This window comes from Numenius arquata, chromosome 2 (genome assembly GCF_964106895.1).
Source record: "Numenius arquata chromosome 2, bNumArq3.hap1.1, whole genome shotgun sequence".
In the NCBI taxonomy this organism is placed as follows: Eukaryota; Metazoa; Chordata; class Aves; order Charadriiformes; family Scolopacidae; genus Numenius; species Numenius arquata.
This window is the reverse complement of record NC_133577.1, coordinates 107,091,233-107,235,411: the sequence shown is the minus strand read 5'-3', so window position 1 is coordinate 107,235,411 and position 144,179 is coordinate 107,091,233. Positions and strand designations below refer to the sequence as shown.

The 144,179-nt window shown below is 41.2% G+C and overlaps 2 protein-coding genes across 2 annotated transcripts; one reads left to right on the top strand and one right to left on the bottom strand.

Moving 5' to 3' along the window:
- Window positions 1-75,384: 75,384 nt before the first annotated feature.
- On the top strand, window positions 75,385-105,456 carry FAM3C (FAM3 metabolism regulating signaling molecule C). The gene is made up of 10 exons (XM_074166699.1): window positions 75,385-75,510; window positions 89,486-89,545; window positions 92,215-92,319; window positions 92,739-92,768; window positions 93,188-93,311; window positions 98,240-98,298; window positions 99,482-99,532; window positions 99,995-100,079; window positions 102,529-102,655; window positions 103,716-105,456. Exons 2-10 carry the CDS (start codon window positions 89,533-89,535, stop codon window positions 103,803-103,805), a joined length of 684 nt encoding a protein of 227 aa, XP_074022800.1. The 5' UTR covers window positions 75,385-75,510; window positions 89,486-89,532; the 3' UTR covers window positions 103,806-105,456.
- A 9,678-nt stretch (window positions 105,457-115,134) lies between these two features.
- On the bottom strand, window positions 115,135-126,228 carry WNT16 (Wnt family member 16). Its single transcript, XM_074168494.1, has 4 exons — window positions 126,140-126,228; window positions 125,784-126,043; window positions 123,573-123,859; window positions 115,135-115,599 (listed from the first exon to the last, which is right to left on the bottom strand). Exons 1-4 carry the CDS (start codon window positions 126,226-126,228, stop codon window positions 115,135-115,137), a joined length of 1,101 nt encoding a protein of 366 aa, XP_074024595.1.
- Window positions 126,229-144,179: the final 17,951 nt, after the last annotated feature.

The following is a 144,179-nucleotide window of genomic DNA, read 5'->3' as shown; positions in this document are numbered from 1 at the left end:
ATAAGGTCTACTTAGACCATGCATTCAAGGAGAAGGGCAATGAGTGCTGTGTTTCCATCCCTTCTTCCTGCAAGCAAGCTTAGGGCCTTGTGACCTGTATACTGGAGTCTGAAGCCAAGGCAAAGAAGAGCGCGTAGCAAATTATTTGCTTGAGTTACAGAGATCTCTGACAAAAATTAGGACTCTTTTAGGTATTACGGGTGCACTCAGGGCTGAGAGCAAAGACATTTTCAGCATGATTTGTAAGGCGAAGTAACCATCAGTAAATGAAAACATAAACAACAACAAAAAAAAGGAATTAAAGGTTCCATAGGTAAAAACACCCATTATTGTAATACAATAACTTTGGCCACATGAACACCCCAGCCTTGGCTCTACATGTATGGGGAGCTAGAGATGAAGAGAAATAAGGAGCTGAAGGGAGTATATGGGAATGTCACAGGCAGTGAGGACAGAACACTGAGGTGACACTTTCACAGCAGTCAAAGGCCATCAGAAGGAGAAGGAATGAAATAAACCACCTCAGTTACCTTTTGATTGGCAGATGGGTGCAATGATAATCTGGTAACTGCTTTGCAAGTCTTGTTCAGGCTCTTTGAGGCTCCTTCAGGCTGTTGGGGCCTTGTAAATCTACACAGCCTGATCCTGCTCATCCTGTACATGCAGGAGTGATATGTTGCTCCCAACTATTGGTTAATATCATAGGTTTCCTGAAAGCTCAGTGCTTTATTCACTTGTTTTTACTGTTAACATAAAACGTTAAACACTACAGGCTCACATGCCAGTCACAGGAGTGTCCACCAATGAAGTTACCACTGTTACTATTAAAATGTCTACATTCTTGACAATTTGAACAGAAAAATAAGGAGCAATTGTCTTGCTTAATACAAAAAGTCTTAAAATCTATGAATTTTTGGGGCTACAGGTAAACTTTCTTTACAGAAGCCCAAAGAGGTCATGGAGACACATAGGGAAGGTTGCTATTTTCCTATACTCTACTACTTAGGAACACAGTCCAAGGTACCATCTAGTCCTGCATATTAAGTCCATCTAATTCTTTTTTTATCCTAAACGCCAATTAACATTTTAAAGTGTAAAGTGCACCTCTTGCCTTAAGCGTGACATTAAGTCCATGTGTAATCATAGATGACTCATTTAATTATCATGGTGATTGCTATAATTTCTATAATACACCATGTTTAAAGTTCTAATTGGCTAAGAACTATAGTTTAATTAACGGTCCAATTTCACTATAGGCAGCACTCTTAATGATGCCTGTAATTCACACTACTGCTTTTGATTATATGATCCTTTCTTCAGTTGCCAAATCTGAAGTCTTTAAGCATATGTCCAGTCCTGATGGCTACCTAAAGCAATTATTTTTAATTTCAGTTTGAAGGGTCCAGTCATTTCCAAAAGTGAGTTCAGAAAATTGTAATATGTCATTTTTATCTGAAAATCTCCTGCATCTCAATGCTGTGGGACAAACAATTAAAACTGGAGGTTCACTCATTCTTGGGAATGTGCCCATGAAGTCCCAGTGAAAATCTGCCTACAGGTACATGCAACCTTGAGAGCTGGCAAGCAGTCTTGAGTTCCCAGCGTATACATAATCAGTGTGGGCTAATTTTTCATACTAGGAAACGTTCACAGCCAAGTTTATTGTCTACGCAATGTGATAACAGTATAGGTAGGGGTACAGCTGAAGTGTTAACTGAGAGGTAAGAAATACCAAACAAACATCCACCTTCTCAACCTGTAATACTAAGCAGTGCTAAGGCACTGTAGCACCCTTTCTTTCTTGGCTATATTCATTCTTACCAGGAATACCTGAGGGAGTAAGGGTCTCTGCTAACAGGTTTAGGTAACATAGCCTAGCCGTAACTGATTATGGGAGTCCTTCAGCAGTAGGACAAATTATATTAATCTCCAATCTCATGACCCAAGTGACATGATTTATTTTATTTGTATTGATCTGGATTTGCAACAGTAAGAAGACTCTGGTCGTTACTAAGTTGAATATTATTCTATACCTCCTTCTGTCTATGAAGCCTAAACTGATCTGCATTATTTAGAACAATACTAACAAGACAGTTGATTAAGTACAGGTTATTATCTCCTGTGTGGGTGCACTTCTACTGTAAGACAGTGTAGGTGGGAGCCAAGGGAAGGCAAAGCTCAACAGTGTGTTCAGGACTTCTCTTCCCCTGACCCCCAGATCCCAGAAGCATACAAGTGAGCAGGACGCTCCACAGTCACCACTGAAATGATCCCTTATGCACACCAGTGCATGGTCTTCAAAAATCTTTCTGTCTTCCCAAAACAACCCTCTTCCCTGATTTTCTCTGTTTGCAGCGCAGAAAGAAAATAAGTAGAGACAGTTGCTTGGAAGATTATAAATGTTAGGAGCATATTATGCGACCGCCTAATTAGTTTCATTTCCCCAGTATGCACGCAATAGTCCATTTAACATGGATTTATTAGAGGCCTTTTCTATCCACCCTGCTTCTGCTGTAGCCTTTTTCAGACAAGTGACTTCACAGTCACACAAGCTTTCTGACACTGCCCTATTCCTACTTGCAATATTTCAGCTCTTCAAACAAGTGGGACATGTTTTTCCCTCTCAGTGTATGCAGTGTTAGGATATGGGTTGCTTGAACACTTTGTAATAAAACATTTTAAGGACGAACTCCTTTCAATTGCTAAGACCAATAGATCTACTGTGTGTGGAGAAAATTAATCCCTTTTAGATTATATTTGCTGTGAAAGATTTTAATTATGTTAGAACTGGTGCTTTCATGGATGGATGAGCCTAGTGATCTGGGGGCTAAAGTTTGTTTCCTCACCTTAGAAACTGCAAATACAACAGAAGTAATTGCTTAGTGGTACCTCATATCAAAAGCAGATTGTGAGTGAAGGCCTAACCTTTGTCTCTCTGAACTCTAACCCAACCCTAAACCTAGCATAAGCCCTAGTCTTGGTCTGAGCCTTAGCCCCAAACAGGTATCTATGGCCTAGACCTTATTTTAATCACCACAGTTTGTCACCTTTCCGAAATTTGTATCTCTCCTAACCCTAACCAGGGGAGTGGGCTGAGCCTTAGCCCAAGACCCACAGCAGAGTCCAGTTAAAAAAGTGTGAATATGGGGGGATGGAGGGCTATGTGAGTATACTTCCGTGCATTTTATATTATTAAGTCTGATGTTTGTACTTTTTTTGTCTGGTGGTTAAGGTTATCTATTTATGTGTCTACACAGTTCTGATTTCTATCTGTATTGTTCTTATCTTCCAAGTTTATGTCATTAGCAAATTGCTAAAAAAAACCCTGTTATTTTTTGTGCCCAGATTACTAATGAAAATGTTGAAAACTGATGCTAATGACAAACTTTAAAAGCCTCTGTTACTAACCTCTCTAAAACTCAACAACTTCTTCCTCAGCACAACTCAGAGGGTTCTACCCATTAGATCAGTTCCTACCCACCTTAATTAAATAATCATCTTAAGTTTGTTAACCCCTTTGAGTTTTGTTTCCTTCTTGATTGTGATTGTTTCCATGTTCATATCCTCATCTCCAGTGACTAAATTGTCTTTGACCCTAGGAAGAAAGGAAAAAAAATTGGAACATGGTAAATTGTGATTCATTGCAACAATTATTTTTTAAGCATGGTCCAAAGCTGTTTGCCAGAGATGCTGTGGAATCTCCATCCTTGGAGATGCTCAAGAATCAATGGGACATGGGTCTGAGCAATCTGCTCTGATTAGATCTGCTTTGAGTTGGGGAGCAGGAAGTGGACAGTGGATGAGATGACCTCCTGAAGTCCATTTCAAATGTATTTATTCCATGGTTCTATTTTTAACGTCATGATCCTTACTGAAATCAAAGGCCAATGCATCTCTAGATGATCTTTTACTTCTATCCTGTTCTCCCATCACAGTTGTACTTCTTTTCTTGTTCTCCTTTATTTATATGATGGAAGTGTTTATGCTATATTTTAAGCATATTTTTGCTTATTTTTTTTAGATGATGTGGAAACACAAATATAACTACAGTTGTGTTGGCATTGTGTATGTATAAAACAGTAGTGTCTTACTAAAGAAGTAACAGCAAAAGGCTGATCCATGGGGCCAGAACTCGAACCATCAAAATGAGATAGACAGAAGCAATTGAAATAATTTACAGAAAGATAAGGTTTAAAGTAAAAAAATATAGAAATGAATAATCCTTTTTCCATGCCATAGAAATCAAACTTCTTTGGAAAACTGTATCCATATGTGAGGCTTATTTTTTGCACAAAGGTATGAGAAATTCATACAAGATGCTAAAATGCTTCTGTACAAAACAGCAATATTTAATTAGACCCACTGCAGATGGAGCAGAAATGAAGTTAGTGAATACATGTCTAAGCAAATCTCCTTGTAATTTTCCTTGTTATCAGAAGTACTGAATTAACTTAGGAGTTACTGAGATAGTCTGATACCATAAATGACATTTCTATTAACATTCTGGCAAAAAGTCCCAGCATACTGCTGAGCTTTCAGGATCAGTGCTGAATTCCCCCTGTCTTGTGAATCACTTACTGTATCTCCAATCAAATTCCTCCTCTGACTGTTCCTCTTTGTAATAAAATTATGCATTGGAAGATTTGTATCTGAATCCCACTGTACTTTAAGATCTACAAATACTGTGCCATTGACAAGCAGACTTGCTTACACAGAGATGGTTATACTCTGCTGCTATTTAGTTAACTGATGGTGTGGCATTGTTGCAACCAGCAGCAATCATCCAAGACAACGAATGGAGGCTGAGAATGCAACAGAGACATTCAACTGATTTTAAATTACCTACTAGCTTTAAAAGGATTGGGCCAAAATAGATTTTTTACACAAAATATCCTTCTAACTAATTATGTTAATTTAAAAAACGGGCATATGTTTACAGAGCATTGATCACAGCCAAGAATCAAGTCTTGGAGAAATTGAATTTTTCTTGTCACCTCTTACTTAGATTGCACTTTAACTATGAGTGATTTCACAGCTCCAGGGAGAATTCTCCTCAAGCTGCGTGACAAATTACAAATACTTACTAGCAGTTTCATCTTGCTATAGCATTCTACTCATATGAATTCTCCTCCAACTTTGCTTTTCAGCTTGACTTACGTCCTAGAATGTTCTTTCACAACTGTCTTACAGTCAAAATCTTGCCATCCTTTCAAATTCCTCTAAAAAACTATGAGATTTCACAGAAATATATTAGGTGATCTCAGGAAGGACCTCAAAGTATCATAGGCAGAAACAGACACACCTTTAAGGTCCTTAAAGAACTATAAAAAGTCATCTTTCTTATCATCTAATTGGTTTGTTCCTGAATATATTTTTGCTCTGTTAAGCTGAGTTGTTGGTTAATGATCAGACACTTTCAAGATTAGTTATGGCAGAGGGACAAATGGTGAGAGCTAGATTTCTTTTGCTGCCATTCTGCTTGTTTACAAGGGATGTACACAGAGGTGTTTTCTTGCATATAAGAAACAAGTGATTTCTTTGCTTTCAAGTGCCATATCTGAATCTTCTGTCAGTTCTGGGCCCAGAAGCTCTAATTTTTTGCTGCTTCTTGAAACCCTTTTATTTTCCGTTGGATTGTACCATTGCCTTTTGCTTCAAATGAAGATGGATACCCAGCAATGTTGTGTTCTAGCTTCTGATCAGGTCTTTTCACGACTCCATTGCATTGAGCGGTGTTTTGAATTACTCTCTGTGGACAGACCTCATTGCTCATTCCATTGACCTAACATAACCACCATCTGTAAATCACCCTACTATTCTGTATTAAGCAAAAGACCCATTTCATGGAAGTTGTTAGTACCTTTCAGCAAAATTTCAGACAGCACATTTCTGCTGTTAAAATTAACTTACTCAAACTATCTCTACACCTGACCTCAGTCACGTGGCAATTTTTCCACCCTCACTAGATTATTGAAACCTCTGTAAACAGAAAGATAGATAGAATGAGTCATTCCAGTTTAATCCCTCCTGTGAAATTTTGTATTTCTATGCTAATTGCTATGAATAATTTATTTCAGTTCTCTTTGTGCCAACATCCAGTTACCGATATTTCAACAGATACTGAATTTTGCTGCAAACTAAAATGAATCTGTGTTGTAAAAAATCTTTATGTATCTCTGGTAAACTCATCTAGATTCTGGTTCAGAAAAAGCTAAAAAAGAATAAATTCTTGCCCATGATGACCAAGCCTCTTATGCTTGTAGACTGACCAAAATTAACCCAAATATATTTTACTAGTTACTCACCTCTTTCCTTCACTTGCACTAGGGTATGTTTTCTTAGTTGTTCCAGACAGTGTAATACTTTTATTTGCCAGTGTTTATTTAAACAGCATACTAAAGAAGGTTCATCTAGCTTGACATCATTATTGAGGGCTTTATCCTGACCACATCCTGTTGTGTGGTGGCCAGCTGTTACTCAACACTTCCCAGGATTTATTCATAACATAATAAGGCTGACATTTTTATTTCAGACGTGTCTTTCAGAATAATGGATAATTTTCTCATGCTTCATCTAATTATCCTGCAAAGACCATTACACATCTTCATTTGTTTTGTAAAGACTGGGGACCTCCTTCAGCCATTCTATTTAATTCCATTACAAAAGTTCTAGAGTCCGTGAGGATTTTTAGGAGCAAGTGTACATAGGTAGGTGTAAACAGTGTCTGTCTTACATTCAGTGGATGAGAAAAGTTTCATTTTTCATTATATATTTTAGCTAAAAATGTTGAAATTGATTTTTGTCTCCCTTCCATCATCTGATAATAACAAACAACTATTTTTAAAATATTTTTTCTGGAAATAGAATACTTTTCCTCTCAAAATAAAAACGCATTTTTTCCTCATAATGGCCTCAAATCAGAAGTCGGAGCATGTTACAATGACATAGATAGATTGTGGTAGGCACTAAACTGCAATGCTGGATGCGACCTCCGAAGTGCAACTGCTCAGGAAAGTAACGGTGTGTAGAGGTTGCAGACAAGCCCAAAGGGGTGCCAGGTCTCACCAAGGGCAGCACAAGATCCTGGGGGATAGGCTGAGGGCACATGTTCTGGCATACAGTATGGGAATAACTAATCCCACTCCACATTTTTTTTATACGGTAATTTGTGTGGTCCTGGGATGTGCCGGAAAGTCCTTCTTATGGTTACAATAAGAATATTGCTTTGAGGAACACTGAATGTCAATGTACACCTTGGTTGTTTATGGGCACAGTAAGGCCCCTAATTACCATGGAAATCAACAAATTATTACCAGCATAGATTTACTAGCACTAAACCACTGCACATCAGGTCTGTAGGAGATTGTCATGACCAGGAGGACATGCCCGCCCACTTCTAGACCCAGAAGTAGTTCTGTTCTGTAGTAGGTATCAGCTGTGGGATGGAAGAGTGGGGTGGGCTAAGAGAGGGGCTGGCAGCATGCTCATTTGCTGATGGATATAGAATGCCCTTGGCAGCTTGTTGACTCCTCTGAGATGGACTGCCTCTGGATGCAGGCATGTTGCTCCTTTGGATAATGATGTTGTTAATAGCCTTAGCAGGACTGACAGTACGAACCAGTGTTTTGGAGACTCTTGGAAAAGGGAGGCTCATAGTGATGCAAATATGACAAATCATCAGTCCTTGCGTGCATCCTTGGAGATCAGAAGCTGGTGGGCAACTGAATTCTCCCTTTCCAGCTAAGTCAATCTTTCTCAGAGCTGTGGTCATGCACATCGAGGCTCCTCAGCCATGGGCCTTCCCCGGATGTGGAAGTGCTTCTCCTGACTTTTAGTAACTCCTATTCTTGTCATAGATACCCAGCACAAGTGGTTGGGTAGAGCCCCAGAAGCAAGAGGCAGAAACAGAGCACCCTTCTGGGTCTGAAAAGGCCACCAGCCTCTCTAGGACTTACTTTAAACCAAGAGAAGAATGACTTAAAAACCTCTGCAACATCTCATGCATGAGAACAGGAATGTATTTACACTGTAAACTACTTCTTTTACATTAATTTCTCCTTAAGACCCTGATAAATATTATGTTGTTAGTACATGGAACAAAGGTATTAGAGGTCAGGTGCTGTGTGGGAAGTGAAATTATTAATCTCCGAACTGTTTTAGCACAATACTGTTGCTGACATTCAAATATTAGCAGAAACTGAGATGCATGTGCTTTATCATAATTGTACAGTGAAGAGATTCTAACCTTTACCCTCAATTAATGTAACACTCTTGTCTGTCCCAATTTTCTGAGATGCAAGATTACTTCAATGTTTTTACTCAAGAATGACATTTTTACTGGTATTTCAGTGATACAAAATCACAGCCCTGGAGCTGTAAAGTCCCACTTAACTCCTATATACTTTTCTGCTCTGAAGGCTGAGTAAAATCTGACTACAGATAAGTTATTCAAAAAAGAGATATATAATCACTTGCAGACCATGAAATTTTAAGGATTCTGTGGTGAGCTTTACTGCAGCTGGTGTGAATGGAAACCTTTCTGCTGTTGATGGTGTGATCCAGGCAGGACGCCAACCCTGATCTTTCTCCCGGTGAGAGTTTTACCAACATGGTATCAAAACTGGTCTCTATATAAGCCAAAGCTGCAGCAACAATTCCATCTGTGACTCAAGATGTGACTATTAATTTTGCCCACAAAGCTCAGCTGCAAAATGAGATGGAATAAAAAAGATAAAAAAACTCTTTATCCTATTGACCGCACCCACACCAGAGATTAAAAGGCAGCCAGGCAGCCAGTTGGTTTGACATTCAGCTGCACGTCTCGGGGACCTGACAGTCACTGATAGGATTTCCCCTCCCTTGTTCTGCACTGCTTCATTTCGAGAAATCTCTACCCTCTCGGCTGTGCCAAATCAAATGGCCCTGTTCTAGCTGGTGGGACAGAAGCAAGCAGCAGGGGGCAAAGGAGGAGGAAAACTGCTTAAAAAGCAGTAAAAAAAGTTTACCACCATAAAAACACTGATCAGAAACTGGTTACTACTTAATAGTCCTAAATAAGACAAAAATAACTATTCATGAAAAAGAGAAAGAAATCTTATCTGATATCTCCCTGAATACTTGCCCTCAGTATAAAATATTAGCAGTTACTTTTAATATTTATATTAATTTTAATACTTTTGCTATTAATATTAAAATTTGGTCAAGACTCAGACCCACTTGGCTCAAGGAATGGATTTCTGAAGGAAACGGAGGAGTCCATACATACTAAACCAAACAGGTCTGTTCATGGTGATCCACGTGGTTTAATTATTCTATGTTCCTGGGAACAACTATGATCCATTTCAGGTGTTGTGCACAGTACTAACACGGGCCAGGGGCTTTTCTGACAAGGAAATGTGGATGAGACCACCTTTTCTATGGAAGGAAAGCAGACAACAGTTTAGTTGCGTGCATCCAAGCAGCACAACACCACTTGTTCTTGGGGCCAAAGAATGTTCCTGGGATTGTAATTTGCATATCATGGACCTAACGCACTTCTGTGTTCTATTTTCTATAGCAAACAATTCTCACTTAAACACCATTTTAAATAGATTTTTTTGCTGAATAAAAAAATATATTATTTTCAGTGTTCTTTATTGCCATGTGGGTGGTGATCAAAGTGCATTTTAGACAAGCAGACTGCGTTGATATAAATTCACCAAATCAGTTCTCACAGAGGATTCTTGCAATGTTGTTGAACACTTCTGTCAAATTCAAGCTTACCATTTTTTCTAAAGTCTCAACAACATTATGAATGTTACTGTGCACCTTATTTGTAGTGCTTTCAAGACACAAAGTTTTGCTTATTTTCCATCAGCTAGGAACTTTTCAGTCCAAATTGACCTTTCTAAACACACAAAATGAAAGAAGTCCCATGTCATCCAATTTATAATATTATTTTCAGCTACAATAATTTTGAGCACAAAGTCCCCAAATGGTCTGCATCCTCCCTGAGGGCCTTCTTACTTGCCATAACCTATTCCAGTCATTAAGACTAGGGCTGCATCTACACAGGAGACTTTTAGCAGTAGGATTCTGAATCAACCCAGATAAGTTTAGACATTTTCCTGAGATGTCTGGGTTGGGAACATCCTCATTGTACACACCCTCAACAGCCAATGGGGAAAAATAGGCACCTCCAAAAGGTGGTCCAGAAGACTTCTGGGATGAACCACTGTCTGGACCTTTCTCTCCATTGGCTATTGCACCCCAACACCCTGAATTATAATTAAAGTCATAAAAGTATCTAACATGGAACTGGACTTTGGTACCTAATGAAGCCCACAATGGAATTATACCTAAAGGGGCTGCCTTACATACGGACAAGTAGAGTGAGATAAAACCTTACTACACAGAACCTGTCATGCTGAACCGAAAGACTCTAAGCCAGCAGCTAAACACATCAATAGCAGTGGAGGGAGTATGTGTGTAGCCTTTGTCTAAATTACACGGGCCAAATAGAGCCAGGGGTAAGCAGATTTAAACCCACTGAGGCCACTAAAATTGTATTTGATGAAATTTGGGGGAGTAATGTAAACTTATGCAGGCATTTTCTAGTCTCTCAGTATTTTACAGAATTGACTTCTGACTTTTTAAAATTAAATGATAAAAATCCTCTACTGATTATGATTTTCCACTGTATTATGGTCAGAGGCTCTTTCTCACTCATATTCATGCTCTGTTCTCCATCACCTCTTTACAGATCCCTGAATTTCAGCTGGCTCTCCCACTTTTAACACTTAATATATTTTCTTATAATAATCTATCTGTGGAATGGAGTCCTTGTTAGAGGCTCTCTTGACGCCTTAACCTTCTGCAAGTCAGTATGATTATCTCATCTTCCGTAGCTACCCTATTTGTCTTCCTCAAAAAAATACCAGCAATGAAAACATTTATGTTATAACAGTCTCAAAACCATGTTGTCTTTTATTCTTAGGTTCTGAACACTCTGGCAGTAGATTTTCCAAAACCTAAATGAGGTCCTAGGAGCAGACTTCTGGCTTGTTTGAATATAGTTTCATTTTGATGGTTTGCTGTGATGTTAAGACATGACTACCTTAAAAGGGTGAAAACTCATGGTTAAGTGGGGTACAGCTGGGCACAACTTGAGATCAGTTACAAGTGAGTATTTTGGGGCTTATACTGTTTTTTGTCCATAGACTGAAGTCTGAATAAAAGAATCAGAGGTGTTAACAGGATAAGGTTCAATTTACCTCTTCCCCTGTAACTCTTTTTCCCCTTTCTATCTCCCTTGGCTCTCTGTTACCTCTGCTTGTGCCAAATCAGCCATTCACAGAGACATGCTAAAAATCAGGTTATTAAAGTAATTTGGGTTAACTCCTCCAGCCTCCTCCAAATGTTTTTTAGAATTTATACGGCATCGCTCATGCTGTTTCCAGTGGGATCTTGTTTACTGCTCATATAAAGAAGCATAAAAAAGTATTTCTCAATCATCACACCTTCCAGTACCTTCCAGAAGCTCTGTCATCCTGTGAGTCCAGGATTAATCCACTGAGGGGGTAATTCCTTGCCTAAGTCTGAATAAATCTTGAAATCTGTACATAAGTACTGCAGTAGTCACTTGGGGCACGACTTGTGGTGGTCACCTGAAATTTGTATTTCAGTTTTAATACCTGCAACACAAAATACCTGAGATGAAATTAACTCTTCAGTGATAGCCCTTGGAAGAAAGACAGAGTTAACAGCAAAATAATACATTGTTTCAATAGGACGTCGGGATAAGGAGCTTGTTGGAAACCTCATTTTAGTCAGATAATTGAATAGTAAAAATTGAGAAGCACTGAGCTGAAACTCTTTAAATCCGAATGTACATAGATAGTGCATTGTATTTTCTTGTGCCTTTTATGCTTTCATCAGGTTGTTTTTTGGTTTTAAGCTGTTTAAATGTACAGCCTGTCTGATAGCATATCTCAGTGCTTCATGGCGATAATTTGGAAAAAAAATAATTTTGTGGTCCCCTATTCTGCAAAATTTTTATTCTTGGCTAGAAATGTTTTCTGTCAATTACTTTCAACATGTAACTGCGAGGAATATTCTTTTACAGAGGGAGAAACCATAGGTTGAAGAGCCAGAGGGCAATAGGCAGGAGGTTGAAGAGCCGGAGGCCGATAGGCAGGAGGAATCATTGTAGTAAGGGGATTAAAAAAGAAATAAAAATATTTTTAATGATGAGAATGGGGAAAAGGAGAATGAGGAAAAAAAAGAGATGGAGATGTGAAAGAGAATGAAAAAAGAGACAATGTATTGTCAGAGGTAAGTGTGGAGAGGAATCTATAAATATTTAAGAGAGGCAAAGGCCTGGGGTCTTCTCTGCTTTTATTACATTGCCTTTTCTTTGTCTTTTGTTGCCTATATCCTACTGTGATCTGTTGCAAATTTCTCTTTACAACTCCTTAAACCCTGCTCTAAAGATAGAACAAAGAAAACTCTGATACACATTTTGGTATGAAAAAGATTGGAGTAATTTTCTCCCTTAACAAGAAAGCACCAGCCAATTGGTAGATTTAAAAGATCACTATGTCTCTGGCCCTCTTTGGTCTTTGGGGCTACATCTGTACTAGTAAGGCAAAAAGGTTAAGGGTAAGGCCACCAGCAGCGACGTATGAGTGCCCATGCCATGCAGTCACTAACGTGCTCCCAGGAATGCTTTTGGGCTGTGTTAGTTACTTTCCCCAAAGGAAAAGTAGGCCATTAAGGTGTTGCTGGTAAGCAGGATAGGTAAGGATGCCCTGTTTTCAAGGAAAAAGTCTAGTCCTGGGAAGCGCTCTGTGCCACACTGCTTGTCCTCACTGGGGAGAGGCAGCAGCCCCTGCCCTTTTTATTTACTAGTTTGGACATAGGCGGAAGAAACTCCATAAGTTCTACTTTTAGACTATGGGCACCATCTGCCTAGTGCTACGTTGACCAGATGTTGACACTTGCATTTCCTCCTTCCCTTAGAAAGCTTCTCTGCCTTCTCCGATTACTCAAGTAAAACACTAGATTAAAAAAATGAATGTTTAGAGAAGTCGCTGTCTTGACTATCTCATATCCTCTGCTCTTGTATTTCTTTCATTAGAGGCTTAGTTAAGAAGGATTTTCCTCTGAACTCACAGGAAAGAAGAGAAAACAGGTTGGAAAGGATGGCAGGGGGGTTGGAACTAGATAATCCTTAAGGTCCCTTCCAATCCAAATCATTCTATGATTCCATGACATACCTGCTGCTGGAAAACATATCTCACCAGGTATCTGAGGTGACATGTCTTTGTCTAAATTCATTATGTCTAAAATGAACACATATTCCTTTAGGAAATGGCGTTATTACCACTTGCTCCCTCAAAAAACACACCTGCTTGTTTCCATACCCCTTTTCCCTGTGGAGGTCGCTTTTCTTCCCACAAGCTACCCAGTAGAGGCAGACAAACGTTGGTGCTTCATCCACATCAGTGTAAAAACAGTGATCTCAGTTTAGACCTTCATTGAGCCTACAGGCCCTACCTGAGTGGGTGCAAGGTACCTTGAGATTCATGGATTTTACTCACATTTAAAACAGCATGTTCAAAAGTAAAAATGCAGGTCTATTTGGAGGTAGGAAACTATGATACCAAGTTAAAAATGCTGTTTGTCTGCATTTACTCTACTACTCCAGTGAGCACTGCATTTCAGTTAACAGATCATAGTCAGTAGCTGCTGGAGAGATGTCTTCAAGTGTTTCCACCAGCAAAACCTTTACAATTATGTCAGATCATGGCCTTTGAAGATTTGCTGTTGTAGATCTCTAGGAAACCCCTTTGAGGATAGGTTCAACTGATACTGTCAATTACTTGCAACATTTCAGGCAACAAACAATGTGACGTGTGGGTAAAAAAAATAACTAGCGAGACCCCTCCAAGAATAAATGAATAATGTGCCTCCCCATTTCTATTACTTTTATTGACAGCTACCAAAGCTCTGGCTAATTTTCTCCTAGAAAGAGAATTGCTCCTAAATTTTCTTTAACATTTTTCCCAAAAATGGTATTGAAAAATGTCTTCTTTTCAGCAGCTCATAATCCCTATGAGAGAGCTGTGTGGACAGTGATAAAGACCCGTATGTGGCTAACAAACTGGTCATCGATATTCTTTCCTCTCTCTTTCTCTCTCTGTTTCTAATCCTCATAAATCTCAACTCAGTATAAAATACTGCATTCTGGATATTTCCCTTTGCCATTCATAGTAAGATTTCAATTAGAGATAGAGAGAATCATTAGGAAAGAAGCAGAACCTATTCTGGTATTGCATGCATTGAAGTTACTAACATCAAACTGATGAAAAAAGTAAGGCTGTCACTGAATTGGTTAGCCTCTTTGAAACAGAACTTATCTGCAGTGTGTTCTTCATTGACATTTGATAGGAAACCTATTTAATCAAAATATGTATTGAAGAAAAATGAAGAGACATAAAAAGAGTCTTTAAAACAGTTATTGTATGTGCCCCAAACTGTTTTGGCAACCCAGATTTCAACCTGTCCAATGATTTGGTTTTCAATTGCACTTTAACTCCTATAAAGTTTTTTTTCTGGGAAGGTTTTCTTTTTAGTACCTGATCTGGAAATATTAGCTCCAAATGGAAAGATGAGTGCGTCACACTGTGCCCTCGGAAGGTTTTTGTAATGGCCATCATTCACCCAGCATTAAGTAACCACTTACACTGCTCACACGCAGTAAAAGCCTTGTATTTTCTCTCTGCAAGGGAGCTAAACGAGAGCTTTAATCCTCTTCTGCTTTAGTGCCATGGTGGTAGTTATTTATAGAACTGCTCTGGTGATGGGTGGGCATTGCAGATGGCTCTGTCTCACCACAGAGCTAAATTAAGTAATTTGTTTCTGAAGGGGAGGTTTATTTATTGACCTCAATAAAGTTAATCTTACTTTTGCCTAGAGCTCTACACACGAGTATAATCCAGCGGGTTCATTTCACTTACTCAATGATTTTTCTGTCTTTAAATGTCTGGGTTTGTTTCTCTTTACCTTTCAAAGCCCACTTCTTTCGGCATGTCTTCTGGTGTCATTTCCTGGGAGCGCTTCCATTTAGCCGGCGGTTTGGGAGCCCGTGCTCAGCCACAAATACGGTGTGAAGTCAAAAACCTGCCAGTCATGGAAACAGCATCGTGGCTGAACTTCTCTCATGAGAGAGCCTGTTGCGTTAAAATGCAGGGTGGAGGGAGCCAGAGCCTGAGCTGATCCTTTGTCCCCTGACCTGAGGACATGCTACAGTGTGCCAGAAGAGATGCAGTACGTGAGACCTCTCTGCATTTTCGCTTTTCTGCTGTTAAAATAGGCGGTGTGTAGTCAGGTGTTGCTGCCGAAACAAACCGTGGTCACTTTTGCAATTGCAAGGGGACGTTGTGGCAGCCAGGCTTCCTCCTACCCTGCCCAGGCAGACAAATCCAACCTTCCCCACACCTTCAGGATGCTGACTGACGACGTGGTGTTCATGGTGCTCCCCTGCCTACTCCTAGGGTTTCTCTTACTCAGCCTGTTATCTCTAGGAATAGGAAAAAATACAAATGATTCCTGAGGCCCTACCCAGAACAGTACAATTTCTTATCATACAAAATCATGAGATAAAATCCATACACAAAGGCAATTAGAGAAGGAAAAAAAAAACCCACTGTATTGAAATCCCTCACAGTATGCATCCCTTAACACCAAGCTACAGGTAAATCACTGGGTGGATTGACAGTAATTTTCTTGTATCAAGTCTCAGGAAAGTCTGTACGATGGTATTTCAGGCGAAGTGAACGTGCCCTGATGAAACAGCAGAGCCTCGCTGATGGCAGGTGTTTGTACAGTCTTGATGTGACCATGACAGGTTCATAAACCAAGATAATGTGGTTTGCAATCACTTGCTTCTACAATAAGTGTAAAAGTGAGTTTCATAACTCACCAGAGCTACCAGAAGTGCTGCCTCCTTCAAGAAAATAGATTTCACTAAAAACTTTATTGCAGACTAATCTGAAGCTGTGAGACGTACCTATACCATGCAGACACTTTAGCCCCTCATCTAGTCTACTAATGAAATACTGCAGTTATTTAGTGCCTGAAGTGATTAACTTCTATAGGCAATCTTCCACTCCACATCTACATATATGTATTTAATATATTTCTGCTTTTTTTCCTCTTTTTCCTTTTGGGGGAGTATTTGTACCAAAGATGTTAAATTCTGTAATTTTGCCTTATATATTGAACTCTTACTCCTGTAGTAGCTGTTTGTCTGTTTTTTTGTTCACTGTAATAATTAATTGATGGCCCAATTTAACGTTTAAAGGTGTAGTAAGGAAAATGGACAGTTTCTTTTAGTGATACTGTGATTGCTAGATCTAGTTCTTATCTCCTGTGGAAAATGAATCAAGTGTTCTTGTGGTACCTGTGGCGGTGTGCCTGCGACAGTACCCAACAGCATTTGCAGGAAATTTCCTTTTGGCTTATTTTTATATTTAATTTGTAAAATAGCAGCATTACTTTTTTCATTTGGTGGTAATTCTGTATTAGGATTGGAGAAATTTCAGCCCAGGAATTCTCTATATTGTCAGTAAGCTCCTTATGTTGCCCAGAACATGTATGATCCCCAATCCATTAAATTTTTCAAAAAAACAGGAAGTTTCTAGCAGGCAGAAGAAGGTTGATGTGCCCATTGCAGGAAGACGAAAGTCACTTTATGATGTTGCCTGTTTTTCTTCATTGGCTCTGAAGGGAACATTTAGCACCTTGCTCAGTCTTAAACAGCTAACTTCTAGAAGACAAAACTAAAGCAGAAAAATCTGTTTCTAAGAGCACAACAGCTCAGCTCTTCCATGAGCCAAGAAGGATTTCATGTTTGTGCTTAAACAGGAACACATGCCTTTTGTATTTTTCTGCATTTCACAGAATCACAGAATCACAGAATCACCTAGGTTGGAAGGGACCCAACACTAATCCACATCCCCGAGCACCATGTCAACTCCTCTCTTGAATACCTCCAGGGATGGTGCCTCAATCTCCCTGGGCAGCCCATTCCAATGCCTGATAACCCTTTCAGTAAAGAAATATTTCCTAATATCTAACCTGAACTTCCCCTGGCGTAACTTGAGGCCATTACCCCTTGTCCTATCATCTGTAACTTGGGAGAAGAGACCGACCCCCGCCTCTCTACAGCCTCCTTTCAGGTAGTTGTAGAGAGCGATAAGGTCTCCCCTCAGTCTCCTCTTCCCCAGACTGAACAACCCCAGTCTGTATTTTACCTGCCACCTTATGCACTTCACAAAACAAACTGCAAAATATTTTTGAGTTGTTGGAAATAAACATTCTCAGTCTTTGGACTGTAAATGGTAATTGTAGTACTGTATATAATGTGGTATATAAGAAATATAACTGTTTTCTCAAATTTTAAATTAAGTGATCACTTCATTGCTATGCAAGACACCTGTGTGATCAGATGTGCTTTGGGTGACATAGGGCAAACAATCTCCATTGCATTTGTTGTCTAAGGTTAATTCAGACAGTCTTCATACCTTCATTTAGTTTCCAAAGAAAGCATGTTATATATCATCCAGTTATAAAATTATAGCTGTAAATTTCAGATGTTATAATCCTGCGATTGTTTTGCGGTATTAGTGGCTTAATACCACCATGCTAGAATGAGGTACTACTGGAATTTATGCTACATTAATAAATTATAATTTCAGATCAGTTTCTACTTAAAAGTTATTTCTATTAGTTCTGTATCAAGGGCCGTAATTTTTCCAGGTACACAGGAACAGTTAGTTCCTATTGAGTAAGCAGGAGGTCCTTTACATGCCAGAAATGCAATGTGGCCAATGAGAACAGGGTCTACATATTTTATTCTATTAAACAGGACTTTTTCATTTCTGAAGATCACATTTGCTCAAGATGCTGATCACCCTGACCTCTTATGCAACAGCATAAAGACATTGTTTGCCAGAGGAAAAATGAATCAATGCTCTGTTTCACATATTAATTTTAGTCATGCTCGTGCTGCCATATAAAGCACTGTGACAATCAACGTCATGTATGTTGTGATTGTTTAAGTGGAATCCACTTAACATTGCCAGCAATTTTTAGTCACAGTCTAGCTACTGTAGTAAAAATTCCCTGAAAAATGAAATGTTGCCTCGATCACGTGTAATCACCATGATTTTTTCTCATAAATTTTTGGATACCCACAGAAGGTAACTTGAGCAGAATATGTACATACTTGAAGATTTTTTAGGTTTTGTAGATTAATTAGGTGCAGAAATATGCTGGAAGATGACAAGTAAAGTATTTCAGAGGAAAACTTAAAACTAGCATTGGCAATCAGCTACATATGCAATTCAGCTGCTTTTTCTAATGATATTCGCTACTCAAAACTAACATTAAATACATCCATAGTCTGAAAAATTAGGTAATCCTAACCCCTTTCTTCTACAAGTCAATGTGAGGTTTGCTGTTGGTTTCAGTGACAATAAGCAAGAACCTGGGGAGAGCAGCATTTTCTTGGAGCTTTGGCCACAGAAGTGAGGTCTGACACTTGAAGACTTGTCCTCAACTTTTGTCAGCAAATGAAATCCCTGGATGGGGTATAATGATATGGTGCACGTCTTGCAGGAATTACCCAACCCTTCATCCAGTCTGGTCTCTAAGGATTTTGATGGTCCTGCACAATTTCACAAAAGCCGTTTTTTGCTTGCATGTTGTGCTTAAGCAGTAGAAGTACCACAGCTCAGACATGGACAGCCTTGAGTGGGACCTTGCACGGGGCATTATGATTCTCTGTTACTATCTCCTCATTGTTATTTGTTCCAATTCTCATGAAAAGGATTTTTCTGAGAAGAAAAAGAAGGAAGCCAGGCTATCGGGTAACAGATGTGATTCCCACATTTTCTGAGTACCAAAATACGGATAAGTAGATTGTGCCTGGGAGGCATTAATTAAATTCCTGTGGTAGGTGCCACGGTTTTACCGAGTGCTTTGTTCTCTATTTATTTATTTATTTGTTCTAAAGTTCCTATTTAAGCCTCATGCACTTTTTCTACAATCCTCTTGTGTATAATTACATACTAATGATAATTCCAGAGCAAAATTCTGGTCCCACGGATTTCACTCGCAAAAATTAGGTCAATTGCCTCTATTGTCAGAAAGACAAGTTAAAACAGCCTGAGCCCTGAGCTTCTGACCTGCCTTTAGATATGCTCTTAACATCTCAATACTACTTTCCATATTCAGCGGCATTGAGTAATAAGTGAAGGTGAGGCAAGTTTCAGGTGTGAGACCCAAGGGACACCCAGCAGTCTGGTGTATCCTCAGACCTGCACATCAGGGCTGCCAGAGCTCCTTGTCAGCAGATGCTTATGGAAGAAAACTCGAGAAAGTGGAGGCAAGAGATAAATTGCAGGATTTTCAATGGGATTTGCACCTTCTTATACTGGATTTGATATCTAATACTTTGTATCCCCACAATAAAAACTTGTTCACACAAGCTTTAGAGGATAAATGAGTTCCCAGAAGTGAAGGAGAGTAACAATACTGCTTATTTAAATGCACTTTCACTCAGTTTTTCTTTAAAGACTTGGAAATATGAAACACTACCAGATTATTCACATATTCATCAAGTTTTTTACTTATCTGATGTTTGCAAGGCTTGAATTTAAAAACAAGGGAGAAAAGGCTCAGCACGGTCTTTTTTTTCCTTGACAGGCATTACAGAATTATTTCAAAATATGGCTTCCTGGTAGGAAGTCTATATCAATAATGTATTAGATAAAGAGATGTAGCACTCTTGGTTGTTTCTGTGTCTGTTATTTACACCTGTGATATTTATACATGTACCACGCTCTGTTTATAACAAACATTGTGAAATGGAACTGTCCTTCTCAATAATAAGCAAATCAAAATCATGTTAGGTTTCTATGGAAACTCACATACACAGTCCCTCTCCCTCTAAACATTAATATGCACTTTATCTATCTTCCCTCCAAAATCAACATTTACTGGGGACATTAAAAGATTATGTCCCCATAATCCACGGCAAACAATTTTCCTGCAAGCCCCCTCTACTGTCAGATGCACGGTAATCCTTCTTTCACTCCATCAAATATAATCCTACATCAGATACCAAAACACAGCTGCTGCTGCTGCTGCTGCTGCTGCTGCTGCTAGGACACACCACTCGCTCCATGTCTAACATGCAGAAACCTCCCTTCAGCGGTGGCCCAGGTCACCTCTGCAGCCCACGGTGCATACCTATCAGCTGGAGCCACTCCAAGCAAAACAGATCAAGGTGCTAATGTGTTTATTTTCATTTTAATGAAGCAGAGGTAGGTTTCTCTGTTATTACTATCCCAAACTACCTGGTTTGTCCTTGTGCAGAGGAATCTGTGTCTTACTGCACTATTTGTGTTTTGGATTTTCTTTTCTTGCTATAAATTTCAGTAAAGACTGCATGATTGAAAACATATGCTCTACTGTAATTTAATATGAGAGGTTTGTTGTCATTCACAAACCACTTAAGTTGAATTCACTGCATTAGCAGGTCATCAAAACTCCCTACATTGCATTACCATCCAATATTCAATTTTCTATCTCGAGTTATTCTTTATTAAAATATGAAGTGAATCACTGCACAGCAGGCACCTTGCCAGGCAAAAAGTTATTAAATCAAATGCAGGAGACATAGGTTTGGCTGAAACACAGTACTCGTGGTTGCCTCATTTATGCTCTGATTAGTGGCAAGATTTGTCAGAACACCTGCCTTACTTTCTCCTGTGACTTATAGCCCAAAACGCTCTCAGCTGCTCAGTAAGGATTTATAAAGACATCTGCTTTTCAAAGACATCTGGGTTTCTTTTGTTTTATTTTTTTTTGTTTGGGACCACCTGCAAGAGTCCTGTGCTGCATTAAATTTTATGTGCAGAAATGGCAGCCTCCCTCAGTGCTGTCAAAAAGAACCAATTAAATGTCTGACTCAATACATGGTTGTAATGAAGGGGCTTCTTATTATTTAACTACTAGGAATTTTAGATGAGGATCCCATTAGGTGCTCTGCCTGCTAGGTTTCCTGCTGCAAAAGACAAATGTCATGAAGTGCTTTTCTTTCTTGGGAAAATTTGATTACATTATCCAGAACTTGACATCATTGAAACAATTTGCTCTAATCAGAACAATCATTTCTGTCCTTACATTGTGTCTGTTCCTCTTGACTTTAGACTCGGCAGGCTGGAAAGTGCCTCATGCTTTACTAGTGGGCCTTGTGAATGCTGAAAACCAGTCATTCATTATTGCTGGCGTCTATCATGTACAACAGATGCTAACCGCTAAGAGGGAAACCATGACCAGGGCAACATTAGACTGACAGATGCAATGTGACAGCAGTAGGAGGATCTCTTTCTGTCCGTTGAAGTCAAACGAGGTCCATCAGTGAGAAATCCATGTTAGGAAAGGAAGCAAAAAGGCACCAGAGAGGTTTCTGAGACTGACAGAGATGCAGCCAGGCTATGAAACCCTCTACATCAAGCAGACACGGGAAAAATGCTGCGAAGAGCAGGGGGTGAATGCAGATAAGACTCAGAAGTAATGGAAATAGAGAGAATACAAGTTTCCATCATGGTTGGGAAGAGGTCTCTTCAGTGATGAATGGCATGAGAAGAGGACTAGGGATTGCTTGTTCATTCTCTCTTCCAGTATAGCAGTTAAAAGTGCAATCAAGGAAACTGAGAAGAGGCAAGCTCAAAACAAACAAAAGGTGTTTTTTCTCACATGGTATAGTTAAGCTGTAAGCCTCCTTGTTTAAGGATGTGGATGTTAAAATTTTGTATTGATTCAAGGAAAGGCTTGATAGGTTTCCAGAGAAAAAATTACCTGTGTTAAAAAAAATATAGAGAATACAGCTTAGAAAGTATCTGAGTCTTGTTAGAGATCAGAGAGTGCTTGGGGAACGTACTGCATAGCTCTTCCTGCTCTTACAGTCTTTCCTAGGCATCTACTTTTGGCCAGTATCAATGACAAGATACTGGATTTATAGGAACCTCTAGTCTGGTCCAACAGCACCACTGTCATCTTCTGCATTTGAATGTCATGGATGTTTACCATGGATTTCAGAAAACAGGCAAGAAGCAGACTAATTAAATTTAATTAATCTCAAACAATGGTCTCACAAAGGTTTGCTTAGTTGACATGCTGGTCATTTCAGAAAGAAATCGAACTCAATATGGTTGAGTTTAACGAGTTGCCTTCTGAAATCACTTTTGAAATGCTGACTTCTTCGTGAGCCATTGAAAAAAAGTCTACATCGCGCAAGTAATACGAGGCTTATCTTGGTGGCTGTGATTGGCTGTGACAGGTTGAAAGTTAATTAGCAAGCTTAACTGGATTTGATAAATTTCTGAGTTTCACCAGATGTTAATCCTGATGAAACACTGATGTGTAAACCAAGTTTAGTACCAAGTCGCGCAGATGAACGGACCATTACATCCCGCCACTGCGCGCTCATTCTCAGCAACCGCCTCTATTTAACAATTGCATTTCAGGCACTTGGTTCAGGTGCTCACGGGTGTTCAGGAGCACCGCGGATTAAATGGGGCTGCCCTCAGTCCTTGTTTCCATCCACCTTGGAGACCATCACCTGTGACAGGAGCCACGTTTGCATTCCTGACTAGCCTGACATACTTGTATAAAGCTGGTACCTGAAGTCACAGAAAGGCAATGCAGAGATGCTGCTGTACAATCACAACGCTAAACCACTCCCAGACAACACCAGAGAACCTGGGCACTGAAGCTACCATGGTATCATGGTCCCCATAACTAACCTTGTGCCATGTTTTGCACAGTCCGTTTTGCTCTTTTCAGCAGCTTTCTATGTCCAGGAGGGAAGTGCAGAGCTGTCATGAATGTGCCATGGGCAGAGCACCCTGGGTCGCAGCAAGGTAAGGAGGGAGGAGAGCCTCCCTTACCACTGGGGGTCAGAGGAGAAGCAACCTCAACACCTTTCTCTGCATCAGGAGATGAAGTTCCCCAGAGGGAGCTTGCAGAAGCAGAGAGATTAGCAGGGTTCCCCATCCACAGCCCTCCAGAATCCCACTGGGTCCTTTCTCAAAAATACATTCACAGTTCTGTTGTACGTGGCAGTAAGCATGATCCTCGTTGGTATCATGTGCTGTGACAGAGCCTGATGACACTGCCCGTCACAACTGCAGGTACATTTTGTCACTGATCGTGTTTTAGGAAGAAGCTGAAACGGTCTCCTCTCCCACCCCTTTCTCTTCCTCCTGAATCAGAGATATTGCACTTACTTCAAAGGTCATGAAAGAAGAGCCTTTCTGAGAGCTTGACCTAGATTTTTGCTAGCTTTAAAGGTCAAGACAGACCCTTTGACACCAATATAGGACTGGAGCCATCTGATGTCCATACTGCTGCCGGGCTGCACTGCCTCGAGGCTGTGCAATTCAGGCACTAAATTTTATTTCAATTTCCACTTGGTCTTCAAAATCGTCTGGGAATAGTAATAATTTAGCACACGCTGGAATGAGAGGAACCACATTTGAAAGGAAGAAATACAATCCCTTCACATCAGAGATAAAAGAAGCTCTTCTGAGTCACCGTTGTTGTCTTGGAAGCTAGAAATAGAAAGTCATCAGGGTGGTTTTTTTTTTGTCCTGTTGTCATAGGGGAGATTTGCCGAATGATCTGAAGTGCTTTTCCTAAATACTTGGGGACTCAAAGCTCCAATTTATCTAATGCTTAGCTAGTCTCAGCATGCAATGCTGTGGATGAAATTTAGGTCTACAACATGAATAATTATGCTAAATCATAAAACACATCCTTGTCAAAGGCAGCCGCTCCAAAGGCAAAATGGGAGCGATGACATTGTGCAATTTTTTTAAAAAAAAAAAACAAACAAACAAACCAAAAAAACCTCAATACAATTTGCTTTGTGTTAATGTTAGCATTGACTCAGGCTGTGGCTCTGCTTCTCTCACGAGTTCATCTAGCAGATGAAAGATGCATAAACATCTGGTAAATTCCTCTTTCTCTCACAGTTTGCCTTCTTCAGTGCTGTGACCCTGACCCATCAGTGAGATTTGGGTGATCCTGGGGGAAATTGGTGGTCTTTCCAGCAAGTTTTCTGTATTAAGCTGTCCCCTCTCCCATGAAGTATTTATGAAATGAGTTCCTCTTCACTGCCACATTTGAGCAGATTGGGGTGAAATACATTTTAAATATAATCATGGAATTAAGATTTTGCTTGTATATTTCTTTTCTTTGTTTGCCCCAAGACCCAAAACTGTATAGTTTGCACAGATTTTATGGAGGGTGTCTCTACAGAAAGGGGTTCAGACACCACCAAAGGCCTCTCCTGCCCTGCAGAAGTCAGCCATTCAAGCAACTATAGGTTAGTGCTGAGGCAGGTTAGCTCAGCTCAGCTCTCAGGCGTTTAGCCAAGAGCTCCATCAGTTCTGAGCAGGGGTAGAGCAAATGTGCACCCACCATCCAGCAGACCCACTTTTAGCATTTTTTTTTTAAATCAATCTTCCAAAAACCAGTTTTTGCATTTGTTTAGTACACCCACTCTAATGCAGTTGCACTTTGGATTTGGACTGTGTACACAGTTGAGACAAGAATTCACACTTCAAATGTGCTTTAGTCTCAGTCAGTAAAGGATTATTTACATCTAACTAAGGCCTGAAGATAAGACTGTACTACTATTAATATTTCAGAAATGATCTGGTTTAAATTCAGACACTATAACATTGCAGTCTGGACTGATCAATAAAGAGCTTTCATATTTGGAAAAAAAAAAAAAGTTGAAATACACTTTATTTCCCATGCTGAAAAAGAAAATTCACAAGAAAATACAGAGAAAGAGAGAGAAGTATGCAGCAAAACCAGCCATTTTATATTTTAAAGATTTGCCTTGAATGTAACATGTGAATGTCACCAATAAAGGCTGTAACTTCAGGGTTATTCTGGGGTTGAATGTGGAAGGTAAATTCCTTATGTATGGTTTGGACCTTAAAAGTTTCTCTGATGACTTTTTCTTCAGTTAATTTTTTTAACAACCCAACCTTTGTCTGTGAAAAAAAAGCAATACATAGATGCTATAGAGTAGAATAGGAGGTGGGGAGAAAATCAGGAACCCAGAATAGATGCAGGGCCAGAAATGAGGGATGCAAAGTTCTCCTGATTTATCAGGTCACCAAGAATATGTAGTGCTAGCTTGCATTTTAGGTAGTTCAAATCTGGCAGGTTCAGTAACTTTAATTGACTTTTGTATTTACTTTAAATTGAATTCACCATTTTTTCTGTCTTTTGAAAGACTGCTGTAATTACTGCCTTGTTTTCCCATCAGAATTGTCTGCTTTTCAGAGTTCAATATGCTGCAGTCTAGAAGCAAATTTGACCAATATATATGTGATTTCTGATATTTCCCATGGACAACAGAATTTAAAGTTATTTATATGAAAAAATACAGTATTGCTAATCTAGGAAAGTTTTTTATTATAGGATATATTCATAACGTGTATGTAATGCTGTGAAAATACCTACATTTCAATTCCACCCAAACATCACTAGATGGCACTAAGAGCCCCAAGAATTCTTGGTCACAGGATGCAGTTATTAAACCATATGCCTTAGGCTTCATCGTTCATTAAGATTTGTAAGAATTTTTTACCGAAAGCAAAGCAGTTTTGAACACCCATTTATCATACCATGTCACATTTGCACTTCTGATGGATACTGATTTCTAGTTTTCTCAAACATCAATATAGTAAATAAATAATTCATATGTTGAAAGGATACGTGTCATCCTTGCACTTATTGAAAGCTGGCTCTAGTTTTCAAGTGCATCCCTTGGATTCTTTGATTATAAGCTTGTTTTATATTTGTGGTATGTAGTAACATGGTAGTTCAATTAATAGAATAGTTTAACAGAGAAGGGTTCTAACTAAAAAAGAAGCACAGAACACGCTGAGCACAGATCTGAATAGTATCTTTCAAATCTGCCCCTGTAGTCAGTGTGCCAGCTGCCAAGGTTCCAGCGAGGGAACTCTGATCAGATTCCAGGTCAAGCATGGATCCACATCCATCCATCCACATGCAGTCACCAAAGGAGATGATGTGACCTTGGAAGATTTTATTTGAATCTCTCCATAGTTGCAGAGTTCAGATAAGCGGAAACTACGATATAGACTCCTTTTTATCACCTTTTAATTTTCCCAAGCCAGAAGTTCACCATTTTTTGCTCATCTCTAGCAAATTACTCCCCAGAATATTGTTGACTCCATCTATGCAATTTATGCTGACTTTTTGTCCATTAAATAGTAAGAAACACTGACTTTTTGGGGAAAGTTTCACAAAACAGATAGGGCCTAGTGGAAATAAAGGGTGTTGGCAGACGTTTGTTAATAGTCAGTTTTAAACTATTTTTTGAAAGATCAGCTAGTGTGCAGAAAAACTTGCGAGTAACTAGTAGGTGTGTCTGGGGAATATTCTTGCAGTTTAAACAGTCATGAGACTTCAGACCGGGAAAAAAATTCCTTTAAAGCAGATCGTGCAAGAAATGTTTGTTCTTCTGCATGATGGAAACATGAAGCATTTCCTAACAAAATCCCTGATATTCTCATGGCCTTGGTCTCTCCTGCTCTATTCCTGTGCATTTTTTATGCTTCTGGCTTATTATATGCAAATATTTGAAAATTGCTCATTGTAGGAAGTGTTTTGCAGGTTTTGGTACACTGCAGGTATGTTGGCCAGGTCTTTCTGGCCTTTCTGAATCTACTGACATAGTTTGGGGACCTTTATGATTGCCGTCATTGAATGATTACCTGCAATTTCAAGGTACAAGCTTTGAAGATTCCTTTTAAGCCTCCGCTCCTACTTTCACTCACTATAGATAATAATATAAAATTATTATACTATAACACTAGAAGCTGTTGTTGATAATAATAATAACAATAATTTCTCCCTCACAAATGACACAAAACTCTCTTTTGCTAAAAACTCACTATCCCCCATCCCCCAAATTACGATGACTAAAATGTGACTCAAAGATCACCAGAACATCTTGACTGTGATGAGGGGAGGGATATAAAATTTGTAATGTAGGATTTCTTACTTTGAAAGGAAGTGGCTTTATTTAAAAAGCAGCTTCTTTATCATTATTTTATAAATCTTGGCTTTATTCCTAGCGGGTATAAATGTGAAAAAGCACATCACATTGATGCTCCAGTGGTGTAACTGAGCTTAGAGCCCTCTTTCCCAGGGGCAGACCCATTTGGCCACAGCTGCCAAGCAGCCTCAGATGTAGGTTCCTGAGGGGACAGAAGGGGTTGTGAGCAGAAGTAAGAGGACAAGATACATTAATAAGGATTTCAACACATAACCTCCAATAAAACTATTATCTATGGTAAAAAACCCTGATTCCAAAGTAGAGCTTTTGCTGGAAAAGTTAACTTAATCCAAACCTCCTATCATATATCTAGTAGAAACTATATCAAATTATTTATGTTTATTATATGAAAGTAATTACTGTTACTGAAGTGAGAAAGTGATTTTGTGCTGGAAGGCACTGCTGAATATTATAGACCTACTACAGCAAGTCTCACACTAAGCTGTGAATATGACAGTGTCTATGAAGCTTTTAGTCTCTCTGAATCATGAAGGGTACATTTTGGAGTGTGGAGTGCAAACGAGATAATTCTCAGCACTTTGGATAAATGACACTTACTTCCCTCTAGCCGCAGAGCATGAATTAATCAGCTCTTTCTCTGTTGTTTCTGTCCTGCAGAGGGAATTGCAGAGAAGTCCTTTAAGCTTAAATTCAGTTCACGATAAGTAGAGCTACAATACATACTACATATACAGCCATGTACATAATTGCAAGTATCACATTATCGGTGACAAGCGAAGCATTCATAAAATGAGAATAACCCATTTACACGTAGCTCTCACATGTACTGTACACAATACTGTAGCATCTGCAAGAGGAAAAAGAAAAAAGAAAATTTAGACTTCCCACAAGGCAAAGCAATTACAAGGAAAAGTCCTAAAATGTAATTTCACTACTTGCCCTGTAACATGCCAAACACCTGTCAGCTCCACAATGCTGGCTCCTGCAGGAGCTGAGTCAATTTGGCATTCTGAAATGTTCAGCATGTTTCAGGACAGCACCTTGCTGAGCCGGATACTCCATATGAACAGCCAAAATCACCAGTGATTGCAATCTCTGAAGGGAAATATTGCCTTCCATTGTATCTAGATCTTATCACCTACAGTGGGTACAATTTGAAAAGATGCAAGTGGATGTAATCAGCTTGGAATGCACATTGTGCAATTCTTGAAAGGGACTTGCAGCACCGACCTTTAGTTAAATTACACTACTGAAGCCACAAAACCCGTCTGAATTAAAATAAAATGATATGTGCAATCATATGAAAATCTTGAATCTTAAGGTTTCTTTTGGGAAAGCATTTCTCTGTCGGCCTTTCTCTCCCATAATTAAACTTCTGTGCAAGCATTCAAAGCAACTTCTATTAGTGAGCTTATATTAATAACCAAAAAAAGCACCACAGACACAAACTAGACATGAAACAAAAAGATTTTCCCAGATAGTAGGAGATACCGCTTCTGTTTCGCTTCTCCTTGTTAATTCTTAAATCCTTCCCATAGCTTTTGCTCGAAAGTTGAGATTCCACTCTTACCCTCAAAGATGGAGGCTCCTGCTTTTATCAGGAAAAGATTAGCAAATGCTTATTTCAATCTTACTATTTTTATTACAAGCCACAAATATTGCACACACAGGCGAAGTCTGACCGGTTTATTTTGGAGGACTGTAGTAGTCCAATCAGAGGTCAGCTAATGAAACCTTAGGAAATTTCTCCTTGTACATGGATCCTTACTCCCAGTCTCCACATACAATTGAGCTAAGCCCTAGGACCCATGTGCTATTTATAGCAGTATTTCACTTTGTTACTGAAATACAATACCATTAATGCCATGCTAAGTACTAGCAGCTACTCCCAATGGAATGCTATGCACAGTCCTGAGAAACAGTAGTTTCTACTTCTGTACCATCCAGTTCTCCCACTCAAAAAAGGAGCAGCATGTGTGTCCCTCTCTTCCTCTCCTGTTTTTACATGACTAAACAAGTCTGAACTTTTCATAATAAAGAGAAGCATTTAAAAGAATATCATAACATTATGTATTATTATGTGAGCCAAGCAGTAAGAGCTTCCTTCAGGCTTAATCAATTGCCTCAATGCAAGGGAGCAGTCTATGATCTGGAGAAATGAGCCCAGTGAACAGGTATCTAGGCTAATCCTTAAAAAACTTCTCTAATTTAGATGCCTTAATAAGGGCATCTAACTAAAGAGCTTCAGCCTGTCCTAGCTTCATAGCGTTCTTCCAGAGTCATGACTGGAAAGAAGATGTTGGTGTCTTCATTATTCTTCTCTGTGAAGGGATTCATACTCCCTCCTGCCTCCTCAAATTCACAGCTCATGGTTTGGACTGTACCTGGTAGAAGCTGCCAGATCCAGTAGTCCATTTGAGGTGAGGCTGCCACAACTTCATGGCCCCAGGTCCAGCCAGCAGTGAGGCTGAACACGTACACCCAACAGGCACATCCACGTGCACACAATACAGATACACATATATGCATATATACATAGATATATCTGTACAGGTACTTGGCTAACCACACAGACAGAAAACACAGCACTTAAGCACGCACAGCACAAAAGGCCTGATCCTGTTCCCCTCTCTGGCTGATGAAGATGAAAACCCATTAGTGGAAAATATGTAAATATATATATGCATATGAGCAGTAGCTGCGCCTGGATCCCAGTCTCCCTTAGTGCCGTCACTGGGACACAGGCAGTCCCAGGTTGCTGCCCCAGTCTGGTTGCTGGTACTCTGACCTGCACACACACACACACATATGTGCACACACCCCCCTCGGTACACACACCCTCTGTGGGGATCAGGCACAGGGCATTGCCAGACACAACAACCTGTTTACACACTTTATCCCCTTTCTCCTCTATTTTGCCACACTTGTTCCTCCTCAAATGACCTTGATGACTCCCTTTTCTCGCCTTTGGTTCTCCCCCTAAACATCCCATAATAAGTCTCTTACATGCCCAAAATGTTTTTCCCAGCGTACCATAATGGATCCCATACCCTTGGGGCCAGGAGCTTTCCCCCCTTGGTCTGTAAGGCACCCAGGGAGAGCCTCCCAGCCAGCAGAGCTGATTGCTCCCCTCTGATAGCCCAGAGAGCCGGTGTGCTTGGCTGGCACTGATGAGGTTACCGGGTCCCTCTGCCTTACATTGCCCCCCTACTCCTTCGTGTTTATGGAGATGAGCCTTAAATCATATAACCTAAAAGTCTCACTTTGAACGCAAATCATTACTCCCGAGGCTAAAGTGAATATCAATCAATGGTCTTGCTCTTAGGTGAGTCTTGCTGTCACCCAAGAGAAACCTGGGTCTTCTGGCAACGTGGTGATGCCAGATGAAACATCCACCTAACAGAGCAGCTGGGTTTAAATCCTGTGGTGCCACCAGACCTTTACAGGTAAGCAGGACAGTGTCTGCTCTCATTAATGCTTTGTGTATGGGTTAGAGCACAAACCAGAGGCCAGGTCTCCTTCCAGGTGTCTGAATCATCACATCGTTGACACATTCTCATAATCCCCATCCATCCCTCCCACGGCTTTGATGAACACACAATCTTCAGCACAACATGCACCGCTGTACAAAAATTCTTTCCGCTTGAATGTTAATCCTTGAACATCCGCACAAGAAGAAGAAAAGCAGGTCTGCCAGCACACTCTCCAGCCATGTATTTGGGAGAGATCTATCTAGTCATTATAACATAAATGGTTACTGGACTGAGTCCCCGTCCAAGAAACACCACTTTACAAATGATTGTGCAGCTTAACATGAAATAGTCCCTGAACTTGTGTAGATACCAAAACTTGCAAAGAAAAAAACTTCAAATACCTGGGCAATACGTTACATTGGAAATATGAATACCTGTGGACTTAAAGCATCTTGAGGGTTAGATGGCAATTTTTTAATAGCTGGATTTTGGCTTCTACCTACGATGGAAATTTGGAATAAAGTGACTGAGACAAACTACCCTTCCGTACCTGTAAAGCTTGTCTGGCATCTACATTTACTGTGGGTCTGCCTTGTAATTCTGATGGGTTGCCTGGACCTTATCTTTGCAGTCTAAATATAGGCTCCTGAGCACATGCAGAAATGCCCTAGGCAGAAATGCTGCCAGGCCTGTAAGCTTTCACACCTCCTGTCCAGCACATGTGGGAACACGTCTCCACAGAGTGCAGATAAAAGCATGTGCACCCGGCATCTGTTCCAAGAGAGAGCCACAGCTTCAGACAGTGAGTCACGCAGTGTGTCACCACCTGAACAGGAACATCACCTGTGTTTCTAGAATTACAGCATAAGAAACTTGAAATACTTTTTGGTTTACTTTACTAAACAGCTATAATGCTCCCACCTTTTCTCCTTTAGCTTTGCAATCTCATGGAATAGCCCACTCTAAGTTGTATTAATTCCTTAGAAAAAAATATAAGAAGAATAGTTCTATTCCAACCTATTTAACCCACAGATGTGCTTTTTTTGGCTGTGGGGTTTAGCAAGCATGTGAAGAAAATAAGTTTTATTTTGGATAGCAAATCAATATTTCTGTCACCAACAGAAAAATACCTGGGTGTCTCCTTGGAAAGACTAAATGATCCTAGAAGTTCTACTCCAATAGACTGACATTAAAAAAAGCTTCCTCACAGCCTTGTGAGAAAGACAAGCATTCCTTTCCCTACTTTCTGTATAAGTAAACAAGCTTGAGTAAAGTTAAATGACACCAGCTAACGTAGGAAAGCTTCAATCCTAAATTACTGCAGCATCTGCTCTACTGGAAGAAAAGGCTGATATCAGAAAATCCCAATGCTATTTTATAGTCAAAATGCATGAAATGACCTGTCTGCAGATTCCTCATTAACATACAGAACTATCTTTCCTCCTACAGACAGCAAACCTATGTAATTAACCTGAGGTTCATTTAGCAGGCATTTTTAAGAAACAGAAGGCAGAGAAGGTGAACTTTCCTCTTTCCCATTAACCGAACTGTCCTAAGGAAGATACGATGGGCAGGGTCACAGTCGTGCCCAAGCACTCTGCACTGAGAGACAAGATTATTTCACCTGCAGTTTAACAAGCTACTGGTAATTGATTGGAGGTTGTCACTGCAAATGTGATGTAAAATGTGTCAGCTCAGACTTCAGGCTAGGTTAATAAGAGAAAAAAATGTTTTCCCTGGCATCTGCCAGAGAAGGAGCAAGCACCTTGGCAGTCACCTGCCTTGGCTGACATGCAGTAACTTATTAAGGTTCAGAAACCCACTACTGTGCCTGAACCATTAGAGACAAAACAACGTATCACCCTAATTAAAATGCAGCTCTGGAAGCTGCCCTTCAGGAGTAATAGCATGTGAAATGCTGGCTCGATTCTGTTTCATACAGGATGGAGAGTGATTATGCAGAGTCATGAGTTCACTTTACTGATGAAGGAATGGTATTAATGATGGGGCTCTTGGAAACAGAGAAGCATGTGCAAAGCTTTCCTTGTAGGATAGGAGATTATACTGTCAGTGCTAAACAAAAGCTTGTTAAGTACTAAAAGGGTTTATTTTTAGTGGGCATTTTTTACATCTTTTTTCTGCATTAAACAGTACCTACTATAAAGTATTACAAGAACTTACACTATTGTTTTGTAATTGTGTTCGGAAAATAAATACTGGCATTGGGTTGGCAGCAGGTGGGTCACCTCTCTTCCACCCTATTTCAGGACTACTTCAGGGCAGAGGGGAACAGGCAGAACTGCCAGGGAGGAAGGGGAGGAGGAAGGAGTGCCACAGCCTGGGAGCCACCTCGCCCAGGAAGAGCCATGGGAAACCAGGCCATCTACTGCTCTTGCTGCCATCAATGGGAGGGAAGAGGGTCATGAGTTGGTTGTTGTTGTAGGATAAGTGGTTCTGACACACGCTTTAATCACCTCTTTGTCCCTCCATACCCTCCAGATGCTGCAGGGGGTACAAGCCCAGCTTCCCTGGGATCTTCCCTCAGCCATCCATCCCGCCCTCTGACCTTCTGCACCTTCTTTGTGGAAGAAATGGCCACTTGACTCTGGAGTGGCAAAATTCAGCTTACTTGCACTGCAGAGGAGCCCCAGTTGAATGTGCATGACTCTCCATGCACTGATCTTTCTTCTCAGCTGCTGTGGCTGCGTTATTCTGGTTCACAAACATTCCCACACTGAACGAGTCATCAAGATGACAGAAGGCTTCAGTCTCCCATGCATTTAGCTTTGACTTCTAGAAAGTGAAAGAAACTCTATTTTGGAGCATGCTATAAATAAGTACCTAATAAACCAGAGGAAAAAGGCAAACACTACAGTGAAGGAGAAATAACGGCTCCATTTCATGTTCTTTCTCCCATATAAATCTACAGAAATTGTCCTATGTAAGCAGGAGGGGACCAAACAGCTTTAGGGAGGAAGAACATGTCGAGGAATTGCAGCCTTACAACTGAAAGTCAGTCTTGAAGTAGTCTTATGCTGCATAGCACCACCCTTTTGCTGTCCTTGCTAGCAGGACGGGTGCTAGACAGGGAAGCGCAAGCAGGCTGCATCCTAGGGTAATCCTCAGGGAATTATACAGCCGGCAGTAGGCAGGGGTCCAAGAAATCCATCATGGGCACTTTGCAAAACCTCCTTGTTCAACCTACAATTTTTCTTAGCTTTTCACTGGAGGTGATGTTTTGCTCTGTAGTAGTGGTTATTTTAAGTAGAGTGTTACGGCAAAGTTCAATAGTCATTCATCCAAAGCTTTCTGACAGCAATCTGCTTCATTCAGATGCTTGGGCTCTAACTGAATAACAACATAATCTAAAAGCCCAGAAATAGACTAAAACCAGCAGTTGTTGGAACTCCATTCTCTTGAGGCAAAGATTAACATGATTAGACACTGCCTTGCTCCATTCATCTTTTCCCTCTTCCCTGCTGACTAATACAGAAGGTATGTCATTGGCACTCGCAAGCAAAATGCAAGAAGGTGAATATCCTGTAATGGATTTCAGAATCATCCTTGAACTCGAAGCATGAAGAAGCAGATGAGACACTGAAATGCGCTCTGAGTTCAAAGGGACACTTTTATTCTCCATTCATGGCTAATATTATGTGGACAATTCACTAAAAGGAAAATAGCCCAAAGAAATGTCTCTTATGTGGAAACAGGCAGAAAACCAGCCACAGAAACAAGGAAAGAACAGTCCTGTGAAGGCAGTCATCTTCCATTTCAAAACCTCTGCCTCTCTCAGGACTTCCTGCATTGCCACTGAATATAATGGCAGTACAGCTGTGCCTGCTTTTCCCTGCATAAGGAGTTATTTTTAATTCAGACTGAGCGCAGCAAAACCAGTGGCAGCCTAAGAATGTTTCCTAATGAAAGGGGAAGACCAAACATCAAGTACTACAGCATTTGATTTAAACAAATCCAGAGATCAGCCTCTCTTGACAATAATCAAGAGTCTCACTTAAGGTCGTACTGCCTAAAAGGACAGAATGCCAGGGTATTCTTTGCAAATAAAATATCTGAGGATTTTTTTGGGTTTGCCTCTCTGTGGATGATCTGTGACATGAATTTCACCCTGGTAGCTGCAGTAATGCTGACCACAATTATTCCTTGCCCATGTTTGCAGCTAGTTTTTTGTCCAGCACCCACTTGCACACTGTGAACTTCAGCAAAGAATACTTTGTGTAGATCAGGCTGTGTGCAGGCCAGGCTCTTCTGGGTGGTGCATAGATCTTGTCAACAGTTTTCAAAAGGACATTCAGTCAGAGCAAGCAATTGCCAAGAATAGGGAATAATTAGTATGTCAGCCAGACCGCTCTGGAAAAGCAGGTTTCCAAAACAAATCTGGCCTGATTTGCAGCATTAGGAGATGGCTTTGCCATAGGCAGTATTTGGAGCAGCCAGTCTGTTCCTTCTGGAAAATGCTTGAGTGAGCATTCTTCCTTGGGAAGAGACAAAAAAAGGTGATGCCACACTCAGCTCTTCCTCCCTGCAAGGCAGCCACATTCTCAGGTCTGTGTTTGCCTACGAGACACAGAGGTGCTTTGTCTGGGAAGTGTCACCATAAAAAGCAAGACAGATTAGCTCACAGTTTTGCCACCACTCATCTCATGGCACCTGGCAGAGTCTATTATTTATTTCCACCTTAGAAATACCAGTTTAGAAAGATGTCTCCTTGCCTTCACACACACACTCACAAAAATTCAGTGAGAGGGCAATTGCTCAGACCTTCAGAAGGTATTTCCAGCTGGGCACTCCATACAGTTCCCTTTGCTCCCTGCCCAGGAAGGACTGACTGAGGCATCCAGCCTGTATTATCTCGTTAAATGAGTTTGCAACACACTACAACAGTCAATTCATTTTGCTCTGACTTTTGCCACAAGTCCCCCATGATCAAATAGGTAATCGAGCCTGTTTGCCTGTCCTAGATACAGTTTTGCCTGGATATAGCCTGATACTCCCCTCCGACTTGCACCCTTTGACGCAATGCAGAGATTTATTACTGTGAAAATATCTTTTCTGAAATGAATTTCTTTGAGCACTAAGAGCCAAATTTTGCAAAGGGAAGGCAAATGGGAACATTTTAGCAGGTAATAAATGGACAATCGAGCTCATGGTTTTTCTCAGAAGGGATCCTTGGCTTGTGGTTGAATGATTTTGGATACTAATCTGCTAAAAATAATGTGGTGTCTTGCATTCCAATGACAGGATTGTTATTGTACAGATAATACTTCAGGCCGCATGAGAGAATGTGGTTTAGTAGGTCATGCCCTTGAGGGATTTTTTTTTAATGGGAAATAACTTTTATAAAACCAAGAATGAGTTAGTAAGATACTAAATCCTTGTGCTCTTCTGCAGTGAGAATACCCAAAGGCACACTGGCATCAATTGGTAATTTTTCATTCTGTGAGCATAATTTTGCATCATGCTTAAGCCTAAATTAGTTCACAGCATCTTCTTACACTTCTTATTTTTTTAGTGTGATTAACTGTGGTGTTCCACATGAGATAATGTGCCTCATGCTGTAGGTCTCCATTGTAGTGTCTAGACTCTGTAGGAGTATCCTGACTACCGGTGACATGCTCTGCTTATTGCTGTGTGAATCAACTGGTTCTACTGCAGAAACGAGCAAGTTTGTGATAATTGTAAAAGTGCCACACATGAGAATGACCCAAGACTGAAAATGACAAAAGCATCGTTAGCCCTGAAGGCTAAAGCTCACAGATGGAGAGAGCTCTCTGATGCCATCTACAGAGGACACACAGGAGGTAATGAAGTGGGCAGGCAGCTTTTGCATGATTTCAGGCCAGGCCAAGCAGCGTGGGGTTTGGACAGAAATCCTTTGAATTTCTGATGTGAAGCTGGTGAGCCCTCTTGTCTGAGCCAGCGTGGTCCCACAGGCAACCTGTAGTCAGATCTGGCATACAGGACACTTCCATCTGGTCTCTTCCCTGGAGGAGATGGGATGGCTATTCAAGTATGAATGACACTTGAAGAGACAAATACCTCCTCCAGAGGCTATGACTGAGCTGCCAAAGCAGCAGGGGCAAGAGACAGACCTTCCAGCCATTGCTGCTTTCTCTTACTTCCCCCTCTCTGCCTACAGCAACAGCGGATATCCCTGAGACAGGCATGGGGTGCAGCTGATACTGCTCTTGATGGCAAGAAGTTGAGGTAGCAACAGGTTCCAGGAGGTGAAAGTGGCTGGTGGAAAAAGAAGAGGTGGATGCAAAAAAATGGTGACCCTTTAAAACCCCCAAGTGAACACACCGCCTTATCCAAACTCTCAGTTCAGGGACATGGGCCAGGGCAAGGTTTGAGATGCCTTCTCAAGCAGAAGGATATCTCTGGTGCTCAGAAATTTCCCAAGTGCCTTCACAGAGCTGAAACCCAGGCTTTGGTCTGATGACTTGCTCTCTCCTTTGTCTGGACTCCACTGACCAGAAACCACCCTGGCTGTGGCATTGCCTGGAGGAATGGACAATAGAAACAGGGAGAGCACCATCCCTAGAACTACTGGGATAGATAAGAGAGGCTTTATACTGAGCAGACCGAGCACAGAGGCAGTATGACATGGATGGGTATGACATGGATAAGGCAGAAATGCTGTGACTGCTGCTGGCAGTATTGCAGCTACAGGGAACAACTCTAAGGCTTCTTTACAGAAAGCAGCTGGAAGCGAGTCTGCCTGAAAAAAAGCCCTGAGCCCAGAAATTGATTCTAAATTCTAAATATGATTCTATGAAATTTCACTAACCACTGACGGCCATCTGAGGGAAAAAGGAAGTAAAACTCAAGGGTTAAAGGAACGCTCACTGGCAGGACTGTGTAATTCACTATTCATATATGGAACCGTTCAATTCTTCCTAAGCTTTTCTCAGGTAATGAAGGTTTTCCTCTCCCCTTAGCAAAATATCCAGTGCTTGTCAGTGATAATGTGCTTTCCATGAAACCTGATGAGGGAGGCATTTGGCTTTCTCAGGTTTCAGGGTGAAGCTTGGCTGAGTTTTGGTTTTTAAGTTTACTGAAATTTTGAATCCTGCCCCTTATTTCTGGGTTTCAAAGTCTAAGGCTGCTTCAGAATAACATGCGATAATGACTTTTACGGGCAAGAAAAATTACTCATATCCTTAAGCCCTTGTGTTCTCCACACTCCTGGCTTTAGTTTATCAGATTAGCCAGTGGGTCATAAAGTAAGGGACAGAATGGACCTGTTCATCACTCCCAAGCAATAAGCAAACCTATCTCTCTCGATGTAATTCCTGTAAGGGTGTTTCATTTGACTTGTTGACACCAAAGGGACATGGGAAACATGAAAGACTGGCTTTGTCTGTTTCTCAGGATTATGGCTGAAGAACAATTACAGCTGGAGAGCCATTTTTTCTTGCATTATGTGTGGTCAATGTATCTGGCCGCTTCACAAATGCTTTTAGGGAACATTCCAGCATTTGTGGAAAAAAAAGAGTCAGGCTCGAGTGTTTATTTTCCAAAGAGATCATGTGCTGGTGTTCTTTCATAATGAGTATTTCTATTGTACCAGATGATTGATGGAGCATTAATCAGCTTATCTGATGGTCTCTGTGTGCTAGAGCGACATTTTCTCACGCTATTGCTATTGATCCGTTACCATCCCATTAGCTTACAGAATTGACTTATGGAGCACTTTAGACATAGGAAAAGCAGTTACTACGCAAAAGTGCCTTCTATTTTTATTAATACACTAGAGTTAAATTCTCAAGGGTTGGCTTGACACCACTGGTATACAAGAAACTGTGATCTGTCTGCCAACTGGCCCTTGTACGTATGTGATACATCTGCATCTCCCCATAGAGTTAGTGCCAAAATGGGATGTCTGTTCCTGCTAATAATGTCTCTCTGCGGAATATTAACAGATTGACTTTACAAAAAGATAATGTGGAACCTAAGTACAGTATATTCTAACTTTAACAATATTTACAGTTCACAGCAAGGCACTTTCATTATTGACACCAAGTGCCTCTGTCCACTGTCAGTTCCTGCTCCAGCACGCACAAGGATAAAGATGGTCTAATGAAGAATTTTTTTACACAGTCTGTTTTGGACAAAAAAATGGGAAGGAAAAAAGAAATATAGAGCCTCAGAAATTTTCCAAATGTTACATTTGGTTTCAGTAGACACAGAGCTCAGCTTCTTTTTCACTCTCATATCTGGAATCTGAACATACTCTCACTGAAGACAGGTGAAAAAATTCCACTGTTGTCTCAGGAGGATGATCAATCCCCATAGCTCACATTTTGACTACAAGGATCTAAGCAAGCTCCGCAGCCCCAGTAGCTCTCTCACAGCTTTCTGCTGCTGCCTGTACCCCTGCCCTTGCGTTGTTCCTGACTCTGCACCTCGTGGGGAGAGAAGCCACACTACCAGGAGGCTTCCCAAGCATGGGGGTAAGAGCAAAGAGGAAACCCAGTGGTGGGCAGCACTACTTTGTGTCCTGATTTGAGGTAAAACAGAACCAATTTTCTGTTCAGTAATTTTACTTTTTAGCTAAGCCTCTTCTAATTAAGGGAACTCTGAAATTAACAGCACATTATAGAGACACTGTTCATTCTCAGAATGATAAGACCTGATTATTTGCAATTTATGCCAAGGGATGGTATGCAGAGAGGCTCTTGCTTATACTTATTGCTATAACAACCTGGGTCAGCTCACTTTGTTGTGTGCCCCATTGGAGGGTCAGAAGCAAAAAAAGCGTAGAGGGGTCACATCTGTGGGGAGGAGGGGACAGGACAGGTGACCCAAAACTGACCAACAGAGTATTCCATCCCACCTGCATCATGCTGAGTATAAAATCTGAGGGATCAAAGGGTCAGCCCTCTTTCTTCAGTGGCCAGCATCCAAGGAGGACTCTGTCTATTCGTCTCCCTTTGATTCCGATCCGTGAGCTCCTGACTCTAGATCTTGAATCCAGTTCCAGTCCATCGCTGAGTCCAGTCTGGGATTTTCCCATTGCATGCCAGTGATGTGATCGTCGTCCTGGGACCTAAATACTAGTTCTGTATATGTTGTATATATTTCATTATTTTCTTTTCAAAATTATCTTATTAATTTATTAATATTTCATTAAAGTAGTTTAATTTTTTTCTAAACTCTTCCTCTCTTTGTCTCCTCTCCTTGGAGAGAGAGGTGGGGAACAGCATCTGTCGTTCACTTCAGTGGTCAGTCTGGCCCAAACCACAACACCTTGTCTCACCTTTTCCCTGGTCAGTGGGATGGCATCACTGGGTAGGGCTGGGCACAGGAGATGGGAGGGAAAAGAGGGGCAAGCTCTTACTGGATCCAGGCATGGAGGCAGCAGATCCATGATCACCCCTGCTGAGAAGGGGATTTGCTCAGCCTCAGGGCTTGTGGAAAATAACTTTAGTGAGCAGCTTTGCTGCTGCCACAAAATTGATTTTTTATGACCCAGTATGAGGACAGAATAATATATTTAATCTCCTTCATCTGTGGGGCAGAAAAATGCATTTGCCTGCTTTGCTGAGGTCAATGAGCCTGCCTTGCTTGCTGGGGCTGGAATGGATGAAATAGCTTTGTGCAGTGCAGCGTGATAGACTGCCAAAAAGATCCCTCTGACACGACCAAGAGGAAGCCAGCTCTGTTATGTCTGCCCCAAGTGCATCCAGCACATTTGAATCACCCTTTTTCTGCAGCTTAGGCAGCCATTTATACCCATGCAGTTAGCTGCCAGCAAGTAAATTTATATTCATTTCAGTCATGAGAAAAATAACCAGTGTATAGTGCACAGCAGTGGTGAATCCAACCCAAAAGAGAAAACCTGGGGTGTGACTGTCACATCTGTTAACAATTTAAATGAAATAGACTCTACTTAAACTCCACATTCTCTCTCTCAACCAGATATGTATATCATGGAGCGTATCTTAGGAAGAAATTAGAGTTTGGTTGTTAATTTATACACAAGCTGCCAATATAAAACTTACCAGGACCTCAGTGAGTGTGGTCTATATTTCAGGAGTCACAGGTCTTTTACGGGCTTCTGAGATAAGGCTCAGTTTCTCTCAAAATGAATCGTGCCAACAAACCAGCTTTATTCTTGACAGTCTCCTAGATCTTGCATCAGTTACCGACAGCTCTGAATATGACCCTGTTTTACAGTAAAAATGACTGCAGATGGTTCCCAGAAATGGACTCTCAGAGTCCTGGGGAATACATCTCCTCCTTTTTTGACTGTGTAGGGATCTCCCAGATTTGTTAAACTGCTGCAAAAATGAGTCTAAAAAGAGTTAGTCTGAAAAAATAGGCCTGGGACAAATTTGAAGGAAAATTGTATTAATGTTGTGGCTTTGGGGAACAGATAAAGAAAATAGAATGGATTTTGTAAACTGATTATACTTTGTCCTTAGCTTTGGCAGTGTCTCTCCATAATCTCCATAATCTGTTTAATTCCTTGCAGTCCTGGAGAAATATCTTTTCCTCTATGGAGATCATCAATATTACATGAGTAATTGGTTTTTTCTGTTGCTTCAGTTTTTATTTAAAACATAATTCATAGGCAAATTCTGTACTCCCTCTAGATTTTATGAATTATAAACCATACATCCAATCTATTTTACTTAAACCAACAAATTTTCTCTTTCAAAAGCTAGGAGCTCTTCAGTGCTATAAGAAGTCAGCAATATCTAAGCAGGCAGGTGATAATTACTCTCTTTCTTTATCAAGCCTGTGACTCTAATGCACATTAATTGGAGCTTTACGTGCAAGTCTGAGTAAAACCTCATTCTTCAAGGTGCTGAACAGCTTGCTTAACACCTGGAGGTGGTAAGCGCCCCTTCAAGGTGCCAAGCTCCTGTAAGAACTAGGGGCCTCTGTCATAACCCAAGGGTTCTGCAGCTGCTTAACAGAGTTTGATGCATCTGTTATAACATGTCTCAGAGTGAGAAATCCCTTTATATTTATCTGTCTAATCTTTGTGTTTCACTCTTGGCTATCCAAGCTGAAGGGAGAACTGAGTGTTGTCAGACTTCTAGGGATGACAGCCGAGTTTGTAATCATCTTCTAACACCTTATTTAAAAAATAATTTATATAAATGTGTGTGTATATAGTAACTGCATGCCATATAGCAAAGTATTAAACCAAAATCTCACACTCAGAATTCTTTATCTAGATCAATTCTTTTACAACTTGGCTAAAACTAGAAGTGGGGGTTATTTTTCTTTTGAACAGTAGTTCTCTGTACTCCTGTATTTGCAGTTGCTCTTCCACACCCTGATGCACTGGATAACCAAGAACAGGCAAGAATTATCTGAGATACAATTTCATGGCTGTGACGACAGCATCCAGGACTCAGTCACTTGTTTTTAGTCTTTACTGTCCTCTTTCATGTCCTTGCTTGTCTTTCTGACAAGTGCACAGAAGACATTTTGTGTCCAACATACATGATAAATACTTGTCAAAAAGGTTGTATGCCCAAACAATCAAAACTACCGCTAAGTTTTTAACCGTGGTAGTGTTATTGTAAGTCTCTTGTGTTTAAAATACTACCAGTTCAGTCCATTGTACAGTCATGCTGACCAAGAGCTTTCTGCCATAGTGTTTCAATTTCCTGAAGATGCCACTACACATCACCCGCATTTCTGCTCCCACAGGAATTCAATTTCCTAATTGCATACGTAAACCATTGTATTCTTTAGTTACACCATTCAAGACTGAAGTTCTCAAGATAGGATCTAGGACACCTGAGATAGTTCTTGTGTAACTACAAGAGAAGACCTAAGTTTCACAGCTATTTTTATGGTGCAGTTTTCTGAAGTAGCATTCTGCATATTTTTATCATCATACATTACTTGAACTGGAAGAAACCAGAAGTTGTGGAATTTCTATTCAAAAAAGAAGAAGGTAAATAAGTTTTGAAGCCTTCTCCCAAAAATTAGGAGCTGGAGAGTACCATCCATTATTTAATTCTGTTATGATTTTCTGCTCATATCAGTGTTGTGCATCACAAAGTATTATCAGAAACTAGCTGAAATTTGCAGTCACTTGCTGCAATGAGTATTTCATTCGTGGATACACAATAGTTTGCTTTTCTGGATTCCACTGGTCAAGATCTGCAAACTGCTTGGATTGTGTACAGTATCACACAGAAATAAGTGTTACAGAATGATTCCAGATTTATCAGCTTTATCTCTGATGTGTTAGAAGTTGTTCAGGCTTTTGCCTCAGCAACACAAAAATTACTTGTTTGAGGAGTGTGACCATATTGTCATGAGTTACTGAACATTTAGTTTTTTGGAAATATGCAGTGCATTGCTCAATAGTAAAGGGAGGGTTACATTTTTCTCACCAGGAGCAATAAATTAAAAGAACATTCCCCACAGTTGTCATGCTATAACTGATTCTATGTTGTTGCTCTGCTACAAATATTTGTAACTATAATAAAGTGCTGCAAATACACAGAACACAGACTGGAGGTAGAGAGCTGAATATGCAACAAAAAAACCCCACAGAAATGTCTGTGGGTGCCTGCACTGAAGTGTTGAAAATTTTCAGTGACGTTCTTACTCCTGGAAATTTTGGTCATTTATGTCCCTCTCAGACACATATATACTCTGTATCTTTATGAAAAAAAAGACAATGAGAAATGCCCTAGTGGATCTCCTTAAAATAAAGATTTTTTTCCATAAATCAGCGCCTTCTAAGCTGACTTTCTTTTATATCTCAATGCTTAGAATACATTAGAGTCTTCAAAATGAAAAGGTAACATCTGCTCACACACCACACAACAATTTAAAATTTTTAATAAATAGGAAGGATAATAAAAGATAAGAAACAGGAAAAAATATCTCAAATTTCTGTAAAAAGCTGAGTTTAACAGTAATTTACAAAAATATTACATAATTATGCTTTCTTTCTGTTTCCAATGTGGTCCCCCCAGAGGAGATATTTCTGCTATGACTTTCAGCTATTTAAGGTGTATTAGATGGAAGCTCTATGACTAACTGCTCATCTGACTCAGTGGCAGAATGTAAACCTTTCCAAAAAGTGCAATTAAGCTATACTGGAATATTGTCTTCTTTTTTTTTTTTTCTTTTTTTTTTGGACAAATGGTGAGTTTTAGAGCAAATGAAATGCCTGAAATGAGAAGTTGCATTCTGAGGCCCTGTTGAGGCCAAGGAAATCAAGGATGGCTGTGGCTTCACTTCCACTCTACAGATACCTTTGGTTAGGGCATTCCCCAGGGCTGAGGATAGCCTGAGTTCAAAGTGCTGCTCTGCTTTGGGAGAACTAAACAAACATCATCCAGAGGAGTGCTCTAAATCTCCTCAGCCAAGGGACTGTTGGAATTTGATTTTTGATTTTCCAGTCACTTGCCCTCCCTCAGTTCAACTCAACGTGAATAACATTGAATATTCACTGGGGACAAAGGGTCTCATTGTCTCGCTTGCACGATGCTTGTCTGATACCAGAGGCAAGTGAGGGATACTCCTGCTTGTGGACTATATTGCTGCATCCGCACTCAGGATAGGTGTGTGGGCAACAGGTAACACTAGGCAGTACCACAGCTTCAAAGGCAACTCAAAGTGAGCAGAAAGACCAGGACTTTAGGTGCAGGTGGGGGATACATGTGGGAGGCCTTAACCGTTCAACTAAGGTAACAGGATAAACGTGCCCTGAATAGATGAGGATTACAGGAGGATAAGAAACCAGAAAGACACCTAAAGGTAATGAAACAACTAAAGATAACTGTGCCACCCTATTGGGGTTAATAAGAGGACATCAAGTAAAGCAGGATCAGTGAGAAAGAAGAGTGTGAGAAGAAAGAAAAGATTTTTTTGTTTTATGGGTACCAGAAGAAGCATTCCTTTCTTTTCTCTATGGTTGTGAATGGGAGAGGGGAGAAAGAAGATAAGTTTCAAGCATGCTCATCAACAGAGTGAGAAATCAGGAAAGCAACTCTTGCTTTGTTCTTTATCCGTTCTGGTGGGAGGAAGGAAGCTGATGAGGGAGGAGAGCAGATTTTATTTGCGTGTCAGTTGGAGGAGCAATGAGCAGAGTGGGAGGACAGTAAAACCTTTTGTAGCTTTCTGAGATGAAGAGAGCTGTGAAAACTTGAAATCTAGTCTCACTTAATTTGATCATTAGCGTGCAGAGCACAGAATAAAATGAAAATCTACCATTTCGTTGGCCGAGGGGCTTTCAGAAAGAAATGTAGCATTTATAGATTCATAGATTCATAGACTGGTCCAGGCCAGAAGGGACCTCCAAAGGTCATCTAGTCCGACATCCCTGCAGTCAGCAGGGACACCCCCAACTAGACAAGGCCGCCCAGGGCCTCGTTGAGCTTCACCTTGAATATCTCAAGGGAAGGGGCCTCAACCACCTCCCTGGGCAACCTGTTCCAGTGTTCCACCACCCTCATAGTAAAGAACTTTTTCCTAATATCCAATCTAAATCTCCCCTTCTCCAATTTAAAACCATTGCCCCTCGTCCTGTCACTGCAGGCCTTTGTAAACAGACCCTCCCCAGCCTTCCTGTAGGCCCCCCTCAGGTACTGGAAGGCCACTATGAGGTCTCCCCGGAGCCTCCTCTTCTGCAGGCTGAACAACCCCAGCTCCCTCAGCCTGTCCTCATAGGAGAGGTGCTCCAGCCCCCTGATCATTTTAGTGGCCCTCCTCTGGACCCGCTCCATCAGGTCCATGTCCTTTCTATATTGAGGGCTCCAGACCTGCACACAGTACTCCAGGTGAGGTCTCACCAGAGCAGAGTAAAGTGGCAGAATCACCTCTCTGGGTCTGCTGGCAACACTTCTTTTGATGCAACCCAGGATGTGATTGGCCTTCTGGGCTGCAAGTGCACATTGCCTGCTCATGTCCAGCTTCTCGTCCATCAGCACCCCCAAGTCCCTTTCCTCAGGGCTGCTTTCTAATACCTCATCCCCCAGTCTGTATTGATAGCGAGGATTGTTTCGGCCCAGGTGCAGGACCCTGCACTTGCTTTTGTTGAACCTCATGAGGTTCATCTGGGCCCACCTCTCCAGCCTGTCCAGGTCCCTCTGAATGACATCCCGTCCCTCTGGTGTATTGACAACACCACACAGCTTGGTGTCACCTGCAAATTTGCTGATGGTGCTCTCAATCCCTCTATGTTGTTGATAAAAATGTTAAAGAGTACCGGTCCCAGCACGGACCCTTGAGGGACACCACTTGTCACTGCTCTCCGTCTGGACTTCAAGCCATTGAGTACCACCCTCTGGGTGCGACCATCCAGCCAATTCCTTATGCACTGAACAGTGCACCCATCAAATCCGTATCCCTCCAATTTGGCAAGCACAATGTTGTGAGGGACCGTGTCAAAGGCCTTACTGAAGTCCAGATAGATCATGTCTATAGGTCGTCCCTTATCTACTGACCTAGTCACTCTGTCATGGAAGGCCACTAGGTTAGTCAGGCAGGACCTGCCCCTAGTAAAGCCATGCTGGCTATCTTGAATCATCTCCGTGTCCTCCATGTGCCCAAGCATGGCATCTAGAAGGATCTGTTCCATGATCTTCCCAGGCACGGAGGTGAGGCTGACAGGTGGGTAGTTCCCAGGGTCTTCCTTTCTACCTTTTTTAAAAATGGGTGTGATGTTTCCTTTCTTCCATTCCGCAGGGACTTCACCTGACCGCCACGACTTTTCAAATATCATGGAAAGTGGCTTGGCAACTACATCAGCTAGTTCCTTCAGGACTCTGGGGTGTATTTCATCAGGTCCCATGGACTTGTATATCTTCAGGTTCCTCAGCTGATCACCTACTATGTCTTCACTTACAGTGGGAGGGACTTTGTCACCTTGGTCACTAACTTGTGGGCCATCAACATGGGCGCTAGGGGGAAAGGGGTTGCCAGTGAAGACAGAGGCAAAAAAGTTGTTGAGAACTTCCGCCTTCTCCTCATCCGTTGATACAAGTACCCCACTGTTGCTCATCAGGGGGGGTACGTTTTCTTTGACCCTCCTTTTCTGGTTAATGTACCTGTAGAAATCTTTCTCGGTTTTTTTCACATCCCTTGCCAAATTCAGTTCTAGCTGTGCCTTGGCCTTCCTGACCTCATCCCTACAGAGCCGGGCAATGTCCCTATGCTCTTCCCAGGATGCCTGTCCCTTTTTCCATTTTCTGTCTAGCTCCCTCTTGCCCTTTAGTTTGACCAGCAAGTCACGGCTCAACCATGGTGGTCTCTTGCCCTCCTTGCCCAATTTCCTACATGTCAGAATTGAGATCTTTTGCACTCTATAGAGAGCGTCCGTAAAGATCTGCCAGTTTTGTTCTGCTCCCTTGTTCTTCAGGGCCATTTCCCACGGGGTCCTATTTACTAACTCCTTGAAGAGTTGGAAGTTTGCTTTCTTAAAATTTAGAGTCCTAACTGTGCTTCTCGTGGGCTTCAAATTTCTTAGGACAGTGAACTGCACTAGGGCATGATCACTGCAGCCCACGCTGCCTTCAACTTTGACATCTCTGATAATTTCACTTGCATTTGTGACCAACAGGTCCAACAATGCATCTCCTCTAGTAGGGCTGTTAATTTCTTGTGTCAAGAAGTTGTCATCTAGGCACTCTAGGAGCTTCCTGGAGTGCCTGCAGCCAGCCGTGTTGCTTATCCAACAGATGTCAGGGTGGTTGAAATCCCCCAGCAGGATGAGAGCCTGTGATCATGATGCCTCCTCAAGCTGGAGTAAGAAGGCATCATTGACAGGCTCCGCCTGGTCAGGAGGCCTGTAGTAGACTCCTACCACAAGGCTCCCTTTGTTGTCCTGATCCCTAATTCCTACCCATAAGCTTTCGACCTGTTCATGGCTATTCTTTAGTAACAACTCTTCACACTCTAGCCACTTCTTTACATAGAGGGCAACACCTCCACCCTTTCTTCCTCTCCTGTCCCTTCTGAACAATATTTGTTAATATTGTTATGTCCTTGTGTTTATTGTACTTACTCTAGCTTTGTATTAGTATTCAGTAGGAGTGTATTGCACAACTTGTATTGTGGTTAATGTTTAAGAAGCTGATTCTAAAAGAAGGAATGGAAATAGGATGTTTTTATGAGGGGGAGGAAGAAATTAGTGAAAGGAAATTTCTTTTTTTCCTCTTTTTTTTTTTTTCTGAAAGGGCTTTGAAGAAATTAAAGCAGTGGCTTTTGTATGTGCTCGCTATGAGGATAGACGATTCTCTTTACATATAATTTAGTCCAGCCCTTACATATCATTTAGTCTGTGGGTAAGAATACGTGAAACATCCTATTGTAGGAACAGTGAGTCAAACCATCAGTGCCTGTACCGTCTCTTACAGTGGCAATACAAGATGCTTTTGGGAGAAAGCAGACAAGAACACTATCTGGAGTCTGTTCCCCTTATAGTTCCTCAGCATTCACAAGTCTTAGTTAAATATATCAGAATCAGAAGGTAACATACATTGCTACCTGTTCCCTTTAAGAAATTTGTCTACTCCCTTTCAAGCCTGTGACAGTATTTCCCTTTTGTCTATTTTAAACCAGCTTCACCAAGTGCTCTCGGGTCCTAGCATTGCAAGATGCAGTGAATTTCATTTCTTCATTGACCTTTTTCACCACCTTCATAATTTTGTAAATTTTACTCCTTTTCCTTTTCAGCCTTCTCAATTCCCTATTGCACTGCTTCAGCCTTTTTAATCTTCCCTAATAAGGCTGCCATGACATCCCCCCAATCATTTTAGTTTCATTTCTCTGTACCTTGTCTAAGTCCACTGTGCTCTTCTTAAAGATTCAGAAATTCTAAGTTTGCAAGATAAGGGTTTTACATAGTGGCAAAATTATGTTCCCCACCTTATTCTCAACACCTCTCCTGATTATGATCTACATTTTGCTGGCTTTTTTTGGCTGACACTGAACACCAGGCCAATGATTTTGTTAAACTGATCATGATATTTCCAGGATCACTTTTTCTGAGCTGAAACTGCCAATTCTGAATTCTGCATGTAGGCGACCTTCAGATTACTTTTCTCTAGAGGTGTTCCTTTCATTTAGATACAGTGAAACTAATTTGATGCTTTTTTGTCCATTCAATTTGTAAACTCCTTCTGGAATTCCTCATTGCCTACCAGAAGAGCTTTGTATCATCTTCAAACACAAGGATTTTGCTGCGTTTCCCTTTCCAGATCACTGGGGAAGATGCTGAACAAGTCTGGTCCCAACACCAGTCCCTACAGGGTTCCACTGCTGATGTTTCACCACCCTGGAAAGCACTAGTCTTTATATCCTATCCTTTTGCAGGTCATTTTCTGCAATTCTGTGGCAGTGTACAGGTTTTTTTTGTAATCATTTCCATGTAATCGGTCAAAGGCTTTTTGGAAATTCAAATGTGCTGTCCAATTTGTCCACATTATAGAACTCCAGTAGGTCAGGGAGGCAGCACACCCTTTCACCCCAGCCATGCTGACACTTTTTCAATAGACTATTTATTCAGGAATTCAGCAATCTCTTTCTTTATTATAGACCTTTTCCACCATTTTCCCATGAGTCAGACAGACTCACTGTTCAGTAGCTCCCAGGTTTCACCCTCCAGCACTTGCTGTAGATGGCCAACAGTTCTGGAATTTTATGTCTCACTTCCTTCTGAACTCTTGGGTGAATGCCATCTGGTCCTGGTGACTTATTAACTTTTAAGTCTTCTGGTTGTTTTAAATACTTTTGGTATGCCTACTTCAAACCAATCTACCTCATCAACTCTCTGCTATAAAGGATGCATAGGTTATGGAAGCCTTCCCAAGATTAAAGCAAATAATCTACTGAGTTTCTCTGCTGTGGCTCTTTTGTCTCCAATTGTCCCTTATTTCCCGTCCCCAGGCAGTCCAACCATTTTCCACACAGGATTCCTGCTTGTCTGGATAGGGTGGCTTGATCTCCAGGAGAAAGAAACATGCAGCACCTTCTGGGGTGCTCTCTCCTCCCTTGTAAATGTTCAAGTTGTGAAAAATGTCAGTATTATCATCTTGGCTGGGGTCAAAGCTAACATGCACATTTACCTGCAGGAGGAGAAACTTCTTTACGGTCAGGGTGACAGAGCACTGGAACAGGCTGCCCAGGGAGGTTGTGGAGTCCCCTTCTCTGGAGATTTTCAAGATCCACCTTGACGCAGTCCTGAGTAATGTGCTATAGGCAATCCTGCTTTAGCAGGGGAGTTGGACTAGATGATCTCTAGAGGTCCCTTCCAACCCTAACAATTCCGTGATTCCGTGAAAAACATCATAGCATAGTAAATGATGATAATTTTTCAAATGTTCAATAAATCATACTATTTATTTCTATCTCTTGCTCAACTATAGGCTATCATCAAGAATGTGGTTGTACTGCTTCAGATTAAATGTCCATCCAGCCTGGCATCCTGACACTGACAGACAAGCATAGCAACAAGGCATACTCCCCCAGTAGCTAACAATTTGTAGTTCAGCAAAACAGTGAAGAATTATTCCCTATTCATCTTCACTATGAAACTCATGATTTTATAGGTATCTATCACATTGTATCTCAGGGGAATGCTCCTGGCTGAATAGCCTTATTAAGCAAATCCTTTCCTTTCTGTTCCATACATATGATCACTGGAACAGGTTGCCCAGAGAGGTGGTAGATGCCCCATCCCTGGAAACATTCAAGGTCAGGTTGGATGGGGCTCTGATCTAATTGAAGATGTCCCTGCTCATTGCAGGGGGGGTTGGACTATATGATCTTTAAAGGTCCTTTCCAATCCAAACTATTCTATGATTCTATGACCATCCTTATCCTTCTCCAGACCTTCAGCTGGAGATTTTTGGTTTCCTTGCCTATTATCAAGTCCTTTGCTTGATTTTAATTGTTTTGTGCAATTTGGGATATTTTTTGTATGGAGTATAATGTGCAAAATAGGGCATCCTGCAAGCTTGTTCATTTTCTTCCCCAGAGCTCCAAGTAGGTAACAGACTCTGGCATGGGGATTTGCAACTCTTTTTACTCATGTATACCTATCCACACTCCATATTCAAAAAGTATCCCATATTTTCATCTGGGACTTCTGGGAATAAAAATATGCATGCACACTATACAGAAAGCCCATCAAGGCTGTTCACACACAGTTAAACCTTATAGCTGAACTAACTTAGATACTCACCATCTGTCAGGAAACAAAGTTGTCAGAAAATTAACTCTGTAAATGTAAAGAGAGCAGTTTTTCATCAGATTAACAAACTGCATCAGCATATCATGTGGTGTGAGGTATGCGAGAGCAGGAGTTATGTGGCTGCAAGCATGGGAAGAAAGGGCAGGAGCAGTGTTCTGGGAAGCAATGAGCCATGAGGATCGCCAGACTACTGACCTGCGCATGGACTCCCTACGGGTGGGACAGGGGCAGTCACAGATGGGTTGCAGAGTCAGGCTGGATGTGTGCTGCAACCTGGCACATTCTGGACAAGTTGGACTTACTGCACACTTGCACAGCAACTGTATTTGGTATCCATGCCATGGTGTTGTCAGCAGAGGGCTGCAAGGGTGGCTTCTGCTAGAAAAGACCAGGGATTATACCTGTGTTGGACAGAGACAGCTCCAGCCAGCTCCAAAATGGACCCACCACAGGACACAGCTGAGCCTGTCAGCCAAGCGGGTGGCATCTCTTTGAAAACATATTTAAGAAAGTGTTAAAGTCACTGTACAGCAGCTGTGAGAAAGGAGTGAGAAAATGTGAGAAACAGCCCTGCAGACACCAAGATCAGAGAAGAAGGGGAGGGAGGAGGTGCTCCAAGTGCCAGAGCAGAGATTCCCCTGCAGCTGATGGAGAAAACCAAGGTGATGCAGACTGTCCCACTGCAGCCCACGCAAGATCATGATGGAGCAGATATTCACATTGCAGCCCATGGAGGACCCCACACCACAGCAGGTGCATGTGTCCTGAAGGAACCTGCAGCTCATGGGCAGCCTATGCAGGAGCAGGTCTTCTGGAAGGAGCAGTGACCCATGGGCAGGACCCTCGCTGGAGCTCTAGGAAAGTGTGAGGAGGAAGAAGTGGCAGAGAGGAGCTGTTATGGACTGATTGCAACATCGCATTCCCCATCCGTCTGTGCTACTTGGAGGAGGAGGAGGTAGAACAGTTGGCAATAACAGAGTGAGGTTGAGCCTGGGAAGGTCTGGAGTGGGGGGATGGTGTTTTCATTTTGTCTTTTTTTCTCACTACCCTACTCTTCTTATTTTTTTAATTGGCAATAAATTAAACTAATTTTTTCCAGGTCAAGTCTGTTTTTCCCAGGACAGTGACTGGAAAGTGATTTTCCTGTCTTTATTTCTAATGGTGAACTTTTTTACCTTGTTTTCTCCTGCTGTCCTGTTGAGGTAAGGGAGTGAGATGGCAGCTGGGTGGGTGTGTGGCAGCCAGCCAAGGTCAACCACCATACTCTGTAACACATGGAATATGTTGACTGCAACTCACTCATTGCACATGCAAAGTAGAAATACAAAGCGCTCGTTTCTCAGGGCTTCTAAATGTCTGGGAATCTTAGTCAGAGCAGTAGCATCCAGTCACATCGTGAGACATCTGGAAATCCTGGCAAAAAACATGTGGTGATGGTATAAAAACCGCAGGAAACCTCAGCAAATTATTACAAGAAATGATAGAGTTGGTCAGGTTGTACCAAATACTAAACAAGAAAACGTAAGAGTTGATTTACAAGAGAAGCTGATGTGAGGTGTCATCCCCAGCCACGGGAACCACCAGCACTGTGTACTGCCTCTCTCTTCCCCCTCCTTACCTTCACAGCTGCAGCCAGCCTCCTCTGCTGGGGCACCAGCCCTGCGGCAGCGCTGCACAGGGTTCCTTGGGGAGAGCTGAGAAGGGGCTGGCAAGTTTACAGGGGCCTGGGTGCCCTGGTTATTGATGGGAGCCCTGGGATGCAGTATGCCCATGTCACTGCAGGGTAATGCAAGCCTCCCTCTGCGTGTGTTCAGCCCAGAGCGTACCAGACACAGCCCGTGCGGCCCTGATAGCAACACAGGAGGAAAGTTTGAGAAAGAGGTGTTTTTTTGGGCCTTACAGAGTTGTTTATTCAAGTGATAACTTTATTTTTATATCCTTTACAGAAATCTTGGACTTGGTCCAAGTCATACTTGGCATTTTTCCAGCAGCAGGAATAGTTGCAGTAGTTTTACTTTCATTGTAGTCATGGGTATGGTAGGGGCTCGCTAGTTGTAAGTCTTTACTGATTCCCTCTCTTTCTAGATTTTTGCTTGCATGGCTGTAATGAGAACATTAAAGAACTCCTTGAAAAGCTGCAGTTAGGTACTGACATTATTTTCATGATTCTGCAGAATTTGTTCTCAGGTTCAGCTACTACAGGACATATGTTTAAAAATACGTGACGATACAAGCACCACAAAGCATCATTCCAAAGAGACGAATGAATGATTAAGCTCTGTAAAACCACTGTGTTTAGGAGAAAATTGCTAACAACAGTAATATGAAATTGCAGGTGCTGAACCTGAACGCTGAATCTGCCAAGTTCAGCTCTAATGCCGACAAACCTTACAGCCATCCAGAGATGCTGCTGTGCTCGCTGGAGTCAATGGAAAGATCCTCACACAGTTCCGTATGAGCTGGATCAGGGTCAGCCATTTCAAAGACGACAGGTAATTAACACACAGTGCAAAAGAATGAATTTTCAGTAAATTGTCTTGTATCTTTCTCTACAAAAAAATACACTAAGCTTTTGAAATTTGTGATTATTCCTTCTCTTTTTACTCATTTGAGCAGCTGAATACACAATAGTTATTGTTAGATTATTTGGATGGCTGATTGCTTTATTACTAACCCTGAAAATCAGTACAACTCCAGCATGCTGAACATCATGCCCTCTCTGGAAACATGCTTAAAATTAGCTTCCTTCTTCTTAATACAAACACTGAAAAAAATAAGATAGTAAAGCTGAGCATTCACAAGCCTGTAAGATGTGGCTTTTCATGCTCTTTCAGTTTGTTCTTCCTTGTGCATAAGTATTCTGATGTCTTATTTAATTGTTAGTTAATTACAAGATATTCCAATTTCACAAGGGGAATGGGTGATGCACTGGGACAAATCTGGAGCTTGTAAGGGTAGAGACTGTAGGCTGCTTCCTTTAAAGACACAAGTAGACATGCAGTGGGTAAATCAGAGAAAGTCAGGATGGCAAGTGATGACCTTAAGACTAGACAGTTGAGTGCTTTTCTGGGGGACTGAATTCCAACCTGTCCTGAGCTACAGGCTGCTTCTGTGATTCTAGACCATTTTTTTACATTTAGCCTGCTGTCTTGGCCAATAAGGGATCCTCACACTTTGACAATTTAGGGCCCTGATTTTTTTTTGTTTTTGTCTTTGAATGGTAGGCATATATTTTGTATTGATAATTTTGTCTTTCATTTCTTTGCCTCTGCCTATAGAATGAGAATAATGATACCACATAATGTAACAGTTGCATTGTGGAGATAACTATAATAATGGTTTTGAATTACTTAGCTTATTCTATTAATAGCACTCCTGAAATGTCTGTAAAGAAAATGACATTTTTTTTTAATCCAAATCACTGGATGAGGTGGGAAACTACTGAAAGATGGCAGTACAGTTTTGTACTATTAAAGACAATCACAATGTCTGTGCATCAAAGGAGCAAATTAAAATTGCACAGAGATCCCCAAATCTGTCATCCTCTAGGTTCTCAACATGTGAATTTAAAATCTTTTCTCTGTTTTAATGCACCAATTTTGAACATAAGTTTTAACACTTAAATTTCATTTCCAGTGCCCACTTAATCACTTGAACTCCTGGAAAAGCAAATAGTAATGAAAAGATGCTATGCTAAAAAGAGAAGAGTCACAAATGTTACAGTAAGTTTGGAAGCTGTTTTCTGATTCCAAGATATATATGTTAGTTATTACAGCCTCTTTCCTTCTGGTTTCTTTTATCTGCTGTTCTTATCATTCAGATTATTAATCACTTACCTCCCTAATTCCTTGTTAGTTTCCAAAGGCCTCAATGAACTTACACACAGCAGTATTCTGTTTTGCTGCGTTACAGAAAAAGTCGTACTTCACCTCCAGACCTGAGAATATCTGGAGATTTAAAACACAGTCAAGCTTTGGCAAGCATAGCAAACAATACTTTCCCAACTCTAATGAGCTTCTATGTCAGATTCTTCTCCCATTTAGTCATCTTTCTCAATAAATTCAACCATAATGGGCTCTGAGCTTCTAAAATTAAAAAAATAAGATACTGAAAAACAAGCATGACCATTAAAAATGCTGTATAATCTTAGCAGCTAATACTAGCAGCCATGTATGAAGGCTCAACAGACCACACAAGAGGGTGGAGGAGCTCTTCCTGTTAGGATCCATAGTGGTAGAGGATGCAGGGTCCTGCTAAGCCTCTGTCCCCACAACATGCTGCAGGGGAGAATCTCTACCAAAATTCTGCACCTGCACACTTATTGATCTGCTGATACATGTGCACCCGATGTGTTGCACTAAAAGCATCTGCCTGAAAGGCTTTACTCTGTAGGAGACAGGTAGTGAAGTTTTACACAAGCAACCTTTGCTTTGGACATTGGGACTGGTAACTTATGAAACCATAATGTTGTTCTAACATAATGGGACTCAAAATATTCTTGACAAAGCAGCATTTTTATATAATACTGCTATTTCCTTCATCCTGATCAGCTAGCCAAAAATAGTGGAGTTGTTGGCTACTCTATCTAGAAGCAAAAGTAGTTGGCAGTGTTTCTTTGTTAATGTTCTCTTTATTTTCAAACATGTACCAAGCTCCATATCTTTGCACTGAAGAAGAGGAAAGAAATAAAAATAGCTTATCCATTCATTTTGAGTTTTCCTTCAGTCTACACACACTCCTATAAGCCCATTCATTTGTCTCTAGCTGAGGTTATGCCCTAGAGCTAGGGTCAGCCTTTGGTCTCTTTCAACTTCACTGTTCCACCATATTCCTCCTTCTCTTGAAGAACCTCATCTCCACCAATGTGTCTTCTATTTAAAGCACCCAGATGAAGCCCTTCTGCTTTATGCAGTCAAAGTTTTGCATTCCAATAACTAAACCCGATGACAGACGGGTTTTGACTGAGAGTTGACAGAGATGAATCTGGCACATCACATAAATTAGCATAAGCTATCTAAAAAATTTCAAAATCCGATGTGCCAAGCTTGCATTTATCTTACGGTAAATGTAGAAATCATGGCACTAAAAATAAACTTTGCTAGCATAGAGATTTCACTTTTCTCATAGTCATTAGATCATAAGACACCTCAGCTCCCAAATAACTAATTACCCTTAGGTTGCAGTATCACAGAAGTAATCATTTTTATAAGAGAGTCAAGTAAATAAAATTAATTTTCCAGAGCAATTAGCCAAGCAGCTATGACTGAGATGAGCGATTCAATTAGAAATTGAATTATGCAGAGCTTGTTTATGCTGATATAAAAGAAAAAATAAAAAGAAAAAATATTTGGTCCATCCTTGGAAGCCTGTGGCTTTTGTTAACATTCCTATCAAGACAACTTCAAGAGTAAAGGCTTCCTCTCAGACAAATAAACAAATCTGTTTCTGAGTAATTATCACCACAATTCAGGTAGTGAATGTTGTAAGCCGTGATGCTGCATGCTAAGTGACTGACTGCTACAGACATGGAATTAGCCTTTAGAAATGCTCTGCCTGAACTGCTGTTTGTTTTTGAAATTAATTAAGTAAAGAGCAAGATCAGGATTATTTTTTTCTGTAGATATCCAAGGCACAATGGTGTCAGAAGACATCCCCTTACACTCTGCATGTGAAATGGTTACAGTGCCAGTATTTGTTATCCCTTGGGAAAATGGTCAGCTCTGTTCTAGTAGTGCAGGATGGAGCACCCCTTCTAGTGACCCTTCTGCAACCACAGAAAGATACAGAACGGACAGAAAAAAATGTCCGTTCCAAGTATACCAGTGCAAAAAATTTCTTGGATGTTGCAAAATATGGACAGCCATTTGCACAGCTCATCACGGTTATTTTAGGCTCCTAGCTGAAGTGCCTAATTCGTTGCTTAGGATATTACTTAGAGCCAGTGGTGACAGAGATATACCTTTAAAGAGTGATTCAGCCAAGCCAACTGCAAGTGCCTATCTTTATTCATTGAATACAGAAGGTTTGTTGGACAATTCAGTTAAGGGACGAAAGTTTCTTGGAACGCATTTATGATTTTCAGAGGTAGTGTAGGGTTGATGGAACCTCGTATTGCACACACAGCAGAGTGCCTTGTCAGCGCAGCCAGCCCACAGATAATCAAACCACACTTCTGCTTGTCGCTATTTGGCATAGTAGTACATTTCCAGGGATATAGGACAGCCTACCCTTGGCCCTGAAGGAATTTACAAACAAATATTATATTGTAATATAAAAATAATCTGTAAAACAGATTGATGGCAACTATGCTATTCTGCAGTCTCACTGTGTTAAGTATTATTCTCCTAGATCACACAACTTTGTATGTGTTACGGTATTTTTGCATAGCCAGTCACATACACAGAAATTACAGATGCAGGTGGAATATCTAAATGTTGCTTTAAACTAAAGACAGAAATTTCTGTATTATACTTGGTTATCTCAACTATACTCCAGCATCACACATTGTACTGAACATTTAGAAAGTGGCTTGATACTTTCTGACCATCTGTACAGGGCCAAATGCACCACTGGTACAAGAAGCTCCAACTCCATTTCCTTCATAAGCATTCCATTTATTTGCCTGCACAAAAGTAAATATAGCCAAGGAATTTCAAAAAGTTAAGAGACCACCAGAAAAGCAGAGCATGAACACGTATTATCTTATACTCCTGTTATATATGACAAGTTGAATATTTTCCATAATACGGTCATGACACTCCATGATATAACTTACTGTGGATAAAAGTTCCCACTAAAAAGTCTTTCTCTGCCCGTAGTTGCTGTTCAATATCATCTTGCATACCACAGTATCTCCCTCTTTTTTAAGAAAGAAATGGAAGTGCTGAGGTACTTCTATGCAAATGGGGTCTTCTTTATTCTGAACTTTGTATTATTTTCCTCCCGTGGGCTGTGTGACAGAGAAACCTTCTGCACACTTGGAGATTTACTTGTTCAGGATGTCTGTCTTGGCAAGCCTAAAGCCTTAATCACTGTAGTAACTAAGCAAATAATAAGAAATAGTAGGCAACGCTGTAGTTACAGCAAATCAATGCATGTACACAGAACATCACATCAACCTTGGTGTGAAACAAGAAGAGCAGGCCACAAGTTAAAATTTTCTGTGATGTCTGTATATGGAGGAATATAAAGACAACACACAGGCTCATCCAAAGAGCAATGGGGAGATGGACAAGTTAACCGGTGACTCGCACAGGGCTGCTCTCTGGCTGTGGCCATTATCAATGAACACACTGGAAGGGCAAGTGCAAGGCAGATTTGATTGCCTAGTCCTTCCCAGCACATTGATGGATGTGTGTCTAATTAAGGCATCTCATCTGCCACTCAGTTTTGTGCCTCTTCTTTGGGAATCAAATTAGGCAACAAGCTGTCAAAATCACTATGGCTCAGAAACAGTGCTAAGAAAATATGACTACATATAGAAACGGGAATCGATATGGTAATGGAATTTCAAAAGTGCAGTTAAATGCCTGTTCGTTTTCTGAATCTGTTGCTCATCTGAATCAAGTAAGGCTCATGGTGACTGAAGGAGGTTGTAATACAGTCTGCTGAAATAGGTCCTGCGAAATGTTAGGTGGATTTCATTCCAGCTCCCAAGAGAGACACATCTTCATCGCAAAATCATCACTGCTTCTGCCACTAACTGGCATCTGCTCTGGCAATTTCAACAGAAATGCTGAAAGCACTGCCAGAGGACAGAGAATGAAATCTTTACTGCTCCTCAGGGATTGTCATTTGGGAGAGGCATGAGGCGTACTCACAGGAGCAGAGAGCAGTGAGCACCTGCATGTACTGCCTGAGAGCCTGCAGCTCCCCCCAAGTCCAGCTTATGGCCACTTATCTATCCTTATAAAGCTTTCATCACTCAATTACTTCAGCATTGTGTTTGTCTCATGTTTTGTGAAGTACCAAAGTGTTCCTTCCCTTTTTCTTTCCCATGGATAAAGAACTGAGGTGATCATGCTAAATACAATACACCAGCACGTGTAAGAGAGTTATTCTCACATCCCCCACAGTCACTAGGCACAAAGCCAATTTCTTAAGGCTTGTTTCAGGAATGGTTGACTTTCACCTAGGGTGAGCAGAGGTCTTCAACTTCCAGGCCTCTTGATGTGATATATTTTATAGGTTTGATATTTTGCATGTATTATTTTATTTTTTAAGAAAGAATAAGACAGAATATAAATTGTTTAGTATATTCTAAGTATGTAGGCAGGAACTCTATTCTATTGCTTAAATATGACAATACCAAGTATGTAATACTGTCGCTATTTGTGATCAGTGTTTTGTTCATCCACTTTTTATTCTTTTCAGATTTCATTCAAGACGACTGCAGCCATTTTAATCAGCCATTAAATTGGTATTTCTGCCCTTACCAGGAAAATTCAAGTGATCACTAATTCAAGTCATTGAATGTACTGAGGAGAAAATAATAAACTGCTGTCCTCGGAAATAACTAGAGATTGACTTGTGTAGGCTGTCTGTGAGAAGCAGTCTTTGCCAAGGTTACTACTCAGCAGCTTAGAGTATTCCTTGTTCAACTAAGTCTTAGTAGGCCCTACTTACAATCAAAATTTGAATGCTCCTATATGATGCAGCAAAATATGGATAGCGAAGTGTAGCGTATAATAAATACATAATAAAAAAGCTCTGTAAGTGCTTAGGCAATTTACTAGATTTACCATATTTCTTAATATTCCTGCGGGGGAAAAAAATAGCACTTTAATGCAAGAATTAGAGAAATAATTCTTAATTTGCCACGTTTCATCTATTTGTCAGGGTAGGGTAAAACTCCTACAGAGACTTAGATCAGCACCAACTTTTAGCTCTCAAAAGCTCCATGTCCTCATGTTTATTTTATGAGTACCAACCTTGTGTTCTCAAAAACAGGTTTTTCACAGGTGCTTGTGAAGTACACAGTTGCCGGCAGTTAAATATTTAATAAGAAATGTCAAGACTACAGTGTTAAATGCTGTAACCTGTTACCACCATATTCGTACTCCTTTCTTCAAGAAACAATTTCAAAGAATTAATTGGATATCTTTCTTTTCTCAAGGCCTTAGCTTGACGATCTTAAAGCTGCACTAGCATTTGAACTGATTTATTTTTTAATCGGTAGTTTAAAGTGAAAATTGAGGCAGCTATCTCATGCATATGATTTCATGACAAAAATTATCGGAGCTGACAGTTTCAGTTCAGCCCAGACTCGGGATCAGAACAGCTTACAAACTCTACATCATGGCTGAAGTACTTTGGCAAAACAATGTGGAAAAACCTGTACCTGTACAGACTTCCATACCTTGAGCCACTGCCGTTAGTTAGGGTCGAATTGATATTGCTTCATAGCTCGTTCTACCAGCTAACAAGGAAAATAATATGGTATTTACCAATGTTGCAATAGCTATACCTTGAGACAGAAAGTGTTATCTCCAAGTTTAGCTGTGGTTGTGAGTATCCCTACTGAACTCAAAGATCTGTGGCAGTAAAAAGGGAGGAGGAAGCAGTAAGTATATTAGTTTGTCGTAAGACCTTCTACTATTCCTCAGCTTATTCAAAACTAGCCCCTCTACACAATGGAAGTGACTACAGTGGAAATATTCTGTACGACACGTGTGTTTGCAGCCCACTCAGACTCAGGAAGCTCTGTGGGAAGTTTGGTGGTTTTCTTGTATATGAAGAAAACAAAATTACTTTTAGTTTTTAGCAGCTGCTGCAGCACTAGCTGTCTGTTTGCCTGCCTTCAGCAATGAAGCCTAATTTTTTCAGTTTGGTTTATTGAGTTGGCACCTGATTTAATGGTTTACATTTTGTTCCTCGCTTTGTGCTGCATGAGAGAGCTCCCAAAGCACTGGGATAAAAGGATAGCACTGTGTCCTTATGGGAAGAACAGTTCTACTTCTGAGAGAGTTTCCTACACACTTGCCATTAAGTATGTAAGGCAGGTTGAGCGGATGGCCGTGCTGTACTGCCACAGGCTTTAATGAAGTAACAATTCACGTGTAGCCATTAATTCTGAATCCATAACTGTGAAGTTTTACATAGGCTTTATCAAGGTCTGAGGCTGAGATGAGAATACTTCTTGTTGTCTTCCTTAGCTACAAGCACCCTGGCCCTCTGATTTCAAACCATCTTGCAGCCTTGGGGAAAGGATTTGTGTTGTCTGAAACCAGTGATGCTACAGGAATGTGTTGGACAGCATCGCGTTCTGCTAGTGAGTCCAATGAAGTCAGAGAAAGATGCCATCTTTTCAACTCTGCCTGCTCTACCCCATAACCTTCTTTCAGACTAGCACAGCTCATACTTATACACATGTGCGTGGAGCCTGATGTATCCCAGATGCATTAGAGCTATTGAGCACCCGCAGATTGAGCTTCAATTCACGTGCTGCAAAATCAGTGTCCAAAATGTGTCTTACTTCCAGTGCATGTGCAAATCAGTTGCACAGCAGGCCACATGCTATAAACCTCTCATGCTGTGTCTGTACGCTATAGCACACACATGGACTTGAGAAGTGCCCAGATTTGTGGACGTGCAGATGTCCACAAATACTCAGACACTGTCCAGATACTCAGACACTTAGGAATCCTTGACAAGTGACAAAAAAGCAGTAGTTCAGAAGGCGATTCATAAAAGCAGCAGCCTACTGCTAACAGGGGTGAAGTACGAGTGTGCACGCCTGGACGAGCAGTGCTTCAGAGCAGTTTTCCAATTATTTTCATGATGCCAATTCAGTCATAATGCCAGACCGCAGTGTAACTGGGGTGTGATGACCATTCACACTGCAAATAAACTGACTTTAGTTCTTAGATTATTTCAGAGAGCTTGGAAACTATCTAGATGGTATGTAAACTAAACTGTTAAGTCTGAGGGAAATAGTCTGAGGGAATATTCTGGACTGGCAACCCATATCAGAAAGGATGAGCATCGATGTAGCTAATCTTACGCTGGTATCTCTGACTTCTCTGTGTGGGCTGGGGTTCTCCACTCAAATTGACCTGTACCTAACTTCTCTTGTATAAAATGCCTCTTCAGGTGTGTTTTTCTGTCTGACTAGGTACTTGATAGAGCGAAGCAGAAGACTGGAGAGAGTTAACTCCTTCTCTTGCTCGTGCACCTAATATGTCTTTTTTGTCTCTTGGAGAAGTGTTAGATTGTAAGACTGAAAAATACTATGCAAGAGAAAGAATAGTTAACGATGGAGTTCCCAAGTACTACAACATACAGAGAAATGAGAACTGTCAAAGCCAAGACAAATAGTAGCAGGAGCCCAAAGATACATAAATCTCAGATTGAGTCAAAACCACCCAGAAGTTTTGTATAAATAAAACTTTGGAATTTCATTTAAAACCAGCCCATTAAAAGCGAAATATTCCAATACAGCAGATGAAAGTGTATCCACAGAGGGAGTGAATTGGCTCACTTTGAAGTCAATGAGAATAAAATTGGGGACCCAGTATTTTGGAAAGAAAATCAAGGAATAAGATCATCCTTAAGGCAAGAAACTTGAGTGTGGGTTAGCCTAAGAATGCTGTAACAGACCGAAAGAGGAGCCTGAGCTTTGAGATAGGCTCAGACACCAGCCTTTCATCTGCTGCCCAGTCGCTCTGTGTTTCCATCTATGGCATAGCAGTTGTTATTCCCTAACATAACTGGGTGTTTGACTAGCAGGAAATAAAGTTTCATCACTATATAACAGATAATTTGGTCTGAGATACAACGCTGCTAGCAACTCTTGCTCACATTTCTTAAAATTTCATTTCATGTGCCTCACACAGTCATGTCCATACAAAGTGTTGGCCAATAAAGGCAATGGGAAGTTTGCCATGACTTCAAAGGAGTCGGGATTTCCCAAAATATTCATCACATGGTAGTATATTTGGCATGACAGCAAAAATAAGATTATTTTACAAGTCATTTATTGTGTGCAAAGAGTATTAGGTAAATAGTCAAAGGTGAATCCATCCAACGCCTCATCTCTGACAACACATATTTATCCTTATACAAGCCACACCCTTTTGCTTAGTTTACTCTCTAAAATATACATACTTCTCATTTTCAGGCAAGTCAGTGGTAAATCACCACTGTCTTACAGTCTCATAAGTGGGCAGATTAAGACTATCTGCTTGAAATCCTGCTCCACTGAAGTCAATAGGAAAACTCATGGATGTTGCATAGAGCCAGGATTTGATGCTCCCTCAGAGGCTGTATCTGAACATACTGTATCCACCAGCCCTGACTGTTGACTGGAAGACAGTCTGACTTTTTACTACCAAATATTTAGATTCTACAAAAGTGGAAAAGTCCAGTACACTTTTCTTTAGGAATATGGAACTGCTATTTTCCTTAATAGATAGGTTAATCTAATGGTCCCTTTAGCTCTGTATTTGACAGTGGCTACTACTATATACTAGGGGAAGAAGGTCAGGAAAAATCATGAGTACAACATAACAGGTTTTTTTCATGGTATTTGCTACCCTGATAATCTGTTTATTTGCAATAAAAAAACTTCAGAGGTCTTGGTTTCAGCTAGATAATGGTGTTTAATGTTAATCAAATAGAATTTTAGAAAATTCTCCTGCTGATCTACTGATCAATGTCCTTCTGACAGAGCCCAGTATGCAGTTTGTCTTGTTTACCATGAGAGCACAGTTACAGAAGCACAGAATAATTTAGATCGGAGAGGTCTGCTCTAGATCACCTGGTCCAACCTAATGCACAAAGCACGGCTGGTTTCAAAGTTAGATTAAGATGCTCAGGTCCTTCTCCAAACAGGCTTTTAGTACTGCCAAGGATGGAGGTTCCACAGCTTCTTTTGGCAGTCTCTCCCACTGTGCTTAATCTCTCTATGGGCTTCATGTCTATTGACTGAAATCTTCCTTGCTGCAGGTTTTGAATGCGGACTCTTGTCCGCTTGCTGTGCAATTCTAAGAAGACTAGCTCTGTCTTCTCTTTAAATCCTCCCACCCTCATTAGACAGTTTAAACCAGTAATTGGATTACTCTCTCGGCTTTCTCTTCAGGCTGAACAAACTCCCTCAGGCTTTGTACATCACATGCTCCTACCTCCTCACCATGTTAGTGTCTCGTATTCAACTTAGCATGACACTGTGATCAGCCCTTTACATCAGTGCTGCTACTCAGCCAGTTAACATTCAGTGCATGGTGTTCTCCTGCTCCAGGCGCAGAACTTTGCACTGGCCCTCTTACAACTTTATGAGGTTTCTGTTGGCCCAATCATCAAGTTTCCAAAGGTCTTTCTGGACTGAATCTCTACTATTTGGCAGGCCATGCATTACCCCAATTTAGCTGATTGTTAGTAGTTTTAATTACATTTAGTAATTCTAATTGTGTTTTTTTCTATATTTGACATTGTGCATCACAAAAGGGATATTGGAGCTTTTCATGAAACATTTTAGTGTGCAAATGCCAAACAGCTATCAATAACATGAATAGCAAGTAGCCCTTTTGGAAAAATCTGGTGTGGCTTTTAAGTCACTACCATCTCCATAGCTGTTTTCTACTGTCTTTTACCTGTAGATCCCTTAGCCAACAGCAGAATCAGTACATAGGTCATGCTGCCATGTTGTTAGGCTAATGCCATCACAGAGGCAATGCCATCACATGGAAGCAGATAAGAAACAGTCACATACTCCCTCTGTGAGCTGAGCTGTAAGGGCTGTAAGTCCCTTGATTGTAAGACTAGCATGTGAAGAGTGAACAGAACAGGCAGGAAAGGTGTTGTTTTCATTGGCTGAAGACAGAACTGGATGATCGTCTAAGGCACAAAACAAGATATTTTATGTTGACTAAGACTCTTAACGGAATACACTGTACTGTGCAATAGTAAACCTGATGATATTGATAAGTTTTGTGGTTCTGAGGAAACCAGTAACATTTCCACATCATTTTTTTGCCTCTAAAATGGAATATTACTTATTAGTACTTCCAGGATATATTGGAAGAACTAATCAGTTGTTAAGTACTATGAATAAAAGTGTTAGTAATAGCAGTGGTATGTAATCACATCACCAGGGGCATGACTGCCTTGTCTTATGTTCAGGTGTGACCTTTATAATTTATACGCCTAAGTGCAGTCAGCATGCCAGAGCCCCATTAATATCTGTGTCATTTTATATAACAGCTTGTAAAAATAGATATGCACTATCTTGCAGTATTAAGCTCTGATCAGGAATACAGACTCATTAGAACAGCATGAAGAAATACAGATATATTTTTTTTCCAGTAGAAGATTTTAATATTTCAAAATTTGGAATGAAACCAAGGAGTGTTGAGCCTTTTCATGGCATGATGCCTCAGCTCTGAGGCAGCCTGTCAGCCTCGACCCCTGCATGTCTGGGGAATCGAGATTGCCAAGAAGCCACAAACTGATGGGTCCTTCTTTCCCAGCTCTCAGCACTCTGTCAACCCCGAAGCAGAGGAGTCTGTAAGCCCAGGATCCCCTAGAACCAGCCAGAAGGGCTGTTGAGAAGACAGACAGGCAAACTGGCAGGCTCAGTTGTCTTGGAAACCTGCCTGGATTCCATTGGAAATTGGTCAAAAGTGGAAATTCTCTTGTGGAACATTTTGATTTCAATGAATGGCATATCCTGATGAGAAAATGTTTCATCAGAAATTTTCTAGCCAGATTGTTCACTGCTGGAAGCAGATAAAGCTATTTTACGGATTTTTTTTTCTTTCTTTTTTTTTTTTTTTTGTACTCCCACATGGTTTGGTAGGATTAGATTAATGAGCAAAGCACTCTGAATGTGTAATGGCATTTGATTCTGAGGTTCTACTCCAGGAACCCCTCCCTCTGGCTGAAATCTGAGTTCCAGCTCCATCATTCAGGCCTCAGTTAGAGGAACTGTTTCGAGATGCAGGCTGCTACCAAAAGATAATCAATTGCGCTCTACAGCTACACTTCTTATGTGCCCGTTAAGTGCTCTTGAGTTGAGAACAGCCCTTGCACGATTAATTGAACTAGAGGCCTGCCTCTGATTAAAGGTACATGTTAATACCAGATTAGTCTTAAAAACAGGAAGGGAAGATTTCCTATGGAAATCCTGGTGTATGTTTCTCTAAGCAGTTTGTGTTCAATTAAACAGCTTGTAATAGGGCTACAAAAATAAAATCTAACGCCCCCCCACAAAAGCAGCTTCAAAAAGTGTAGGATTTTCTGGTTACTTCAATTTAAAATGGTAATATGTAAATTAACAACCATTCTGTGACTATAAATGTGTTTTGTGTTTAGATGGGCAGGTATTGCCTAATTGCTGTGAAATCAATGAAGATTCTATTAATGCAGGAGAAATGTTACTTCAAATACCATGAAGACCAAATGTCTTTCCTCAGACAAACATAAGAGGCTCTATCATGCTAAAGAAGAATAAAGTTATTTAGGTAAGTGATCTAACCAAGGTAACAGGTCATGTAGGTAGGAGAAAAGCAGCGGATGTCATAAACCTTGATGGTAACGGCATTATGGAGTCCGCTTTTCATGAGATTTTCAGGAACTGTCTTGGCATACAAGATTTAGAGAAAACTGCTACGACATGGGTGCAACACTGACAGAAAAAAACCCTGCGCTGGGCTGTGTAATGCCAAAATCCCTTTGCGCTGTGCTATCCCCAGTGGTCTGTCCTGGTTCTAGTACAGAACACTACTCCGATTAACACTCCAGATGATGCGGTACCTAACTTAAGTAAACAGATACAACCAATCTGCAAAAGACTGTGAGGACCTTTGAGACCAGGATTAAATTCAGGAATATCTTGAAACATAGCAGAAATGGTATAAAAAAGACAGGCTACAGTTTAGAGTTAGAAAAATCAGCTGTATAAATACAGGACTTGAAACTCTGCAGGGTAGCAGCTGCTCAGAAGAGGATGTAGGGGTCATACACAGCCACAGCTGAGCATCAGTCAACAAGATTGCTGTGGCAAAAATGGAAGAAAACATCATGTAAGAGTACTGTGGGCCATAGATAATTTTATGTTGTGTTGAGGTTTGGCCACCATGTTTCAAAGAAATTGTAATCCAGAGAAGGAGACTGAAAGGCTGGAAAACACGATCTGTGAGCAAGGACTAGAGGAAGTGTGAGTGTTTTATTTAGGGAAGGCTGACAGAAAACAGAAAAAAAATGTCTTCAGGCACATAAAAGGCCAACAGCAAAGGCAAAGCAAATACATAGTTCTCTGTCATCACTGCAGATGTGAGGAAGAAATGAGTTTGCGCTACCACAAGGAAGGTTTAGGTTAGACATCAGGATCATAAGCATAGGTAGGTAATGGTATGGATTCTATGATCACTTATGGAAATGAAATTCTCCATCACCAGATGAAGATAATACAAATATGAAGCAACAGTTGTAAGGAAAGGTTTATGTATTACAGATTGTAACAGGAAGATGCATTAGGTGACCACTAAAGGTCCCTTTCACCTTCTTCCAAATATTCTACAAAAACTACATGTTACTTTATCTGATCAACCAGCAACAGTGTTGGCATATTCTAAAAGGATTTTAGGGATAATTTAAACCAGAATATGGGGAGAAACATCTTCAGTGACTTTCTAACAGAAATACAGTACCTTCAGAAGAAAAGTACATCAAAGGGATGGTTTGTAACACAAATCTGTTCCAGTAACACTTCTGTCTAGTGTAAATCAAGTGACTTTAGCTTCAATATGTCCTGTCTAGAAACTAACTGTACAACAGCATAACAGACTCTCACTCCTCCAGTATTTTCCTTTCATTTCATGGTGTTTCCGTTTGCAGGATAAAAGACTGATTGCAAGTAAAAAAAGTTTAGAATTCAAGTCTTTCCTGGTTTATTTTTTTTAAAAGTACTAAATACATTTTCCTTTTGACAAGCTATATTGTTAAAATTAAAAAGCAAAACAAAACAAACAAACAAAAAACCCAACAAAAAACAAGACAAGGAAAAAACCACATTCAGGCAAACAGAATTTGTAAAAAACAAAATTTCTGTCTTACGTTTTGATAGTGTTGCTAGAAAGGGGTGTTACTACTTTATTGAAGAATTGCAGACCATTTTGTGCACTTACATGGGCAGGCACATGTAGTCTCACATCCTTGAGAACTAGTGAAATTTCCTACAGAGACGTAGGCTGGAAAGACAGGGCATGGGCTAATGGAGAAACAGGTTAGTTCTTGTTTGAAGAAGCTGGCTTTTCTCAGGAAGGTGGGCCCCTCTGCATTTTTAGGGGAGGATCTAGGAGATTTTGCTGTCTGGACAATCCACAAGCTAGTATTTAAGTTGAGACATGAACACGAGCCTAACAAACTGGGTGAACGCACCCAGCAAAAGCAGAGTAGGAAACACCCCAGCGCCAAAGGGAGCCTCCCTTGGATTATTTACAAGCTGTATCTCCCTGTACCTCATGAGCTCTTTCTTTCCTGCGCTGTTTGTACAGCACATTACTATGAAACAGAACAAGTATTCTCCTAATGTCTGTCTTTGAACTAAAATGTAAACTATCTGTAGTTGTATCATATTGGAATATATGTTTTTAAAATTCATGGAAAGCCATATTTATGGTATTAGACTTGTACACTATTGAACCCAGCAGCGTGAGAAACAGTCAAAAGTGTTGGTGTACACGAGTGAGTGCCCTGCTGCAAACACGTGTCAGTTCTGACAAGGTCTCTTGCCAAATGAGACTGTTGTTATAATCAGCTGCTTCTCACACCATACTACTTTGACTGTTTGAGGTAAGCCTCCTTCAAAGACAGCTGAGTTTCAGTGGCCATGTAAACTCTGTGGCAGGAGGAAGTAATCGATGAGAAATATTTTTTTGACTCCTAAACTGCTGAGCTCAGAAAACCACCATGCTTGTGACCAAACGAACAGAAACTCCCAGCTGCATTTGCCTTATTGCTCAGTAAGGCTGAACCTCTGCCCCAGCTGGACTGTGAGTAGTTGGTTAACTGCAGGCAAAGCCAGAGTCTGACTGCAATTCACTATAAATGTTACTGTGCTACTTTGAGACTCTCAGCAATAGCACTGAGATCCATAGAGGCATAACACCGGTATGAAGATGGCAAGTGAACAGTATGGAAGGGCATACGCATTAACTGAGGAGTGACACCTTCCAAGTCATTTCAAGTTCTCACAGTTCTGGTTCTTTGCCCCACAGCTGCAAAGTAATGCCATCTAACCTCAGTGTCCCAACTGCCACAGCTTCAGTGGTTTAGTCTCAGAGCACTGCATCTCCTGGTCCTTGAAGACATTGTTTTTTACAGTATGGTCTTATGGCTGGTGAGCTGTAAGACTGCTGCATCACCAGGTGCCTGCTCCTGGAGTTTCCACAGTTGCCAGGGATCCTTTCATTAAAGCCAAGTTGCTTGTACTAGCTGGGCAACAATGCAGCCTAGTCTGGTCTCTTGGTAAATCCCTTTGGCCTAAAACCATCTGCATTTGGATCTGCTTCACACAAAGTGTGTTTGCTGTCCAAGTTTTCTTTTTCACTTTCAAAGTCAGTCAGATGCCTCTGTTACCAGTTCTGTAACACTGTGGTTAGAGGTAGAACCCCCTCTTCAGGGATGTGCCTATCAGTCTACAGCTAAGGATGCAATTTCTTTTCTGTGGTCTAGCCAAGCATGACAGTAGGGATGGGGTGATCACCAATGTCTCTGCGCTTTTTATCTTACTCATCACTTGAGGCTTAGAAGGATGGGGTCCAGTCATTCCATGCTGGTGACAACTGCGTGAGCTGGCAGAATCCTTAATTACACAGGCTGCTTTCTATTTCTGGATACATAGGATTTAATGTTTTTTACTGTAGTAGCACCTAAGGGCCCAACTGAGTAGGAGCTCTAAGCCTCCAGATATTTTCTGAGCTGCCCTGTCTTTTCGCCCCACCATCGTGAGAGTTTCTTCACAAGACATGATTCTTTCCTTTCCACTAGAAAAACACAGACACATCAACTATTGACAATGTTTATCTGTTGGTAAGACAGGAAGAATTTTTATCTTGATTAAGCACTAAGGTGTAGGTGGACATGGAGAGACTGTCCATCAATTCCTCTCTCATCATTCAAGCTGTGTTGTGAAATGCAGAGCACATTCCTCATGCAGTTACACAGGTGGGAGGAAAAAAGTTATGATGAAGGCTGGAGGCTTGTGGCTTCTAGCAACAGGAGGAAGGTTCTTGCTCCATCTGCGGATCTGCACCTACAAAATAGACTGAGGGCCCTGGTAGCAGCTGAGGGGCCAGGAGCTCAGTCCAGCAAAGTAGTGGCAGCCACTGAGCGTGACCCAGAAGGTTTTCTCCTTGAAACTACCAGCGAAGAGCAAGGAAGGGCTTGAGGAGGAGTGGACTAGATGGCATCATGCAGCTGGCATCAATTTTTATGATTATAGGACCCTATCTAAGGGTCAACAATTGCTAGGAAGAAACAGGATCCACCTGACAAAATGGCAGGCCAACGTGGTGAGGAGAGCTTTAAACTAGGAATGACAAGGGAAGGAGATGAGGACATACAATCAAATAAGGAAGTGGTGGACCAGTTTGGCAAGGAAATGGTGCAAGGTGATGTGTATTCAATAGAATAGGGTGAAAGAGGTCAACTTAATCAAACGCACATCAATAAGGAAGTGTCAACAATATGACATTACAGGGAAAGCGCTCATAACTTTCCTGTGAAATCAGCACGACTGGGTGCCCATCAGAAGTGCCTGTACATTAATGCATGCAGCATGGAGAACCAACAGGAGGAATTAGAGGTCTGACTGCAGTCGCAGGGCTACAGCATCTCATTGGAATCACAGTGAAGTCATGGAATAGTTCACACAACAGGGGTGGTACAATGGATGGATACAGGCAATTTAGCAAGGACAGGCTGGGAGGGAGGGGAGGAATTGCCGCGTTTGTGAGAGAGCAGCAGGGGATGCATGGAGCATGCCTTGGGAAACGTATGAGCTAGTTGAGAGCTTCTGATCTGGCCCACAGGAACAATATCTTGCTGAAATGATGCATTAATAAACTTGGAAGCAAGCTTTATATGCTTCCTATGAGGAAGGGTCGTAGTTGGAGGAGCTTCATTGTGCAGAAAAGAAGGACTGTGATGCTAATGCAAGATGTTCGGAGTGGGGTGTGTGACCTTTCACAGTGCTACTCATGAGCAATACCATCTGCAGTGTGTCTGTCTCAGAGCATCTACAGTTTCCAGCTGGTGATGCCTGTTCTTGATCTGAATGGTAAAACCTCAGTTGGAAGTGTTCCTCAGATGCTATTCATCTAAAAACAGAGCACTGATTTTTAAGACTTCCAAAGCTCTTTGGGAGACTGCTTAGATTCAATAATGGCATATATGGGAACCATAAGATCTCCACATCCTGGAGGTTTTGCAGAAGACTGCCATTTTGCTCTTTATCACTGTGCGCAGATTTCACGCAGGTCTTCAGCTCATTACACATTGCTTATAAGACCTCAAGCCAGCAATATTTCACTGCACCTGCGCTAATACCCGTGTACCAGATGTCAAGACAAATATTTATGAGTCCCATATGCCAAAAGAAAATTACCACCTTCCACTTCTTCTGTCTAAATGACAGAATAACCTGTCCTCATTGGCCCCAAATTGCCTGATTTCACAAAAAAAATGTTATATTTCATAAAGAATTAATATGAGATCATACACAAGAAATAGCCCTTGTAACATTTAAGGTACTTTAACAAACAATAAAGGAAAGCTTTCTCTAATCTTTCCTGCATATTTAATTTGCAGAAGACTTTGGTCTCTCCTATTGTCAGTCTATAAGAGTTAAACAATACTAGATGCACTCGGAGGAAAAAAAAATATGAAATCCTGTGGTCGAAATGTTACATTATTTTACCAATTGCAATTATACCAACTCCAGTGGAATTTTGGCCACTTGCATACAGATTTCCTTTTATAATCATACGCACTTAACTTGAAATAAAAATAGACCTAAATAAATGATAAAAAAAATCTGAAAATTTGGGAATGCTTGGACCTGGAGTTTATTTTGAAATTGCAGAAAAAGGAGCTATCTGTGAAATATTGATCAGGATCAGGGTATCAGACAAGAAAGGTTTAGAGATGTTCAAATCCTTCCTCTGGACTCAGATTTTTTGATTACTTCCATATCCATCCTTTCTATCCATTGTTAGTCAGACTTCTCACACCAGAGACCTGATATTTTGGCTGCTTGCAAATTAATTTCTGAGAGCAACAGGGTCACAAAAATGAGAAGGTATCTATTTTAAATACCTACCACATCATAGGGCAAACACTAAATAATACATTCAGACACACATCCATACTCTTTATATAAAACTTGATATAGAAAGCTAACAAAATGCCATTTTAAGGAAGATTTTTTTCATACATGTTCTTGCATGTTTGGAAGAGGCAGGAGAGGGAGAGAAGTGGGCTTCATGTTGTGCTTACAACATTTTTGTTTCTATTTATAGTTAAATGACTCACAACTTGGTGAAAATCACGTTTTCCAATTGCTTCAAGGCAAACTGCCTGCAGCATTCTCTAAGTAACTTTCTTCTCTTTTCTTCCTTTTTTTTTCTTTTTTCTTTTTTTTTCTTTTTTTTTTTTTTTCTGTGTAATATTTAGGTTTTGTATCTTATTTAACACAGCACAGTAATGCTGACCCTACCAAATGCAAAGATAAGCGTTTCTTATGATTGTGCTACTGTGTTGAGAAAAGTAACTCTTATGCCACAGATATTCTAAGTTTGGGAGAGCTGTGTCTCTGCCAGCAGCCTGAGGCTGGCTCACTCAAAACGCCATGGAAAGACCCGCTAGGGCAGAAGTATTAGTTTATAACATAAACATGAAGTTTAGGCTTACAGGAAAAAAGTGCTTTGAAAAAAAATGCTTTAAAAAAAAGTATTTTAAAAGCCACCAGGAATTGCTTTGATACCAGAACTGAGAATCAAGACTGATGACTGATTAGCAGAGTATCTATTACCAGATGCAATAATCAACAGCCTAAAGGTTAAACACCTGAGTTTGCTTCTGTATTTTGCTTTGTTTTCCTTTATCCCCATTAGCCCTAGGATGCTAAATAAGGCATACATCACATTTAGCTTTTCTGTAACCACATGAAGAAAATGTTTTCATTTTCAATAAAAAAACCCCAACAAAACATAGTGCAGTGCTATAACTTCACAGAGTAAAAATTAGCAGTTGTGTCAGAGACAAGAAAGTAAGTTCAGGTCAAATGCTTGAGACACGAGCAAAGAAACTTGTCAAAAATGCAAGCGAGGCCAACAAGGTCATCTTTGTTCAGGCCCAATGTACCCGAATCCTTAAGACACTTTGGTTTTTGACGTTTGCTAAATAAACACTTATGGTATATATTTTTCTTAGAGTTTAACAGTGTAAGGATAAAAACAAGCTATTTTGTTGTTTTATTGTTTTAAATAAGTATAAGCATTTTGGATTTAAAAATTGTAAATTTAGAACACACTAAGTCACCATGAAACATTTAGAACGTCTGTGGCTATGAAACGCGTTCTGTTTCAGACTGAGTTTCTTAATCTACAGAAGCAAAAATGGTCAGTTCATCACAGACAATAATAAAAAGCAAAACAAGCTCCCATAGGTACAAGTATTATTTGTGCTTCTTATGGAAGACCTCTACTTAATGGCCGTAGCCATTTCATTATAAAGCAAATTACAAAAAATAAAAAAAAAAAAAGAAAATAAATTAGAAAAAAGAAAAGGAAAATTATAAGACAAGTTAGCAAAAGAGGGAAAAGAAGAACTCCGAGCCTTCTTGAGACACTGTGGGGGCTGGCGTAACCCCTCTTCTTTGGGGTCCTGCCAGCTGCCACATGTGGCACCCTTTCAGCAAGGTAAATAATCAGCGGGATTTAATTACAGCCATTCCCATCTTAAGTATTTCTTTGATTTTGATATGGATGTATTCTGAGGAATTGGTTATTGTGCAGATAATATTATTTCTTCATTTAATAATTTGGTACTCCTACTTACGTAATCTTTTTAAAATGTTTGTTTCTATAGCAAACATTGGCTTATCAAAGGAGCCAACCTCCTTTAGCACACTCACCTTATTCGTCTGTTATATAGACAGAGTACCTAATGAGTAATCAGGGGAACACGGTGAAATTTCATATATTAAGCACTGAAATAAATGTCAAACTAAAATATATCTATAGCATCATTTAGAATTAAAAGCTATAAAGACCCTTTTTTTTTTCCTTGAGCAATGCTCCCACTGGGTATTTCTTCGCTCATTTTGAGATTACAGTACACCTGAAACTTCAATGTGTTGTGAGAATTTACTAAAGAAATTACTTGATTGATGTTCAAATAACCATCCCGTACCAAGGAGCAGTTGGTATCAAAGTATGCTATTTTAAATCCATTAAAAGAAAGATCTGTTGACAAGATGTGGTTAAAATAAGACACAGAAACCTCCTTTTGTCTACCTGACATTGATGATGTGTGATATGCCCTATATTTTAGCTGGGTCTTTGTTCTCTGCTAAGAGAAGCGTCACCCTGATGTTGCAAAAATGCTCATTTTGTGGTGTGACAGTAGTGGAATCGATTGTGTCTGGCTGCCGGCTGCCCCGGCCCTCTCCATAACCGCCCCAGCAATAGTTCAGCTGAAGGAGCTTGACCAACAGAAATCTTCTTCCACACAATAAAATTGTGTCCTTCTAGCCCATCTCCCTCCATATACCAACTCATACTGGGGTTAGAGGAATACCAGTGCCAGGAAAAGAAAAAAAAAAAAAAACGAGAAAAAAAAAAAGGAAGAAAAAAAAGAGCAGCCACAAGCGCAGCCGAGGATAAAAACAGAAATAATAATCTGTTCTTACGCAGTAACACAGATCAGCCCTGATCAAACAGATACTTTTAAAAAAAGTGGGAGTTTTGGGTTTTTGTTTGTTTGGTGGTGGTGGTTTTTTGTTGTGGTTTTTTTTTTTTTTTTAAGCAGAAAACGCTTTTCTGTTGGGTAATAGAAGGTAACTTCTGACGTGTTTGGGGAGTGCGGGGGGGAGAGGTGTTTAAAACATAAAGTAAACAAGCATGAGGATTTCACACAGCCTTCCAGGCCCTCCCGGCCCGGGACACCGGGCGGGCGTTTGGGCACACCGAGCACGCTGTGGACGGGTGGCTGTGCGCTCACACACGGAAGGCATTTTTGGGGGGGAATAATCAGCCTTCATTAAACGATCCAAAAACCTGTAGTCCGGAACCACCCTTGCCAGGCGAGCCGCCTGCGCCATGCCAGCTCGGACGGCTCCGTACCCGCTCCATGCAGGGGGCACACGGTGGTCGCCGGGGAGGCCCCGCCGGACGGCACCCACGGCCCCGACAGCCCGCCCCACCGTGTCTAACCGGGACGGCCCCTCCGCCTGCGGCGGGGGCGGGGCCGCGGGGCGGTGCCGCGGCGGCCCCGGTCCGCCACCGTTAGGGGGCGGGCGCGCCGGCTCCGCGCGTTCCTCCGCCTCTGCAGCGGCGGCTCCGCTGGGCTTCCTGCTCCGTCGCCGGCGGGCGGGCCGGGGGCAGCCTGCGCGGCCGCTGAGGGGGGACGCTGCGCGACGTGCCCATACAGCCCAGGTAAGGGCTCGCGTTCTCCGCGGGGCGGCAGGCGCCCGCGATCCTCTCCTCCCATCACCGGGGCGGCCCCTGCTCTTCCCGCCGCCCGTCCCTCTCCTCAGCGCGGGGCAGCCAGCCTGGCGCTGGCCGCCTGCCCTCGCCTCCGCGGCCGGCTTTCCCCCGGCCGGGCGACTTCCCCGGGCCGCCTGGCCCTTCCTCCCCCCCCGTCCGCCCTCCCGCCCGGGAGGTGCCGCCGGGAGGGCTGAGGCGGGACAAGGGCCCCCGGGTGCGGGGCAGAGCCGGGCGGCACCCCCGCCGTCCCGCCGGGCCCCCCGGAGCAAGCGAGCGGCCGGGCGGCGAGCGGGCCGGGGGGGGAGGTCTGTCCTCTTTTCCCCTCCGCCTCCTTCCCTTACTCTTCTCCGCCGGCCGGGGGGGCTCCGGTGGACGTGCTGGGGGCAGGGGAGGGGATGCGTGTGTTTAATTCAAAGCGAAATAGAGCGTTCGGGAGAGCAGGCGTGAGCTGGTGCGGAGGGAGGATGTGCCGCGCATCCAGGTTTGCGGAGAGGTACCTGTGGACGCAGTCGGTGCTCGTTTGGTTTCTAGCCTCCGAGTTGCTGAAGTAGGAAAAAAAATACTGTAATTCCATACTTCTTTTAATTATTATTTTATGGGGTGGGTAAGTGTTACCGTGTCTTAAGTTACGTTTTTGCCCGAGCTGCCGAGGGGCTGTGTAATTCACCCGATCTCTTGGTCTTTCCGCTTTTTCCCCACGCGTGAAAGAGGTTAAGCCGTCACGCAGCGACCCCAGACTTGGGCGGCGATCTCCGCCTCTGCCGGCGGTTCCGTGTGAGGCGGAGCGGGCCCCCGGGGACGCCGCGCAGGTTCGCAGCCCCTGCTGGTTCTTTGCCGACTGGTCCTCTGCTTTTAACAAAGCACTTGTTTAATACTAACAGGAGAATTATTTAGAAGGAAAAAAAAAAAAAAAATGCAAATAGCTGGCTAATGATTGTGCGCAACAGGCTCTTTTTTTTTTTTTTTCTTTAAGCCTACGAAACTAATCAAGGTCTGAATGTCTTCATTAGCGCGTGTTCCTCCCCCAGGGATTCTTTTAAGCATGAAGAAATCTTTTTCATCTGTTGGGTTGCGTAGTTATCTGTGTGTGGTTAAACAAGTTTTGTAGCTTGCTTTAAGCCTGCAGGTAGGCTCTTCACAAGCTAATAGCTTGGTATTGTCGTGTAATGACATCTAATCACTTGGGGATGGAGGAGGCACCTGGTTTGTTGCAGGCCATCGGTTCCATCTCTTTCCACCAGGCCTGACCATTTCACCCAGTAAGAGTGCAGAGTAAATAGTTCCAAAAGTCACCTCACGGTGCTCACAAGTTTGTGTGCAGCCCTAGTGCTTCAGGGAAAACGTGCTCTGCATTTAATGAGAATTCTCAGCGCTTTAAGAAAAGAGTGAAAATAATTGCAAGAGTTTGAGAATTTAGTGGAACTTTGACAAGCTAGTATTCAAAAAGTGAACTTCTGAATGTTTAATTTCCAGCTTTGTTCGGAATATTAGCATACTATATGGGAAAGGGATTTTTTTTTTTTCCTGTAAGATGGTTGAGTACTATGTAAGCTGCAAAAACACCAGTTTACAGATTATTTTGTGGCCTAAACATTAGGTGTCTCTAAAATGAATCCACAGCAGACGCAGAGAACTTGTTCCTTAAGATTTAAGTTGTTTAAAGAGAAGTTGTTATTCAAATAGAACTGGTTCTGGGTTCTGGTTTTTAAACCCACAGTCCCAGGAAGGTCAGAAGGTTGATATGTGATTGTAAGGGCTGCAAGTCTTACCACTTACATCAGCAGTCAGTATCTCCATGAGCCCTAATATAAGTGATATATATGTTCAGTGTTGAGATTTTCACTAAAATCTGCTGAGAAAGTTTAGGATTTAAGGCACAATAATTGTAGACCTGTGTGTTTTCTCTGGCGGTGGCCAGCTGTGCAAGCCCTCTGACAATCATTTCCCTGTCAACAGCACTGAAACTATTGTAATTGTTTCCCAGTTTAGAAGGATCCCTCTGGGAAGTCCCACGCTGATCTGAAGCCAAGACTGTCCATATATTCTCAGGATTAACTTTAGGAAAAATGTAATCTGCAATGGTGTCAGAAATTAAGTTAAGAGTCTTGCAATGAGGCTTTGTGAGATGGCTGAGCAAATCTAACAGCCCGATGCTGCTGTGATTTGCCTCCCACCACTCCTAAAAGTTGTTGTCTGCTAATCTGGCAGAAACTACATTAATTCTCTTTTACTAGGTTAGCTTTCCCTAGCCAGCAAAGTCTTGTGGCCTGGGCTGGAGAAATGGTGAGTGGGACAGGAGCAACGTGGCAGGTGAGCTCACCGATCTCATAAGTTTTCATGCTTATCCAGGCATGAGGCTCAGTGTCAACATGAAAGACCGGTGATGAGGAAATAACTTTAAACTGGTATTACTGCTTGAAATCTCATTTCTTAGCACCAGAATTTTCAACTCGAATGGATGTTAAAGCATCTGTAACCTATAAATAGGTGCTCCTGGCTTCCTGCTTCATCTAAAATGCTATGTCTAATCATGAATCCAAGTATAGCCTCCTCGTGCTTTTCTTAATGGTATATGTGTCCTGAGAGGATTTAGGGATTATTTTTTTTCTTAAGAAGAAAAAAAATATTTTTTTTGATAACCTGTAGTTCTAATTCTGCTCTTTAATTTGTTTGCATCTGCCTGCATCTCAGTGTTACCCGTACATTTCAAAAGCTTATTCCTATCCAGTAGTCCAAGTCATTGATGACAAGTAAATACTATTTTACCCAGGCTTTCTGAAATCTAGTCAAACTTAAGTTTTTAAAGGGCTTAGCAATAGTTACTCTTTTGGAATTCTTCAACTATTTTTGCTCTCCATCTACATATTTCTGTGATACAAAAATAGTTTGTATTTTCCAGCTCTTGTTGGAGGTCAGTGCCAAGAGGATACGGGAGAGACTTTGTGGGAGAGGGGAGAAGCTCTGGAAGACTTATCAGGACAGAGAGAGCTGCTGGAGTAAACTCTGCGTTTAATGTGCAGTGCTGTTGAGTCAGTTTCAATGGCAGAAAGTTGCACAATGTGCATGGTAGCTCTCATGAGAGTCCAGTTAAAATCTTAATTTAAAACATCAAAATAGATGACGTTTACAGTCTCCCTTCTATTCATAAGACTTGCTTTTCTTCTTTTGACTGGCTGACTTTCTTCCCTTCTCCCATCCTTTCTCCAGTTTTCTTCTATTTGAGGAGAAAGTAAGCATTTCCTAGTAGCAAAGCCTTTTTCCTTTATCTCTTTTGGTATCACCAGTTAATTGAGTCGTCATTTCACAGACATTTAAGCTGGTGTAAGCTAGTACTGCCGCTGCCAGAAAGCTGCTGACTGGCTCCCAGACACTTCTGCTTTTGGATCAGCCCAGATATTCTTGCAAGTACCAGGTGAGGTGGTTGAGGGAGCTGCCATGGCTGTTTGCCTGTTGGTCAGCTGAACATCAGCGACAACTCAATAGTTTTGGAACTGCATTTGAGTCGCAGGAAAGGGTTTATTGCAGGAATTTCGGTAATAATTAGTGATTTTCTCTTAGGATAGCATGATCCAGAGAGGCATGGCATCAGGAGTTGTTACATTATATAGTGTTTACATATCAACGTCTTCACGTCGGCTGTGTATAGAATCTTGGTGGTAAGCTCACCGTGGTAAGCACCTTTCGGTCGCTGAGGGATGCCATTCCTCAAATCAGTTTACGTGTACTTAGCGTGGCAAATTTCTCCATAGGTGATGACAGGCAGTAACTTGCTGTCCCATGTAGCTTTGATTTTTCCCACCTGTGATGATCCTTAGATTTTAAAATCTCAAAGGGTAGAAGATGTCTGTGTTGGATTTTAGTTAGTGGGTTGTGTACCAATTGACTAAAGTATACAAAGTGTGTATATATATATATATATATACACTGCTATATATGCATATATATATATGCCTTGCTCTGACATGCTCTGGGCAATCCTGCTTCGGCAGGGGAGTTGGACTAGATGATCTTTATGGTCCCTTCCAACTCTAAAAATTCAGTGAAATTCAGTGAAATACACACATAAAAATATGAAAAGAATATATTGACCCCTAGAATTTATTTTTTTTTGCCATGAAATTAATTCTTCTTAGGCATGGCTTATGTGTTTGGTGCTGGTTGCTGGAAGATTGCACCCGGCCATGAGGTAGGTTATGGATCTTTGTTCTAATCTCTTCAAGCTTAGAAACCAGTCTAGAAACTGCAGGTGTTGTTGCTGTCTCTTTGTGTCTTCAGTTGGAAGTGAGTCACTCTAGAGCTGTTAAGGATCACGCGACTGACTGATTTCCTCTCCGTTTCTCCCCATCTTCCACCTCATGGTTCACAAGCAGTGGCCTGTCTGGCGCTAGTATGGACCAGTAGCAATGACTTGCCAGTGCCACAGGAGCATTGGGATTCTGAGTGCATCACGCAGCATGGAAGTTATTAGTCACTGGCAGCAGTCTCATATCGGCATGGGAGATGATTGGATGAGAAGGCGCCCTGTGGTGGAGCAGGGGTTTCTGTACCCCATTGAGCAAGAGGAGGGACAGATGCCAACAGTGCTCTGACCAGTTGTCGCCTGGGAGCACTTTGCATACCCCAGCTTCCCCGTGAGATCAACTTGCTGCTGAGCAAACATTGAAACTCCTCTCCGCTATGCAGTCTCAGATCATGCTGAGCTTTGGTTAAAGAAGCTTAAATGCTTGGAAGTATGGGCGGGTTTTTTTGGTGGGTTTTTTTTTTTTTTTTTTTTTTTCAGCATCATGTGGTGATGTCCCTTGCTGCTGTTGGCACCCTCGATCCTCCCTGCCTTGCAGGGTGTGTAGGAGCTCTGTGCCTCGCCGTGTCGGTAGCCTTGGTGTGCAGCTCTGTGATGAGGTTGGTGTGGTGGTCTGTGCAGTAAGTGAATCTCACTCATAAGATGATGACCTCATTCTGACATCTTAAAGCCTACCATCTAGAGTCTGGTTGTGCTTGGGGAGGAGAATAGTGCAGAGGAACAGATTGGTCTTCCAGCAGTAAACTTGGAAGAGGAAGCATTTGTAACGCTCCTTTCCTGTTCTGTTTGCTTGCTTGACATTCAGAATGGGCCCCAGTGCGAAGTGATGTGCCGTAACAATAGCCTCAAATAAATTTCTGCTGTGGTCCTGTGTGCTTATATTGTCATATTAATTATATGTATGTTAATTGTTCTTCAGACCCATAATCTTTTTGTACGGTAGTTCCATTGAGATTGCTGTGTGGGGCTGGATAAGATGCATGGTAGTGATGCATTATTCTGATAACAGGCTTGGTATTTTTCGATTGATACGAAGATGTGAAAGCTGTTGTACATTTGAAATGTCTACTGGGTTCTGGCAACACCTTATTTCAAGTGAGACCTGGTGATTTTATAGATAAATAAGTTGCAGAGCTTTACTTACTCCTTCCTGTTGTGGAAAGACTGAACAGACTTTGCCGTCTTACAAAATCAAGGTGGTAATTTGTTTCTTGAAAAACACAACCGAGAACAAATCAGTGGGTTTGAACTTTTGAACAGGTGGTAATTGCAGCAGTGCTTGAGTTTCAAAATAGTTTGTTCATCATTTGACAGAAGAAAATGTTAAACCTTGCTCTTTTAAATCTCTATTGTGAGATTCATGTACTTCTCTGTGAAGGTGGAAAGCAAGTGGGTGAATGAGGTTCAGCAATTTGGCCTTGAGGATTTTATCTATCTGAATTTCTCAACGTGATTTTAACCAACCCTATGAAATACAGGGCTAAGAACAGGTACCTCAGTGGCAACAGTACAGTTTACTTTTATTGTGTATAAATAGTATGGATTTTAGGGACAGTAAATTAAATCCCATTTTTAAATATATGGACCAGTAAATTTTGTGTAATATTTGAGAATAGTCTTCAGAGTACGGATGGGATTGGGTGCCTATGAGGTTTGATTTTTTTGTTTGGTTTTTTTTTTTTTTGTGGGTTTTTTGGTGGTGGTTGTTGTTTTACTTGCAAAAGGAATGTGGATTGAGTTTCGTTCTCAGTGGGTAGAATGCCTTAGTGCTCAGGCTTGCCAGGATTCAGGAGAATTTTTCTGTGTTTGAGATTCACCTTAGGCAACACACAAACTAGTCAAAGTACTGGATTGATGCCACGAGCAAAAGCTTGTCTGGTCAGTGATTTGACAAGTCATTTGGGAACTCTGGCTTTGCACATTGGGGATTAAAACACCCTAACATAATGCTGCTTCTCATGTGTATTTCCTTTCTTAGAAGTGAAACCACATAGCAGTATTTGCAGCATAGGACCTGCAATGGTAGCTGAACTATCTATTTTTAATTTTGGAATAAATTTAGCAAGTGAAATCCAGACTTATTTGGATTTCATTTGCAGTTGATAGAAGTTAAATAAAATCTTGCTTTAACACGCAAATACTTTGAGTCTAATTCAGTGTAGTCAGAATACCAAGCTGAATCTTGCACATATCTGGAAAAATACAATTCAGGTGATACCGTTTTTGTAAGAAATTTATTAATTATACTTCATGGTAGTATTTGTCTTAAAGGAGGAAAAAACCCCATATCTGTGAGTCTGTAAGTGGTTCTGTGTGGACATATCTTTTGCCTATGTGGAGTTCTGCCATAACCACAAGGAATTCTTGTGAATATAGGAGTGCCTGTAGGGAGAAACTACTTGGGTCACAGCCTCTGTCATCAGAAGACACAAATGGTGCATCATCATACAATAAAATTGAGCTACAGTAGTGAGGTTTTTTAAGATATAATTCTTTTGTCTGTGTGCCCTTCACCAGTTTCAAATTAAATGAATTTTGTAAACATGGTGGAAAAACTATGTGTAGTCTAGCAGAAGGATAAGCCATCATCTGGGTGAGGAAACACGTCTTGTATTTGAATAAAATTATCATATTAGAAGCTTAGATTCCTACTCAAATTTAGTCATGGAATGATTTCAATTGTCTCAGCTGTTTGGTCCATAGCATGTTATCCAGGTTGGCACAACCACTGGTTTAAAACCAGAGCTCGTATAAGAATATCTAATGCTATCCCTGACACATCTAATCCACTGTGTAATTTTGAGTAGAAAACCACTACGGATCTGAAGTGCTTGAAAACGACAGACTGAAATTATCTATTAACAGAGGCTGGATTAAAGAAAATGTTGTTTCACTGTTTGCGTTTTACCAGGTGAAAAAGGTAAAAGATGAATGAAAGAAAAAAAAAAGAGAAGGTAAAATGGCTTTTTTTTTTGAGCTGTTTTCTGACAGGAAAAAAAAAAAATCTATCTGCTAATCACTGAGGAAGGCTGTTTGTACTGCAAAAAATAAACATTGTCCTAATCTACTTATGACTCAGAAATAAAAATAAAAGCTCAAGCCTTTTCTTTTTTACCCTCCCCTGTTAGCACTAAGTAATTTTGAATGCTTATCTAATTCTAGTACAGTGTGCTTAGTACGCTATTCATATTAACAGATAGTAAATACAGATAAAAACAGGTATAGCATTATTTGACCATTTTTGAAAGTATACAAACTTTTAAATCTTGTTTGGGGGCAAAAATTTCCCTCTGAATTTAACTTAAAGCATATCAGGCTGATACAGATTTAGTACTATGTATCTCGGTACAGATTTACATACAATAATGTGGAAATATGAGGTTAATATTGAAGGGGACACTAACTCACACCTTTTAGACTACTTACCTTAAGAAAACCTGTCTTTCGTATTTTTCTAGACTTTTATGATGATTTACAGCTGCCTTTGGTATTTCTTGTTTATCCTTGTAGCTAGACAGTTGGTTTTCTTCAGTGTTATAGCTACAAATAGATAAGCAGCAACAAGTGGATATTGAGAACAGTCCATCTCAACATCTTTTAAGACAATTTTAAAGTTACACCTTGAAGGTAAGAGACAAAATGTCTGTTCCTTACTTCTCTCTTTGCTTTAACAGTTCCTTGCAAAGCAAACCTGATTCTTTTAGCCCTTAGTTATTGTATTTAGGTCATGTAATTTTTATCTAGATTCTTCCATTTGGGGATTATGCTTTTAAGATAGACTTAGGAAAAAAACCTACATATGAGTCTCAGTTAAAGGTCTAGATAGCAGATAGAGCAGAGTAATTTTTGTTTGTTCAGGCAGAGCAGAATAGCTGCTTTTAGTTTCACGCGTAGCCGTGCTATTGGTGCAGTTCCCAATGAGCAGTTACGCTTTTGCAGCGGCACCATGTTGTTGACCCCAGTATTAGAGCGCTGCTGTAATCTCTCAGATCCTGTTCTTCGTTACTGCTGCCGGTTTTGCCGCACTGGATGTCTGTTTGGAAGTGTATTACTTTCTGTTTCATTAAATATTGTTGTTGATTTTGGGACCTTTTTCTAATCTACTAAGGTCAGAATTCACAACTGTCTTGACCTTCTAAATTCTTGCCTCTTTTCTTTGCTTCGTTTTGCGTGCCTGTTTCCTAAGTACAATCTATGCACGCTATTAAATTGCTAATGAAAATACTATTATCCTGGGAAGGAAGTAGACTAATCTGCATGTTTCATTATTAGCCATAAAAACAAACGTTTATTACAGTCGTGTTTGAAAACCCCTTATAAACAGAAGTACGTTGCAAATGGCCAAAGCTGTCGTGCTCGGTGAGGAGGGCAGAGGCTGTGCCCGGGTGATGTGTGCCCTATGTCGTGTTGTCCCACGGCACCGTCCCACACCACAAGAGTGTTGAGCAAGGCTGGTAAAGACTGACCGAACTGAACTGCATTCACCTTTGGACTGAAATCGTGACTTCGTTCCGTGTTGCGTGAGTGCGGCTGTATTAATAACAACTGACTGTGTGTTTGTGTTTATCAATTAATTTACTCGCCTCAATAGAATTTCCTCTTGTGCCTTGATTCTGGGAAGTGAACTTGCTTGGTGACCATCATAGCTAAGACATGAAAGTGGAAAGAACTCAATCCTGGCACATTAGAAACTTTTTCTCTTCTAATAAAACATGATGATGATTTGCTTGGCAGGATTATGGACTCATAGTTGTGCTAAATGAGGCTTTTATTATAAACTTCCTGGGTGAAGTACGTGGCAGGGTTCTCTCAAGAGACACAGGTCACTTCTAAAAGCTGACTGAAGCTAGTTTTGGTATGTATCACAATATGTGCAGTAGCTATGTGGACGTATGTACTAAATTTGTCAGATTTGTGTTGAGTCTGTCATCCTCACACAAGTTAGTAAGTGGAGCAGAGTGGGGGAAAGCCCTTTTCTCTCTTCCTTTTTTTTTGTTGTAAGCTGCTGTTTTCTAGTTTTCTTCTACTTCAGTTATGTCACCCTATGTATAGCATTTTGGGCTGTCATCGGGATTGCTTGGAATGGCTCTGGCACTGGAAATCACAACATCTGGAAATTGCCCATGCTTTGGGACAAAATACAATGCACAAGGATGGGTGGAGTGAAAAAAGAAAGAAAGAAACCAGTAACCTCAGCTCCCAACTGTCTTTCCACATACCCACTCCCTAGGAGTTTGCATCCAGAATAAATAGCTCTTTTCTGCATGGACAGACACTCAACTCCAAGCAGGGAACTGGACAATGACGTGCCAGCGTTCAGAAAGGATTTATAACCTGTAACTTCTTGCCTTCTCTGGTTCAGTGAGCTCTGTACCTTTTCCTTCCTATTCCTGAGGGAACGAGCAACCCCTGCACTGGACTGTGCTGAAAGAGCAATTTCTGAACTTGTTAATACAGCAGCACCAGCTTCTGGCTTGTCTTGATGATTTTCTCTTACTTTTGTTGTTGAGTCCCTCATGTTCTGTCAGTTCAAAGAGAACTTTCCACATGAGTTTAACAAAGCATTCCCTTTTTCTTTGTTTTCTACTACTCGGTATTTCGCAGCTTTACATACTGGAATTTTACCATCTCGCTGGACCACCATGTCTGGCTGGTGGAACTCGGCTGAAGGTTAGCATCATCGAAGCCTTATAAGAAAAATATCCACCAGCTACTGACTCTACCGGCCTGTAGACCATAATCTCTTTGTAGTTTTCTGCTCTTTATTCAGGATGTGGGTATGGCTTCCTGTAAGTTGAGAGGTCTGAAAGTCTTGCCACTGATTGTTCTCCTGAGTGCCGGCTCCTGCGAACTGGCGATGACAGGCAGCAGGGTTCAGAAAGCTCTTTGACAGATGTGGTTGTTGCTGGGAGAAGACATGTCCACATCTTTCGCACTGAGTGAGATCATAGGAAAAGGAGAGCATACTCCTCCAGCCTCATGAAGAATTGCACAAGATGCCTTTGACAAGTAGGAATATTGGAAGTTTAATAGAATAGCTGAAATTCACGGTGATATTCATCTTGTGAACGAATGCGTGTGCCATGTGCAGATATTTGACTATGCTGATTGTAACTGGAATTTGTCTGATTTAAAACACCTTTACTGCTGTCTGTGATAGATGAAAACCTGCAATTTGCTGCACCTCCTTTCAGTGGGCCACCCTGGAGAGTAACAACTTGCTTTCTTTTGATGTAGAGGAAGACCAGCATCTGAAGGCACTGGTTTTAGGTTTTTTCTGTGGATTGCTTCTTGCTTCAAGACACTTGATGCTGCATGTTAGGGATTTTTTGGTTCCTTTCTGCTGCCTAAGCTTTAGACCTTGACTGATAATCCTCTTAAGTTCTGCACTAAGAAAACAATCTGAAGAAAAAGAAAATCCATGTTTCACCGTCACAGAATATAGTGTTTCCCAAAACCAGCCATTTTACTTTGTGACTTGTAGATGTTGATCACTGCCATTGCCTGTTTCGTGGTGCTCTCCTTGGCCTTTGCCTCGTCTGTATAGACTTGTGCTGTTATCTTCAGGGGCTGCCTATAGACCCTGCCACAAGCTGCACCTCCTGCCTCAGACTCTGACTAGTAAGTGATAAATGTGAGCCTTGTTTTTACTGCCTGATGGAGATAAATTATGTTAATATAGTAATAAAGTGGTTATTTATATAACTGGACATTCATAAGTCAAGAAGATACTTTGGTTGTAATTCTGCTGTCCCTGCTTAATGGAATCTTATGTCAAATAGGAGAAAAATAGTCTTTGGGGTTTTTTAGCCCATTCTTAAAGGAATCTTGTTGCTACTGTTTTTGTGCATCTGAGCCTGAGCAAGCTCAGTTGTCCTGTGTTATTTGTTTTTAAATGATCCTAAAATACACACTCTTAAAAATTCCAAATCCATTTTTATATCACTTCCGTAATTCTAGTTTTGAGGTCTAATATGAAAGATGTGGAGTAATGGCCTATAAGCATTCATAAGGGCTCATGGGCTGACCTATTTTATTCCTGTTCTGTCTTGAATTAAAAACTATTCTAAGATAATGCTGTATAGGGAAAGGACTTGGCGTTCGTAAATTATTCTGTTGCAGCTGGAAAATGCTATAATTTTTAATTTTTCTAATTCAAAAACATTCAAACTTAAAATGCATCTTCTCTGTTGTCTATTTGTTGATTGCAGCAAATGATGATTACTGGGACGGGTGGATGGGGCTCTTGGGATAAAGGCATTCAGCAGTCAAAGTGGGATTGTGTGATTGTTTCGCTTAGTTTCTGCTTTTTGGTTTTGTTCATATTCTTGCTTTCATGTTTTGAATTCATTATGTGTTTTTGTTTATAGTAAAACAAAAAGAAGAAATTTTTTTTTTTCCAGTGCTGACTTAAAACAAGCTCGTGGTTGTTCAGACTACAGATGGTGTTTATTTTAATGTTGATATATTTCTGGAGGTGGGGAGGAGAGAGAAAAGAGCTTAGAATAATTCTGTTCACAGACTTTGAAACAAAATGAGTTTATTTGCACTGGCAGATTCTTTTTGCCTTTTTATAAGACAGATAAAAACTAGCCTTTCACTGAAAGAAGATACTATATATGGATATAATATATGTGGCTTTAAATATAATGGATATACTATGTCCGTAATATGCCGTGAGATTTCCCTTGTAGTACAACCTTACTGTTGTACAACAGTACTGTTGAACTGTACTGTTCAAAAACATTTGTCTGCTTTTCAGACTTTATTGTTACTTATTTTCAAATTCGTATGGAGTAGAAATAAATATTTCTATACTGATATGTGGTTTTTCCTGTTTATTTCTCTGATGACCATTTTCTTGGAAACTTTAAGCAATAGAGCACGATGACTGTGTCTTTGGCAAAGAGGGTCTGGACACAAATGATAACTTACAGGTACTGAGTTAAATGAAGGCAAAAGGTTGTTTGTGTAATATCCAATTTTCTTCCCTAGCATAGACCTTGAGACCTGTGTGGTGGTCTTCTCCAAATGATTTGCATTTTCCCCATTTCCAGTGACAGTAGTTTTTCAAATAATTTCTTTCTAAAGGTCATGTTTTTGATGGTTCTTGAAATCATGGCATAGGACTGCAGAGCATAGGGATGCTGTAGCTCTTGTGATGGGTGTGTGGGACGGCTACTTGGATTAGAAGGATAGTTTATTACATATTTCCAAATTTGGCCTTAATGTAGATGATCCAGCAAGATTCCTGAATGCCAGTAGTTTTTCTTTTGCCGTATTAAATGTAAGTAGTTATGCAAGAAAATGCAAATTCAGAAATAGATTATTATTTTTAATCCAGAAGGGAAGTACTGATTACAGACTGCTATTTGTCTGAATGCCTGATGTATTCTCAAAAGTAATTGAGGGCTCTTTGTTACTTACGATGATAAGAACAGAAGAAATGAGATAGAATTTGCTTGAAAACAGTACACTACCTGAGCTGTTCTAATTTTAAAATTGTAAATTAATTTAAAAAAAAAAAAATGTGCTTAATCTACTTAGATGTTTTAAAACGAATTATCGTGTTTCTAATAGATATGTAGTGTTTCATTAGTAAAGATTACAAGGTTTGCAGAACCTGATTTGCATAGATGCCATGTCAGTGCTGAGGGTGCCAAGTTGGCTGTATGTGGTCATCTTTCTTCTGTGCTTCTTGACTTGGGAGTAGGGGGAAACTCGAGACAGAAGGTGTCCAGGCTCAGTTCAGCGTGGTCCCACCGTGACTGAGCGTGACCATGGTGCAGAGCCGGAGGCAGCCGTGGCTCTGCAGGCAGAGGGCAAGAGATTTGGTACAGCCCAGGGACAAGGAAGTGCTTGAGGAGGAGGTGGTAGCCTTTGAGCAGAGTCTGTTTTGACTTTATGTGGTGGCAGGCTCTTCTCAAGAAGAACCTTTTGGGTGCTTACATGGCCTTTGCTCATAGGCAATGGTTTTCAGTTTATTGGGAAAGAGTCTCAGCTCTAGGGTTGGTGCTCATGTCACTATCGACCATCCCATGAATCTTCTGGATGCTGCGATAAGTGACAAATGTGTTTATTACATTTCTGTAATGCATAAATTAAAGTATTAGAATAACCTGCTTTCAGTTCCATCGAATGCGGTTTATGCAGTGTTCTAAAGGCCAAAATGCTTAAATCTTTTCTCTCCAAAGCATACTTTGCTATGTCATGTTGCCAAGTAACAACTTGCATCCAAAAGTTGCTAGGACCTTGAAGCAGTGCAGATGGAGCTGATGACTTTTAACCACATAGCTTTAGGAAATCAAAGATTGTTTAGATACAGTGCTGATAAGTATTTATGTCACAGATTGAAGGGTTGACAGTTGAACAGAATTTAGAGTGGATTTGATGAAATTAATATTTTTTCAGAACGCTTGTTTCATGGAGTAACAAATGAAAACAGTACATCAGAAATCCATCTTAAATCTTCTTCCCTTTACTGTGAGCATTAAGAATTAGGTATTTAGGAAAACCAGCGTTAATGTTATAGGCTAGAAAATCTAGATAGTTTTTTACTGTTAACTCATCACAAAAGTGCTTATTTGGCTGTAACTACAATTGCGTGCTTTTCTTTTTCCCTAGGTGGCTATTTTTTAATGCAGTAGTGTCATTAGCTGGCTGGACTAAACATGAGAATAGCAGGTAAGTACCCTCAGTAAAATCAGACTTTTGTCACTTGTCAAACAAATGCTTTAGGCAACACTAACAAGTTGGGACAATAAGGTCCTAAAATAAGCTTGAGTGGTGTAACAGACATTGTTCTTCCATTTAATTGATGTTTAATGCAACTCATTTTGGAATTTGGGATGGTTCTAAGAGCAGGCAGCTGCTTTAAAACACTACAGCTAATCTGATGGTTAAGGTGCCATGACTTGACATACTTTGGCTGCTAATTCTGTAAGATGATGAAGGAATAAGCAAATGGCCAATTGATGTCTTAAACAATTTCTTCCCTGCCTTACATCCCAATCAAAAGTGCTATGTACTATTATAATATAGTGCCTGAAACTTTCTGAATGGTTACTGGGAGTTTGAAAGCTATAAAAAGCCTTTTCATAGAGGTAAGTTACTGTAGTACAGGGTCTTTACTTGACAGAAGGTGTAGTGGTTGTAAAAATAAGATCTTTGCCAATATAACTGTACCGTAAAATATTATTCTAGACGTTTCCTTGCAGGAGAATAGACTGTGTGGCAATTGGAACAGTTTAGAGTTTCTGATGCATTGCACTTTTATCAATAGCTGTAGTGTTATGTTGCAGAAGAAGCAACTGTTGGCTCTTTTAGGAAAGAATAACGCCTTTTTTTCCAGGAGAGTTGCACATTAACCTTGTTAATGCATTAAATTAGTCGTTATTTTTGTCACTACTGAAGTTGTTTTATTAACCTCAATATGTATAACTGGGAGTAACCTGCTAAAGTAAATCTGATAAAGAACTGGAAAATGCTGCAATTTTTAGAAGATGGCTAAATCACCTGGAAAATGACTTTTCCAAATCTTTTTTTTTTTTTCTTTTTCCTTCCACCTAAATGCTTTTGTTGCTAAAACCCATAGACAAATAAGGTATGGCAGTTCCTATAGAATGTTTAACCTGTGGCAAACAGGCTGGTTCTAGTTCAAGTGCTAAAAGAATTTTCTAGGAGATCTAATACCTCTCCCTTAGAGGGAGCACTCGCAGTTCAGTTGAAAGGATATAGAGTGGAGGGGATGGTTGCTGCTCGGGCTCAGTTCTCGTTCATCACACCTACTGTCTGCTGAAACACCACGCTCTCCAAGTGCCACTTGCTAGATCACACATTGCAAAGCCTGGTGCCATTTTGTCTTCTTAAGCCATGTTGCTTTGAAAACCTTTTCTCCACTTCTTAACGTATGTTCAGATCATCTGTTTTCTCTAGTGCTTACTTATGGTTCACTTCGCTTCGAATGCAGTAATCCCTGGAGTTCCAGCATAATATTTTAAAATTAAGTTTGCATCGGTGTTTTCTTACATAGTATGTATGTGCTCACAACACCTGAAAAGGGAAAGTGGGAGAGGAGAACCGAACTACAAGCAAACAAAAAAGCTGTATCTCTTTCTTCATCTTTCTTTTCTTTTTCTATCCCCTTATCTTTTTTTAGCCTTTTGGAAGGATTGATTAACATCTCTCAACCCTCTGAAGGCTGAGTAATCTGTCTATTTTCAGGTTTTCTGAACAGCCCATCACAGCAGCAGCCTGAGATCTGCAGGAGTACATAAGTTTGGGTTTTTTTCTGAAGGATTTATTTGGTTGGCAATCTGAGAAAGAGAAGCATGCTGCAAGGTTGCTTCTTCCATACAGTTTGACATACCGGGGTGAGACAGGAAGGCAGGATGTTGGTCAGGTGCCTCCTCACCTAATTTCTGCTCTCAGTATTTTACAATAAGTTAAAAGTGGAGTATTCTGTAAAAATCTAATGAAAATTATGCTAAAACCTGGCGGGGTTCACGGCAGTACCACATGCACCTGAGCTTCCATTTCAGATGTGAATTGCTGTGGTTGCGTGCTTCCCAGCAGGTAGTTTGACCGCTCAGCACTGGAGAAAGTTAGGCTTGTGAAACTTAGAGGTACTTGCGGCTTCAACATGTTAAAAGGGAGAAGGGAGAGGTACTGCTTTTTCTTACTTTTTAAAGAAGCTCTCTTGAGTTTTCAAACTTGCTTTTTGATGTTCACTAATTTAAATTTGTTGAAAAGGAGGCTTTGTTTGTTTGGTATTTTCTGGGTTTTTTAAAAAAAATGCTGACACCTGACCGATGAGATAAGCCAAGCTACGGTGTATGAACAGATCCCTACTCAATATTGTCCAAATGTTAAAATAGAAGTATCTCAATTGGGAGGAGACAGAGAGGGGTGTTTGTGAACAGTGAGGAAGCAGGCACACATGGCTAAGAACAGGGAAGTGGGATGGGAAGAAGTGAGCATTTCCCCTTTGGACAGCAGGCAGTTAGGTCAGCTTGGTTCATTTTGTTAAGCTTGATTTCCATAGAAAAGTCTGTGGTTTGTGCTGGCTGCTGAGCTGAGTTGTCTGGTGTCAGACAAGCATGAAGCTGGAGGAAGCTGAAATGCTACAGCAAGTATTTGGTATTGTAGCCTGATGGGCTGGCTCAGTTGCATCCTACGTTATAATGTCTATTTCTCACAGATTTCTTCTGTTTGGCAAGTCCACAAATGATCATCCTGTTTCTGAGTTTCTCTTAATGTAATCTGATATACGTTTCTCATGTAGTTAATTTTGGTAAACTGAATGTTATCATTTGCAGATAATTTTTTTGAAACTTTTCTCTTCTTCTGAATAGGTGCTGCCAAGTTGGTAGTAGTTGTAGCGATATTTTTATTGACGTTTTATGTCATATCTCAAGTGTTTGAAATAAAAATGGATGCAAACTTAGGACACATATTTGGTAAGTGATGACTGTTTTCTCCAGACATCTAATAATATTTAGTTGAGCCATAATCAAGAATATCGTATTCATTTTGTTTTAAGCTTGTCTTAAAGTCTTACACTTAAGAATTCTGTGTTTATTTCTAATGTGTGTACTTCTTGTTATTTTTCTATATATATTATACATATATAATGTGTGCATTAAGTTATTTTCTGTATGAAATATTTAGCCTACTCTTGTAATAAGTCCCTGATCGCTGTCATTCTTCTACTGTGTAAAGGTTAATGTTTTATATAGGAACATAATGTTTGGATGTATTTGATACTTCAACCAACCTGTTTTTATAGGGGTACAGAAAGGTTTTAACTTTACAGGATATTTTATAGTGGGTGACAACTTTAATAGTAATATCTTGTAAAACTTTTTTTGCATTTTAGCTAGATCAGCACTGGATGCAGCTGCACACTGTGAGTATTCATATGCATGTGTTACTGCTGTGACTTGCTTTTGGCACTAACAGAAAGACTGTTGAATTTTCTTAGTTAAGAAAGTCTTAATTATATTCTAAATGCAATCAGAAACTAATTTTCCTCTTTTCATGATTTTCCTAAATTTCTGGCTAAGTCTGTTTTTTGCCAGCATTTCACTTGTAGTTTTGTCTTGTGGCTTTTGATGACAGTCCCAGAGCAAGCAGCAGGGTGCGAATAAGTAGTAGAATAACGAGGTATTGCAGAACCTAGATTATGTTAAGCTGCTATGAAACTGGGGACGAGATACTGTTTTTCTTTGCCCTTTTCCTTGCATTCTTTCAGAAAACTGACTGATGCGTCCTGATAACCTAGCTGTGGTGTTGTCTCTAAAATCCTATTTTACTTCCTTTTGAAAGCTACAAAACCTCCAAGGTACAAATGTGGGATCTCTAAAGCTTGTCCTGAAAAGCATTTTGCATTCAAAATGGCAAGCGGAGCAGCAAATGTAGTTGGACCTAAAATTTGTGTAGAAGATAATGTGTAAGTATTTTTACCTGTTTTCTTATAAGTATCTCTTTCAAATGCTGTCTAGGATCACTTTGCACACAAAATGAGAAGCTTAAGTGATTCTTTGTAGGTTTTGTTTTGCTAATGCTTTGACCACATGAAAAAATTACATTGCTTTATAACTCAATCTCTGATGAAGCACACGTGGTTCTCTGCAGTAAATTCAGAAATGTACACTATTTTAATACATGCAAGATAGCTTACATTTTATTTCAGGTTTACAGGCTTAAGGTTTAGTTAGATTTTGTCAAGTCAGATGCAAACTTGCCTCCAAGTAACTTGTTCTTGTGCCTGTAATAGTAATTCAATGTACAATTGTATTTTTAAGTAATTATTCTTGATACTTCTAACTGAATGTCATCAGCTTAAACTGTGCTGTGGAATTCTTTTGCAAGTCATCTTTTAAACTATCTATTTCCACAGTACTAATGTCAGAACATGTTTTCCACTTTTCTTTAAAGGATGACTTCAAAAGGGGGAAATAGTATCTAAATGATTAGTAGTTATTTAATTGTGCTGATGGTAACTAAGTCAGTAAAGTTAAAGTAATTGTGAAATGGGGAAACTGATTGAAACAGTTTGGTTTTTAAGTTGTGTATTTCTAATAATTGTATTTTTAACACAGTATTAACGATAATACTGTGCCTAGAGTATTTAACTGAATACCTTTCAGTAATCCCCATAATGGGAATATTAATAGTTATTTTTAGACTTTGTTTCTTTGCTTTTAGGATGTTCTACTCATTTTCACCCAGCGTGTGCAGCTTTGTATAACATAATCTATCCACTCAATTTTGCATGTCACTTGTCAGAAAAGACATTATGTTAGCATTGTCAGGAGGTGATTTTTTTTTTTTTTTTTTTTTAACATCAGTCACATCTACAAACCTTTGTCTTCTGTTTGCATTTAAACTACTCCAGTTTAGCTGTTTCTCAGCCCGGGCTGTTAGTACTGAGTGGTTCAGACAGCACGTACAGCAGTTGGTACTAATGAATTATAGAGCAAACAGCAACTTCACTGTGGACAGCACAACCCCATGTAATACAGTAAACAGCTTCATTAATCTGTAAGAGAATAAAAAGTATTGGTTTACATTTTCCATCTCTCTAAAGTAACTTTGTAAAATTAGTCTTACGTGATCTTGAAGATAAGATTATATTTTTAGCGCTAACTAGCAATTAAGACATAGCGAAGTTGAAGTGGGAGCTTCTTTTCCTTGACAACTGAACACGTGCGGGTTCCTCACTTCATGTTTCGAGTAGAAATGCGAGCACCCTTCAGATTTCAAGCCCTTCCCTCTTGGCTTCAGCTCGCTCGCTCGCGTGGGAGTGGGTTTGCAGCGGAGCATCACAGCGCGGTCAGGGAGCGCGTGTGAAGTGAGCTTGGGCGCACTGTTGGCATGAAGGAACGAAAGGCTGCTGGGTTCTGCTTTCCGTTCTTATTGCTGGTTCGCTTCGTGACCTTAGACAGTCTTACCTAATCTTTCTGCATGGTATTTTTATTGGTGTTACAAAGCCTGCTACCGTCTCCTTCTGGTTGCTATGAAGCTTAGTATCTGCGAAGACTTAAGGTGATTCACTGACTAAAAGTTGTGTGAGTGCAAGCAAAATTTAACTTCAGGATTTTATAGCTTTTGGGGGGTTTTGTTTTGGTGGTTTTTTTTTTTTTTTTAATGTCTCACTGGTTAACTAAGAAGAGATGATGGAATGATAGAACGGTTCAGGTTGGAAGGGACCTTAAAGATTATCGAGTTCCAACCAGCCTGCCATGGGCAGGGACAGTCCCACTAGACCAGATTGCTCAAAGCCCCATCCAGCCTGGCCTTAAACACTTCCAGGGATGGGACATCCACAACTTCTCTGGGCAATTGTTATTCCTGTCAAAAAACAAAACAAAACAAAAAAACGAAAAGAAAACCAAACCAAAACATCCTCTACTGGGTATTTCACTGAAGAAAGTGAGGGAAGGGAAGTAGTTGTTGGCAAGCAACCCTCTATTATTCTTGTAATACTAGTGTACACCTTAGTGGACAGCTATTGGAGTCTTAAGTCCGACTTCCCTTGGCAAAAATCTTTCTGAATTCCTTCTGAGGATGACTTGTAATGCCTATTTAAATGTCCACCAGAAAATGAGATTAATTTTATATTATCTCCTGCTTTTCTTCTAAGACATTTGATTTCTTTTCCAAAAGCTACCGTAACTTGTTGATTGTAAATTGTGGGAAGAATTCTAAAACTGAGGAACGACTGCCCTCCTGTGAGAAAGCTGTCACATTACAGCCTGTAGTGTTTGTGACTTGGTGCACAAGCTGTCTCCAGTGTGTAGAGTAGTAGCCCAGAGCTCTGGAAGAACTTACTTCCTTTTCAGTAGTTATTTTTTTGGTGATATTTTGTGAACTCACTCCTGCAAAATGCTTTTTTCTGATTACTTTGTATTCTTCATACTTCCAAGTCAAGGAAGCAGGGATAAGTTTTCATAATTTGTCAATCATATTTACAACATAGTTGGTTTTGCTGTGTATTAAACATAAGGATGTGACTTGGTTTATGAGAGCACTAAAGGTGCTGATAAAATTCAGAATGCATTTAATTTTGCAATTTTTCTCTTATATAGATATTCTGGTGTGAAATAAGAATTCTTCTGTATAGAAGTTCAGTTATAGCCTTGTTCTCCTATATTGGAAGGACATAATCCAAATCAGAAAGAAGAAACTGTAGCCATCATCAAATTATTAAATATTGTAGTTAATACTTCATGGGCTTTTTAGAAAAAGGGTGGTATTGCTATACTTCTTTACTAGCAACATCTCAACTTGTTAAGAAACAAGTCGAATGATTGTGCCACTGTAACCTTTTAGCAGAATGTTCCACTGCATTCTTTTAATAACTAGTAATTCTTGTATTCATATTTGCAAGATTTTTGTGTTGTCTGAAATCCCTCATAACTTTTGTTATGTATATGTGGATTTTCAGCATCTAGTCACCCAGGATATTTTTTGACTGGTATTTCTTTACAGAGAATTTTGTAGTTAAATTAAAAGGAAGTTCTCATTCTTTTTGATAAATTAAATGTCCATTAAATTTTCTATAAGCAAAGGAATGGGTTCAGAACTTCACTGCCTTTTTTCATTTATGTTTTCAGTCTTTATTTGCCATATGTTTTTATTGTTCAGAAAGGATGCTCAGACATGACATGAAAATCATATGATCAGAGAAGAAATGATTCTCCAGTGGCCAAAATACTTCTGGAGTTCCTTATTCACCAGAACTAAATTCTGCATTTCAGCAGAAAACGTCAAGTCTTCTGTTTCAGAAATTATTGAATTGGAGTTTTAGTTTTAATCAGAATTCTTGACAGATGGTATAACTTAAAGGACTAACAGAAGAATATGAACTCTCTCATCTCTGATTACTAGTTCTTTAAAGCTGAAGTCACTGTGCCAAGAGTTACCATGAACTGACAGTCTTTCACGGCCTGTCTGAACTACCTAATACTGAGTCTCTTCCTGATAGTTGTCTATTAAATTTGACATTCCTCTAAATTTTGCCTTTTCTCTTCACCCTGAGTGCAAAAGATAGCATCAGAGGGGAAGATTTTTGTCATACTTCAGTGATAGACCATTACTGGTTTCCAGCCAACCACTGTTAAGTTAGCATGAGAAAGCTGATGTTGCAGTTGTGTGTGTAAAGATGCGCTCCTTCGAAATGTTGCTTAGAATGGATGTTTAGACATGACCTGAAAATCAGATGATCGCAGAGGAAATGTGAAAAAAGTTTCGAGCAGGAATAACAGGATTTTACAGATCTGCAGCCCCTTCCTAGAGCAACCTAGGGAGGTTAAAGAAATCCTGATCAGAATTTATTTTAAAGCATCTGTTAGAGTGCGTTTGTAATTAATGAGATACGTGCACCTATATGCTTACACTGAGGTGCTTTCTTGAATCTCAGCTGAAGGCTTCTTTGTTACCTTAATTTATGTAATTATTTCAACTCTTACTCCTATTTCTTCTTCTGTCTTTTACTTTTCGCTTCAAAATGTTAATGCTGGGATATTTGGGGCCTGGAAGCAGAACAGAGAAGCTCTCTCTCGCTGGAGTGGTACACCCACCATGGCCCAAGGCAGCACAGCATCCTGCCCAACAGTCTTAACATTCCCATTAGCTTCTCTTTACAGCTCTGAAGGGCTTCTACTTCACAGGGCATCTCTTCTTCCCAGCTCCTTTGCCACTCTGAGCTTGGCCAAGTAGTTGCTGTCACAGATTGTGATGGTTTTCTTGGAATGTGTAACTGTACTCCAAGATCATATTCAACTTTTTCTGTAAAGTCCTGTCTATGTATTAACTATTTTTCTTGGATTTATGTGTCCTATTACAGGTACAAGTAGCTAACTGCTTTGGCTTTCTTGTTTCTTAGTGTGATGGTGCAATATTAATTTTATTCACTTAGCTTTTAATTCTGTTACTTAGCTAATTAATTCTGTTTGCTTAGCTTTTAAACTCATTAACACATTTTTGTTCCTCATGTACTTACAAAAAAACCTTTAAGTGTTGGTTACGTGACTCTGCTAAGCTCAAATTATTATTTGTTTCAGGTTCTTTAATTGCAAGGAATCTTCTTAAATACATTAATAGCACTTTATTTTTTGTGACACTTTAAATATACACGCATACTTGGAAACCAAGATGATTAAGCGATCAAATGAAATGGATACAACTGGGGATAGCCAATCTATTGTTCTCCATTCAGATTAGTTCAAGGAGATTTTGTTCCGTTTAAGTACTCATGAACGTGGGCTTTCAGCTATATATCTCTTAACATTTGATTGGTCCTATTTAAAAATCAGAACTATTTCACATCAGAAAATTGTCTTATTAAAAATAAAATTGTTTCTTTTGTTTCAGTTTAATGAGTGGAGTTAAAAATAATGTTGGCAGAGGAATAAATGTGGCCTTGGTCAATGGTAAGTGGCATTTTAAGTGAGCAGATTATCTTCATTTTCAAATTGTTTCCAAAATTTAAGGTGAAATGCTAAGGGGTGGTGAAAGGCAAGCACAAGGAGAAAAGGAAACATTCAGCATATTTATACAATATCAGATCTTGGAACTTAAACCTTTTTGTTAGAAAGTAGAAAAACTCAGTATGCTTTTGTTTCTAAAAATGTGTACTAAAAATGGTCACCACAGCATTCCACATTATTATCTCAGTGATACATCAGATAAATGCTACTACTTCTGACTTAGTGTGGTGCCATCACTGATAAAACTTTGTAGACTAAATTCTTCTGTTGATCTCTTTTCAGTGAAACTTGATTAACAATTCTGTTTCTACACCCAAAGACCAACTCATTATTTCCTTGCTGGAAATTGGTGTATGTGATTAGGCCACATCTATAGATCTTGTCCCTGAATACATCATGTTATGTAGTTGTGTTCAGGATTCTTAACTTTTATTAAAACCAGACAAATTTACCTGTGCGTCACCTTCATCACCTTGAAAGCTGAACTGAACGTCAGGACTGGCAGATTTGCCCTTAATGTGTAGGATGCAATTCCTTGTAGCAGTGATGCAGCACTTTGTCTTTTTACTGTAATATAAATTCATGTTATTTTTGGATTGTACTCAGGTTTATGTCATCTAAAGCATGACTTGAACAATACTTGCCTAATCCTATTTTGCCCTCCTAAATTGTCTGTCTGTTCAAAACCAAAATACCTACCTTTGTATTATATAGCTGCCAGTCTTTCTCCCTGTCTCCCAAACTTTAGATGTATGTATTAAAAAGAAAACTCTGCCTTCCATCAAACGCTGCCTTCGTAGACAGCATAGTAGAAAAAAAAACAAGCTAATGAGATTGCTGTATTGTCCACTTTCTTCTATTTGTTCTGGATGTTTAAATCGAATAAGAATTTCCAGTCTGTAGCAAAACATGCAGTGTAATTTTAATCTTTTTTCCTTTCCATGTGGCACTAAAGGCAACCTATAGTTGTACTATCTATTTTTGCAAAAAGACCTTTTCAAAAAAAAAAAAAGGCAAATTATGAAGTGAGTTCTCTTTATTGGTTTTAGAGGCTGTGGGCTTTTTCTTTTATCTTATGTCCACTTGAAGCAAAATTTGATGACACCAAATATTTCTTTTTCTCCAGGTAAAACAGGAGAACCATTAGACACTAAATTCTTTGACATGTGGGGAGGAGGTAAGAGCAGTTACCTTAGCTGGTTAGAGACAAACAAATATCTCTTTCTTTCATTTTTTTTCCTCCCCCCTTCCCCTGGCTCCATTTGCTGTGGCAGTTTAAGGTGATAGTTAAGGGAGTGCTTCACCTGCACTCTCCTCACAATTACAGAGGTACAACTTTAAAGCAGCACAAATAGTTGAGGTGGGAGGGAATGGTATAGTTAATCACACACACTTTTTCTCCTGAGTAGTTCCCACTGGTGGTTATGTCTTTGCACAGTACGGATGAAACTCTTTCTATAAAATCAAAGAGTTCTCTCTGATGCATTTTATCTTTCTCCCACTGAGCTTCTTTTTATGGATTTATAAGTACATTTACAGATATTCTTAAAATGAATCTCTTTGCACGAAAGCATTGCAGGGGTTTAAATATGGAATGGTGGCATGTTATTAAACAGTGTTGTGTTCTCTCTCTTTTCAGATGTGGCACCATTTATTGACTTTCTGAAGTCCATCCAGGATGGAACGATAGTGTTAATGGGAACATATGATGATGGTGCAACCAAGTATGTCATTGATTTATATAGTAAATATTGCTTAGACTTCTAAATGCTGTTTTATACTGGAAAAAAAATGCATTCTTTATCACACAGTCACTTTTAATAAAGTTTTGTTTTTCCAAGAGGATGGATTTGAAACTGTGCTTTCAATTTTAGTTTTATTATGTTGATGCAATTTGGGGACAACAAGGATCAAATTAAAGCTAAGTGGGTGTAATGGGTTATATATGTATTTACATAGAGGACTGTTAGGTGTATACTTTTGTGATCCCAACAACAGAGAAACAATAAATGAGATGTTAAATTAGACCCTTTAGCAGAAATATCACAAGTGTTTGAAAATTTGAAAAGTCTAGAGGTTAGTAGTTGGCTAATTAGCAATTGCTATAGCTGGCTTTTTTGTTCCTCTGAGGAAAGATGCTAATGTAACAAGAAGACAATGTAGAGCATATGGTCAGTCCAACAAACTGCTTACTCGTAGCTATGTCAAGCATTGTACTTTTTTTAAACCATACCCTTATCCTCCCTGGTTCCTGAAGACCCTGCAGGTTTCTAGCTGCTGTCCTAGAAATTGTCCCTGCCTCTTTTTTTCTTTTAATGTACGCTGCCAAAGAAGTCTGTCTTTTTGGAGATGTTTTGGTTTTCCTATTGCTGATAGCTCATTCTGTCTTATGCTAGTAATTTCAGATATGACCAGATACAGGAACATGACTGCGAGAGTATACTCTGGTGAAAATTGGTCTGTTCCATCCAGCACTTTGTCTTGGAGTTGATCTGAGAAGACTTTGGTGGTTACAGGGATGCAGAGCCCATTCCCAATAGGCCTTGCCTGTATCTTTCCTTTTGAAGTCTGAGACGTTACTAGTGTGCAACTTATACTTTTTGGCCTCGGTGTTTGGACTGTTCCACCCTAAAGCTGTTTAATTTATTAAAGTAGACATAGCCTAAGAGGTTTTAGTTCTCTTTTAGCGTTATCTTCCAACCTTCTCAACTTTGGTCAGCTTTAATAAATACTAGAATATACTGTAAAATTTGTATTGTAATCTACTTCTCACTGAAGTCATCCTGTCCAAAGGATTGCTCTTCATAGTGAAAATAGAGGTGGTTTTTTTCCCTTTTCCTCCATTGTTTTAATAATATTTAACTTTTTGCTGATGTGTTCAGTATACTTTTTTTTCCCCTCTTTTCATTCAATTTGTTATCCACAACTTGTCTGTATTTTTTGATATAGGAGCAGCTTTCCTGTGACAAAGTCCTGACTTTGCAATGTGCAATATGTGCAGTAAATAGTTGAGTGTCTGTACACTCACTGCTTTCAGGAGAAGAAACCAATTTAATGTTTCTTTATGCCAAGGCTGGGTCTTCTGTCGTCTAATTCACTCGTTCTACTACTTTTCTTTTTGCTTTTTCCTTTCTTCTTTGATGTTTTAGATAGTAAATACAGTTAGTTTGTTTCAATAACCATCTCACAACTGATGTTTTTGAAAGTTTATATGTAGATACAATACCAGCTAAATAAGAAGGTGAATTTGGCCCATTCATGCTGACAGCCAGGGACTACTTATTACTGGTATTACATAATTAGCCAAAACCTTACCACTGGTGGTTGATGGTAATTGTAAATGCCAGTTCTTGAAAATAATTAAAATTGTGAAAAACCAACGTGTTTAAAAGATAAAATATTTTTATTTTGATTCTTTTTAAAATATAAGCCACCCTAATGCTCTAAAATTTTGGACTGTGAGTTGCGCAAATAACCTCCAAAGTAATTAATCATTTTCATAATTTTAGCAAAAGTGAGTCAAGACAACTATATCTCTGTAAGTAGTAATAATCAGAAGTTGTGTGTGTTGTTTAGTAATCGGGCAAATATAGTAACAGAAAGGAAGAAGTAAAGAGCTGTTATTTCGAGGTCTTGGAACGATAACTTATCTTACAGCATCGTTTTCCCTTCCGTACTAAAATTATCCTCCTTGGACCTACAGGCACTGAGCTGTGCTGTGAGGCAGCATTCTGAATTAGACCCAAGCAGACAAGAACTTCTTCCATATATTTAGGTCATTCTTCTAATCGGAAATACCTTTTAATTTATCTAGACTTCAGCTTGAGCCTGCAAACAATGTTTACTTTAAAGGGTAACTTTTTTAGTTGCTTGGAGAATTGCTAACAGGGCTTGAGATATATGTATAAATCCTCAGAGGAGAGGGTTCTTGGCTTTTGTTGGTGTACCGATAGGTTTGTGTGCTCGTTCCTTGAGATTATAATTAAAGAGCAGTGCTTATTAGATCAGGTGATTTCAGAACTAGCCTTATCTGATTTTGAAAGGTAGATCTTGCCCAATATTGACTGACTTAAACTATGTTTAATCAGATTAAAGCTGAATGGTCCGTTGAACAGTGAAAGCTCTAAGGGCACGTATTTTATTCACATACTGAACTTCTCTGTTTTGCTCAAGGCTTAATGAGGAAGCACGGAAACTGATTGCTGAATTAGGAAGCACATCTATTACTAACCTTGGCTTCAGAGACAACTGGGTCTTCTGCGGTGGAAAAGGAATTAAGACTAAAAGTCCATTTGAACAGGTCTGTGATTCTATAACTTACTGGAATTGAACACTTTGCTAATATTAATAAAGGTGTAGTATGTATTTTAAATACCATGCATTTGTGCAAGATGGGTATCTATTGCAGTAGTGGCACGTGGTGTTACTTTCAAATTTATTCCTTGACTAGCCTCCTCCTTTTAAATGTACAAAAAAGATTCTTTGGTGATTCACAAATAAGAAAAAAATCTTATATGGGGTAAATCTTATTATCCCAACAACTAGGTTATTTATCTTATAAATGAATCCAATTAAACTGAAGAAGTCAAAACTAATGCTTGTATTTCAGATGCACTAACAATGGTAGACCTCCAACAGATAAGTGGTAGTTAAGGTGTTGGTACTTCCAGCTGTTCAGTTTGCTCTTATGTTAAAAATTATTGCTGCCATAGCAAAATTTGTAAAACAGAATATGTTTCCATACTTTAACTGTTACAATTCAACATGGGTCATTGTTGCCTTAATTACTGGCAAAGGTAGCTTTGTACTAGGAGCGTAAGGAAGGCGCAATCTCTATTGCTCGCTTTGCCAGGGAGTGGGAACTAGTGCAGGAGCAGCAGGAAACTCTTGGAGGCAGTAACACCTTGCATGACTGCAGATGGTTTCTTGGCGGAAAAATAAAACCCTGATTTTCAAAAAAGGCGAACATTCAACATTAAAGTTCTTTAAAATCTTACTATTGGTTTTCAGTGCCTTGTAAATTTAGTGTCCTTATTTATTTTTTCCTGATAGTTCATGTTTTAATGCAGTTGGTCTTTTCCTTGCTTGTCTCTATTCCCAGACATCCAGAGTAAATTGTAAAAATGTATTGCCAGTATGACTTCCCTGTTTTTAGCATACACTTGTCTGAGCAAGCTACATTAACTGGTGAATACTGAGAGATTGTTATATTTGATACAAAGCACAAAAGCCTAGTAGTGATGTCTTCTCTTTGTCCATGGCCTGAAAATAAGTAAATAAAATGTCTTTTAAAGCTGTGAGTTAAAGCAAAAGGATAAATTACTTTATGTTAACAGTAGATTAATGTTTTCTATTTGTAGCACATAAAGAACAACAAGGACACAAACAAGTATGAAGGCTGGCCAGAAGTTGTTGAGATGGAAGGCTGTATCCCTCAGAAGCAAGACTAAATGAAACGGAAAGAAGAAAGAATATGGAAGAAACTGCACTTTCTGCTATTATTAGGGAGAGGGCTATGAAGGAGACTGTACTGTAAATAATATTTTTAAAGCATGCAGCCATCTTGTCGGTGTGTGCATGAGCACTGACATTTTGAATATTGGGATTATTTATTGCTAACACTCATAGAAGTTCTTTTTGTAAATATGTCTGAAATAAAAGAAACATCAAATCATTTCTATGCAGGTTTCTTAAAAGCACAGTAGTTTGCCTGTGGTAAATAACATCTTGTAAGTCAACTGGCTAATAAATTGCATATGCGGATAATAAACAGGTCCTTACAAATGTTGTACTGTCCTCTTAACAGCGTAATGTTGCTGTGAGTATGTAACCTTTGTGGAATATTGTAGATTTTAGTGATAAGTTAATAAAGAGCTTTAATTTTTTTTTTATCTTCTGCCTTTTTAATGGCAGCATCACTTTTTATTAAAGCTATTTGGTTACTCTAATACCAAGTGCTCCTGAAATTTATTTTGTAGTCCCCCATCAAAACTGAATAATCAGCAAAGGAAGACTACATGGCAGCGTAACAAGATACGCCACGAGAAGCACAATAGAAATTATTTTTATTGGGGGGAGAATAAAAGTAAATATATAAATAGCATGTGTGATATTTAAAAGCAGCTTGGAAGGATTTGTACTTAACTCTAAAATGTTTACTTTGTAGAAGAGACGTAGAGATGTTAAGCAGCAGTACCATTCCTAACTTGTTCAGTTTTTATTGGAGTTCTTGTACTGCTGCTTCAACATCGATCCTACCTATGGCTGTTCAGCTATAGTGGCGAGTCACGTAGTAAATGTGCATAACGGAATAGCTTCCTCTTTTAGTTCTAACATCAGGATAAATTTCACCATCACAAAGAGCCTGTTGGAAAGCAGTCTCTGCCTTCCAGTGAGAGTTGTTTCAGGTACACAATTGTGTACGCCACCTATTTTACATCTAATGTGAGCTGAGGCAATTTGTTCTTATGGTGGGATGTTAAAAAAAAATGTTCTATCTTTGGTTATGCAATGTGTGACATTTAAACTTAACTGACAATGTTTCCTTCATCTTTTGTTTTTTTTAATGGAAGAAAATGGACCAAGTTGAAGTGTCCTTATTCTTTAGCTTGTGTGAGAGTTGTGAGAAAACACTGCTTTCTTTGGAAACTTTGGTTACTTTTAAGTGGGGCCAGCTTCAACTTTTGCTGAAGCTGAGTTGGTATGGTATAACTGGTGGTGTCGGTATTCACAAAATAGGGGCTGACAGAGAACTAGGGGTAATCTTTTGGAGCTTTGTCATGAGTTCTGGTATAATCTTCAAAACCTTCTAGCTAGTACTATGGGACAAATGCCACAAAGGATTTTTCAGGAACCCACAGTGTGAGTTGAACCAAGTGGCACTCAAAATACTATTATTGTTGATGTCTTCTGAGACAACTTTAATTCTGTGCACTAAAAATTTCAAGCAATATTGGGATTTACCTTGTAAGTCAAATAAATAACCTGTGATACCAAAGTAAGACTGGATTGAGTTGTTCTGTGTGTTTAACTAGCTTGTTAGATAATGTGGTTTTCCTTCAAGTTTAATGCAGAACAGCAATAAATGCACCTTATACAGTGAAACTGCTTTTGTTAAATCTTTCAGATTTTCTCATGTAGGAGGACATGTCAAAATCATGTATATTTTTTCATCAAAGTAAACCCCCCAGCTTCTATCAATTGGGGAATAACTGCTATTTCATAACATCAGGCTATTGTGGAAAACTAATTCTGTTAAGTCCTGGAATTTTCACAGAAATGCAATTTTGTTGGTGTATATGCCAGTATTGGTTATGCTGCTATCCAGAATAATATCAAAATAATTTTGAAATTAATTCTTGGCAGGAGCTTACGAGAAAAAGCATTTCTCCGCATTCATAATTTTGCCTTTGACTGAATTTTCACTGAATTTTTAGAGTTGGAAGGGACCATAGGGATCATCTAGTCCAACTCCCCTGCTGAAGCAGGATTGCCCAGAGCATGTCAGAGCACGTTACTCAGGACTGCATCCAGGCGGGTCCTGAAAATCTCCAAAGAAGGGGACTCCACGACCTCCCTGGGCAGCCTGTTCCAGGGCTCTGTCACCCTCACTGTGAAGAAGTTTTTTTCTCATATTTGAGTGGAACCTCCTATGTTCCAGCTTGTGCCCCTTGTCCTCACTGGCAACCACTGAAAAGAGTCTAGCTCCCTCCTCCTTCAACCCACCCTTTAGATACTTATAAGCATTAATAAGGTCTCCCCTCAGCTTTCTCTTCTCCAGGCTAAAGAGTCCCAGCTCTCTCAGCCTTTCTTCATAAGGGAGATGCTCCAATCCTTGAATCATCTTTGTTGCCCTTCATTGGACTCTTTCCAGTAGTTCCCTGTCCCTCTTCATTCTTTTGGTTATGAATGCCAGTGAGTATTTTATCTTGCATCAAATTAAAAAGTTCAAATTTCTTCCATGAAATTAAACGGAGAGGAAATAAGACTAAAGGCAAACTTCTTTTAGCCCTTGTGTATTTTAAATTTGTGCCTTTTTTATCAATCTATATTAAGTAAATAACCCCTTGGTTAAAAAACTTGCGTCAAGGCTAAGGTGGATACCAAGCAAGGGACTTTTTATTGATTAAATCATCTTCAATTTTAGGTCGGTAAGGCCAGGCTAAGGCCTTCATACCCTAGCCTTCATACAAGAAGCCTGGCTAAGAAAATTGAAAAAGAAGCCTGGGAGGTTGGTTGGGAACTTTGAGGCCAAAGCAGGAAGGTGCAAGAACAGCTCGGCCTGTTCAGTGATGCCACAAGGTGTCAGTGGCTCTGGATGCTGTACTAGGGATAGGAGGGAGCCTGCTTCTCACATGGCACAGGCACCTGGGCTCGGTCACCTCCTGCTACTGCCTCCCTGGAGGTGAAAAAATGAAGAATGGCAAGAGAGAATGTGCTCTACTTGAGATGTTTTGTGACATTTCTGATCTAACACATCCTTCATAGGCTCAGGTTAAAACAGGCTCCTCAGATGTCTCTTCCTGTGCTTAACTGTCCATACAGTTCAGTTGTCTCATGTACCATCCAAGTATTCTTTGCTGAAAAGTAATGATTACTTCTTTGGAAGTTAAAAATTGATGACTCTCCTTTTAGATTTCCTTTACATTCTTCCTGGCCCGACCTTTTCCTTTCTAGAGCATGCAGCCCAGTTCCTTTTATCTTGCATTTATCCTTTATAAATCACTATGTTCTGTAATTGCCTGTTCCTTCAAAAAGACCTGTTCCTTTCTTAGGGTGTTGTCCATGAGCTACAAGCTCATTGATGTGGAAAAAGGCACTCCCAGCTGAGGAGGAATCATGTCTCCTCTTTGAGTTTGATGGATGGCAGTAGAAGGGAGTGCTGTCTTCTGTGAAACGCAGTCTGCAAATGTTTTTTTCCTACCAAATGCTGCAGCAATCCTCTCTGACTAATTATCTTCCTCGGCCTTGAATACTTCAGCATTGTCTTTATCAGTACAGCCTCATGTTCCCAGATCTTGGCAGCAGAATCATCCTTCCCATTGGAAAACTTGGTGGAAAAATGTCTTGATTTATGGCTTTTACATCTTAGCCCTCAGAGATGCCTTGAAAGCACCTAACAAACGATGTAGATAACTACACCTTGTGTTTTGTAGTGTATTAGTAAGAAAATGAACATTTGTGTTTCTTATCTTTTGAAGTACATAGAAATGAAAACTGGAGATATATGGAGAGAGGTAGGGATCTGTATAGGGCACTGTAGTAGTCCAGCTATGTTGTCTTCTGTGTAAAATACACAGAAATCACTCCATCCTCTATGGGAAATTTCTTCTGATCCCTGGAGGCAGCCCAAAGCAGCTGGTTAATTCTGTTCCTCTTGCTGATCTTGCACTGTAATGCCAGAGGTTTAGAGTAGTTTCTGAGCACTGCAGTTAAGGCACAATCAGCAGATAGGAAAAAACCCCACTGAGCCCAACTAATATTTCAAGGTAATTTAAGTGGTCAAAATTGTATTGCGCCAAGTATGGTCTCAGCAGAAAGTGCAGTACTGTTCTCTCCTGCCTTAGTGCTCTTTGGTCCTAAGTGACCAAAAGCGAGGGCATTTTAAAGAGGGTAGTTGCAGTTGTAGTGCCATAACATCATTGATCAATGGAAAATGTGCCTGCCCTGAAGCATCAACCCTTCTTAATGTACGTGGCTTGCTTGTTTCCCTGAGAGGGCTTCTATGTTAGCAAATTGTGAGGGCTCATAAAACTTTGACAGGTGGTGTTTGTAGCATTGCATAATCCCAAAGGTTTGGTTCTACCTAAATCTCTTGCATAGAAATCACTAAAATGGGTTTATTTCACTAGCTGCTTTGTTTTCAGAATTTTTGTCAAATACTCTCCGTTTGTGCTGTGTGGGTTTTGGTTTTGTTGGTTTGTTTTACTTTAAAAACCTGGAGTTTTCAATGCACACGACATGTGAAACCAGAGTTGGACAATATTCTGACGCTGGCAGCACAATCAGCTCAAGGAGCTGCTACTCCTGGTCACCTCCCTCCGGTCTTACTTCCACGTCCTAGCTGCAGTTTACTGCTCCAAACAGAGCCAAATCTATTGTTTGTGGAGTTTCTGTGGACCGTGCCACTGAACTGATCGACGGGCTGGGGTCAGGGCAGGGGGTAGGGAGCCTGAGCTCAGCCAGCCTGGTGGACAAACCCAGCCTGCCGTGAAACTGCAGCCGAAAGCTCCAAAATCAGCAAGTATGAAACTTAACAACTTCATTCTCTAAGTTTCACTTCTGGTTTTGCTGCCATTGGCATAATCAGCAATGACTAGCCAAAATTGTTTTTTAAAAACTCAAATAGCACATCTTAAACTGGAATTGAATACTATCTTGCCCTTGCGTTCCTCTGCACGTTGATTCTCTTAATGATATATAGAACCTCTAAAAACTCAGTATGTTTAACATCAAAATATTATTTAGCACATACTGAGACACAATAGAGTGTCAAATTAATTTCCTAGATTATGGGGCAGATTGGTCAATGCAGAAGAATGGGACATTGTTTCGGTTGTCAGCTGGTTTCTGTGCTACTGACATGAGGCACAATGTACCTTTCAGCACAGAGGGTAAATCATCATCCACATAAATACCGTGGTCTGGTTTTAACCCCTAGTATGGTGTCACACTTTCTCTCTAGAAAACAGAAATGATCATGAAACGTGTTGCACTCTGTTCCACGATCAGATACAAATTTTCAGGGCTTTGGGAAATACGATTCTGGAAGTCTTACCCAATCAGAAGTTTCACCATTTTAATTAAGGCATCCTGATACACACATAACTTGATATTAAAAAAAATATATATATACAAAAATTGGATGGTAAGCTGATGATTCTTGAAGTATTAACAAGGAAAATGCGCAGCTCATTTAAAATTACACTGTATAGTCATAAACATAGGAAGGCTGAGAGGAAAATGACATGGCAAAACCCTGAGATGGGCTCTGATCTTGTAGGCTGTGGTAAGCTGTGCTCCTGCTTGCAGGCTCGGGTTCAGCAGAAGGTTTCGTAGGGTATGTGGCACTACCCTGCAGTGAATCTCTCTGTCTTCCTCCAGCTCAATTAGTGCATCTAAACTCCACGCGTGTGTCTGCCTTCACTCTTCTAGACACTTTATTTGTTACACCTCTTTTGCTGTGCAAACAAAGCGATAGCTCCCCTCCACCAAAGGCCATCCATCCACGGTCAGCCCTGGCATCCAGATTCCAGCCTGGGCCAATGGTATCACCAGTCAGTGTTATCTGCTGGCTGTGAAACGAATTGCAGTCTCCTGTTCTTATCTGCCACCGTGCTTCCAGCTCTGCAGAGCTGACACAGTGGCCAGAGAGGATTAATTCCCATTTCATTCTCTGCTGAGTAAACCATTAGTTGTTTAACAGAACTACCTGTGGAATTACACAGTTGTCGGTTCAGTGTTAACAGCAGACTCTGGGACAGTCATAGGTATTTTAGCATTAATTATCTGCAGCATTAACATGGAGTTCACAGGCACCATTCCCTTCAGGATGAATTTCTCATTTGTGTGTGGGGAAAAAAGCACATTTGACTTCCAGAAATACAAAACACAGGAGGCCATGTTTAGGAAATGCAATTTTAGCTAACTGATTATTTTAGTCTTTGCCTGTTCTTGAAAAACTGTACTGGGTGCTGTAGCAGGACTTGCCCAGTAGTCACAACTGGGATGGTTACTGTACAGTCCCACCTGGCAGATGACAGTCTTCAAACTACGCGGGCTGAGAAACAAATGCAGTGACCAGACAACCAAAGCATTAGACTGATGATCAGGAGACCTGCCTATTCTTTTTGTTGGTTTTATTTTTTAAACCTGGGTCCATCACTGCTTTTGCAAGTGACTTTGAGCAAGGCATTTCTCCCCAGTTTCCCATTTATAGTCAGAATACACTACTACTACCCTCCTTAGTGATGCTCATTGCACATAGGGGTGTGAAGCCCTGTTTCTCAGTTAGGTATTGTTAGCTATTGTCTGCCCGTGCAGACCTGCTAACAGTAAAAATTGTGTAAAAGTGTGTATAATCTTAAAAACGGCTATTGCAAACCCTTGCGTGAAATAAAGTCATGGTACTGCATTCACCATTACTACTGCTACAGGAACTGGGGACTCCAGATGACCTGGCAGGACGGATGGGATACAATAAGGAGAGGATTCACAATTAGCCTTTTTGGCAGATTATCTAGAAAAAATAATAACGTTTATTCCACTATGATACTTCCTGATATTCCACCCTGTGTACTATCTACCATAAGTTAGCAGGCTCAGACAAACAGTGCCTCATTTGGCATGAGGTCTGCCACAGCAGGATGATCCTTTTACATGCTTTTAATAAATTTTAGCCAGCAGAATGGGTTGGTGTGGCTCCAGCACTTCACGTGACCTAGCCATGACAGTTTTGATCTATGAGGTGCCACCCTAAAATCGAGCTTGCTGTCTTGTGAAACCTCATCCTTCAATGAAATCAGGCATCTCAGCTCTGTCAGAAACCCCAGCCAAAGTGGACGTCATTTTAACATCATTTTCTCTAATGACCAATGCTAATCGTCGCTGTTTACTTTACACATACGTTTCACATACATGTCATTCATGAAAAGTGCTGCCCAGCCCAAAGACAATTTGATAGCAATGGAGGCAGTCTCCATTTACTGCCCATCCTTTGGCAAGGGACCTCCAACAGGCAAGGACAAGATGGTGTCCTTCAGTTGCCGATGCGTGCACAGGCTGGTGTGTGGACAGACTGACCAGCTGTATTCCTGCAGAAACTCCTCTGGGTATGTCAGCGCTGCAGCCAACAACAAAACTTTGCTCTTTTAAAATATGCAGCGCGGAAGTGCACATGCATTTCTGTTTTCAAAATGGCATATATCTTTTTCACTTTCAGAAGAGGTTACAATTATCCTTTCTTCAAGAAGTGAACTTGTGGCATTTTTCACAGGTTTGCTACTTTTCACAAACTGCTGCTCCACGCATAAAAGGGCACTGGGAGGGAACAGGACTGAGATAAGACCTCTCCCCCACTCAAACTGTGAATTTCTTTCAAATTTTTTTTTTTCTAATCTTGCTTGCTCAGATAAGCACACATGTAGCTACTTTGAAGCAGAAAGTATGTATTATTGCAAAGCTATAAAAGAGTATTATAAGACTCTGTTTTCAAAGTCAACAACCTTGAGCTTCCAGTCCCAGCACAGGGAAAAAAAACACCCCACCCTATTAGACTGAGAGAATTAAATTCATTCCAGTGCCATATGCCCACAGAAGTAGCTGAGCCACATATGTCATACGTAGGCTCCTCTTTGAAAGCGGAGGCATGCTGTCTTACAGATGGTTCTCTCTCTCAATCTCACCCAAGGAGAGCTTTGCCAGAGTGCAGAAGGAGCAAAGGCAGCTTTGTGGAATAAATACTGCAATAGATGTCTTTAGCCCTGATGCCACTACAAAACAACGTTCATATCCTGATCCAGGATGGCGTTTACAGATGCTGCCCATCCAGAACTTGTTTTATGGATGTAACTTAGACAAGTTACAATGGTTCTTAACTTAAACTGCAATTTCAACTGTGTTAGGTAAAGAGAGGGGCTCCTACCCCAGTCTCCCCAGTGCACTCAGCTTTGCTTCTGCTTGTCCCTCCAAGCCCCTGATGCTGGTGCAGCAGGAAAGTGAAAAGCAGCCCCTCAGACCACATATATTGCTCTCACCTGTGCTCTGCCCTTGGTGCAGAAAGGGTAATGCCACCCCCCATGAAATACCTTTCTTCAGCTTCTTGGAGGCAAGATGGATCCTTCTGCTGCCACTGAAGCTTCAAACCCCTGTTACCTTGTTGGCTTGGCCATTGTTACTTCCATAAACCATGCATGTTGCCACTTCTCTTTGCTGCCTTTTGCCACTGTTTGAAAAAAAATAAACTCTTTCCCCCCCATAAACCAGAAAAAAAATCTTTTATTAACAACGTTTAAGAACAAAGAGATATTTTGTTGAACTAGATGACCTCTCAGTAATACCACAGCTTCACACACTGGCTAGCCAAGCAGGCAAGAGACAGCCTGTCTCTGTTGGCTGCACCATGACTGCCCCTGTATCTCCGTGCAACACTGGTGGGAGTGCCCTTCCCCTCCAAACCCACAAAACCAGCCTACTAAGATTTTTCTCCTGGGCAAATCCAACCTTAGACCCAGGAATCAAGGACCATTTTCTCCTTATTTTCTACCCTGCCAGAAGTGAAGGCATACCGAGAAGTGCATTGGTAATTTTCCTTACTTTACAGATCAGGCATGGAACAACCTCTAGGTCCAGTAAAAGCTAAGGTAGTCTTGAGACACAGATCAGGACTGCTTCAAGAGAAGATCTTGGCCTCCACACTGAACTCCCAGCAGCTGGTTTCTGCTGGAGCCCCACACAACAAAACAGTGGTGACCTCACCACCAAACTCAGTGGAGGCACTGCTAGGAGCAGCCTCATGTCAGGCATTGAGGCACTTACTTCTGCCAGCAGCTTGACGTAGGGCAGATTCAGAGAGAGGGAGACAGGGGTGGTCTCTACAACACCTTCATATCAACAGTGACCAGCAGCATGTCCCATCCATGCTGCCGGTAGGTGCTGTGGCACGCCCTGTGGAGACTGTGGGTTTATTTTCATTGCTGGAAGATAGGAACAACCTGGGGTTTACAACCCTCTCTTCAGGGTCTTCCACCAGGTTGTGTCCCCCCATACCAGTTTTCACAGGGAGAGTGTTGAATCTTCCTGTGACAGCAAATGGTACACTCAGCTCCCTTCCCATAGACAGCAGATTTTGTGGCTGCAGGATAATTATCCGGCTAGGTCAACGGAGACAGACGGGCCAAATGTGAAGGGAAGGTCCAAAAATCGCAGCAGATAAAGGACTTTGTGGTTGCTGAACTGATGTTCCTAAGACACACCACATATGGCAGTGAAGTACCACAACACAGAAGATTTTGTTTGCTTCTTCCTGACCTACACATCCACTAAAGAGTGACAGGGAGTCTGGTCACCATCTTTCATGGGAAAATAATTGACAGCTAGAAAATGAATTCCTCAAAGTAACTTTGAAAGCCTCAACCAAACTGTCTCAGTTGATTTCTTTCTAAAAACTGACTGTCAGTTTGGAACAAGTTAAGGGACTGCAAACCCTTGCAAGTCCCCTTGATGTCAGTGGGAGTTCTGCACTTACTGCTGGAGCCAGGATTTCACTGTTTGCAAAATGGATTTAAAAGAAGAAAAGAAAAGTATATAGAATATTAATTAGCTGATCATTTAGAAAATCATAGTAAGCGTTTCTCATCAGAGAGTATTAACTGCAATAGTTATAACCACCCTGATGGTAAAAAAAAGAACATTTATGTAATTCTCTAATTTCCGCCTGCACATGCAAATAAAAATCAATTAAAGGCTACTACAATAGTAACAAATATCTAACCAACAAATGTCAAGGCTGTAATCTTATCACATTAGTTTTGGAAACCTTTTACATAACTTGCATAATTTAAATATTTACAAAATATAAACTTTCTTGTCTTATCAAAAATAGGTCTTTGCACATTTAAACAACAGAAATCCTTTCACATGATGCTTTTTAAGCCAGGCATTAAATCATTGCATAAAAATAAACAACCTTTCACAGATGTGAAATAACATTGAGCCAACATATGAAGGGGGAGAAAATGTTATCAATACCACTTTAAATATTTTAGTGGTGTGAGCCAATCCATAAATTACACTGTGCATCGAACTTACTTAGGATGCAACCTAATGAAAAGTTCTAGCTGCTGCTTCTAGAAGAGAAAGCAATGTTTTAAAAAAACTTTCACTTTATGGCAGATTTCTTTGGGCTGAATTTTGTATGGTTAATTGTGGAAATGATGGTGAACCACCAGCGAGATGGTTGAACGTGGCAGGTTATTGCATCCAGTCCAACAGTGGAGTGATGACCAGCTGACTTGAAAATTGTGTGTTCAGATACTGAGGAAATGCCTGCAAAGGAATTTATTTCCTTCAAATAGTAAACTGTATTTCTGTCCCTCCTCAGACCAGTCCTTTGTGCGTTTGAAAGACAACCTATAAAAACTCCAAAGGCTGCTATTTGGTACGCTGTTCACATCCACCAAGCTGAGATCCAGCCCCTCTTCTTTGGACACAGCTTGCTCCATGTTGATGGACCCTCCTCCATCTGCAAAGCAGCTGCAGAGCAAGTGCTTCATGGTCAACAGCAGAACATTTCCCCATCTTCTTTTTTCTTTTTTTTTTTTTCCTAAAGCTTGCAGAAATGGATGATCTAGTCCCAGTTTTAAAAATACAGACATAAGGATTATATTTAACGTGTCTTACACACCCTCTTAACTCTTCAGTCTCTGGTTAACGAGATCTTGAGTTTTCTCTACTGTACCCACCGACCACATGGATCTTCATGACTTTGTGGTTATTAAAGACTTGGAAAGTTTAGTGTCTGTCCCTGCTCATGGAGTTCCATGTCCAAATAGGTCATCAGGAGTCCTTTTTTGTTGTTTTAGCTGTCCCCGTGTGCAGGCTGCTGTTCACTCGGTTGCTTTTTCACAGGACAAAGTCTTGGACTACCCCTTGTTTGGCAACACCCATTCCCCGCCGAGGCCGATCCCCCTGCAATCCCACACGGTAAGAGTCACTGCTGCCGCGTTGCGTGTGCCAAACAGTGCGGGGCAGTTTGGCCGTGTTTTCTGCACTTAATCCGATTTATTTGCAGGTGTGTACGTCGGTCATGGTCTCGCACCTCCGGCAGCGCACGTAGCAGCACCAGACGAACTTGCACTCGCACCGTTCCACGTGCCTGACGACGTGGGTGTTGTACCCGCGCCCACAGCAGAGCAGGTTGCAGCCGTCGGGGCCCTCCGAGGTGCGGTTACACTCCCTTCCCTGTGTCCCAGGGATCCCCAATTTTTGGTCTTCGACACAGTAATTGGGCGATTTGTTGACATACAGCAGGTCTTCTTTCCCGATGGGTATTTTTCGCTGGCTTTTCTCTTTCCTGCGTAGCTTTTTTTTCAGTCTGTCTGATATTTGTATGCTGTTTTCGTACTTATCCTTTAAAAAACGGCCAATCTTTTCAAAGGAGGACATTGTTTTCCAACAAGTTTTCACAGCGCAGGACCCAGAAACACCATGACAACGGCAATCCACTGACATCAGCTTTGCTACAGCCTGAAAGCAAAGGGAGAACGACATTTGGACATGGCCTTTCAATCACCAGGAATACTGCCTGACATCAGTGATACAGAGGTCTCAAAATATTTAATATTATGGCTGCCATTGCCATTTCGGTGATGGGGAAGCCAGAGCATGGGAGGATGCATGTTAGGAATCAGGTTTACAGCTCTGGACCCCTGCTATGAGAAGCCCGACCTTCAGAAGTGCTCTGCATTTGCGCTTTGTGACAGCGATAACGCAGCAATATCGAACCACAACAATGAAAACTTGCATTTCTGGCTGGCTTTTCATTCTGAAGCATCCTAAAGACCTGAAACGACACGTCCTGTGTCACTCCTCCCACCACCGGAATGCAAACGGCCCTTGTGGGGAATAGCAGGAGGGGAAGCAGGGATAGGGCAGGTGACGGCACTGTTCCTACGTTGGAAGACATTTACTGGGGAGGTCTATGCCATCTTTCAAGGGTGCCCTGAGGCTACCATCAAGACTACTAAACATTCACAAGACAGTCTGTAAGTAAGGCCATGAGAATGGCTTTAGGTTGCAGAACAGTGTCTGTGGGACCAGGGTGGCTCCGCACCTGAAGCAGCACAAGGGTACAGACTGGAAGAGCCTCGGAGCAGACCTAGGTTGGAAGAGCAGGAAGATGCTCATGTCTCTGGGCTCCAGAGAAAGTCTATCAAAGGACCTGCTATAGCTCAGCAGACATATCTTCAATTCGGGTATTCTGGATTAAATCTCAGGTGCTTCTACATTACAGGATCAAGCCCTTTTCTTGTAACTTAGGCATATTAGTACTGTCATGGCTTTCTAGTGTTTCCAGTTGCATAATGGCTCTATTTCACACAATTTAATAGTTGCATTCATGTTACTTTTATAACTTCCAATGTTTTAGCAAAAATTTCCACAATTATTACCAATATTAAAATACCCCTAGGTGCGCTATTTTTCCTTGCCCAAGCACTGGGCTAAACAAGAATTGTCTGACCAACAGCGGGAATCTGCAGCCTGCATTAAGCTTTTTCAGCACACAAGAATTTTGGCTCAGTTTATAGGAGACCAAGCCTCAAAGAACTGGAATCTGTAAACAAGCAGTAACTCTCTTTATCTGGGACTACAACTTAAATAGTCAGCAGATAATCAATATAATACTGCCTTCTGGAATATCTTAATAGTCATAGCAAATAAAATTTTACGATTAGACTCATGACACATCTCATATTAGAGTTTGGAAAAGTGCACAGAAAAATTGCACAGATACAGCAGAAGGACAAGGTATCATAATTTTTGTTTTGTTTTGTTTGATCTTTCCATTAACATACTCTCTGGAGCCATTCTATAGACTCACATGGGCCTATGGTTAATGGTGTCGAAAGCCCACGTTACTGACTTCCATTTGACTAACTTTCTCCCCATATTTAATTTCCACAATCAGGGCAATTGGGAAATGTAACAGAAAGCGTGAATTTTAAATTAACTCATAGGAAGTTTCTCTTGAAACTTCTCATGCAGCAAGGACAATACAGACTCAAATTACCCCTCTGTGGAGTTACCACTATTTCCCACTAAATGGGGAAGACACCCTCCCCACTCCCCCACCCCCCAATTTCATGATGTTTACTGAATTTCACCCTAAACCTTCACTTACCCCACAGACCCCATACATATTAACCGCTGTCAATCTACCTCTTTCTCAAACTGTCTTAGGGAAGAAAAAAAAGAGAAAACACATCTATCTAATACCCTCCTCTGCTTTTCCCTGAGAAAGTAGTTTCATTTGTGCCTGTTCCTAAGCCTTGATTCTGCAGTGAGATCAGAGCTCTGAAATCCTACCGAGCCCTACTGACCCTATGCAGGACCATAAAAAAACTCAAGTCCCTGCTTATTTGAAGCTCGGGCAGCACAACTGCCATCCTCAAAGTTTCAGACCTAGTCAAGGCATGGAGCAGACAAAATGAGCTGTTTCTACCCTGTGTGTGAAACTGGGACATTTCACTGTGGTGAATGTGGTCACTGAAGTTTGGGATGAGTCCTGCGTGGTTAAATCTATTGATTTCAGTGGGAGTTGAAGCCTCCTGGCTCGTTCTGCCCCAAACATATTGACACAAGCCCGAGTTGAGTTGGTATTTGCATATAACTCTACAAACATTATTAAAAATACACATGACCAAATTGTTTGCTTGGACTCACATCTTTAGTGAATGAACAGGACCTATTTGTTGGTAGAGGTTACTACGGAGCAAGGCATTCAAAGAACCATTAGCAAGACAGAGCAGGTGTATGCCCTGACCTAGAAAAGCCATTATCCTTTGCAAACTAACCCTGCTGAAGTGATGCACCAGTAACGGAGATATTTCCAGGGGCCACGTATTTCTTCTGGGATTGGAGATTTTTCCCTATCCTGGAAGAAATAAAGAATGCTGCAACAAGCAGACACTCGCCCCCAAGCACACACAGACCCTTTCAGTGGCAAACCAACTGGCAGCACTTCTTGTAGATGTTTATCTTCTCTCCTTCACAGGCTAGTTTCTGTTTCATAGACAGACTTGACCTTCTGCTCGTATCTCAAGAATCTATCAATAAGGGAATCACTGGGTAGTCAGAATATGCATTGTTAAGATGTAACAGTGATTGAGGCAGATGAGATTCTGAGATCCAAAGACAGAAAGTCTTTGACAGAATACAGATAACCTAATAAAATGACAAGGAAAAGAGAAACATGATGTCAAAAAATAAACTTTACACGCAATTTACAAACAGAGGGGATTTAATAGAATTTCCAATTTCTAATGATTAGTTATTTGTATCAAGGCAAGTAACTAGAATCTCAAAGTAGTTTGAAATCACATTATGCTATAAGATTTATAAGGTTACAGATGTAATCCTTGCTTTCATGGCAGTATGACAGGGTACTAACTAGGGAAGAAACAATAGGGGAAATATATACAGTTTGGCCTCGGGAAAGAAGTGTACTTCCAAGACTGCTAAAATCAGGCATAGTAAAATCCGGATGAGGCAGAAGGATCCAGAAATTGTCAGAGGAAGCACTAGACATGTCTGCTAGGGGCTAAGGGTGAGCTACTTCCATGTGGGCAAGTATCCCAGCAGATGACACTCACAGTCTTTCTCCGAGGATGAATTAATGAAAACTAAAGGGAGACAGAGTTTCTAAACAGGAGCAGAAATTGATGCTGGAGACTCAGGTTGGTATCAAAATATAAAGATGCAGCATATATTAGCAGTGTATGGACAATCAGATGAATGCAAGAACTGCAAATGTGATTGAGTGCAGAAGCCCTGAGAACATCCATAGCAGTTACAAACGTTTGTGTTTTTATTCTGTGTTGCTCAGGATTCTCAGATGAATCTTTGATGCACTCTGTTTTCAAATGATTTATGGTGTCATCACAATTGTGCATGACCCCGGGCTATTGCTTCCCAGCTCCAGGATGGGCAAGCTTTCCGGTTGGAACTCCAACATGTTTTGGGTTGCCTCTTCTGCCAGAACCAGGAGCTGACGTCTTGCTTTGGCTGATCGCAAAACATGCCACTGGATCTCAGGCTGCCATGTGAATTTTAATGAACAAATTCTCATAGTTGAACATCTGGCAAAATTTAAGGACCAGGAATCTTGTCTTGCTGTTTTCTTGCAAGCAAACCTAAGATGGTGCCTATAGAGTCAACACAGCCTTCTGGTGGGACATGGCTGCACACACACCTGTGTCTCACCAGCACACAGAGTTACTGGGATGCCCAGAGTTACTGGGAGTGTGACTTCCAGACTGACACCACAACCAGTGCTCAGTTTCACACCTTTAGATTCACATGGTGAATCTTTTCAGTTATTCGTGAAATTGCGAGAGGATTCTCCCTAAGGAACAAAATTGCACAGAGAACTTCAGAGGAGCACTGTTACAGAAACACAGTGGATAGATATGTCCTTCTGTGGAAGCTGGGACAGGTTTTCAGTTTTCTTAGGCTGGTCACGAAACCGACTGACTACTTGTGAGAAATGATTAGCGTGGAACTCAGCTGGATCCACGAGCGTTGTGTTCAGCCACAAGCCCACCTGAACAATTCCTCTTGCCCCTATTGCCACTCGCTGCCCTCAGCCCTGGTGGTACTAGCACAACAACAGGGTTAAGCAATGAACTGGATACAGTGCTGAACGCTGGTCTGCGTTAAAAATTAAACTGAAAAAAAGATCATTTTTAAACCGACTTCCTTTCACTATTCCAAAGCAATTAACAGAGGGAGCGGCATGGGGTGGGTGGGAATGTGTGGCTACAACAGGTAGATGGGCAGAAAGCAGAGACTGGTCTGCAGTGAAGGAGAATGTCAGTGGAATCACAGTTTGCATACCCGTTAATGCCAATTAATGCTTAATATCTCCAAGCTAAGCCCTCTGTTGGTAGGCACTGTTCTCAGCTGTAAGACAGGGGCTGCTAGTAGTTGTTTTGCAATGGGAATCAATGCCTGTAATCAAACAGCCTAATTCAAACCACTGGTAGAACTAATAGGTCTATTCATGAAGAGAAGCACATGTCGTACGGAAGGTACAGCATGTAAGAACAGTTGCAGGCTGTTGGTGAGTTTGTTACCAACCCACAAGTATCAGCAAAAATAAACTCTCTGATGAGCCAAGCTAATTCAACATGAAAACACAGGTCTTGCTGATCAAATAAATTAACCAGAAGTGGAAAACTGAGCAAAATTCTTCCATCAGTAAAAACATACTAATACAATAATAGTCAACCTATAGTGCCTGAGTCCCCTCATCCTTTTATATAAGGAACAGAGGTGCCCAACTCACATATGCACATCTAAGTACACTGATCATTACAATGAGAAAAGATGATGAACATTTATTTTCTGGCAAAATAAAGAATGAAATCTGGATCTTCTGAAGTTCAGGTTAGTATTCTAAACAATGGAAAACTCAGTCAAAAGACCCTTAATGTCTTAAAATTTATATATCTTGGATTTAACCATGAGATATAGAAATGTAAAATAACATTTTATACGGAATTGGGAAGGGAATAAGCGAATTCTTCACATACCAGTTCCATTAGTAACTCCAAACAAACACAGAAGTATTGTCCCTGGAAGGCTGCTCTTGCAAGACACAGAACCAGGAACATGATAGTATTTATTACAAAAGGTCATAAGGTACCAAAATATATTGCAAAACATCCTTCTTGTAAGCCCCAAAACACGAAGGTCAACATCTCCTGGTTAAGGATTTTGAAACAACAAAAATGAAGAGTTCTGATAAACTTTACTTCAGCTAATATTGCTGCTAGAAATCCCAAGTACCAACAATAAACATTCTCTTTCGGTCTGGACAGTGGTCAAAATATTTGCTTTATCCTACAGTTTGCCATTAAGTTACAAAATATTTATGCACGGAAGCTGATTAAATACTCTGCATATTTTCTTCCAAGATAATGAACAACAAACACACCATTGATAGAAAACCAATGAAATAAGGGTCTTCTGGCCTTTCAGGTTGCAGTGGATGGGGCTTTTTTAAAAACACAGTGTCTTGGAAAAGGAACAAGTGTATGCATTGTGTGCACCACATAAGCCTGTGACAATGTACTTTGAGCACCTTATTGGAGAGCTCAGTATCATGAAAATCCTGAAACCCCAAAAGGTCCTAATAGATCATGTTGGGCCAGATTCTACCACATTCCTGGAAACTGACAGCCAGTCTGGTTTCATGAAGACATGAAGAGGTACCACTCAACATGAATAGCGATAGAAGATACTGCAGTTGCATGACATTAAAGTTGTGGACTCAGAATCTATTAGAGTTTCATGCATATAACCATCAACTAAGATTAACCTGGATCCTGTCAAAAATACTCCTCATTGAAAATGAAGACTCGCTTAACCACATCCTCCAACCCCTTTTATCTATAGCTCACTGTTTGAAAATACATTATCTTGGCTGAATGCACTCTTCTTTTCCAGTCAATCCTGTCCCCATGACATAGGTCCGTGTGACCACTATAGATGAGATCAAGGAACCAATCTAACTTTAAAGAAAGCAACACCGAAAGAGAAGTTTCTCTTCTAGGCTCTGTGTGTGTGTGTGTGTGCGTTTATTCAAAGCTGAAGGGTTCCTTGGTAGAGCTCAGAGCGCAAGACCCTGGACGGTTATGCTGTCACACCTGCAGCAACAAGTGATGAGTGCAAGGATGGTACTGCAAGACCATAAGCCAACACTGCCACTGAAGACTAAATGACAGCAAACTACTGCTGCTGCTAACATAAAGCTAAAGGCAGACAAGAGAACAGGTAATCAAAGAGAAGACCTGTGTCGCTGCCACCTAAACACAGAAATCACATCTCTCTCTCTTCGAAGTTTTTCTGGAGCCTTGCAGTCTTCTTCCTTACACTTCCACGGTCACCCTGATCCAAGAAAACGGCACTATCTAATGACAAACATGAGTATTGAAATAAAAATTCGTATCTGTACTGTATGTTAAAAATAACTAAATTGAGAGATAATTGTATGGATATTATTATCTCCTCCCTTAACTATTACTCTCTACAAACATGATAAATGAACCTTTGCTCTTTCCCTGAGGAAATGATCACTTATTCTTCTGTTCCTCTTATTAACATCCCCTACTACCGAATACCAACCACCTTTCCTTGGAGACGATTTAGCTGTCTGGCATCTAATTAAACTCACAGTAACTGTTCTTAGCATCTACTTGGGTTTAAAGTTTGCTTCTTCCACTTCAGTCCTGAAAAGGGCCTATACCCCTGAAAAATTTTCTAGTTTTCCAAATACATAATTAAATTAAATAACATATATTACCTTGTAAACTGAAAAAAAGAGCTTAAATTAAAATAGGTTGCAATTATACCTCCATGGTTCTTATGATGGCTTACTATGGCTGTTCCCCATCCATGGAAGACAGGAAAGTTCTTTTCAGTAAAACCCACTGATGCTGCTTCTGGCTACAGGAAATTGCTGAGTTACAATGGAGTCCATCAATATGTGTAGTCAAAAACCAGAGGGTGTCTATTTCTTTTCTTTAGTTATAGCTGTGTCACTGAGCAGAACAGATTTAAAGTATTATGGGACCAGAGAGAGCCATTAAACACTTACGAAGTTAAAAATTCCAAGGTAAAGCAGAGAAAGTAATTTTAAAGCAAGAACCAGAATCCAAGTCTCTGCCATTCCAGATGTAAGCCCCAAGCACTAGATTACAGACTCACATCTCCCTATATTGGCTGTTTCTGCCCCCATTTATCATCCTCTGCAGAGTGGGACAGGAGGACCCAATGTCACTCACCTACACACACATTTCTTCTGCCACTGTGGGTTTGAAGTTCTTTGGGCTGAAGAAGAGCTATCTGAAGCCAATCTCCTCTCACTTCTCTGAGGAGTGCCCTAACCAGCGGGCTACTCTAAAACAGAGGTATCATTTTCATCCTATGTTTTAAAATAAAAGGTTAACTCTCGATTTCCTCTCTGAATGATTTTAGATTTCTGCTCTCAGCCATGGACCCCAGACCGTGGATGGGTAACAATGCCTCGTGTCCAGTCTGCCTGCTAATTCAGTATTAGAGAGAATTAAAAGTGCAGGTCATGATAATAATAGAATAATCCGTGAAAAAACTCCTAATGTATCGTGCTGATAAAAAGACCATTTCAAGTTTGTTACAGAACATCAAATATCTATTTATGATACTCTGATTAGCACTCCAGATCCAATTCTTGTTTTGTGGATGTTATTTCAACCTGTGGAGTTTAGTTAGTTAAAACCAGCTCTGATTCCGAGTTTGTACCCGTTTGCTTTGGTGACGTTAGTGCTGTTCCTGCCATTGGCCCCATCTGTACCTGCGGCCAAGGACAGGCTTCGTTTGGTTGATGTCATTTGGTCGATGTCATTTGGTCGATGAAAGTGAAGAAGTGACTGCTGCCACTTCCCGATGGTGACACATACCTGCCTCCCAGCCTCGTTGTTGTGCCGGTTCATGGCCGCCAGACCGCTCCCGCTCTTGCCCGTTAGGTTCTTAATGGGCACGTCCAGGAACTTTCTGCTGAACGACATTCCGTAGTGGATATCGTCGGAGCAGCCGCCCCAGTGCCAGCCCTCGCTGGCCGAGCCGCCGTGCCGCAGGCTCGTGTCGCAGGAGCACTCCGTCATGTTTCCCGCGCTGCACGATCGCGTCACCGAATGCACGAGGCCCGCTGACGTCACGGCGTATATGAACGCCGTCTCCTTCGTGCCTATAAAGCAAGGCACAAATATGTTACCTTATAACTCCCCCTCACCACCTTCCTGGTGGAGCCTTAGAAAGCGATTTTACAAGCCAGACTATTATTAAAAGGGAACGGTTACAAGTTAAAAGTCATCACAGCTCAGGTCTGCAGAGTTAACTTGTTTAAAGCAGTGGATATTCACATCCAAAAAAGACTTAAGGGCCTCTTCATATGACCATGCTATTAATGGTGCTGTTTCTGGCTGCTTGTACCACGCGATTTTTGGTAACTCCTTTCTAAATCTGGTTGGGAACTTTATTTGCCACAGAAACTTTCAAGCCAGTTAAGTTTTAATAATAAAATAAAAATCAAAACAAACCACACCCCACACCCTTTACTCTCCACTCTGCTTTTCACTATCTGCATTGCTTTGAAGACAAGGTTAGTTCAGATCTCGGAGGAGGAACTTGAAGATATCACAATCCTGGGTTACTTTGGTATCGGGCCAGAACTTACCTCATGCTAAATTTAGCAAACATTGAGGTTGTTCTAATTCACGAAGGTTGCAGAGAGCCCCAAGAATCTTAAACCAGGAGGAAATCAGGATGGCAGAAGGATATTTAGACCATTTGCTTTTCCTAGAATAAGCTGGCCATGGGAAAGACAGCAGTATAAAACTGTTATACTGTATCTCAGAAGAATCACGGAGGGACCTGGCAGTCCTGTTCTCTGAGAGATCTGGCATAACGTGGCACAGATCTTTAAACCATGTTAAGCAAGGTATACTCTCCAAGCAAACTGAAAATCAGTGACTGGGCATTAACTGCAGCTAAAATTTCACTGTACTAATTTTCACCTTTGTAAAACTAATTTGTCATTTCTAGTCTTCCAAGTTTCTGCTCACGGGCAGGAAAGTTCCTGTTTGTTTCTCTGGTTCGTATTAGTCTGTGGTGCTGGTACCATCATAAAATGCTTCCATGGGACGCACTAGTGAAGCCCTGTGGGTTAGCAGTGGTGCTCATTTATGGGCCTGCAGGAATAGTCCTTCCCATTGGACAGAAGGACTAAGATACAATACATATGGCTACCCATAGTAGGGTAAACTGCTCCCTGGTTTTCTTTTTCCTTTTCCTTTTTGGAATATGCATCATTTTTTATGGCTCATTCTACGTTTTCATGGTTAATGTTTGGGGTTTTTTCACTGTTGTATTGTAGCCGAAAATGAAGATTGCACAAACACAAAGTGAAGTACTATGATTCTTAGGTTCACATCAATGGCTGCACCGAAATCCTTGAGTGAAGTGTTCAAAAGAAACCTGCAGGATCGAGACCTTTGATACAACCAAAATGCTCCTATTTCAGTGTAAATCTCAGCAATTCCATTGTTAGTTCACGCAGGGAAAGCAGCTTTGGTCTTGCTGTCCTGAGCACCTAATTGAGCACATATGATACATTTTAAAGCAATTCACATTGCATAGGGAGCTGTGAGTTGACTTTTACCTGCAATCAAGTGACCTTTTCGAAATACTATGTGTCATTATCCCACTCGTTTAGTAATTATGACATAAGGGGATAAAGCCAACATCAGTCTAAGAATAACAACATTTCAACACAGTTAAGTGGATCTAGTTACAGGCACTGTCATCCGTGGACGTATTAAGCAAAAATCACAATAAGCAACGATAATTTTTGGAAAGACAATGGCCAGGTTTTGTCAGCTCGGGGCATTTCGTGTACCTGTGTCAGCCTCCCCGGGCGGATGCAGTAACCGCCCGTCGCGACGGCACTCCTCCGCCCGGCTCTGCCGCCGGTCCCTGCGCCCGCCCCGACGGACCCCCGGACCCCGGCCCGCTCCGGGGAGAGGAGAACCGGGGAGCCCCGTCGAAGGGGGGAAGGGGGAGGACGGAGGGCGCACCTGCTGGCCGGCGGCCCCGTCGGGGCGGACACTCACCGCTGCTGAGCTGGTGCCCGAAGGCGGCGGCGGCGGCGAGGGAGGCGGGGGGTCCGCGGCGGGCGGCGGGCGGTGGGCGGCAGTCCCAGCGCTCGTGTCGGAACTGGCTGCGGCACTCCTGGAGTCCCAGCCGCGCTCCCTCCCGGATGGCCGGCACCAGCTCCGGCTTCTGCTTGCAGAGGTCCTGCTGCCGGCGGCTCAGCGGCGGGCTGGCGCAGCCCGGCCTCTCCGGCCCGCCGGCGGCGGCGATGCCCAGCCACCTGCAGAAGCAGCCCCCCCTTCGTCAGCGTCGGGCCACTCGAGGGGACGGGCGCCCCGCAGCCCTCCCTCCCTCCCTCTCTCCCCCGGCTACTCACATCCAGGTGCCGCCGGCGGCGGCGGGGCAGAGGGCGAGCAGCAGCGCTGCCCGCAGTAGCCACGGTCCGAGGGGGGGCCCGCGCCCCATGGCCGCCGCATCGAGCCCCGCCGAGCCGACGCTGCCCGCCGCCCGCCCCCCCGGGCAGCAGGGACTAAGGGGGACGGTCGCCAGTGGTGTCCCCCCCTACTCGGCTCTCTCCTCCTCGGGGGGCAGGGGGCAGCCGGCGGGGGAAGCCGTCGGAGGGCCCTCCCGGTGAGGCTGGGCTGGCGGGGAGGCCGGCGAGAGGGCAAGCATCGGGAGCGCTCGGTTCCCTTCAAGGTGAGAAAGTTGGGTTTGATGTTTTCCCCGGCTCCGTCCCCGGCTCTGCCTCCCCCGGCCGCGCATTGGCCGCCCGGGGGCCGGGGCGGGCCGGGGCGGGCTGGGCCGGGGCGCGGCGGGAGTGCGGGGGGTGCGCGCCGCTCCGCGGTGCCCCGGCCGGGAGCCGTGCAGCTGGTCGCCACCCCCTCCGCGGTGCTGGCCCTTTCCTCTGGGATGTGAAGCGCAGAGTGGGGGGGGCAGGCGGGACAGAGTGGGGCTGCGGGCAGAGGGACCTGTAGGTCTGCAGTGATTGCATCCACAGCAAGAAGAGAAGGCACAAAATACTGTTGTTAACAAATCATAACATTTCCTACACTTTTTATTTAAATTTTCTAATGCTTTAGCAGTAATAACTAGCTGGCTCCAGAGTCAGCATCAGTATTCATTAGGACAGCGTTTGTCCACTCTGTTAACTTCAGAGAGACACTTTTATCAACTGCTACCTTAATAATAGTTACTCATTTTACACGTTTAAAGCCAATGAGTCAGCTAGCACCTGATGAAGAATTGCTGTTGGCACTCTGGACTTTCACGTCCTCTTTGATCACAATATACTGCTGCTTCCTTCTGTGTAAGCGGAACACCTGCACTAAAAATAATCTGGATAAAAAGGCAGCTCTGTGAAGACTTTGATTTGACACAGTTGTAAACTAGTGTAATAGCTTTTGTTGACTGACAACAGCTCCAAGTGAAGAGCACAATAAATCATCCCAAATGACAGATGTGCTTTTTTAAGAGTACAACATGTTGAGAAATAATCACATAATTGTGGTGTTCCCCCTGTCTCTTCCCCCATGGATGTGCTGAGATATTTTAAGAGCATAGGCTGTGGTACATTTAGATCTATAAAATAACATCTCCTTCCTACTTTGTGCTCATTTGCCTGCTCTTAAAGAGTCTCCAAAGCATTGCCATTTCTCGGCAGATGCCATATGACCCCATGAGCTATTTAAACCTTCTGATATAGCTTTTTTTCTTGTTCTGAATTTTAGTCTGGAGAACATCTGCTTGTGGTTGCAGAGGAACTCAGTCCGGAGTGAGGGAAATGGATGGAATACGACATCGGAACACAGGGAATCGGCCATGAAACAGGCCTGAACCAGCCAAAACTGTGTGGGCTGTGTCAGAGAATTATCTAATTATTCCAGGACACATGGTTTGTTTTATCCTCATTGCTGCTTCCTGACTCCACCTACTAAAGTTAAATCAAAGCCCTAGTCTAGCAGCCGTGTATGTCTTATGTGCTTCTTGATCTGCTATATGCATTTATTATCCACTCTGAAATTATTTTTTCCTGCCAGTTTTTTTAACAGGGTTCATCTCTGTGGTTTGTTTGGTTTTGGGCTTTGTTTGTTTGTTTGTTTTTGAAATTAGTATGGAGCTTTTGGTCCTAAATTCTTATATGTGAATTTTTCTTTAGAAACTGCAGAATCTCATATGCTAATAAAAATGTAAGATTTAAATTAGAAAAATATGGATTTCAAAAATTCTGATCCTATTTGTATCATATTTTATATATAGTACAATAAATAAATTACCTCTCTGTTGGGTTCCCATATGCTGGGATCTGATTTTGTCTATGTCTTTTTGCTACAATAATGATTAAGTAGTTAGGAAAACCCTTTGGTCATACACACTGGTGTAAAATGAAACAGTTGCTATTTGGAAGGCTGGTGCTTAAAAAAAATTAATATAAATTGTAAAGGACTTCTTGAGATCATCCAGTTTAATCTCTAGCAGTGACTGGAAGCAAACCATGTTTTTCCATGACCATCTGATTTAAAGAAGTTTGGTTTACTATGTGTTTGTGTCCTAATCCCCCATCTGCCTCTCTTCCCATCTGTTTCCCTTACCACCACCCCCCCATTGCCCACCGCCCCTGCACCTCCTCCCTGACTCTTGCAGTCTGGTTCCCCACCAAGTCCCCCACCCTCTGCCCTTCTCCTGCCTCTCAGCTTCCTGCCTGCCATCTACACCATCTCTCTTCTTCATTCCCTCCAGCAACACGCTCCTTGCTGGGCTAGAGCAGCACATACAGGAGTATTTCTATCGGTCTAGACCTACGTGTCTGCATTCGGCTCGGTTGGCTACTTGGAAGGGAAGGGCAAACAAATTACTTTGGAAGTTATGTGCTTTGCAAACCTTCAGAGGGACACGATTTGGAAATACTTTGCCGATCTACCAAAATTGATTGAAATTTGCCGAATGTTTCTGAAGCCTGTAATTCGAATTCACTGGTGCTTCAGAGCCCTCTGTGCTGGAAGGCCATTCACTCCATGACAGACAGCAATGTGAGTGTGATGCAGAGACAATGAACCAGAATCCAAGCCAAGGTCAAGTGCCAAGCCTCAGAGATCAACATTTACTATAAATCAGGGAAGATAAATTTGACTTACGGCTTATCTTACTTTCTCTGACTGAGGTGGGGCTATCTGTGGCTATTCATACTAAAATGCCCACATTTTTCTATTTTAAAAAGAAGACAATAAACTGTTGTTAAAAGAAAAAAAAAGAAGGAAATGTATCTAAGCTGAGTGGTATTTCCTGACTGGACATTTACTAATTTACTGTTTAATGATGATTAATGTGAACCTGACAGAGCCAAATGCAGATATATACACTTTTGATTCACTGTTAGATAAGGAAAAAATAGTCTGTTGTGCAGAATCTGTGTGAACAAGCAGATCACTTGGCAGATAATATGCTTCAGAGAGAGACCAAATATCTCTTAAAAAAGTTAGTGGCTAGTGCTCTCTCTATCATCAAGGTCTGCCGTCTTATTTACTACATGCAAGTACATACAAAATTAACTTCTAAACAAGTCACCATTTTTGAAAGCTTTGTTCAATTTCTTTTCCTTCTCCTGGAACCTCTGATGCCCAGCAGAGACATGAATATGACACAGCAGACTGCGTTATCCCACCAACACATATGGGTCCTACTGACCAACGGAGGCATCATCCTCTTGTCTTAAAAAACTGAGTGGAGATAAACCTGCCATCCAAATAGAAAAACCTTCCATATTCTCTAAAGCAGGTTATCCCTTCAGCTATGACGTTTATCATGTTTGGTGACCAACCACAAATTCTAATGCAACATATGTGCTTTCAACCCACCTCGGTGCTTGGCTGCACGATGACGCCCGTCAGCCCTGGGAACCGGGGACGTGCTGAGTCTTTGAGTTGAAGAAACTGGAACCATGTCAACGTTAGGTGTTGTCATTAGGGCTTGTATGTGTTGGCTGTGACAAACTCTTCTGAGGAAAACACCCAGGCTGGTATCACGTGCCAGCAGAGCCTTGAAGTCGGTGTAAAGGTCGCTGCCACTCCGCCAGTGGCTGTGAATTGCTATGATCTCACTTATCAGTCACGTAGTTCGGGGCAATGCCCCGATAGCACAGCTGTATGACAGTTCTCCACACACAGCTCTGCACCCCGCCAGGGTTACCGGGAACTGATAGCATCATATTGCAGCACCTGCAAACGTGCCTTGGGAGGCCAGACCCAGCCCAGACATCCCCTGCCTCTTTTCTCTGCCCCGTTCCCTTCCTCCTCAGCCCCCAGGCAGCACTGCGTGTGTGAGACACCTTGCTCTGGCAGCGGGGAAGGGCTGGACCAAGCTATGGTCTTGTCCCACTCCCCAGCAAAGCGGAGGCGCCCAAGCAGAGCGGTTGCAGCGTGGGGGCTGTGAGAGTACTGTACTCAGTGTCAGTGAGAAAGGTTGTGAGGGTGGATGCGCAGTGAGACACTGGGCCTCAGGGCTGGGGTCCTTATACCCTTGGTGCGGTGCCCCCGCACTGTGCAGCATCTCTCTGTGAGGTGACACCTCAGCAGATGAGTCTTAGGCTTTTGACAAGCTCAGGCTGGCAGTGGAAGGGAAGTCAGGAAAAGAGAGATGCCCCTTCTCCCATACATGGTCCCCCAATATCCCACCTGCCTCTTGTCCAGAAGTTTAACATTATTGCTGTTTTCAGTGTTATTTTTCATCTTAGTATGTATAGCCTGAAAGCACATGCGTCCGTTGCTAACTTAGACCTGGGATGCTGAGTTCGCAAATGACCAGGACAGCAATTAAAGTGCATCCAGTAACAACACGGTAGCAGATGGAGACCTCACAAACAGTCCTCACAAACGTGTAATGATTCCAAAGCTATCCCTTAATATTATCTTTATAATAGTTGCACAACACAGTATACAGAATGGCATTATCTATGTGCATGGATATGTAAAAAACAGAGAATCCCTTCCGTTCCTTACCAAAAATCCAGAAGAAAGTGTAGCATCCAAGCAAGTTTTCTGGAGCCCATAACTCCAGTGACAGTTGCTGAAGCAATTGCTGAGCAGCTCTCCTGGCCATCTATGGCTACTGGTGATGCGCCGCCAGAAAGCCAGGGCTGGGGAAGAGAAGACTCAGATTGACTTTGGAGTCTCTTCCCTGTGGTCGCAAATCTGGAGACAGTGCCCTGGACTTACCAATATTTACAGGAGTGATTGAGATCTGCTTATATTTTGGAGGATCCTGGAAGTAGATACGGGTTTCTTCTGAAGCGCTGCTAGCAAATTCTGTTCTCTGACACAGACAGTCTGAATGTAGTTTTTTTTCTAGAGTTACTCCAGAGAGATGTTTTTGGCATACCAATATTAAGCAAAATGTGTCAAGGGAATGCAGATAAGGCTTCAAAGCATAACTAAGAGGGGTGTGAAAGATGTGGAAAAAAAATCCCCTTTTTAATTCTGATTTCACCCACAACCTACTTACGACTAAAAATGAAAATTAGTAGTAAAATTGTATTTGATAACAGGGCATATTTATGCCATCAGTGACTTTCCCCAGTTGTTTTGAGGAGGACAGGAAACGCTCTAGGAGACATAAGATTATGAAAAATGAAATCTTTCACTGGCATGAAATTTGCTTAATGTTTTTCATCATACTTAAAGCAGCATTATTTAAACTTTTTATTTTTTTGTTTTGTACATAAAGGGTATTAGAAGAGGATTGGTGCTACTGGCTGGTGTCGCAGAACTTCTAGGAGGTAATTAAGGAGTTTGGTGAAAACCAGTAGCTCAAGTGTGTAGAAGAACCCAAGTGACTTTAGTGGAGAGGGGAAGTCTGGAAGTCTTCCTTATTTAGTTTTTAAATCAGACTCCCCTGAGTGTAAGACCATTGCTTTGTCGCTGTATGTGGAACCTTTATAGATAACCTCCTGAGACAGGCAGGATAAGGTACTCTGTGTATGTGTGTGTGCACATGTGTGTGCACATTTATCTTGTGCAGAGAAGCAGCATGCTCCCAGGCAGGTGGCTGTATTTCAGGTATACAACAGGTAGATGAAGGGGGGGAAGTTGCACCCCTAAAAGCAGTGCAACTCAGCTCCTGTTCCTACCCCAGCTGCTGACCTGCATTGACACTTTCTACACAACTCTTTTGGAGCAATAATTTTGTTATATCTCATAAAATAGTGACATGATTCACACGTACACAACTACTGCCATCCTGTGATGAGAGAACTGAGATTCAGAAAGATATTTAATTTGCTGGAGTCAGGTGCACATCATCATCATCAAATCCACAATGAGGACCTCATTTTTTGACTGCTAATTCTCTAATGAGTTACTTATCCTTTGAGTGAGGATAACAATAGAAACAGAAGAATCTACTCTGTAACAGTCATAACACAAAGTCGTCACTCAATTTATTATATTCTCATTCATTGAGGTACCAGTGCGTGTCTAACCCATGAAGAATTTGGTCCAGTCATCAGAGTACTTGCACCATACGTGTGCAATTTACCTGCAAGGCCAGTTTTGAAAGGAGGAAGCTTAGGAAGAAATGGAAGGGAATGGTGGTGTGTTGACAACCACAGTAGTCACCTGCTACCTGCAATGTGGTGGTGACAGGAAAGAATGAATGGCCTAATTCATTTAAGCCTTTCAAGTTATCTGATAACCTTAAAAGAATCGCAAGCATGGGCTTCAAATCATCGTTTTCCTATCTTTTCTCCCAGATTCAATGATCTTGCCTGTTTCAGTGCATTAATTTCATCTTTTCTACCTTGGTATTTTTCCTTTAGACCCTCAATGATCCTTGCTTCACATCTTGCCTTCTTCCCACTTAGCACTTTCTGATTGGTGAAAATAAAATTCATGCAGTTATGTTCTTAAAGGGTGGGTGTCAAGAGGATGGGGCCAGCCTTTTCTCAGTGGTGCCCAGTGACAGGACAAGAGGTAATGGGCACGAACTTGAACATAAGAAGTTCCATCTAAACATGAGGAGGAACTTCTTTACTTTGAGGGTGACAGAGCACTGGAACAGGCTGCCCAGAGAGGTGGTGGAGTCTCCTTCTCTGGAGACATTCAAAACCACCTGCACTCATTCCTGTGTAACCTGCTCTAGGAGGACCTGGTTTGGCAAGGGGGTTGGACTAGATGATCTCCAGAGGTCCCTTCCAACCCCATTCATTCTGTGATTCTTTGTAACACAAAGCCCACATGAAATCGTCTCCCTTCACTGATAATGAGCTCAACAGATGTTAAAAATGAAGGTGCAAGAAACTCCCTCATGAGAAGGTAATCTGTTACTTTATAACAGTTCATTTTAATGTCAAAAGGTCACAGGTTTCCTTGAAGCAGGAGGTTTTATAACACTTCCAGAATTTCTGATTGGGTTAGCTGATAAACATCAAATCCTTCCTCGAATCTTACTGAGTCTTACTAAATCAGTGTTACATATTACCTGTTTCCTGAGCCACTTTCTTATTTCCTCGCCTTAGTGATCCCCGCCTTCTCTCTCTCTAACATGCTTTTTTTGGCTGGGCCTGGTTCTGGAGTATTTGAACCCACTTAAACCTTTTAGCACAATTGTCACAGAGAGTCTTTCAGCTTTGGAAATCTCACCCTTGTTATGTCCCTGCAGCTGTGATATTTATCCACTGTTGCATAAGGCCGGGTGGTTGTGGTTTAAAATGTGTGTAGCCGCAGGCAAGATGCCAAAGTCTACAGGGTTTAGGCTGTCCCCAACTAATTGAACTCTGCTAAACTGTCGAGTTATCAAAGTGGCTGGGGCTTGACATCTCAGCAACCTTGTAACAGCATAGACCTAAATCATGCGAAATTTAAGACCAATGGGGATAAAAGGGAACAGTTTAGGTTGTTTGGGGTTGTTTTTCATGGTTTTATGCCCTTCCTACAGGTAGTTTCTTCTTGTGCTAATGATTTGAAAACTTACTTTGACTCTTGTCTTTTGAGATGTTTGAGAGATTCAACAGCTGCAAAAAATCTCCAGTGGCCACCAGTGAAAATGGGGCATCTACAATTTCCCCTACTCATGGAAGCAGAGGGAAGTATCCCTTAGCGTGGCATGGGTGGTAGTAAAGATGTGTTGGGATTTATCCTGGAAAGCAGGGCAAGGCGCCCTCCACCCCAACCCCATTCAGGAGCTAGTACAGCCAGTTAGTCTTTGCTAGAAGAGGCAAGCGGGAGGTATGTAGTCCAACGCTGCCCCGGAGGGTGCAGATGATGCCAGGACTCCATAAACACCAGCAGCTCTGAAGGAAGAGTCTCAGCTCCTTCAAAGTGTGGTGGCTAATCCTGACCCCGAGAGTGGAGCTGGGCAACTTCGCTGCCTTTCCTCACCCATCCTACAGAGGCAGGGCTGCTGCCCGGAGAGCTGGGAACTCTTGCCAGTTGCAGTTCCTGAGAAAGATTCCCCAGATGAAGCTTAAAGGAGCTCACAAACACAGCTGTAAAATTAAGTGCTGAGGTGCCATAAATATCTGTTTTTAATAGTGCACGCAGTATTAAGTTTCCCTCTTGAATGAACAATTTATTTACAACCTCAACACCAAGTTAATGACTTCTTCTGTCTAGAAATTAGACATATTTTTATAGTTTCAATATGCTCATAGCAAATGCTTTCAACCCTTATGATTGCTCAGAAAATTTAATTATCTCAAGATTCAGAATTTTCCTGCCCTTTAGCTAGTGAAGGACAACCGGCAGGACCATCAAGTCTTTTAATTTCTCATTTGTGTAAATATGAATTTATTTTATTTCCTAAGTATCCTTAAAAGTTGCAGTAAAATTTGCTCCATATCATCACTCTGCTCCGGCTGCATTTGGTACTTTTGTGTGTGAGAGCCTAACAGGTGCTTCATTACTGTTGCTGATTTTTTTTTTTTTAAATTATATCTATGGCTATTTCTACAGAAGTGATTAGGAAATACATCTGGATTATGAAATTTGAGCCTAAGCTATATATGGTTACTCAGAATTGCTTTCCAGTGTCAGACATCTCATTATCTGTGTTTTAATGGAACATACACCCTCTTCAGGCGCACCCTGGTGGGTGTTATCCACAAGGGTCCCAAGAGAATCCACTCATTCGTGGACAAACACCACGATGATATACAACAGGCCGGCTCCAATGCCAAAAAAAGAAGGGAAAACAAGCCTGTTTTCTGGAAATGACTGTCACTTTCTTCACCTCATCTTGTGTTTTCCAAGGCTTGTCGCACTTTTTTAATATCTGTTGGAGCAAAGGGGAGGAAAGCGATAAGGCTTTCTATTTTTATTATCAGGGAGCTGACTTGGTTATCCTGCAAATCCAGTATCACTGTGCAATTCTTGTCTACCTAACCCTCAGGCTACCATAGTGTGCTGGCCAGTAATCTGGGTGATTCAACAGGAAAGATTTGCAGACTGACTTAGTGATAGTTGGCCTGTGTTTTGAAGTACAGCTTAATGGACACGTGTGATTTAAAAGGTTTCACAATTGCAGAGGAAGCTTGAGTGTGTGATTCAGGTGCAAAAATATATGAGAGAGAACTCAATATATTTTGTTTTATTGTAGCTGTCACAAATTTTATGTCATTATCATACTTTTGAAGCACTGATATATTATCTTTATTTTTACATTTGAGATTGAAAATGCTGTCATTAGCAATGCCAACAAAAATGGCTCCATTTAAGTTCTCCTTCTGGTAAATGTAGAAATTGAGTGGTAAAAATATACTGACAAAGTCAAAACAAAAATATAAACTGAATTTGAAGGACAGAGAGCAAATAATTTTCACTTGTCTTTACCAATAAAGATGACTCGTATTGTTATAGAAACTGGCAATGGTAAAAACTAATGCAGCATCGTTAGAAGGGAAGCCTAAGTACAAAATGTTAAGTGAATCATATGTATTCAAAACGGAGAGGAACATATTCTCAGATCTGGTTATAAAAAAAAAACCCAGAGCTTGCAAATATTCCATATGGTCTCCATTTTATATCCGTGACTACTTTCAAGGAATAAAAGGTGCTATCTATACAGTATAAATAAAGCAGAAAAATAAATGTCCGCTGAATCAAACTATATCAGACTATATTTGTGTCATATAAACTTAACAGTAAGTGTCTACTGGATCAGATCCCTGCAGCAATATTGGAGGACAAAGTTTCATTGTATTATTTGTGGCTATAGAGGGGCTGTATATTAACTTTAAATTTACCTGCCTTATAAAAATAACCAAACTAGTTTTAAAAAAAATAATCAGATGTAAAACTACTCCCTAGCTGCAGAATCTGCAAGTTTCAGAAAGTGGCCAGGAGCTATGGAAACGACTTTTTTATAGAACTAGGCTTTAAGACACTTAAAGCTGTATGCCGAGGTGATGTGTTACAAGGTAGACTGCTTTACAGTGAGACTCCTGAGACCACTTACACACGTGTGAGTGTGAGAGTTGGTGCAATTTACTCACCAAAATCCCAAATCTGCTATGTTACAGGAATACAGCTCCACCTATTTAAGTCAGGGGTCTCCACCACCACAAAACTTTCCTTCCTTTAGTACACTGTCACTGCATTAGGACCAGGTGAAAAGGAGGACATGGCTGTGTAAATACACCATGCAATTTCACCTATATGGGCACAGGGGATGGAAGATAAAAGGGTAGGTAAGACACATTTCTAAGAGAATAGACATTTTATGAAATTCACGTGCTGGCAAAAAAAACAAAGGAGACGAAGAGATAGCTCTTGTAAGAGAATGTGGAAAAGTGAAATGCATTCCCACCTTACTTAAGTTTTCATCTTCTCACAACTTTTACTTCTAACAGATTTTATTCATGCAGTCAGCCCTGGTTGTAAACAGGAGTCTTAGCTCAAGAGAGGCATGCTGAGTCCAGAGGCTTGCTGAGATATGGAGGTCATTGCAAGTCATCTGTAGATCTCTCTCTGACCACAAAGCCTTCACCACTTGTCCAGCAAAATAATACTGATGGAGACCACAGCTTCACCAGCTGAAGACTGAACGGTAGTCAACAGGCTAAGGTGGTGTGTGGAGACCAGGAAAATGAGCTTGATCAACTCTCCCCAGACAAGGGGAGGGGGAGATGGAAAGCGTGGGACTCAACAAGAAGTAAAGCAAAGTGATGGAAGTGGAAAAGAAAGCCTGAAAAGTTTTAAAAAGGAATATTCAATGAAAGGCAGGAAAAAGGAAAAGGCTGGTAAGTCCTTTGTAATAGAATGGGAGTTATCTATTTGTAGGACTTACCGAGATGAGCCAGGAGATCCCATAAATTGCTTGCATGCAGTTGTGTTCATACAGAGCAGTGTATGCATCCAAGTAAAGCATAAGCAAATCTGAAGAACTTTGGGCTTCAGAGATTTGTTGTTTTCTAGCCTTCTGGAAGCTCTTTTTGGGGATCTTTTCAAATAAAAAATGTGAGCAGTTGGAGGAAGGAGGCTAGACATGAGGAAAAGGACCCAGGTAGCGTGTTGACATGTCGGAACTATGTACAAGATATTAATACCAAACAGCATTATCTACATTCTTGACTAGATGGCTATAAAACCTTTATGGATCCAGGAAGCTGGTCCATTAACAGCAGCTGAATATGTGGCCGTGACAGGACATTTGCTTAGACACTTTCGTAGTAGTTGTCTCTTAATCTGTTGATAATAACCTGGAAAGATATTGAGCACTTCTGCTGGATATCTTCTTTTCCTTCAAAAGTAATAAGCTATCATGCATGAACAAGTCAGGATTGGACCTTAGGTTTCTCTCTATTGAGCATAGCTTGCACTGCCATTAATATTGTTATGTGGTGAGAAAATATCTGCAAATATTCTATCAGAAACTAAAAAAATAAGGCTAGGTCCCTCAATATTACTTGGTGAAAGATTTTAAAACACAAATAAGGGAAAATCTACCAGTGTTGTGTTATAGCATTTTTACCAGAGCCCTTGTAAATCAAGCCTTGATTTTTCTTTCATTTTATATTGAAGTGAGCTGCCACTTGGACATTAGCCATACTTTTCACTTCAGCAACTTGTCTGTGGCTAAATTACTGTCAAAACCTTAAATGTGCCAATGGATTTTTCTCCCCATCAGTTTTCCTTACCCAAATCTACACTCTGTAGAAAGCCTTTACCCAGCAGGGACAGCAAAAACCTTGAACCAGGAAATGAACCCCCAGTGCGGTGTTTTCACCTATAAACATCACAGAAAATGTGTGGCTGGGGTGGAGGAAAACGGCAGGATCATCCCAGCTTCCCAAGCCCCAGAAGGAGGCAGAGCCCTGGTTGTGGTGGAGAGAGCAAGGCTAGGTCTGACTTTCCCAAATGGAAGAAATGGAAGGAAGGCCACAGCAGGGAGCACCTCTTCAGGACAAGGAAAGTCTTGCCAGATGTGAAAGTGCTGCCTTTGGCTGGTGTAAGGTCCTCAGTCACTTTGCCTGTGGAAGACTGTGGTGTGCCACTGCACTGACTCTCTCCCAGTAGCTGCAGGACCATACTCTGCAGTTGCGATGGTGGTTCTGTTGTTTGAGCACTGAGACCTTGCAGGCAGATCAGCTCACCTGAATTGACCTTCTGCAGTCAAAACACAGCTTTTTCTGGAGTTTATCTGTCCAAACTAGAAACAACCGGGAACTTCTGGGGACAAGTAATGATGAAACGGTTGATGCTCTGTCCCTCAGAAAGCCCTAGGAAAAAATCCTAGGAAAAAACCCAATTGCCCAGGCTGGAGCAGCACTGAAGGTGATGTGCCAAATACAAAGTGGGGTAATTGCTTTGTGGCAACTGCGTCGTTGTCGAGGCAGCCTCCACTCCAAACTGGCTCCTGTGGAGCCACAGATCACTCATTAAAATGACTTGCATCTCTACTGAATTTTAATTAAGAAAAGTGTGAGGAGCAGGTGTTAACTTGATTTATAGACTCATTATAGTCTCTCGGGACGCCCTAGGCACAGTTAGATATAGAATCATAGAATCATAGAATGGTTAGAGTTGGAAGGGACCTTAAAGATCATCGAGTTCCAACCCCCCTGCCATGGGCAGGGACACCTCCCACTAGACCAGGTTGCTCAAAGCCCCATCCAGCCTGGCCTTAAACACTTCCAGGGATGGGGCATCCACAACTTCCCTGGGCAACCTGTTCCAGTGCTTCACCACCCTCACAGTAAAGAATTTCCTCCTAATATCTAGTCTAAATCTCCCCTCTTCCAATTTAAAACCATTACCCCTTGTCCTGTCACTACATTTCCTGACAAAGGGTCCCTCGACAGCTCTCCTGGAGGCTCCCTTCAGATATTGGAAGGCTGCTATGAGGTCTCCCCAGAGCCTTCTCTTCTCCAGGCTGAACAACCCCAGCTCTCTCAGCCTGTCTTCATAGGAGAGGTGCTCCATCCCTCTGATCATTTTCGTGGCCCTCTGCTGGACCCGTTCCAGCAGGTCCATGTCCTTCCTGTGTTGAGGACTCCAAAGATGGACACAGCATTCCAGGTGGGGTCTCACGAGCGCAGAGTAGAGGGGTAGAATCACCTCCCGCGACCTGCTGGCCACATGTCTCTTGATGCAGCCCAGGATGCGGTTGGCTTTCTGGGCTGCCAGTGCGCACTGTCAGCTCATGTTGAGCTTCTCATCCACCAACACCCCCAAGTCCTTCTCCTCAGGGCTGTTCTCTAGTCATTCTCCGCCCATAGTTACTGGACATTTAGAAGTTCCTGATTTTGACCCTTTTTGTCTCATTTACACACTTGCATTTGTAGCAGTTATTTATTCATATTAATTTAATAATATTGCTTTGATGGCAGACATTCAAACCCCAGGAGCTGCAGGACAAGTCCATCAACAGGACTTCAGCAGGGAAAGATGCTGTTTCTGTCTGCAGCTCACTTGTGGAGAGATTGTCAGCTCACCATTTGCCTTTCCCCTCTATGTCTTCAGGGATGCTACCATTCACCTACTGGCATAGCTGCTGTCTAACAGCTGCCCAGCCCACATCATCTGAGATTGCCCAGATTAGTTTACACACTAATTCACAAAGGTCTCTTCTAGCCTGTACTGTTTTGAGTGAAGTGTGTTAGAGAGCAATTACATGAACAGCTATAAACCATGGCAGTGATGTTTGGGGCGTGCTTGTGTGCGTGAGGCGTGGAGAGATGCTCAGGGCAATAAATTCTTCATAGAGTCAAAATGGTCTATGTGACCAAGGTATTTGGCTCAGGTTCTTAACACCTGTTTGATGCTTTTACTGCACAGTGAAGTCAGCAGCCCCTAAATTACTTAGCCTCAGCATGCACTTCTAGTACAGGCATAAGAGCCAGAAGTTGGAGTGCTCAGATACCAAACAGGTATCTATCTCTGGTCTGGTTTCTAAACTTGAGAAATAATCTCTAATATTTTCTGCAGTTAAGTACCTGTCAGCTTGGCTTTTCTCACGGAAAGAGAGACATCCACCCAGCCTTCTTATAAGGCAGTAGACAGAGATTTGTTCTTCATTTTTCCAAACAAAGGGTCTCAAACCTGCACATCCCATACTACCATTAAATATTCTGCTCACCAGTTTACCTGCAGGCCTGGCTTCCCTCTGATCCAGCACATTGTTAAACAATCAAGCAGCTCCAGGAGCAGATGCTGAGAATGTACCACCCTAGGACATGTTGGGGAACATGTCCTGGTGGTGATAGTGGGCTTGTGATCAAGTTCCTGGTCTAAATGAGCAGAGTGGGGTTGCAAAAACATCTTCTACCTGCACAGCCACTCCTCTGTTGAGCTGACATTCATCACTCAAAACTTTAGGCACCTATCAGACCATTCTGAGACCTACTTTAGGTTCCCTGTGAGGCCCCCCATACTGTAGAAGTAACAGACACCTCTAGAGAATAATTCAGACCTTTGTCTTTCTGTGATGAGTATGAAGAAGCCTAGTGTGACCACAGTCATAATTAAAATGCCTCAGTTATATATCTAGAGTTAAGGAGGAACCCAGGTTCTGGTGCCTGAAAATAGATAGTCTCTACAAGTCATCATCCTTGACTTCCAGGCTGAGCATGGCCCAACAGGCATGTTTTGAGTATGTCTGCAGGCTCCGTTGTACGCATGCCATAGCTGAAGGTGTGCTATTTTGATAGCTCCGTCAGGGCTTCAGCGCTGAACTCTTCTAGAGACTGAGGAGCAACACAGACAGCCAGTGTCATGGCGTTACTAGACTCTCACTCCTTGTTACTGCTCGGAAATGACGCAATGTGGAATTTAGGGATCAGTGATGGGTGGAGCAGTAAGACCTGTTATGATTTAACCTTTTGCCATCAGCAGTAAATCCCCTTGTATGTATGCATGTATCTGAGAATAACTGGGCAGGACACAGCGCACAAAGCATGTTGAAACAGGATTTTACAGTAGCTAATAGATGCCATTTACTGTAAAGAGAGCTTAACAAAGGCCCTGAGATGAAAAAAACCGTATGAGACCACACAACTCACGTTCAAACTGTAATCACTCTGGAAAGAACTTTAGTAAGAGACAACATCACATTATTATATATGAAGATGTGATTCTGATTCTTTATTGTAAAGGAAGCCAGTTGTGGGCTAGATCATGCTGGGTTCTGCATTGTCTAATGACTTGCAAGGTCAGGTTTTCATGGTTTTCTGTCCTATTAGGATAAAAAGGGATCAGCAGGTTTCTTTGAATATGTTGGAGGAATTGAAGCTATTATAACTAAAACCGTAGATGATTAACTGTAAATACACACAATTTTTAGAGCTGGTATGTGGAAGCAAAGGGAAAAAAAAAGCCCTGCAGAAATAATAAAACTTCTCTGATTTATAAGACAACTTGACTACCACGTGGGGAGGCTGCATGGTCATTATCAGGCAGAGCAAAAATACTACTTTAAGCTCCTTAATCCTAGAGAATCATAGCGGAAATATGGAAGTGGATAATGACAAGTACAAAAGAAAAGATAAAAGAGGTTTTCAGAACATAGCAAATGAGAAACTCTGCCAAATACAGATCTGGTCTTCAAACCCTGGCAATATCCCACAGAATTGACTGACTTTAAAGGGCTCCTGACAACTTTCATTTCGCCCTATTTATCTGTAGTGAGCTCTTTGAAACTGCCCTGACTTCGCCAAAAGGTGTCTGAGGCGTGTTGATTCCTTTCTCAAGGATTTTAGTTCTGCAGTTGTTGTCTTCACCCAGGATCTGCCTGGCATCCTGAGAGGAGCACCAGGGCTGGTGATGCTCAGGACAGAAAAAAATAAAATCACAGTATTGGGAACACTGTCTGTTGTGGGAAATTTGTTCCCGTGATGAGGTATACAAAGGGAAATGCCTACCGCAGTGACTGTGCAACTGCAGCTCATCTCACTGTTAAGCGGGAGCGTGCAGAAATGATCCCTCCCTTTATTTCATGCAAGCAAGCAGTGGGAAAAAAGTATGTCGAAAGTTGAGAAAAGACCCTTTATTATCTGAGATTCAGCTGAAAGGGATGGAATTCTGCTCCTCATTAGAGCAGTTCAATTCTAGAGGAAGTCAAGGAGATGCTGAGGATGTGCTGTCTTTCACAAAGACCTCACTTCAGATTTCATTTAAACATACATTTTATCTTCAGTTCAGGGCTACTTAACAGGGTGTACCTTGCCAAGGCTGTTGAGCGTGCTTGAGGGATTGCAGGAAGGGCTGCCCACAGCTGCCGAGGAGCCAGCCAAGCAGCCAGATGAATGGGAGAACCTAGAGATGGGAGAAGTCCATCGCGACAGAAACTGGTGCTGCAGGAGCCCCTGTTGTGACCCTACGGGCCCATCTTGCCCTTCAAGTTAATGACTTGAGTAGTTTTCTAGGACACCTGGCTCTAGGTACTGGCCTAGATCGACACACGTAACGCTACTTTTAGTACCACTAAACAACAGGCGAGCAAGGTTAAAATGCATAGCGTCTTTTTACTGTCTAGCCAGGGCTTTTCCATTCAGTGGGTAGTGTGAAGGCACCACTAAATACAGCAGGATATGTACCAGCACCAATACACAGCTGTGCCTGCATTATAGGCTGACTATTGTGGTGTTTTGAAGATCTACGCAGGTAAAAATGGGAGTGGAGTTTGAAAGATGGAGTTTGGCTCAGTAAAGGCAAGCTCCATGAAGAGCTAAGTGCTAGTGCACACTAAGTACTTACCACAACACAGCTGCCTTAAATTCATCAGAGAAAATCACTGCCCTGGAGAAGAGGCATGCTCTACCCATGTTGTACTCAGTAGGTCTTTTGCTGTTAGAATTGACAAAAACATTAGGGTAATAACATGGGTATTTTGAAGATTCAGCCTGAATCTGCAACAATCATCTCTCAGATTTCCAAAAGTTGCTTCTAAGATGAAAAAGAAACTTCTAAGGTCATCTGAAAGCAAGGCTGGTGTGGAATAGAGAAGGTACAGATAGTCATAGCAGCAAGGTAAAACAAGCCAGATGCAGGGCTACCAGGCAAACAAAAAGGTAAGACTGTATTTTTCATGTGAGCCTACAGAGGCTTGTTTTGCACTTTGACTCTATGCCAAATAGCTTGCTGCACCTCTAAAAAATTGCTTTACTCTAAAAAAGTAATCTGAAAGATCCCTGGACTGCAGTCAACTTAATATTACACATATCTGCTTCTTCAAAGCATTCTCTTTGGCTCAGCATAGCAACAGAAGCATAACTATTAGTGGTTATTTCAACCTTGAGGTAATTGGATGCCCCACTACCCCACCCACTAAGCAAATAAATTGACTTTGATGTCCCTTTAATATGTCACAGAAGAGAAAAATAAAGGCCTTATATTTAATGGTGTGAAAGAGATTATTCTAAAGATTAACATTTTCAAATGAATACTAAGCATAAAAATGGTATTTATAGTTCATCCTTTCAGCTCCTTGTCAAACAAGGCTATTTGAAACATAGCATCTCTGATGACAGAGCTGACTTATCAAGGCATTTCCCTACAAATCGGGAAATCTTGTTTGTTGTAGCCATTTATTCCACAGGTACTCGCTGAGAAGGACTTGATCATGGTGGCCACCTACCCTGCAAGGTATGGTGGATGGAGTTATATGAGAGACGAGGAGTTGTAACTCATTGGGCACCGGTACGTCATGCTGCAGCCTCAGCTGAAGCGTAAAGGGGTGGAAGAATAGCTGAGATTGCTGCTCTGTATGTCCAGGGTACTTATTTTTTGCAGCACAATTTCAATCTCTCTACCTGTAGCTTAAACTATACCCCAGTTCCGCTCTGAACTCTGGGTGCTGCTGGGCAGATGTTGAGGGGGAAACACCACTTCTCAGTGCGCTTGTTCCCCAGCCTGATTATTTCAATCCTACCACCAGTTCCAGGGCTATTCGTGTCTCTATTAGGAGGTGGGACTCACCTTACAATTAGGTCCTTT

Bases quoted from the DNA above. Each gene is read 5' to 3' on its own strand.
- FAM3C (XM_074166699.1), top strand. The intron at 99,533-99,994 runs GTAAGAGCAGTT...CTCTCTTTTCAG, and splicing joins CTTTGACATGTGGGGAGGAG to ATGTGGCACCATTTATTGAC. The intron at 102,656-103,715 runs GTCTGTGATTCT...TTCTATTTGTAG, and splicing joins CTAAAAGTCCATTTGAACAG to CACATAAAGAACAACAAGGA.
- WNT16 (XM_074168494.1), bottom strand. From the start codon at position 126,228: ATGGGGCGCGGGCCCCCCCTCGGACCGTGGCTACTGCGGGCAGCGCTG. The intron at 126,044-126,139 runs GTGAGTAGCCGG...CTGCTTCTGCAG, and splicing joins GCCGCCGGCGGCACCTGGAT to GTGGCTGGGCATCGCCGCCG. The intron at 115,600-123,572 runs GTATGTGTCACC...CTTTGCTTTCAG, and splicing joins ACAACGAGGCTGGGAGGCAG to GCTGTAGCAAAGCTGATGTC.